The sequence below is a fragment of the Marmota monax genome, unplaced genomic scaffold, assembly GCF_021218885.2.
Source record: "Marmota monax isolate L192 unplaced genomic scaffold, Marmota_monax_Labrador192_F-V1.1 WCK01_AAM20220418_F8-fsc00068, whole genome shotgun sequence".
Taxonomy (NCBI): domain Eukaryota; kingdom Metazoa; phylum Chordata; class Mammalia; order Rodentia; family Sciuridae; genus Marmota; species Marmota monax.
Genome location: NW_026692352.1, coordinates 3,854,120 through 3,979,122, shown reverse-complemented (window position 1 = coordinate 3,979,122; position 125,003 = coordinate 3,854,120). Strand labels below are relative to the sequence as shown.

Below are 125,003 nucleotides of genomic sequence, written 5' to 3'. Positions count from 1 at the left end.
CTCAGGTATGGTGAAGGTCAATTACCCCTGCCACCCCTAAGCTGCACTGCTAACTCCAGATACTCTTCAAAACCAGGTGGACATTTCCAAACCCAGGTGCAGGTCTAGAAGTCAGAAGACAGGCCTTTCTAGTGACATCTGGCTGAGAGTGAGGGCTGAGGGAGGAAGAGGAAGAGGAAGGCCATATAACCTACCTGAAATCCGAAGTTCCAGACATGTGTGTACACACACATTACACTCAGAACAAAAGGGAACACCCTGGAAGGCCATGCCTACAATCCAGGTAAGGCATGAGCAGAAAGGTGGTGTGACCCTGTGAGGCCAAGCACCTCATAAGGTCAGAGGTCCTGAATTCCACTTCAACCACTGTCCTGATTCTGTGTGACTGAGGGCAAGCCATTTTGCTTCTTGGAGCCTCAGTTTCTTTCTCTGAAATAATCACCAGATCTCAGAACCGCTGTGAGGATTTAATGTGACAGTACACTATAAAGTTTAAAACAGAGCCTAGCACCATGCCCCTTCATATTTGCAACATTTCAACAAAATAAACATCTTTAGAGGATGGCAGCAGAAGACAGAACTTCCAGATCCTACCTATAACAGGTGCTACACTCTAATCACCACCACCTTCTGGGCCAGGGAGACAAATTTCCAACTACCCTGCATGAACCCTTCAGACCCTCTTGTGGGAGTAGGGGGCTCAGAGAGGACTTGCCCAGATGGTGAAGGGGCTCTGTTCCAGCTCTCCAGAAAGAACTTAGTCTCCCCCCAGACTAGAGACTAATTTGGGGGAACAAATCTGTGCCCCCTCTTCCTCCAACCAGGGAGTTGAAGAAAGGAGACCTGAGTAAAGAATGTCTATTGGGTCAGGATTTCAGGATCCATGGGTTCATATCGAGACATTGGACCAGGCAGCCTTTCAGTGAGAGTCTGAAGTCTCCTTGACCAGTTTTGGACTGGCTGTGCTTCCAACCCTCTCACCAACACCTGGGTACAGCCCCTGGACCACTGTGTCCCCAGAAGAAGCCTGCCCTCAAGCCCCTGCCTGAAGGGAGGGAAGGGAGAACAGAGGCAGTTGACCCAAAAACAATAGAGGATCCCAAAGTGATGATTCACAGTCCATTTACAGCCTGACACCTCAGTGTGTAGACAGGGGAGACTGAGGCCCAGCAGGGGCAGGTCTGAGAGCAAGACTGAAGCTGAGACCTTACAGAATACAGTTTTCCAAGGGCAGAGCTCTATGAGGCATGGGACTTCAATGTGTGAGTGTGAGAGATACTGTATGTGTATGTGAAGTGGAAACTGAGAGTGAGGGCCCCCTCAAATGCTGCCAAAAGTGCCAACCCCAACCCTGGCCCCCTCTCCTGCTGCCAGGGCATGTCGCTCAGACTCCTGAGAGGTGCCCCCCCCACCTCAAGGAAAGACCCGACTTCTTGGTCCCCCGTTTGCTGAGAGGTGTCTGAGGTCCCTCCTCTTTCTGCCTCTTACTCATTGTCCTAAGGCAGGCACCAGGCGCGGGCATGCGAGCACACACACACACACACACACACACACACTACTTAACCCTGCGTAGCTATGGCCCTAGTAATCCAGGGTTAGTTCTGTCACTTGGGGTTTCTCCCCACTCATCAACCAGTGCTCTTGGCCCTGCTCTGCTCACACTGCAGGCTACACACAGTGACCCCGGTGACCCAGGGTCTTTCCCAACCCTTTCTCTCTCTGTCTCTGCCTGTCTCAGTTACACAGAACCCCTCTGTGTCGCCCGCTGGGCTCGGCGTCACCGCCCAGTATGCCGGCCACACGTTCACCCGGGACAGGCCGCCTCATGCGCCGTGTCACCCACAGTCACGGGCTGACACCGTTCAGACCCCCCCTCCCAACCCGCCCGCCGCAGTGGCACTGAGACGCCGCTGTCCTGCCCCGCACTCTGCCCTGGTCTGGGTCCAAGTTTCCCGGGCCCCGCTGGTCCCTCGCACGGCAAGTTACGCTGCTTCCCTCCGGCGCACCTTCTGACAGACACTGCGCAGGGCCGGGCCCCGAATCGCAGCCAGAGGACACGCAGTCCGGGGCCGGGGGCTCAGAGGCCGGAGCGATCTGTGTGCCGAAGGTGCCGGGACAGGACCCCGGGCGGCGGGCCGCTAGCTTGGATTGCTGCATCCGCCACGCGGGCGAACTTCCTCGGAGACGCAGGGAGGCAGGGGCGCAACCCACTGGCCTGGACGCGGACCCTGGTTGCGGGCCCCGCACTCCCCCTTACCTGGCCGCGGCAGCTCCAGCTCGGATCCGGGTCGGACTTGATGCCCGGGCCCGGCTCGGGGAGCTCACGGGCGGCCGCGCAGCCTGCGCGCCTTTTGAATGAATTGCCGGCCGGGCCGGGAAGGTACTTAGCCCCGCCCCTCGCGTCACGGCCGCCGGTCCCGCCCACGACGTCAGAGTCTAGGCTCGCGGCCCCGAGCCCGGACCCCAGCCTAGAAGCTGCAGGGGCTTCGCCACTCTGCCTGCTCTACGGTCGCACTGCTCTACGTTGCCATCTTTCGAGTCCCCCAAGGAACTGCAGGGGATGCGCGGGACCGGGAGGCGGGGAAAGAAATTTCGCTTGATCTGGAGACTTGGATGCTGCTGGGGTCCTGTCGCCATTACCTGTGTAATCAGGGCTACGGCTGCCCCTTCATGGACCTTTTATTCCTCCTGGAAATTGGAGCCACTATGCCCTGTTCGAAGAGACCCAGGCCCACCCCTAAAGGCCTATAAAAGAGACCCATCAGGTGGGCTTCTGCACTTCCCTCTGGGACCAGCTCAAATCCCCATCCCTCTTTGCCAGGGTAGTTAGTCCTTCAGTCCAGCAAGACAGGTGACACTTCTCTTTCCCCACCACCAGCTATCCCACCCTACTCATTTCCAATGCCAACCATCAGAGCGCCCAGCAGGGCAGTGACCAGGGACATGGTTGCACAAGCCCCAGGGCAGTATTCATATTAGATTCACTCTTCTGTAAATTGTGCCTCCGTGAGAAGTGGTGCGCCAGGATTGGAGGCAGCAGCCCAGCGAACTGAGTGTCCCCTGCTCAGTACCATTCAAGGGATCTCAGGTAGCTATCCCAGGAGAGCAGATCTAGACAAGATAGGCAGCAGGGAGGGCCGAGTGCTGGGGGCAGAGGCCTGGCTGGGGTCAGGATAATCACAGCCCATGAAAGGAGGTGGAGGAAGGTAAATAAGACTGTTGAGGATAAGTAGGCTGGCAATGGGGTTCTAAACAAACTGAGTCATAGAATCTGAGCCACATAAGAGATAGAAAAGGTCAGGTTCCTAGGCTCCAGGAAATTCCAGGAGGAAAACTGGACACCGATGTGGGGAGGGGGGCAAAGGAAAAGTTTCTATTTCCCTGGCCATGCCCAGGCGGGAAGGGCAAAAGGAGCGCCAGATTACTGATGTCAGGATGATGGCCCCAGCCCTCTCCAGTATCAATGAACTCCCGCTAGGGCTGGGGACAGAGTTCATCCCTGGGCTGCATATCCCAGCCCATAGAGGAATCCCTGAAAGGCTCATCCCAGATCAGCCCTTCTACTCTCAGAAATGGTTTCTTGATAAAGAGATTTTCCAACTTGTTGCCTGAAGGATATTCTATTTTCAATGGGAGGAGGCCACCTGCCTACTGTGGCCCCAGCAGGTGCCTAGAGCCACAGCCTGCACATTTCCTACTCCTGCACTCCTCAGGTTATGAAGGAGCCTAATTTTTATTTACTGTTGGTCAGTTGGGCCAGTTCCTCCTCCAGCTGACTCTGACTTCCAAGCTACTTCAAGAACTTCCCTGAGAGTCTGGGAGCATCTGGTGGCTCCATAGTGAGTGATGGAGGCCACAGACAAATGTAAGCTAGCTTGTCTTGGAGCTTGAAGAGCCACAGGCTCTAGGACAAAGGACTTTAAAATCCTGGCATCTCAGGTGAGCCCATGGAATCTTGGCATTAATCTCTGAGCTCAGAGACCATCTTTTTTGGGGGGAAGTAACCAGGGATTGAACTCAGGGGCACTCAACCACTGAGCCACATCCCCAGACCTATTTTTTTTGGGGGGGTATTTTTTATTTAGAGACAGGGTCTCATTGAGTTGCTTAGCTCCTAGCGTTTGCTGAGTCTGGCTTTGAACTTAGGATCCTCCTGCCTCAGCCTCCCGAGCCACTGGTGTGCACCACCACACCTAACTCAGAGACCATCTTGTTGAACTTCATACAGTGCAGCTGGGGAAGTGAGTCCAAAGAAGGCCCACACCTCATCATATGGCATAGCATAAGGTGCCAGTAAGTTAGGATGAGCTGGGACAGTGACCTGGAGGCAGAGGCATGAGCTCCATGTCCCAGCAGGGCCCTGCCTCGGTCAGGGGTCCTAGATTACAGGATCAGAGCCATCAGGGTACTTTGGGGAGTGATGGTGCCTCTTGCTAGCTGTACTTGAATGCCAAACTAAAAGTGCAGTCATCTCTGGGTCCAAGACCCTTGCAGATACTAAAATTTGTGGATACTCAAGTCCCCTATATAAAATGGTATAGTATACACATACTTTAAACCATCCCCCATACTTTAAATCATCTCTAGATTACTTAAAATTCCTGATGCAATGTAAATACAATGTAAATAGTTGTTATATGTATTTTTTAGGGACTAATGACAAGGGGAAATCCTGTACTTGTTCAGAACAGACACAACCATTGTAAGTCTAACTAAACTTTCCATTCACATTTGGTTGAGTGTGTGGGCACAGAACTCATGGATATTAAAGGTCAACTACACAAGACTGAAGGAACAGGAAGCTCAGACCTAGGCTAACCCCCAACAAGCAAAGTGCTACCCCAACAGAAGGTGTCCTTGTGATACTACTGTATTTGGGCTTTAGCTCCATGGGGTAGGGGCTCAGTCTAAGGAGGAACTGGGGCTAGAAGGCCAGGATGACGCTCAGCGTGGGGCCAGGGCAGGAGCTGAGCTGGGGCCATCTGTGTCTGAGAACTAGGTTCAGCCTGCTTATAGGTCCAGACTCTCCCCTAGGACTGGAATCCCCACTGGTGGGTCTGGAGTTCTAGCCCTGGCCTCAGTGGATCCCTCATGGGAGGCCAACACTCTCAGGTATCTTTCCCTGGTTTAGCTCTGCTGGCCCACCTGACTGGTGCTCAGGAAGGCACATGTGGGGCCTTTTGGTCCCATGATGGGTCTAAGAGGAATCCAGGGCCATGGACTGCAGGGCTGGTGGAACCCCTGGGGACTGCCCAGGTCAGACTTACAGTCCACTTGCCCTCTGGTCCTAAAACATGTCAGTCAAGGTCCAGGGATTATGTGGCCATGCCCAGGAAGGCAGGTGGCCTGCTGAAGCATTTGAAGTTAAGGAGCCTGGAGAAGAAAAATCTGGGGGGTGGAAATGAAGGAAAACAATGCTTTGATGTCACTCAGATAAGGGTCAAGTCCCAGGTCTGCCACTGCCAGGCATTAGTGGCCTTAGGCTGTTAACTTCACCCCTCCAAGTGCAAGTTCACCCACTCAGGGTGTTATGAGGATTGGAGAGACCCCATGTTGGGAGCAGCAGCTTCTTCTAGGCCCCCGGATTCTAGAGCCTCTGTGTGCTCCTTCTCCTCCCCACCCCCTTTCAGTGCTTGCCTGAGCACCTTCCCACATCCTGGCTGCAAGGGCTCCGCCCTCATTTATACCTGATGCCTGCTTACCATCTTGCCCCGACCAGCCTGGGATGCCCACTCACTCGACTTTGCTGGTCAGGGCTCCTCATGGGCTATAATTGGTCCCAAAATAGCAATTCCTCTTATTGCTTCCTGCAGTCAGCCCATGGCTTAAGGTTTGTGAGGACAGAGGGAAACTTGGTGTTTGGCAGGCATGCAAAAGATGTGAAGGGCTCTCAGAGGTCAGCTGGGCCCTGAGAGGGGTAGGCACTTGCTTCAAGTCACACAGTGAGGAGAGGCCAGGGCTGGAGCTTGTGTTCAGGTTCCTGGACACCCACTCTTGCATCAAGCTCTCTTGATCTACAGACTAGTGTGTTGAGGCTGTTTTGGGGTGTGTGACAAGGACCAGCTAATCTAGCTTTCTTTTCTTGTGCCAGGGATTGAACCCAAGGGTACTTAACCACTGAGCCACATACCCAGCCTGTTTAAAGACAGGATCTTGCTAAATTGCTAAGACCAGCTTTGAATTTGGGATTCTCCTGCCTCAGCCTCTCAACCTGCTGGGATTACAGACATATCTAGCTTTCTGCCTGCCCTGGTATCTAAAGGTCATTTCCTGACTTTTCTGACCTTCCTGCCTGGACTCTCTTCCCTGTCCTCAAAGCTGTCTTATTGTGACCACTCAGGAAACCCCTGTTCCTTTCTGTGCATCATCTTCCCCCTAAGATAGATGGTCTAGCTAAAACCTATTCTCTGTCCCCTTGGCTCAAGGGAACACCTGGAGAAACTCCTTGAAGTGATGGCCTTTGGCCCTTTCTCCCCTCTTCTTGGGTCAGGGCTCACTTGCTGGGGCTGCTGTAAGGAACATGCGCCAGAGACCTCATGAGTGACCAGATGGCTGCTCAGGCTGTCTCTCTTGCCCTCCAGCCATTACATGTGGCCACCTTTCCCCTCTTCCATGAGGCATAGAGACCTGAGCAGACACAAATCCAGATTCTAGCCCTTTGGAGCTGGGCGACCTTGAGGAAGCATTTAACCTCTCTGAACTTGTTTCCTCCTCTGGAGAAGGGCAATAATGGTACTAATCTCCTAGGACCATTGTGAGGATGAGATGATCCAGACCCCTGGCTTGCAGCAAACAATAAATGGAAGCCGGGGTTATTGTTCTGTTGCATTTTCAAGACTTAAAGTTGGCTGGATTTTCCATATTTAGTTCAACAACGATTTATTGAGCACCTACTGTGTTAAGCATTGCTGGAGATGGAACAGAACAAGAAGTTCCATCTTGTTGAGCTCCCATCCTGGTTTCCCCTACCTTTTCCTTTCTCCTATACCAGGGAGCCCTCCTGCCAGCCTCCTGCACCCATCCCTGCCGAGTTAAAGTGTTTCCTCTTAAAAGTCAAACCAAGCCCCACTTTCTCCCACCAGCTGGCAAAGCAACCTTATGGTGTCTGAAGCCAGGAAGAGTAGAAGCAGAGCTTCTGAGGTCATGGAATGTTCTGCTTCTTGACCAGAGTGTGTGAACTTTTTTTTTTTTAATATTTATTTTTTAGTTGTAGTTGGACACAATACCTTTATTTATTTATTTTTATGTGGTGCTGAGGATCAAACCCAGGGCCTCACACGTGCTAGGTAAGCACTCTACCGCTGAACCACAACCCCAGCCCCTGAGTGGGTGCACTTTAATATTTGCCGAGCTGCCCACTACTTTTGGTACTTTCTTGTATAAATTCTGTACTCCATTGAAAGTCTCTATAAAAATACTGATCACTAACTAGGTGTGGTGGCACACATCCATAATCCCAGCAACTCAAGAGGCTGAGGCAAGAGGATTGCAAGTTTGGGGTTAGCCTGGGTGACACAGCGCAACCCTATCTCAAAATAAAATAAAGGCCTGGGGGTGTGGCTCCATGGTAGAGTGCCCCTGGGTTCAATCCCTGGTACCACAGAAAACACCAACCAATGAACCTTGATACCTGTGTCTCAGGTCCCTGGTTCTGACTTACTCCGTCTGGGATGGGTCTGACTCTGCACCTGGCCCCCAGCTGGATGATTATGTGCAGTCCAGGCTGAGAACCATCTTGAGAGTGAAGTCCTTGCTGGGTCTGGGGTCTGTTCCTCCAATATCTCCTTGCTCATAGCTGACTGGCTCAGGCTAAGCACTGACCAAGGGCCCTGGGCCCTGGACGGGAGCTAAGTACCAACAGGTTAGGCCATTCCCATGCTTACTGGGTGCTTAGGCTGGGAAGATGGCTCCAATCTGGTCTTGGGTACCTAGTGCTATCTGGGGTCTTTGCTGGGGGGCATAAGTCCTGAGACAGCAGAAGCTGTGAAAGCAGCAGTTGACTGGTGGTATTGAAGAAACCAGAGGTCCTGATTTTATTTTATTATTTTTTTGTAAGCATTTTACCACTGAGTTATACCTCTAGTCCTTTTGATTTTTTGAGACAGTATCTTTTAATTGCTTAGGCTGGCCTCAAATTTCTGATCCTCCTGCCTCAGCCTCCTGAATAGCTGGGGTAACATGTATGTGCCACCAAGCCTGGCTTCAGGGGTCCTGAGGTGCAGCTACACTGTCTGCACCATGGTGACTTCCTATAGCTGTTTGCAGCTGGTTAATGTCTTCACCAGTAAGCATCTTTTACTTCAGAGGCAGAAGGAATCTTTTCCTTGTAATCCCAAAACTTATGTCCATGGGGCAGTCAACACCATTTTACAGACGAGGAAATGGAATCTCAGGGGGGCACAAACTGTCTAAAGTCACACTGCTGCTTAGTGGCAAAGTCAAGATTCCAAACAGGGTCAAAACCTATGATCCTTCTAATGTTTTATCATAAATTGTACATAAATGTTACCTTCTACTCCAAAATATATCTGTGCTTATTGCAACCCTCTCAGTCCCAACAAAATGATGATGCTTCCTCAGTCCTGCAGATGTGCCAGGGTGTGAAGGCCTCTTTGTCCCTGCAAGGGGTGGCCCTGTGTTGGTGGACCTTTGCATTCTTGTGTCTGATTTAATGACACAGCCCTTTGGAACAGAGTCAGACAGACTTGGATTCTACCCCTGCTTGGAAGCCTGGATTCACCTTGGCCTTGGTCAGGGTTCTCAGCCAGGAGGCTTTCCTGAAGAACATGGTTTCCTGAAGGAGCCCGGACAGGCTCCCTAGTCCCTGGTTCTTTTGCCTGCAGTGTGTCAGCTCGATTCCCAGACTCCTTCCCAGACAGACTGACTCAGCAGCTCTTGATTGACACATAAGCCACACATGTGATGACTCCTTATATGCCCTGCCAGGGACTCCAACACGTGGCCCAGTTAGGAAGCACTGGACTCCCACAGCTTCTTCATTTTCCTGATGAGGAAACTGCTGCCCAGACAGTGGCAATGACTCGCAGCCTTGCGCCCCCCCGCCCCCGATTCTTATAGGTCTCTAAGGCCTCTTTTCTGCCCAAGGGAGGTCCTGTTATTAAGACCATGACTGGGGAGATAGGAGGCCACTATGGCCACCAATGGGAAGCAGTTGTTTGGTGTTTCTATTTATTGACTCTTTAAAATTTCATCATCCAAGGAAAGTTAATACATGACTGTTTGGTAGCAAGAAAAACATAATCTAAGACCACAATGACCCACCCGCCCTAAATAAAAACAAAACCAAACAGAACAAAAACAAACCCCATCTGAAACCAGACCTTTGGAGTTGTAGCTGAAGCGAAGGACTGAAGGTCAGAGTGGCTCCCTGCAGTTGGGAGGTGGGGGAGAGGCTGCCCTCAAGTGGGAGCCTTCCCAGTTGAAGAGGCCATGCCCAGCCCCTCAGCTTTGGGGGTCCTTCCTGCAGGGGCCATCTCTGGCAGGAAGGGGTGTGGAAAGAGGGATTCAGTGGTCAGAGTGAGGGGATCCTAGGCCCACACCCCAAGGTGACCATATGTGCCAGTGCATGAGACACAGGGAGGCAGGGGCTGGGGACCAGGGCCGACTGCAAGAAGTGAGGGCCCTTTTCTCTTACCTGAGAAAGCCCTGTCCAAGTCCCTACCAGTGCTCCAAAATTAAGACACCATTAAAGATGCCACCAGCACACTGGGAAATGCCAAAGCCTAGGGAGGCCCCTCGATGGTGTCATGCCCCCAGTGAGCCATCATCAAGCCATCACCTTGTTCTGCACGACTGTGGGCACTTGGTCCTGGCCTCTGATCAGGGTGGGTAGTCCCATCAGGATGGGCTTGGGAAGTTTATATTGAAGGCCAATGTTTTAGTGCCCTGAACATGCAGTGTATGTGTGTGTGTGTAATGGGGGGAGATGGTGGTCCCTCCAGAAAGGCTTGGTTTGGGTCCCAGGGTGGCGCCTTGGACAGGAACAGGTTTTCTCCCCCATCATTCATCACATCACACCACACCCTGTCCCCAGTCACTGCATAAATAAGTGCTTTGGAAAGGACTCATCTAAAAAGGAATATAAATACTGTACATGGGAAAGGGTGGTACCCCTTAGCCTTCCCGCTGCCCCCAGAAAACCTTCCAAATATTGCACATGGCCCTCTCCAACCGCATAGGGTCCAGCCTGGCCGTGTCTTTGGTAGAAGCTCCAGGGACAGAGGTCCTAGGCAGCTTGCATGCCCCACCCTGGTCACACCTGGGAGCACCAGAGCAGCCAGTGGGTTGGGAAAGGCCGTGGCTAGCCAGCGGGTGTCCATCAGGAATGCTTCCGCGAAGATGAGACGGCGCAGCGCCACATAGGCACCTAGGTGGCCCTGTTTGGACACTCCTGGTCAAGGTCTGTGCGTGGGCTAGTAAGAGGCAAGCAGACTGAGGGCAGGTGGGCAGGTGAGTCCCGGGCCACAGTGGACAGGGTCACACCCTCCACAGAAGGAGGTGGTTTGTGCTGTCATCTCGGCCCACAGTCTCATTACTGCCACCACCCCCACTGCTGAGTCGGAAGTCCTCATAGCCGTCACCTCCACTAATGACCAGCATTTTAGGCCTGGCAGAGGCAGGGCCTCGGTGCCGAGGGGAGTCCCGGTGCTCCAGGGAGGGCAGCTTCTCAAGGCCTGTGGGGCAGAAGGGAGGATCATCAGCCTGAGGGAGCTGGTGGCTTCACTGTCCCCTCATGGCCTGAGTTTCCACATCCCGGAAGATAGCAAGAAAGACAAGCGCTGAGCTCTTACTTAGAAATACCCACTTCCTGGCAGCCTGTACTTTCTAGTCAGGACTAACTTAACTTACTAGCGCCACACCACTTTTTCTCTCTTGATGACTGCACACATAACGTCCTCTTCATTATAATTAGTTATGTGCTGCATAACAAGGTCAACGATAGACTGCACATATGATGGTGGCACCATAAGATGGCAATGAAACCGAGAATTCCAGTTGCCCAGTGACATCATAGCCAACTGAGTGCTCACGCGTCTGTGGTGCTGCTGCTGTAGACCCTGGTACCGTTAGATGTCCGAATGCACTGTACATACAGTTACGGACGTGCATGGTACTGATAGTGAGAATACATAACTATGTTATTGGTTTATGTATTTTTTTTTCTTCTTCGTGGTGCCAGGGGTTGAACCCAAGGCCTAGACGCATGCTACGCAAGCACTCTTACACTGAGTGGCACCCTATATTTTCTATATTAAACTTTTTTTTTTTTTAATGTACTGGGGATTGAACCCAGGAACACTCTACCATGAGCTACATTCCCACCCCTTTTTATTTTTTGAGACAAGGTCTCACTAAGTTACTGAGGCTAGCCTTCAACTTTTGATCTTCCTGCCTTAGTCTCCCAAGTCTCTGGAATTACAGGCATGTGCCACTGCACCTGGTTCATACTATACTAAATTGTTGTTTAAGAATGTATTTCCTACTACTTTTATTTTTTGAAAGCTTATTGTAAACAGTATGCTGTTATGTTGACAGAGCCTCATAATCTTGTTCACTGCATCTCTCAATTGCATCATTTTTTCTTGTGCTTCATTTAATCTCGTGTCGTGCTATTCCTCGTGGCCCTAGGAACAGCAGGCTCACCTGGGCACCTACCCATACAGCCCAGCTAGCTGCACAGGAGGCTGAGCCATCTAGTTTTATATAAGCATACTCTACCACGTTCCCACATACTCAATCAGTTGCCCACAATGAACTTCTCAGAACACGTCCTGTTGTTAAGTGAGGCACATCTGTATACAATGTTCCTATTTCCAACAGCCCAATCCCAGTTAAACGGCTAAGTCTTCTCTGGCCCCAGACCACTCCTGACTGAGGCTTTATTGGTTCTTGATTCCCATGGTCACTGTCTTTTGGGAATACGGTTTCTTGTGCTGCCAAAGCAAGGCTTGCTTGATTGTGACTCTGTGATGTACTTCATTCCCACTGTTTCACTCTCTAATTCTCACAGCCCACTTCCTGTCATATGCGCTATGCTGTGTTTTCTTTTCTGGCACTATTTCTACTTCCTTTTCTGTACATCACTTCCGAAGTCCACTTCCTGCCTTATAGATCAATTCTAGTCCTGTCTTATTTCCTGTTGTGGATAAGAAATACATACAACAGGATATATTTCCTACAAAGGTATCCCATCTGTGCTATATTCTACTTTTTTTTTTTGGCCTTTAACTTGCAATCCTCCTGCTTCAGCCTCCCGAGGTGCTAGGATAATAGGTTTGTGCCACCATGCCCAGCTGCCATATTCTACTTCTTAGCTTATAATTCACCTCCTGTCTCCCACAACATTTATTTGGATAAAATTTTACGCATGCACCCAACAGACACACAATCTCCTAGTAAATTTCATTTTGGGGATTCCATAGCCTATTTCCTGTAATATATCCCACTTCCAGGTCAATTACACTTTCCCTCCCTCTTAAAGACTCTTTCAGCAGGACAACAGGGCGATCAGGGCAACCAAGAACCCAGGATCCCTGGACGGCAAGCCCACCTGTGTCTGGAGGAGGTGGTGGGGTCGGGCAGAGCAGGTTGAAGCCATCTGGCAGCTGGACTGCAGCCAGGAAGCGGACGTGGCCGGTGTGGCCCTGGCCCAGGCCAGCAGGGCTGAGAGGTGCCCGTGGGCAGCTGACAGTACTGGGGGAGGTGGGCATGGTGAGCACAACGCCGGCACTGGTGCCCACCCACAGCAGCTCTTCGCAAACTAGCAGTGCTGTGATCCGCAGGCAGGCAGCTTTGTGCTGCCGGATGATGGCATCTGAGCCTGGGGTGGGAAAAAAGAGCAGCGCTGGGGCCTGACGCTGGCCCTGGCCCAGCCTCCTCAGGGACAGAGCAGGAAGACTCTGAAGAAGGAGCAGTGGTAGTCTGAGGTCAGTACCTGCCAGCATCCTGTGCACAGGTGGGGTGACGTCCACCTCTGCCAGCTGCTCAAAGGTGTCTGGGTGGTAGAGACACACATGGGCACTACCTTTCAATGTCACCCACACGCCCAGGCTGGAGTCCACCATGCAAGCTACACTTCGACTTGAATCCTGTCCCACGCAGAACGTGTGCTGTGGAAGAGGGGAGGACAGGGAGCAGACAGGTGACTGGCAAGTCCGCCCCCATCCTCCAGCCTCACCAGTGTCCATCCCTCCCTCCCCATCACTCCCACAGACACCCACCCAATGGATCCTGCGTCTGGATGACTAACCTTCCAAAGCTCAGCTGCACTGGTGCCTCCCCACTCAATCCTCAGGAATTAAAATGGGATGCCCTTTCCCTGTGCAACTTAGTGACCTGAGGATCAGAGAACTTCAACGCTTGGAGGTTTTAAGACCAGTCACTGGCCTCTCTCTGGACAAATGGCAAAGTCCAAGCACAGGAGGAAAAAGTGACCTGCCCAGTGTCGCACAGCTTGTCAGTGACAGAGCCAGGGCCCAACCTGGGTCTTAGTTTCCATTCCAGTCAATGACAGAAGCATGAGAGGAAAATCAAGGGAACTGGTGCCCCCGCACACCACCCAGGCTGGAAACCTCTGGCATATACAAAAAGACATCATGACCAAAGGGCATAGTCTATTGCTAAAGGATGATGACATCAGGAAGGACCCTTGTTCTAGCCCCCAATGAACCCAACAGCTGTACTCAGAGGGTGGACAGGAGGATGAATCAGGAATCCTGACAAAAATGGGCATTTACTATCTTCCTCATCATTTAGAGAAGAAACAAGGATCAGAAAAGGAAGGGCCTGGCCCAGTACCACACAGGGCAAGTATCCCAATCCTTCAGCTGGACACTTCTCTGTCCCCATGGTCTCATCTCCCTCTCATGTGGGCCCAGATCACCCCAAGTCACTGATTCTGTCTCCCTACTCCCACTACCTCTAGCTGCAACGTGTCAGGGCTCAGGACAAGGATTCGGTTCTGGCAGCCACACCATAGCCGTCCACCCACAGACACCATCTTGGTGATGGGGCTCCCCTGAGCACCTAGGGTCACCGATTTGAAGTTCTGGGCATCCCAGAAACGGCCTGGAATGGGAATGGGGTAAAGAAAGCAGGAAATTAAGTACAGTACTGAATTTAAGCCTCACCTACACTGGAAGTGACAGGTGAATATCCCCATTTCTAAGCAAGGACACTGAGGCCCAGAGAAGCCTGAAAGTTGCCCAGTCACATTTCCAGATCCTTGACCTGAAAGCCCCCATTCTTCCCAAGAGACAGCTCTACCACCAGTATGCACATGTGAGGGGACGGTGCAGGGCACTCACCTGCTTCCCTTTGGTAGACTACAAGTTCTCCATTGGCCAGAGACACAAACACCTGGTTATTTAGATACCTGGGCAAGGAAAAGAAGGTGTCAGGGATTTCAGAAGGCCAAAGCATATTATCGGGGACCAGGGGAATCACAGGTAGAATGGCTTTGGCTCCAAGGAGACCATCTCTTCTCACCCCCTGTTTTCCACATGGGGGAAGCCTGAAGCTAAGAAGCAGAGACTTGCTCAAGTTCACAGTGTATAAGAAGCACAGCTGGCCTAGGGCCAGGCCTCTGTATTGCAGCCTCCTCGGAAGGGAGAGGCCAGTAGAGCAGGAAGTCAGGTGAACAGAGGAGGCTGCATGTATGGCTAAGAAGGGTCTGAGGAGAAGGACATCATGAGGCCTTACAGGATGCACGTCACAGAGGCCGTGTGCTGGAGCTTCATGCTGTTCCTGCGATCACGGATGCTGTCGGAGGACTGGTACACGTGGACACTGTGGATTGGGGTGACAAATGCTCAGGCATACCGACCCTGGGAGTCATCTCACCACCTCTGTGCCTCCACCCCCATCTCCCCAAGGTGTCTGTGCAAGGTACTAAATCCCACAGCCTCCCTGTGGGTTTCAGGCCCTCTGGCTGGTAGGACCTCTGAGGCCTGTCCCAAAACCCTCCTGTTTTTGCTTTGACACCATTTGATTTCCAGAGCAGGGAGCTCAGGGCTCTGGCACTGTGTCCCTGGCTCCATCCATGTCCCTACCAGCCATCCTCAGTGCCCAGCCACACAGAGCTCTGGTAGGCCTCAGGGTCCACGCTCAGCAGGTCCTCCAGGCTGCCCCGTGTGAAGGAGCCACGGCTGGAGCGGCGAAGGGCTCTCCCATCCATTGGACTGGTGCCACAGGGTCCACCAGGCCCAAAGGAGCCCGACAGCGGCAGGAAGCCAGGCTCCTGCTCTTCCTCTGAGCTGGTCGTCTCTGCTGTGGCCTCCTTGGAGCTTGGGGTCTCTTCATCTGAGGGAGACAAAGGTCTCTGTCTCCATTCCCCTCCACTGGGCCTTAGTCCCCCTCACTCATCCGTCCTGGCCATCCTCCTCCTGAGGGCCTTTGGCAGCTGCTCCTTCCCAGTCCCTTGGCCTCTGCATCTGCTCAGGCCTTATTACCCTACTCACTGAGAGTTCAGGCTATAGCCTCCTAGTCCTAGCCTGGCCATTTCAGATCCAGCCACCACACTTTGCACAGAGGGACTTGTCACTCCACCTGGTGTCTGCCTTCCTTAACAGGACATGCCAGGGTCTTCAGGATTTCATCTGTCTGTCCCACTGACCTCTGTGTCCTCAATGTAACAGCTCCCACTCACCCTGCTGGCCCCCACTGCTCTGTATGCTAATGTCCTGAGATGTGATTCCAGTCTTTGCTTCCACTAGTCCCTCAGCAACCCCCGCTCAGGGCAGTCCACTCTGTCTGCCAGCCCCAAAGTGGGGTACTCACTGCCAAAGCTGGAGGAGATAGTGGACCGGCTGGCCTGGCTCTGCAGAGTCCCAGAAGGGCTGGGAGAAGATTCATCATCGGAATCGCTGTCAAAGGGCACCAGCTCAGGGCGGGGGTCACCCTCGGCTGGGCCTGGTGCCATCTCCAGACCAGAGCCTGAGATAGAGATGTGCAGGCAGGGTTGGGGCCCTGGCTCTGCTAGCATGGTTGTTTCCTCATCCGCGGGGGCCTCTATGTCCAGCTCTGGTCCAGAGGGTTCCGAGGCTGACTCAGTGGGACCCCTCAGTGAGGTGGACTGCTCCCTGCCAACAAAAATCACTAAGGAGGTGCGGCCCCGCCCACCAGTCCCAGTACACCCACCGGGCCCCACCCACATCATCATCAGTGGCGGCCTCAGTGAGTGCAGGGTCCATCTCCCAGGCATGCTCACCCCGCTGACTGGGCCTCACCGGTGGCAGCAACGCTGCAGGCCGGGCACTGAACCAATGCACAGGATGCGGGCCGAGCAGACAGCAATGCAGGCCTCCACGTCTGGCTCAGCACGCAGGCTCAGCAGGCACACCTGACCCACATAGCCATCGCTGTTGCACACCCACACCTCTGGCATGGGCTCTGGGCAGCTGCTGAGGGTGGGGGCCGCGCAGGAAAACTGCAGGAGGTGCCAATGGACAGCGAAAGGTGAATGGAAGAAAAACTGTCAGCATCCTGATCTCCCAGGAGACCCCAGCAGAATTGAGGGAGGCAGGCCTGCATGGGTGTGTGTGGATTCGTCACATCCCTTTACACCCTTCTCTACACACGACACACATGCACACGTGACACTCTTTGCACATCAAATGCATTCATACCTGTGTGATACAGGTATCAACCATACATGCATGTACACATACACCCTGAATGTGATCATGGATGCATGCATGTAAGAGTGTGATAATGGTAACCTTTGTACATATGCATGTAGGGTCATGTGAGGGCATAAATTAGATTCCACTCACATCAACTGAATAGCTTCTTTCACATGAACAGATATAGATATGCATGAAACATGCACATGTGCTACAGATGTGCAGTATCCATATACATGTACAGAGAACTACAAACTCAAAGTCATAGGAAGCAACTGCAGTGTTTAACACACAATGCAATGCTGCACACAAAACAAGAATTCATGAACACATGCTGGCTTTGGACATGTACAGCTACGTGACTCACATGCGTACACACACCTGCATGCCGCTGCGGGTTTTCATGATGGGGATGGCTTTCAGGAACTCAGGATCTAGACAGCTTTTGCTGGACGCTGTAGTAGAGATGGATGGACAGACAGACAAGGGGACAGGGCAGAGGGAGACAGACCCTTCTTAGTACATGCAAAGTACTCCCTTTCTTGCCACTGTCCCATTTCCCTTCCCTCTCTGCCCCTCAGGGTCTAAGGAGGGCCTGATCTCAACCATGCTAGGAGGGTCTGTGGGTTATGCCCTGCTTGTCTCTGGCCTCAGTTTCCCCATATATACAATGAAGGTGCTTGGCTCACAGGCCTCTAGGCTATGCGCCCTGACCATAGCTTTCCTTGATCCATGCTCAGAATTGGGGAGGATATGAGGAGGGTTTTGACCATTCATACCCATGATGGGGCCTGTGTCCTAAGCTGACCTTGTCTATGCCTCTCCCTGCCAGGAATTCAATCTCGTCCTGAAGTTTCAGCGCCACCCCCCCCCATCACCTTTATCCCCGCCAATTGGACACCCAGCACAGGACACAGCAGTTCTGGAATTTCTGGCTGTGAAGTCAGACACTTCCTGGATGATCTGAGAAAAGAGTGCCATGTGGGCCCTAGCTCACCTAGCTTCCTCTTGGCCTCGTCAAAGGCCTGCTCAAAGCCCAGGCGGGCATCAGGGTGAGGAAACTCAAAGATGAAGGAGTCTGTGCCCTCAGGCCGGGTGGCACACAGTTCCAGCTTGGTTGGGGGGAAGGAAAGTGCGTAGCACAATGCCTGCTTCTCTGACAGGTCCCTGTGCATGGCGGCTGAGAGGTCCCGCAGCGCATCGTCCAGGCTCTGTGGGGAAGAAGGCCCAGGTCCCAGATCTCAGGCCTCACCAGAGTCAACACATGCCCTTGGGAGTGTGTATAGGGACCTGCCTCTCCCCATTCCTCCCATCCCCTCCCTTCAGACCAAGAGAAGTCAGGATTCTCCCCACACCGCCCCACCCCAAGCAGGAGATAGACCCTCTCTCCCCGGATGGGATGAAGCCACGTCTCCACCTTCAGACTTGGAACATGTTACTTCCCTCAAATTCAAGTGAGGCTATAATTTTCCCTCTCAGATAAGTGATGGGGTATTTCCTCTCTCAGGCAAATGCCAGGCCTGTGTGTATGTTTCCCCAGGGTCAGAAAACCCCACCCTTGGGCAGAGGGCACAGACCTGGTGGGGGAAGCTCAGGCTGTCAGAAAGCTTGCTCATCTGGCCCAGGGTGGTCAGGTCCTCATCCAGGCGGCTGATGGCCTTCTGGATATTCTCCCGATTGGTGGCTTGGGACGCCCCTGGACATCCAAAGGGAATAGAGGAAGGCCATAGACAGAGAGAGATTGACAAGGTCAGGCCTGGATAGACACTCTTCCTTCCGTACATAACTTGCAGCTGGGTGGACGACTGGCCTGACAAACTCGAGAGCTTACAGACCCCAAAGTCTCAGGAATAAAGTTAACAGGCAACTCCCAGAGAACACCAGACCTGAGAGCTGGGGACTGGGGTTCACAGTCATAGAGCATAGGATGTCAGGCCCTTGCAGAACTTGCCAGAATATAAGTATGAAATGGCAGACAGCTTTACAGGTTACACCGGCTCCAGTGGACACTGGACTGTGGCAGCGGCACAGCCTGCCATGGGGGAACTGCCAAGTAGGCAGAGCCTCAGGCCTTCAAATCTGCTGACCAAGGGACTCGCCACTTCACAAGGGAGAGAGCAATGAGCTGATGCCCTGATTTCTCTGGTCCTATCCCACACCTGACCACTGCCAAGTGGCTGGTCCTACAGACCAGCTCAGCAGCCCCGTCCTCCCTCCCCACTATCTGTCTGTCTGGGGGGCGGTGTGTGTGCACTCTAAATCACACATGGGGCTGACCCTCCTCCACCCTTGGGCCAGGACACCAAGTCTTGAAATCAAGGGACAGGAAGTTTCTTTCTTTTTGCTTTTTCCTAAATGACAGGTCTTTCCTGTCTTTTCCTGTTCTGTTTATAGAATGTGTTGGTGGAGTATATAGTTTAGTAGTTGGGTCACAGGTTGCAGAATGGCAATAAAGAAGACTTGACTGGGGTCCTAATAGCACGAGAGGAAGAACAGATTCCGAGGTGGGCAAATCACTCTGGAATGACTCTGTCCCAGGGACTCTTCAAAGCTGAGGAGGTCAATGGTAGGGTGGAATCGTGTTGGCTAGGGAGGCTGTGGAGCTCTGTCTACAGAAAGCAGGGTGTGTGCTCAGCAGCGAGGTGTGCCAGAAGAGCTCTGCTATGGTCTGAATGTTCATCTCTCTCTGAAATTTGAATGTTGAAATCTAATCCCCAGTGTGTTGATAGAAGGCAGGGCCTCAGGGAGGTGACAAGGTCATAGGAATGATACCCTGATGAATGGGATTAGTGCCCTTATAAAGAGTTCTGGGAAAAATTGGGTATGGTGGCACATGTTTACAATCCCAGCAACTTGGACTCTGAAGTCCAAGTCCAGACTTCAGAGTCTGAGGCAGGAGGACAGAAAGTTCAAGGCCAGCCTCAGAAACTTAGCAAGACTCTATTTCAAAATAAAAAATAAAAAGGTATGGGGAAGTGACTCAGTGGTAGAGCACCCCTGAGTCCAATCCCCAGCACCAAAAAAAAAAAAAAGTTCTGGGAGAGCTTGTTTGCCCTTTTGCCAAGTAAGAACACATATGAGAATATGTTCCTCAGACACCAGATCAGCTGGCATCTTGATCTTGGACTTTCCAGTCACCAGAATTATGATCAATAAATTCATTCATTATAAATTATCCAAGTCTTGGTATTTTTGTTATAGAAGCCCACAAAGACCAAAATAATCTCTTAGTCCTTCTGAGAGAAACAGTCTCACCCCAATCCTCACTGCCTGGGCAGCCATATTTTCTTCTACATGGCCTGGCCCACTCTGGCCATAGATGAATGGACTAGGAGTGGGCAGCTGACCTAAAGGTATCATTACATGAGCTGGCCTATTCTCTAGTGAAGAGATGCGGCAGACCAATAATCATCCTCACCACAGTTTGCATTCCTACATAGGGGCCCTTGGGGGACAGGCCTGGGTCACTTGGTGCCTGGATACAGTCTGGGCTTTATCACTAGAGCTACAAGGAAGCACAGAAGGCTAAGTGCAGTGAGAATGGGGTCAACTCACAGCATGAGGAGGAGAAGAGTCAGGAAGGGTGGCCCCTTGGGGCTGCCTTAGCTCCAGATAGGTTCAGCCCCAAACCAACTGGATCTTTCCAATCAACTCTTTGCTTGGACTCTGTTCCCTGGGTGGAACACTGCTGAGCCTGAATGATGCCTCGCCTAATATTTGGCACCCAAATGAGTTTGTACAGGGGAATCAATGGCTAATTATAGCTATGTCTCCTTCCCCTGCAACAGCCCACCCAGCCCCACCTGCCAGCCCTGGTCCTGTTCATCAGAAGGTGCTCTGAATGGACAGGATGGTCTGACTCTATGAACTTCAACCTAGTTCTTCATGCCAGCTCCCTCACACGGGATGGGAAAATGAGGTTGAAAGCAGATGGACAAGCAGCCCAACTGGCCGTAGCTCAAACCCACCAGGAGGCTTCTCAGAGGAAGACTCCAATACCAGGAGCCCCTGGCAGGCCTGGGCCAGCCCCACCTTTGATGATGTCTGCATCTTCCAGAGGCAGCTTCCACAGCATCTTGTACTTGCTAGCAGTGTCAATAACGCTGGCTGCTGTGTACCTGTGGGGAGCCAGCGGGGTGGTCCGGCCAGGGTAGGGGAGCAAGGCCCAGGGTAGGACAAGGGCTTCCCCTGCTTGCACCAAACAGCCCCATCCCCAGCCACTCACAGGCTCATGGAGCTGCGCCGCAGGGAGCCCGACTTTCGCTTTAGGGTGGTGCAGACTATGAGGTCTGTGAACAGGAAGAGGGACCGGTCCTTCTTGCCACCAATTGCCTTCTGTGGGGCCAGAGGCAGGGTTCAGGCTGTGTGCACACAGTCCAGAAGCCCACCGCCTGCCCATAGTGCTCAAGGGGACAATGAGGCCCAGGGAGGGGTGACAGCTCTCCACCAGAAGTCCAGAGAGTCAGAGCAGAGTAGGGACTTGACCAGGCCTCCTGCTGGGGTGGAAGAGCAGGGAGACCCATGGGCAGCAGGTAAGAAAAAGAGTAAACTCAGTGGGGAGGTAATGACAGGTGGGCAGACAACGGGACACTTCTTACCACTTCAATGACCATCTCCTGCCTCAGGAACCGCCGAAGAGGAGCCTGGAGCTGTGGGGTAGGATGGACGTGGCATCTTAAAGGCTAGTTATTAATCCCTCTCCACTAAACAAATCCCAGTGATCCTGCAGCCCCACTCCATGGGCCAGGCTGCCAGGCCCGGGACACATGGTCAGACACACAGGCAGAGCTATGTGATCACAGATGCCGGGAGACATGGATGCAAGCACACTGAAGATTCCAATGTGGATGTGGACACAGCCATGATTCCAAGTGACAGGAAGAACACAGGCTAAGTGGACAGAGTTGGGTGGGGTGGGGGCGGGCAGCACTCACATCCTCCATGCCCTCGATGTGAGCCTCGATCTCCTGTAGCACCCGGGCATGCCGCTCTGCCTCCTCAGCACTCCGCACGCCCTTGTTAATGCGTTCGGCCACCTGCTTGATGTTCCGCTGTGCATCCAGCAGAAGTGGGTGGTCTGGGTGGTCTTCTGGTGTGTGCTTCAGGAGGTCCTAGGATGAGAATGAGGACCAGACCTGTTTGTTTAACTGCCCTCAGGCCCAGCAGACTGCTGGAGCAGGAGGGTCTATTGGTAGGTACCAGGGAGGACTTCTACCCTATTTGACCCCTGGGGACCTTGATGCCAGATTCAAGCAAGAAGGGTCCTCAAAGTCCACTGTATCTCCTCCATGCCTCCAGGCCTTGCCTCCCTGCCCACTCAGCCTCATGCCCACCTTCACCAGCAGCTCATAGCGTGGGATCCGTTGCACAGGCTTGATCATGAGGTCAGATAGCGCCTGCTTCTCCTTGTTCTCACGCATGCTTTGCTGAAACCCAAAGCAGGGTGAATGGGCACCAATGTGAGGAGCGACACGCCAGGAAAGGTTTACCCAGGGCAGGCTCCCATCAAGCCCCTTCAGCTCAGCCCAAGGACAGAGGCAGACCCACTGGTCAGCCTAACTGCCCAAGCAGAGTGCTCCTGGGGCCCTCGGAGCTAGCCCGAGGTGAGGGTGGCCTCCACTCCCCTGCCCTTGCCTGCAGTAAATACCTCTAGGAACTTGAGAAAGGCGGGCCTTGCTTCCTTCGCCACACGCACGGCATCCTTTGCATTGAGGAAATTATCAATATAGGCAGAATAGATGTTTACCAGGACATCTTTGGAGAACTGTGGGTGAGGAGACAGGTTGGGGACCCTCAGGGTGTCTTGATGGGATAAGGCGTGTGTGTGTGTGTGTGTGTGTGTGTTTAGTTATAGATGGACACAATATCCTTATTTTATTTATTTATTTTTATGTGGTGCTGAGGATGGAACCCAGTGCCTCACATGTGGTAGGCAAGTGCTCTACCACTGAGCCAGGACCCCAGCCTCAGGCATGTGTTTTTGTTGGTGTTCCTAGATATGTATGAGGAGTATGTGCAATTGTGACTAGTTATGCACATGTGCGCACATACATATATGCATGGATGTATCTTACCTGTATAAGCTCATGTGTGAATATATGAATGTGTGCCTGGATTTGTCCTGTGTGCTCAGACCTGGTTATCTCATTTACAATGGAGCATTTCTGTCCCCAGCTCTCTGATCCCCCAAGTCCCACCAGGCAGGTTTCCATCCTTACCGACCTCAGATGAACAGACTCATTCCAGCCCCTGGACTTTGCTCATGCAGTTCCCTTCACCTTCCAGATCTCGCCCACCCTCAGGGCTGAGCTCCTGATTAGGGTTCTATCTTTTCGGTGTGTCTCTGGTTTCTCCTCATACCCCCAGGACAAGTTCTCTCTTTCCAGAGACAGAAGTACTCCTTTCTTAGTCACAGTAATGCCTGACTCAGGGCAGGGCACATGGCAGCTGGTGGCTAATACCTGCTGGCTAGCTGATGGCAGGCTAAGTATGGATGCTCTCATCAGAAGCCTTGGCTAGGAGTGAGGACACTTGGGTTCCTTGTCTCAACTGTACCATGGATAGGCTAAGTGACTTTTAGTGGTGTTTCAGGGCCCCTTTGGGCCTCTGAGTCCATGCCTCCTTGAGGTGTCAACTCTCTGTCTCTGGGCAAGACAGGGCAGAGCCTGAAGCAGAAAGACAGCCCTCACCAACCAGCTCCTGGGTGCACCTAAACCTGGAAGTGCCAAATCCCAGAGAGTGGCCAGACTCTGGTATGGACTCCAGCCCCAACCAGTGGCTGGCACTGATCTAACCCTAGTCCTGACCCTGAGCTGGTGTTGATGCTGACTCAGATCTCACTAGGATGCCGGTACTGACTTCAGTCCCTCACGTGGATGCTGGTACTGACCTCAACCCCTATCTTTACCTGGACCCAAACAACTGCCCTGACCCTCATGTGGGCTTTGATGTTGACACGACCTCATCCTGACCAGCTCTTTTTTCTATCAGGCATTTGTATTTATTTTATTGATTGAAGTCCTGAGGATTGAACCCAGGGCCCTACACATACTAGGCAAGTGCTCTATTTCTGAGCTACACTCCCAGCCCACCATCAGGTATTACAATAATTGTAGCTAGCTCTTTGGCACTTACTGTGTGCTGGGCATTATTCTAAATACATTATATGTATCAACAACACTGTGAGGTAGGTACAGTACATTTTAAAGTTGATGAATATAAGCCAGGCGTGACAGGACATGACTGTAATCCCAGCTTCTTAGGAGACCAAGGCAAAAATTTTGCTTCCAAAAATTTTACAAATAGAAAAAAAATCATATCTATTTTGGAATGTGAATGTCATTTAATATGCTCGTTATGATGTGAAGTAGAGCCTTGAACCTAAAAGGATCTTAAAATGTCCCTAACTAGCCTACAAACTGATCTGGCCAGATAAGGTGACAGACCCTAGCTTGGACTGAGTACTTCAGTGTCACTAGGTGTGGCCACCTGCCTGGACCTTGATGCTGACCTTGAACTATGGCAGGAATCCCTGGGCCCCCAAGGGGGTCAGCCCAGGATACTGTCCTGGGATAGGGATCAGAGTCAGTGTCCATCCAGGGTGGGTAGGATGGGGGGGGGGCCTGGCAGCACACAGGGCACTCACCGATTGGACGAGCAAGGCCCCCACCTTCTGCTGGGCATGCCAGGTCTGCACACAGTGCCGCACCTCCTCCAGGAACTGTTCGTGGTGCTCCAGGAGCTCGGGGATCTGGTCAAAGATCTCGTCCACCAGTGATGGGTCACACAGCAAGGAGTTCTCTGGCTGCTTTAGCGGCTGCATGTAGCCCTGGGGGACCCACAGAGTCAAGGCATGTTCCTGCAGAGATGGCACCCCACACCACCTGCACAAGTACCAGGATGAGTGCACACAGAATCCTCTGGGCCTATGGCTCAGTGCCTTGTCTCCCACACCCCCCTCATAGACTAGGAGCTCCAGGGGGTAGGCAGACCTATCCCCATGCCTGCCCTCCTGCCCAGTCTAGGACCTGACACAAGATGGGATAAGGAGGATCAGGAAAGGTTTTCTGGATGCATGGACCTTAGAATAAGAAAGCCAAGAAGATTAGGGCTCTCTGGGAGAACCCCACACACTAATTCAGCAAATATTGAGCACTGAGTATGTGCTAGGCACTGTTCTAGGAATCGGGAGACAGCAGTGGACAAGAAAGACCCAAATCCCTGACCTGAAAGAGCTTACATGCAATCAGATAAAACACACCAAGAAAAGGAATAGGAAAAAAGTAAGTCATATTTCAATAAATCTACTTATCTTTAGGAAAGAAATTTTCTGCCAGTTAAATTATGATATGCTATCAATGCAGGAGAAACTCCGATTCCAGAGATGTTAAAATATGAATACCCCAGGTCCTAGAATCAATTGCATGTGTAATCACAAGAAGTTAAAAGGTGATATTTCCGTGCAGAAAGCAAAGCAGAAAAAAACAGAACCCCTGCCCCCCGGGGGGGAGTTCCTGGAGGCTTAAGTGACATTATCTGAACACTGCTTTAACAGGTTTCAGATCTGCTGGTCAGTCAGTGAGTAAAATTCCTGTTTTTCACCTCAACTATGCTTCAGTGGTGTTGCCAGAATATGTAGCTCAGCTCTGATGGAGAGGTTGCCCTCTACTGGCCCACACTGTAACTACAGGCAAAAGAAACAGGAGGGTGTTACTTGAAAAAGCATATGCTATGTTGCAATAACATTTATATTAAACATTTTTTAAAAATCTGGCTTGTTTTGTAAAACAAACTTGAGAAAGTCAAGCGCAACAGAATCCTCTTGACTGTCTGGGGATTCTGAAAAAGCTCACAGTGATGGAGAGGAGGCAGACAGGCAGCACCCCCGTCAGAGCTCTTTGGTCGGTGTGGGCCAGCACCTCGTCTGGGTCAGGATCACTGCCCTCCAAGGAACAGAAGCTATATTGTGCAGCTCTGGGTCCCAGAACCCCACAGAGAGGCAGGCACACAATGGGTGAAAAGAATAAACAGACTGAGAAGCCCACCCAGAACCAGTGGGTCAACGTCCACATTCACTCAACAAATGCCCCTGGGACACTACGGTAGGGGGAGCAGAGAAGTGAACTGTTACATAATATGCCAGAAGGGAGTAAATGCTCCAGAAAAAAAGAGTAGAGCAGAAGGGGTCAAGGGTGCCTGGAAAGGGGGAGCTTGGTCAGGGCACTCGGGAAGGGGCATTTCTTAGCTGAGTCTTGGGGTTGAAGATAGGCTCTGAGGGTGACAGTGACACCCAGAAGAAGGTGCAGCCTTAGGACCTGGCTCAAATCCCACCTTCTGGCTGCTCACCTGGGTACTTAACTTCTTTATTTTAAACTCCTGTCCTAGAGAAACAATACTAATCTATTTTTGTTGGCAGTTGTCAGTAGGAGTTTGCACAGGGGCTGCAAATCTCTATTTGAATATCATTATGCTTCAGCTAGTATAGTTTGTGCACTGGAGTGGGGACTGAGAGTCAGACTGACAGGGTTTCTTCTCTGGCTAGGGCACTTCCTAACTGTAACCTTGACACACTGCTTTGCTTCTCTGTGCCTCATCTTCATCTGTAAAATGGGGGTTATGGTGAGGGTGGTATCAATTACCTCACGTAAACTGCTGGGAACAGTGCCTGGCCCTCAATGAGCATCAGAAGTTACACCTGGCACATTTTGGAACGTCTGAGGCTTCATTTCTTCATTTGAAGAAGAGGATCACCATCTCTACCCAAAAGGTAACGTGAAGACTCGGGGCAACCTTGCACGGGCACATATGAACACAGGCAGAGCTACAGGCAGTTTCAAAATCACAAGCACACCTCTCCTCGTTCTGCACTCGTGGCAGCCACCACTCCCATCCCTGCTCTATAACGGGGCAACTGAAGTAAGTGGTTATGTCAGATGTTCCAGGTCACACAGGTACAGGCCAACAGGTGCAGGCAAGTTTGTGCACTGGAGCTGCACTCCAAACTCCTGGTGCCACCTCAGCCCTCCTTCCCACATTCCAGGGCTACCACTGCCAGTCTTTGGGTCCAGGTGACACCTTCCTGCCCAGCTCCACCCCCACCCCCCCACTTTCAGCTTGGCCATCTCCAACACACATCCTGCATGCCCTGAGCTTGCCCTGGAGGTGGGAAGACTCTCCCGGCCCTGCCGGCTCCCAGCTCTTCCCTGCACCTGCCTCTATCCACCAGTGGGCTTGAGTGTAACATTATCTTTTAACCTTTGTGCTGGGAGGTGGGAATGACTGGCTGCATTCTGTAGGTAAAATCAAAGCTCAGAGAGGGGATGTAATTAAGCCAGGTCATCCAGCAGTGGGCAAGTGACTCAAACCCTGGACTGTTTGACTCTATACTCTGCAACTCTTACCTACGGGATGGCAAAGGACCCTTGCAGTCCCTTGCACATCACACTTCTGCCTGGCAATCTGATGGGTCCCTCCTATGGCTTTCTTGTGCTTACAGGAGAGCCCAGTCCTTGCCCAGCAGCCCACAGCCCCCACATGGCCTAGTCCTACCTCCCTGCCAGCAGTCACACTGGTTTCTTCTGATTTCTTCACTGTACCCTTTACTCCTGCTATACCCTCTGCCTGGAACCATCCCCCCAGGGTCCCTCTCTGCTGAAATACTACTCACCTTTGTGTCTCTGCTAAACACCCCAAGCTCAGAAAAGCCTTCCCTGACCCCCCACAGGAAGGCAGACCCCATTCTGTATTCTATCTTTGTGCGCTTTTTAAAAAAATATTTTTAGTTGCAGATGGACACAATACCTTTATTTTATTTATTTATTTTTATGCAGTGCTGAGGGTCAAACCCAGGGCCTCACACATGTTAGGCAAGCACTCTACCACTGAGCCCCAGCCTCAGCCCCTGTGCACATTTTAAAATAAATAAATAAATAAATAAAAGCAATGTATTTCTGTGGCAAAATACACATAATAGAAAATTTACATTTTAACCACTAAGTGCAGTATAGTACATTCATATTAAGTATGTTCATACTGTTGTGTAAACATTACCACCACCCGTCTCCATAACCTCTGATCTTCCCTAACCAAAATTCTGTACCCACCAAACACTAAGTCCAAACTCCCTCCTTCCCTAGGCCCTGGAAACCACAATTCCACTTTCTGTCCCTAAGAAACTGACTACTCCAGGTACAGAAGTGGAATCACACAGTATCTGTCCTTTTGTGACTGGCTCACCTCGCTTAGCATAATGTCTCAAGGCACCTCTGTGTTGTAGCCTATGTCAGAAGTTCCTTCCTTTCCAGGCTAAGAAATATCCATTGTATATGTATATGCTCTCATAAACTTTTGCATCACCACATCTCATCATGTGTGATTTGTCTGGCTGGTGACTGCTGGTCTCTGCCATAGACCATGAACTCCAGAACACAGGTCCATATCATCTATGCTCATTGCTGAATTGCACCCCTCCCACTCCTGGCTGAAGAACACAGTGTTTGGTGCAAGACGGAGCTCGCTGCAGATTTACAGAATGAATGAGTGAACGAACACTGCGGATATTTCCAGGGCTCCACCTTCCCCCCTCTTCCTATCTGCCTGGGTGGCCTGAGCAAATTTATCCTTCATGTGACAGCAGGCTCCACTTCAGCATGTGCAGCCAGGCTCTGGGTCTCCCCAGACTCCACACGTCTAAACCTCCACTCACCATCCTGCCCCAGATGCATCCCTCTCCTGTGCGCTACCTTTCCCAGGCCAGGAACTCTGGCACAATGCTGGGCTCCCCTTCCTCTCCCCCTTGATCCCTGGCCTGATCAGCGGACCTTCTAAGTGTTTGGCCCCAGCTCTCCTCCTTGCAGCCTCTGCCTCTAGTGGCCCTGATCCTCTCCTGCCACTCACCTCCCTGACAGATAGACTTCAGAAAGCATGACTCAGGGCAGGAGCTTGGCCTGCTCAAGCCGTTCACTGATTCTCTAGGGCCTCTGGTGGAGTCCAGACCCTCCTCCTGGTGTTCAAGGCCACCACATTGTGGCTCCTGTGGGCTTTCACAGCCTCATCATAGAACCAACCCCTGATGTTCTGTGCTACCACGAAGGCTTCTGAATGCACAGGACCCTTTCGGACATGACTTTATACATGCTGTCCCTGCTACTGAGAAGTCTGCCCCTCCTCCAGGGATTCTTCCTTGACTCCACAAGGGGCAGGTGTCCTCCCTGCTTTTAGAATGCCCCATAAACTCAGGTATTGTCCCTCAGGGCTTTGAGGCAGGGCTCATCTCACTTGTTCTGGTGCCTCCTGAACCTGGAGCAGTGCCTGAGCCAGCAGGTGCCCAACATTTAGTTCCACTCAACGAATATTTTCCCAATCAATTACAAAAACAGAGGGGGCACACCAGTGGGAGTGCACGGCTCTGAGCTCAGGTCCAGGGCTTTTGGGGAATGTGTGGTGGGACTCTTGCCCTGGGGTGGCCTGGTCTGACCCCTTTCCATTCTCTTCTGCCCTGGAAGGGGCTTCCTCCTCCTCTGGGGTCGCCACATCCAGAGCTCTCCAAGGAAGGGTGGTGTGTCTCAGGGTCACAGCTCTCTGGCCTAGGCCCCTTGTCCTTGGCATGAGTTTGCTCCCACCTGTCCGAGGCCCCCCAGCCTCAGAAGGCTGCCCTTGGGGACTGCACTGTGGATCTCACCTGCATTAGGGTGCGCAGTGACTCCACATATGACTGCTCTGTGTCCAGCAGGGTCATAGTCACGTGCTTCCGCATGTCCTGTGGGGACAGGAGCAAAGTGTAAGCAGTGCCTTGTTCCCCTCAGACCCCATCACCTGCAACCACGCGCAGGTTCACCTGTAGCCCCAGAGAATACTCCACACCCTCTCCCTGGCCTTCAAGGCCTGCCCACCCCGGAGGGGCTCTAGGCTGTTTTCCAAAGCATCTTGGATCCTACTCTGTCAGGCCTTCGCTCAGGTGCTCGTCCTGTGGGAATTTCAAATGCACCCCTTCCCAGAGTTAGGTGACACTCTCCACCCCCACCCCATCCCCCCACTGCAGCTGTGGGCAGATTTGAGACCTTTGGTTTACTTCTTGGTTCCCTGATGGGCTCTTGAAAAGGACAAAAATATAAAAAGAAAAAAAAATCCATAAGTTTTCACATTTGCAAGAAAGATGCCTCTAGGCTCCCACCCACTCCAGCTACCAACTCCAAAAACCCCACTTTCTGGCTTAGTGCTCTGGGGACATGTCCCACCTAGCTGGGCTTCACAACTTCTCCTGGAGTTGACTCAGTCCCCCCCCCCCATACACACCCCCCAACCCCCCTGCTATAGGTAAAGACACTGTGGAACAGAGAGGTAAAGCTGGTGCCAGAGGTCACAGAGCTGGGTGGTGTCAGGGTTCAGTCACTGTCAGACAAAGCTGGATCTCAACTCTCTTAAGAGTTTACTGAGCCCTCTGAGACACTAGGCTGGGCATTTTATGTTGCCTAACACTCCTGATCACCCTGTGAAGTAGATGTCATTATTCTCCCAATTTTAAGAATGGGAAAAGGAGACTCAACCCCCAATGCTTCTATTCTGAAGGTCTGAATTAAAGTCCCCAAGGGGTTGTTCAGTCCCTGCATCCATACCCTGAGGGACAGGGTGCCCACCCCTGTCAGGATGAGCCCTGATCTGTGGGAAGGCTTTGCTAGAAGCCACTTGGGAATGTTGCCCCACCCCCACCCTGTGACTGAGCTTATCTGCTGCCTGCTCCACCGGTCCCTAAGCTCCTGGGCCACTTCTCCAGGAAGCTTTTCCAGATGACACCAGCCTCAACACCTTCCCTTTGCTTGTGAGGACTTCACTCTAGGATTCCTCCCTGACCCCTCTGAGTCCCTAGAATGGTCCTGGGGAAGACTCCCGATCTCTGATTTAGTCCCCCACTCCATTTTTCTCCCAAGTCTCAGCTTGGCCTTGCCTGAGACTCCAGTCCTTGAGACCTGCTGATTCAAGTGGATACTTTGCATGTGGTGATGTCAGGGTGGGTGTCCATGTCTGTGGCATCCTTCTATCCCTACCCTAGGGGCCCCTCAGGGTATGACTCAAGAAGCAGGGCTGCCCTGGTCACTGCTCTGCCCAGGGTTCCTATTGGCCTGGTGAACCTGAGCTCTGGGTCATCTGGCCTGCCTGTCCCATTCTTCACCTCTTGTGGCAAACTCGCCTCAGGTCCTCTCCTTCTGATATAGGGACTCAGAGGCTGTGTTTTACAATGAGACACCCAGAAACGTAAGCTCTCATGCTTGGAACTTGGTGGTGGAGTCTGAGGGACCCCCCTGAGGGAGGGAGGAGGCTGACTTGCCCCAGTCTTGCCAGTCCTGTGCCCTGATGTCCTCACCAGGCCCTGCCTCAGATCTCCCATGTACAACCAGACCAACTATCTTTTGTGCGTCAGAGGCCTTAAAAAAAAAAAAAATCAGAGCAGTCTGCAATCCCAGCTACTAGGGAGGAGGATCGTATGTTCAGGGGCCAGCCCAGGAAACATACAGACCCTGTCTTAAAATAAAAATAAAAAAATAAAAACCCAGGGCAGCTTCCAGTAGGAGGCCCACCTTGGGATGGAGTTCACAGCTTCAGGGGCAGAGGGATCTCCCATGGAAAGCCCCAAAAGTCTGCTCCTGTCTCCTGCCCCCAGTTTCTTGTTCCAACCTCATACAGGTGACATAGGTATTGTCACCTCCATAGTACCAATGAGTATAGTCTGAGACGTGACATAACTTGCCCAAGGTCACACCGCCAGTAATGGCACAGCCAAGACCAGAGTCTGTTCAGTCACCTCAAGCTGACTCCTAGGGCCCCAGAACCCCAAGTTCTCGCCTAGACTAATGGCACAGCTTCAGGCCACAGGGTTCCCAGTGCTGCCCTTCCTGGCTTCGTGACCTTGTGGTCACCTAATTGCCCTGTTTCCACACTCTCTTCTATGAAATGGAACTAATAATAATCCTCCATCCTGGCACTGTGAGAACACAGCAATGAGGACAGGCAGTGTCCACGCACGTGGCCTCACTGTTCACTCTCATTCCACCTCAGTGAAACTGAGCAGGGAGCTTCCTGACAGCAGGATGGCCAGGCAGGGCTCTGGGCCCCTCAGCCACCATCCCCTGCCCACGCCTCCTGGCAGGCCTGGCCCAACAGGCACAGTGAGGGTCACAGTCAGGGAGGCTTCCTGAGAGACAGGGCTGGCTCTGGGCCTGACAATCGGGAGGGCTGGGGTAACACAGGGAGGCTGACGCTGCAATGCCACTGTTCCCAGCTTCCTCCCTGCACAAAACACAGTAGGCTGTCACTCAGCTGTCAGGTAAAGGCACCGAAAACAAGGCCAGCTCCTTGTCACTGCATGGAGCGCACTTTTGCACGTGCTCAGACACGGGTGGAGTGCATGGGGTGGGGGGAGACCAGGGAAGCAGGAGACAGACAAGGCAGCTGTCAACCAGATCAGCAGGCCCACCTGTTCTGGGCGGGACAGCCCTGCAAGCCCAGCTTCCCTCCAGAGCCCCTCACCCCTCAGTGGAACCTTCATTACATGGGGCCCTGAAGTGGGGAAAGGGGAGGTGGGGACAAGGGATACAGCATGAAGACAGAGGGGGCCTCTCCTCCTAGTGGGACTGGGGCCATAAAAACCCAAAGGCACCCTGATGTACACAGCATGAAGACAACTAGATACTTATGCACAGAGGGAAGCCATAAAGGCAAGATACCCTTGCACAGAGACCAAAAATGCAGGAAAGCACCCAGCTGAGGACCAGGCCCTGCAACCCAGAGACCTGAGGCAGTGGAGAGAGAGACACACAATACAGCACAGCATCAGGATGACAGGACCTCTGACCCCACTGGATCCAGAGTGGACAGGGGAGACATGGCAACAGCCCTGGATGCCTCCCCTTCCTCCACACTGAGCCAGGAATCGGGACACCACCTTTCCTACTGCAACATGGCATCTCCGAGGTCCAGCCAGGAGAGGATGACAAGGGGAATGCAAAGCTGCTGCCCACCAGACATGCATATACCTGGGGGTGGGTTGAGGATCAACAGAAGGCTCAGGAGAAGGAGGCTGGAAGACCTTCCGGATCCTGAGCCTGTGGACCCAGGATACCCCGGCAACAAATCTGCTTCCATGCTGACCCACTTCACAAGCTGAGTGCCATCAGGCCTTGGCCCTTAGCGCCCTGCCAACCACACCACCTGGTAGGACTCCTCACCTTCCATCTCCTTGCCCTCACTGTAGATCATAGGCCCCACACCCAGTGGCCAGACGGGTGGATGACTGCGAGCCAATATCTGCCCATAACTCCCCCAATCCCCTCCGCGGAGGCCCAGGTTCCTGGCTGCCCCTCCCCCTTCCCGTACCTGGGCCTCCCCTTGCTCCTCGGCGTCAGCACCGCTGCCGCCCCCGGGCTCCCCGGCGGGCTCCCCGGAGGCGGCGGCCGGGCCCAGGTCGCGCATGTCTTCCAGCGCGATGGTGAACTGGGCCAGGGTCTTCACCATCTGCAGCATGCGGCCGGCCCGCCGCCCGAGCGGGAGCGCCGGCGCGAGCGGGGGATGGCGCGGAGGCTGGGCCCCCTTCCACCCTCGCTCCTCCGCTGTTCAGCCCCGCCGCGGTGGCGGTGGCGGTGGCGGTGGCGGTGCCGGTGTCAGTTCCAGCGTCAATGTGAGCGCGGCGGCGCTGCCGGCGGTGGCGCTGCGGCCTCCTCGCGCAGGGAGTGCGCCGGCGAGCCCCACGCGGCGCCGCTGGGGGAGGGGTCCCCGCCCTCGGCCCCCCTCCCGCCTCGGCCCTCTCCGCGCCGCCCCTTCTCCCACAGCACGCCCAGAGCGTCGGCACCTCGCACCCGCCGCGCCCCCACGCTGCACTGACCGCTCGCAGGCGGTACCCCTCAGAACACAAGTCACTCACGCCTGTGGACAAAGGCGAGCATATGCGGCGACACGCACTCTTCGTCCATACTGGTCCCAGTGCGGGCACTCATGGAAGCCAGATTTACACCCCCCCACCACACACACACACACACACACACACACACACACACACACACACACACGGGCACGCACATACCTTCACAGAACAAGCGGATATGCAAGGAAAGCTGCCCTCTGGGCGTGGTCCTTGTGCACGATGGGTCAGAGAGGAGTGTCCTCACATCAACATATAGTTCAGGTGCCATACCGACCTGAACCCTGATACACAGGGTTTGACCCATTCCTGCACACAGTGGCACTCGCTTCCCTGTTTCCACAACCATGGCAGACAGCACAGAAATAGGCACCCATGGCAGGCAGAGACAGGTAGGCCTGTGTGTAGCACATACACATCCCTGGAAACTCCACACTGGTTAAAGGCCCAAGGGAGGAGCACTTGAGTGTGACAGAGGGGGATTACCACTGAAAGGGTAGTGGTACCTACCCCACCCCATCAATTTGGTCTCTGCCCTGTAGCTAGCACAGTTCTGAAGAATTCCAGTGCCCTCACCCTCCGCCAGTGAAACCCCACTGGGAAGGGACTCTGGCACTTACATCCCTCACCCCTCTACTGGACTGTGCTCCCAGATATCTCCAAGCACAATCATCAGGGCCTGCTTTCTCAAATCCCAACATCAGGCCAGATCCAATCCCAGACCCCCTCAAGCAGGACTGAGGGTGGGGGGTGGTCAACTCTATTTTTGTGCCAGCTCCCTTACCCCACTGGGAGTGGTTTCTGATGCAGCCTGCAGTGGTGTCTCAGCCCTGGCTAACTTCACCTCTCTCCATCTTGGTACACTGGGGGCTCCCACACTCACCAATCTCCCAGGTGTCTCCTCTCCCAAGCCTGCTTCCCCTGGGTTTCCTGTGCAGTGGGGGCATCCTGACCTCACCACCCAAACCAGGCACATCAGTGCTTGTACCTCAGTGGCAGAGCACTGCCCACTCTCTTGATATGCCACAGCCACTTCTGTTTTGCTTGCTTTTTTGTGGTACTAGGGATTGAACCCAGGGGTACTCTATCATCCCCAGATCTTTTTATTTTTATTTTCATTTTTCACTGAGACACTCCCATTCAGCCCTCAACCAGGCGGATCCACACTCCATGCCAATCCAAGGCAATTATTCTTCACCTTCTAAAAGGGCCAGCCACAGGCCCGGGTAGTATAGGCCTTCTCAGAGTCCAAAATATCCAACACTGCAATTTTAACTCTCCAAAAAGGCAATCCCCCAAAAGGCCAAGAATGAAGACAGGCACAGAGAATTCCATGAGAGTAGCAAGATGAAAGCCAGCGTCACCCCTACAAGCAGGCAATCCCAGGATAGTTCACACAGCACAGACAAGAGTGGGAGCTGCAGGGGGCTGTGCTGAGGGTCAGAACCTATTACCAAGAGGTGTCAGGAAACCTGTGCTACATAAATGAAAGAGCAATCTGTGACTTCACCTGTCTTCCTTGGGTCACCCTAGAAGCCTGGCTCAGAATAATTCAACTCAATTTGTAGAGTGAACAAATGATGGAGTGAAAATGTGCTCTGTGGTACCCCCTTCTGGCCTCTCTACAGCACCGGTCTCAAAGTGCAGCTCCTGGACCAAGGGCTTTGGCATCTCCTGGGAAGGTGCTAGAAATGCACATTGCCCCCACCATGAGTCTGAACCACTGGGGGTAAGGTCCAGCAATCTGTGCTTTACCAGCCTTTTACAAGATCCTGAGCCTGCCAATCCTAAGGCAGGAGGCCCTTGCCAAGCACCCTCTGCTCCTGAGTGGCAGAACCAAAGGTCCTCTAGGAGGGCCCCAAGCCCCCTTCTGATAGTTTGGAACCAGAAATCCAGTGAGCCCACCTGCTTTTATGGCTTGCAGTCACTCCTGGCAGCACACCAGCTCCTCATCTTCCTCCTCCCAGGGCTGTGCATTGTGGGGAGGGTCTGGATTAGCCAGATCAGTTGACTGAATGGGTCTGGAGAGGAGGATGACTGCCCCATGTCCAGAACAAACAACCAGATCTCACAGATAACTCCACACGAGCACATACACCTGTGGCATGAGGACCCCACTCTGGCCACTGTGAATACTTAACCCACATTTTGGTCACTTGGGGTACTAGTGCTGGACTAATCAGAATACCTCCTTCCTTCTGACCCCTCTTAAGCTCTCCAACCCTGGGCCTCAGTTTCCTCTCAGTGGTTGGGAGGACTGCGTAGCTCGGGGTTCTTACAATGGCATATCCATTCCCTCACCAACTCCAGCAGGGATGACTCCATGTTTTCTAGGTTCCAGGAGCTTCCAGACGACCTTAGGGCTTCTCTCATAGGGCTTAATAGCGGGCCATCTTTGCCTGGGGGAAAGCATTCATCAGAGGAGGTAGGGTTTGAACAAGGTCCTGAGGCCAAAAGATCCAGAGGCATGAGGAAGCCAGAAGCAGAGTTCACTGGAGAACCTTGCCCAGGAAGGGGGCAGGACTTGGTGCCAGAGGCGCTGCTGCCTCATTAAGGATGGCTAATTAGATCCAAGCCTGTTGCCTTGGCAACTGGGGTGCTGACGGGGGCAGGAAAATGAAAGGAAGCTAAACGAAGGAATAGCAGCACACAGTGGCTGAGTCAGGGTCTGCAGGGATAACCCCACAACAGCACAGGCTGTCAGAGCCCTTCATATGAGGTCAGTTAGGGTGAGGCTGAGGGCGCCCCATGCAGGCATGGTTCTGCTGTCCCTCTGAGTGCTCCTCTGGAGGCTGATTTCAGATTCCCTTTTGGGTGTCTGCAGTTTATAGAATAGATCTGGCTCAGAACAGTTATGCTAAGTGTACAAAGGGTTGGTGAAGGCCTGCAGGCCTCCTCTCCTTACCCACACCACAGCAGACATCCCCTCCTCACCAGCACTTCCCTCCAATGCTCCTTAGGCAGGGAAGGCAAAAGACAGAGAGGAGGAAAGGGCCCTGCTCCCTAAGGCCACTCAACTCCAGGAGAGACAGGCCTGGCACTCCAGCTCTGTGGGACCACCCTTCCACCAGCCTGGGGGAACCATGTACCTCACCCCTAACCTGCTGACAACTTCCCCATCTCCGGGGGATTCTGCTATGCTTACCTGCCTCCAGTCACACTGCCCACTCTGAGCCCTGCCAAGACCCTGCATCTGGTCACTGGTCACTTGAGGTACTAGTGCTGGACCAATCAGGGGACCAATGATGACAAAAGCTGGACACGGGATGGACGGTAATGGCTGAACAGATGAAAGGATGGAATGAGGATAGATGAATAAATACTACATGGATGGATGAGCAGATGGATGAATCAATGACAGAGGAACACATGAAGGGCTGCACAGATACATGGTTCAATGGATGAGCAGCTACTTTAATTTTTATTTTATTCATGTGTTGATTAGTTCAATAACTATTTGTTTAACACCTATTACGTGCCAAGCACTATTCTGGGGATTTAAAGATAAGAGACCTATGTCCCACTGAACACCACAGTCTAGGTAGGAAGACATGAATTAAGAAAGAAATGTCGAGAGGGCTGGGGGCGTAGCTCAGCGGTGGAGTGCTTACCTAGCACGCCCAAGGCCCTAGGTTGGATCTTCCCCACCACATAAAATAGATAATATGAAGGTATTGTGTCCAATTACAACTAAAAAATAAATATTTTTAAAAAATGTATTTCTTTAGTTGTAAATATTTATTTTTTAGTTGTAGTTGGACACAATACCTTCATATTATTTATTTTTATGTGGTGCTGAGGATTGAACCCAGGGCCTCGAATGTGCTGAGCGCTCTATCGCTGAGCAACAACTCCAGCCCCCTAAAGAAATATTTTAAAAAATGACAAAAGAGGGCAGATTGTGAAGGAGACATGCAGTTCTGGAAAGCAAGTCTGTGGGTGGGTGGGGTCTCCAGCCTTTCCCATTTGTCCAGCTTTCTGTAAGTGTTCATCAAGAGCGTTATTAGACCCCAGAACTGCCCTAATTGGAACATGGCAGGAGCTCTCATCTCAGAACACTTGCCATCACCAATGGTGTCTGAACAATCTTCAGGGGGCCATGTACCTGCTATTGCTTTGTATGCCCTGGCTCCTTAAACACCATAGCAGCCCTACAGCAAGGGCTCTATTATCATTAGGCTCCCATTTTACAAATCAGGAAACTGATGTGTAGAGAAGTCACCTAGCTGGTAAGGGTTAGGACCCAGCTGGCTGCCTCCAGGACCAGGTTCTTAAGCCCACCCCCCTGGGGGATAGCCCATCACCACCTCCCTGACATCTGGCATTCAGCTGAGCATCTCAGCCTCCCTAACCTTGAGAAGATGGTAGCCATTCTCCAGTCTCTTTTGTTCCAAGAGAGTAACATATACAGGCTCTTCTGACTCAAGAAGGCTATAGAGGTAAACAAAATACTGTTCACAGGCAATGCCAGCATCAAGGAGGATCATCTTCCCTGGGAACCCAGCCTTGGCTGATGGCCCAGACAGGCTGTCTGACCCCATCTATGTCCATAAGCTTGGAGTTGGTACTGGATGTTCCTAACCTAATGGGCCATCCATTTCACTGATGGCTGCTGCCTCTTTGGGTCCCCAGGCTCATCAATGAAACAAAAATTCCCAAAGAGGGACTTCTTTGTATTGAGATAAAGAAAACAGTCTCTGGAGTTTATACAGCTCAGGCTCTGGGTATGACCTTGGGCAAAACACCTCACTTGTTGGGGCCTCAGTCTCCATCAGTTCCTGGAGAAACTTATCCTCCCATATTCCCTCCTTCCCCTGGTCTCCCCTCATCACGTCCTCTTCCTTCCAGACCCTCCCTTCTGAAAGGACAGACCTCTGAAGACTATGCAGAGTTCCCAGGCCTCACAGGCAGCTGGAATGGAAGTGGTCACACAACAGGGCTCCCTGGGAACTGGCTGCTCTGTGTACCCCACAACTCTGGCTTTGAGAATGGGAAGCAGAGGTTCAGGGCCTAAGGTGCCTTAGGCCTTTCCTGCTATGGGACCACTGCCCTGCATGCATGGGTCTGTGCATGTACTTGGGACTATGAGTGACACCTCCACATGTCTGTGTATGTCTCTGTCAGTGGTTATCTGTGGATAGGGAGCTGCACAGTGGTCTGAGGGTAGCAGTCCATGTGGTTCTATGGCAGAGGTACAAAGTATAAAAGGGCCACTTCAATAATGATCAAAAATAGCTATTGCTTACTTACCAAGCACTTACTATGTGATAGGCATGGATTAAATATTTCATATCATTTTTATTTTTTCCTCACAATTAGCCCAGTTAGGTGTGGCAGGTGATATTTTTCAAAGATGGCTACCACAATATTGTCTGTCCCACCAACTCTTCTTACGATGTGGTGTTGACACTCTTCCCATACAGTGATAAGATTTAGGTTTCCTCCACTGAGACTAGATGGATCTTTATGGCTGCCTAGACCATGGAGCACAGCAGAAGTGACATTATGGGGCATCCCAAGTTAGGTCACAAAAATGCTGTGTGTTCTACCTCCCTGTCCTGGCTTGTGCATTCTTTAAGCCAGGTTGGGAGGAAGCCCAAGCCACATGTAAGAATTCCAGCCAATAACCTAGTAAATGTCCCAGGCAAATGCCAGATTTAAGTGGCAGACTTGTGAGGATGGAGGATGCCTTTGAGAGGATTCCAGCCCAGCACTACCTGACCAAGGTGCATGACAGTCTCCCAGTGAGAACTGAGGCTCAGAAAGGAGGCGCCAGAGTCATGTGCAGACAGTAGGTGGCAGAGCTGGGATATGAACCTAGGATCTTTAAGGTGCCGGTAATAGAAATGGTACAGCAAGTGATTTCTGCATAGACCCAGATTACATCTATTGGCCCAGAGGGGTCTAGCTGGAACCTCAGCATCAGCAGCACTAGAAAGCATCACCACCTCTTTTAGAAACCATCCCTGATGGCTGAAAGGAGGACTGAGGGGGCAGTTTTCACCCTTTCTGCTGGAGCTCAGACCCAGCTCAGGCAGCCAAACCAGGTTGGCCCACCTATCAGCCCAGAAGAAACACCTTCTGGACCTCCAGGTATGAAGTGTCAATTCCCCATCATATCCTTGCTGGGGACTTGACTTACTCCTATAGCTGGTCAATGTTTAGCGAGGTGCTATTTTCCAAGTATTCTTTCACTGAGTCCTCACACCAATCCTCTGAGTGTGTTCTGTCATTACCATTTTACAGATGAGGAAACAAAGGATTTAGAAGTGAAGCAACTTAAACTGAGAGTTGACCCCAAGTAATTGGCATTAGAGAAAGTAAGTGACTCTACCAGCGTCACAGAGCACCTAAATAAGGAGTAAAGCCAAGCCTCGAATTGGGAAATGGAGGTTGTATTCTCTTCCCTGGATGGCTGGAAAACAGAAAACAGGAGGAGGGTCTCAATGTCTACCCCTCCACACACAAACCAAGTATAAGATCAAGAAAAGCAGAGACCAGGTCTCAACATACATAGGTGCACAATACGTAGGAGACCACCTTGCTCTGTGACTAGTTAAGTTGCTGTCCCCTCTAAGGTTGTTTTCCCTTCTGTAAACAAATGGGGGAGGAGGGAAGGTTCAGGGGGGTTCTAAATTTCCCACCAGACTCCAGGGAGGGAGGTAAGGTCATGCCCAGGAATTGGGACTGACAGTTTGACCTTTCCCAGATTTCCGGGCAGGATCAAACTTTCTGGAAGTGAGAAAGCTGGGGCTTCAGGAACTGCACTTCTGCCAGACGCCGACAGGTGGCAGCAGAGGCCCGCGTGGCCAGGGCTGTGGTGCATGTGTTTTGAATTTAACTCCAGTCCTTTTTTCATGTGGGTTTTCCCCCTTCCTTTCTTCTCTGTCACCCCGCCCTCCTTAATTTCAAGAAGTTACAGCTGGACCTTCTAGGCTGAGAAGGAAAAGTTTCCTAACCTCACAGATAATAGCCAGAAGCAGGAGGTGGGGGTTGGGAGATTTGGTTAGACCCCAACAGATGTGAGAAACATCTGAGGAGCTAGTAATCTCTGATTTTAATCATCTTCTCAGCCCAAGAGGCTGGGGCTGCACCCCCACTTTATAAGCAAAAAAAAAAAAAGAAAGAAAAGAAAAGAAATCCAGTGTCCAGTGTGAGGGGCCAGATTGTCCTACCCTTGTCAGTCTGTGTGTGTGTGTAGGGGGAAGACAGGGACAACTTTGGGGAGCCAATGAAGCCTAGGGTGGGAATTGCTAAATCTGGCAACCCTAATTTAGAGGATCCCAGGAAATGCACCCCCCCACCACATTTCTGCCCTCATACTGGTCTGTCCCGTATATTCACCTTGGTTCAGAACCTCTGGGTGACATGGCCTCCAGGAGCCCTCTCCTCCAAGCTCTAAAAATTACTTCATTAAAAGGTCTAAGCCTTGCTCAGCAACAAACACCACACAGGGAATCAGGATCCATATGGTATGGGCCTGGCACCACCACCTCTGGCTGAGAATATCCTTCCCTCAGACTCAGTTTCCTCTCCTGAAAAGTGGGAAAACACCTTCTGCTCAGTAGGTGCTCTGGAAAAGAAGGCCCTCTCCCTTGCCTTCACTCAGGCCTAGCATGCAGGGAGGCTGGCGAGGGGTCGTGGGAACGGAAGTTTCTAAGGTCTGTTTCCAGCCCCTCCTGTTCCCTCCCTCCCTCAGACCCAGGCACACAGGGTGGGGGAGCTTCATTTGTGTGCATTGTTGGGTGAAATGGGGTGTCCTGCCTCTGGGGCGGAAGATGACTCACTGGGCCCTGAGCCAGGCACCCTGGGAAAGGCCAGGCCAGCCTCAGGCCAGAGCCCCAGGGAGCCGAGCAGCAGGGAGTAGGGGCACATGGCCTGCCTGAGTTGTTGATAAATCCTGGGGGCTCTCGGAGACTGCAGCCAAAAGAGGCCTCATTCCCACTTTGCACAGGCCAGAAATTCTTCCCCTCAAGCCACCAAAGGTCCAGGGAAGCTTCAGGTGGAGTGAGCTTCCACCAGCCTGCTTCTCCGCGCTCCCAGCCCCTGCACAGCCAGGCTGGTCTCTTTGCTGCCCAACGCCAGGCTCACCCCCACCTTGGCACCTTTGCAGGCTGTTCCCCTGCCTGGGCTGCCTCCTTGCTCCTGGCCCCATCTGAATCCCATCTGACTTTGATGCTCTGCCTCTTCTAGGAAGCCTCTTGAACCCTCTGCCCTCCCTACCTTAACCTCAGTAACTGTCCCCACCACAGACCAGGGTAGCAGCCAGACACCCTGGGACAGATCCCTAATCAACATTCTTTTTGACATACTTCAGACCCACAGTGTGTCAGCCTTGCACTCAGCAGGCTGCCTGGAGCACAAGGGGACACATGATGAAGTCTGTGAGTTCTAAAAGGGAGGGGGCCTAGAACAGAGCCCAGCCTTAGACGGTGCTCAGCACACAGTGAATTTGTGGATGAATGAAAGCAAGTGCCAGTAGAATCAAAGTGCCCAGCAAGTCTACCATGTCCATGTTCAACCCTCCCCTAATGGAGAGGCAGAGAAGGGGCCATTCCTTCCCACAGGACACATGGGCACAGAGACCCAGAGAGGAAAGTGTCTCATGACCCCAGGGCAGCAGGCAGTCGGCTGAGCCAGAAATGGGCCTCTGGGGCTCCACTACAACTTATCCAAGGGAGTCCAACCAGCTGGGATGCACTGTGGCCTTACCTTCCCTACAACAATCCTGTTCCAGGACCCAGGGGACACACCTGAAAAGGAATAAGTTCTATCCTTCAGTCAGTGACTCTAGCCCTGGACCGATGACCCTAATCCAACCCAGAGCCCAGAAAAGTCCCCTTCTATCATATTAAACCAGCCTGGGGTAGTCTCAATGCTCAGGGCCAGTGACCAGGCCCTGCTCAAAGATGTCTCCACCCAGCCTGCTGTCACTGAGCCTGGGCTACACTGGCAGAAGTGGTCTCTGCCTCTGGTTGATCAGTGGGAGCTGGGGCTTCAAGGCCTCACTGTACTTTACCCATAACTGGTGACCAGCCCTAATTCCTGGACAGTCACTCTTGAGTGTGTGTGCACATCTGAGTGTACACATGCACACACCGTAGACAACATGATTCACAATTCAAGGTCAGCTCAAAACCAAGGTTTCACCCTCCCAAAGGCCGCCCACTACCTCCAGCAAGGCACCTGACAGCTTGACAGCCCCTCCTTTTCTGAGCTTCTGGAGCTGCAGCCCTAAAACCTCAGAGTCCCTGTAGTTTTGCTGTTGTGATTGTTGACAATAAGTGGCCCAGTCACCCAGCATCTTAAAATTCACAACACTTTCAGGACATAATCCCATGAGACCCCCAGTAACTCTGGGGAGAAACCAAGGCTCAGTGACGAGTCATAACTTGCTCAGGTTCTCAGGAGTAAGCAGTGGAATCCCAGCCGTGCCACTGACTGGATTGTGGGGTAAATCACTTAACCTAGCTAAGCCTGAGGACAGAAAGAGAGCAGAAGCCTAAAAATAGTAGCTTCATCTATTGAGGGATTCCTCAGCCTGCTTACTAAGCGCTTTACAGGTGTTTATTTTAACCTCAAAATAAGCTCCTGGCTCCTCCTCAAAATAAGCATTACCCTGCTCTGTGAGGAGGGTAAAGAGGCAGGAAAGGTAAGTACCTTGCTCAAGGTCAAGCAGAAAGAATTCCTGCCCCCAGGAGACCTCAGGTGGAATAGGGGTCAGGATGGCCACATCTATCCACAGTGCCAGGAGGGGGGCTTGCAGTCAGGAGCAACCCTGAGTGTCCAGGCTGCCAGGCTGCCATCATAGGGAGTCTGCCCTTGGCCTCTTCCAACATCCAACCATGGGGAGGGCCAGCAAGTCATGGCATTTACAGGAATCTTCAAAATGCCATGGGGAAGGGTTAGGTGTAACATCCAATGTCAGATCCAAGAAGCATGCTTATTGCACTGAGTGTCATTTGAAAACACCCCCCCCACCCCCAGAAAGCCTGGAAGAAAATACACCAGAACATTTAACAATGAACAGGGAATCTGGAATAAGGAATATAAAGCCAGAGACCACTTTCCATTGATGGCTGGCAGGCCTCCAGGAAGTCCACATCTGTGCCTCAGTCTCCTCACCTATAAAGTAGGGAATGTTTTGGGCTTACTTAGCACAGTGCCTGGAACACAAGAAGTGCGAAATAAATACTGGCTGCTACAAATAGGATTGTGTTATGTTAGTAGTAAGATTCTTTCTTTGTGGTACTAGGGATTGAGCACAGGGAAACTTGACCACTGAGCTAAGTCCCACATTCTTTTTTATTTTGGGTCTCACTAAATAGCTCACCTCAAACTTGTTATTTCCCTGTCTCAGCCTCTGGGATCGCTGGATTACAGATGTATGCCACTGCCCCCAGCTGTTACAAGATTCTAAGATTCTCTTAGAAGCAGACTATCTCAGGGGTTGCCTAGACTAGTCCCCTCCAAGGACTGGCATGGCCGGCAACCCTTGCTTGTATACCCCAGAGTTGAAAAGCTCGCCTCCTTCAATGGTCCCGTGGGAGCTCTTTCCACTCTGGGAAGTCTGCTTGGGAGAAGCCCAAGCTGGGCTGGACACCCACCCCCGCCCCCCCACCCCCGTCTCTGGGAGGCCTTAGCATTGGATGACAATGACCTTGCACAGGATCTTCCTCCACCTCCCATTCTGAAATACTTTGGTCTCAGACTCTCCTATGGGATGATTCACCAGATGAGAGATGGGAGTGGCTTTTTGGGTGGCTCTAGTCTGGAGCCCAGGTGACCCCCTCCCTCCCTCCCACTCTCTTTCCCTCCCACTCTCCTTCCCTCCCACTCTCCTTCCCTCCCACTCTCCAGGATAACAGAGTAACCTTTGCTGACAGTACTTTCCATTTTCTCCTTTGGAAAACAAATGAGAAACCGGCTGGGTCTGCCCTACTCCCCACCCCACCCCCAACTCTCCAGTCCCCCAGGGGTGGGAGGCACTCTCAGCCTCCTCTCCTGGACAACAGGCCTGGTAGAGAACCCCAGAGGAGGGGCCCAGTGAGCTGGCTGTTGCCATGGCAATGGCAGTCCTGGAATTTGACCACTGGGGCCTAGGAGTGGGGGTGGGGAGTTGGTACAGGCCATGCTGGGGGCAGAAAGGAAGGTCCAGAGGCCCAGGAAAGCCAAAGAGCAAGGCAGGGTAGGGGTCCAGGGCCCTCCATGGTCTCAGATTTCCCATCTGTAAATGGGGAAGAGGCATGGACCTCAAGATCTCCCTTTCTAGTAGCTAACTGACTGGGAGGCAGCTAAGGCTGGATAGGGAACCCATGGGACAAGGACTCACCTGAAGTCAGGCAAATCCAGGGCATTGCCATAACTAGATTGTGGGGAGTGGTGTGTCCTCTCTGGCATCCCCAAGGAGAGGACAAGGGTGCAGGCTTATGTGTACCCCAGAATGGCAATGGCTGGCTAGGTCCACAGTCCTGAGATGGCAGATGATGTACCCATTCCCTGTAACCTCTAACACTCTTGGATCCAGGGGGCTGGCAGAGGGCCTGCCCCATGCACCTGCTGAGCCAAGCTGCAGTGGGTATTTTAAAGGCACCTGCCCCTCTTCACCTTCCTGCCTGCCCACTCCACGAACATAGAGAATTCAGCAGTTAACTCTCCATTTACTTTGGTCAAGCCTGATCCAAAACCATCTTCTGTGCCCCCAACTCTGGGACAGCTCCTTCTTCACAGTCAGCCCTGAGATCAGGGTGATGTCCAGAGCCCCTTCCAACTATGATACCAGAGGGCCAGAGAGGAGATGGGACTTGCCCAAAATTACGCAACACAAACGAAGAGTTTGGGGACTCTGTACCACTAGCCTGGGCCCCCATCTCCAAATGCCACCAAGTTCTTCTGACACCACCCCAGCTCCTTCTCCTCATTTCTCTGCCACTAACCCTCAGAAGCCACAGCCTCACTCCCTTCTGCTGACCTTCACACCCATGTCAGAAAGATACTACAGTTGTGACCAAGGTGCTCCTCTGCTTAAAACAGCAGCCATTTGGGAAAACAAACAAACAAACAAAAAAACAAAGTTGGAGCCATAATTCACACTACAACCCAGGATAAATTCCAAATAGATGCAAAATTTAAATGTAAAACAACATAAAATACCAGAGGAAAAACACGGCAGCATTGCTTTATGGCCTTAGGCAGGGGAAAGGCTTTCTGATCATGACTCCAAACCCAGGAGCCATAAAATAACAGCTTGATAAATCAGATCACATAAAAACGAAACCTACATCGCAAAAACATACCATAAACAAAGTCAAAAAGTCAAGTGACAAATCAGGAAAACATGTGCGGTTCATAACCTGGACAAAGAATTAATGTCCCTAAGATTTAAAGGGCTCCTAGAAAAAGATGAAACAAAAAGGCAACAACCAAAAAAAAAAAAAAAAAAATAGAAGATCAGAACCATGCACAGGAAAGGACACTCTAGATTACTCAGCATGAGATAAATGCAAATTAAAATGCACAGAGATATCCTTTCGCACTTCTCAGACTGGGATCTGAATATCCAAAGGTCTGAACTGTGAGGTTGTGGGGAAACCTCTCTTGCACCAAAATGCAAAGTATACACATCCTATGTCTCATCAATTCCACTCCTAAGGAGTGACCCTTGTAGAAAGTGACAGATGCGTGAAACACTTGGTCACTGCAGCACTGTTCGCAACAGCAAGACACTGCAAGTAACCCAGATTTCCTTTCTATGTGGTTCCATACAGCTGGTAATGACACAGTGGTACATCATGTAGTACAATAAAGAACATGGATCCTTCAAAATACTGAGGAGGCGAGATCTGCATGTGATTATTAAGTGTAAAGAGCAAGGGCATAGTGCACAATGTGCTGTCACCTGTGCATAAGGTAGTGGACAGACAATGTACTTGCTAGTATTTTAGACAGGATTCACTAAAACCTAGAAACCTTGCTTCCTGGCAGGGACACAGGCCATAACAAGCAGCTGGGTGAGAAGGATACTTTTTACCCTTTTTTATTCTTCTGAATCACAGGAATATGTTACCTATTCAAAATATTGATACCCAGATTGAATGTTTAAAACAATCTTGTCCCTGCTTCCCACCCAATCTTGTGTCTCAGTCGTGAGCAGCCTTTGCACCCCTCATTGTTGTTCTCCCACCTGCATGGGGACCCCTGAGCTCCCCTCACATTAGGGCATCTCTGCCTTATGCCTGATCACCCCCTGCTGTCCATGGCATTGTCCTGTGTTCCCAGCCTACACATAGGATCAGGTCTGAGGGCAGTTCCTGCTGAATGCAGGTCACATGGAAGAATGGGGTGCTGCTGGGGATGTAGCTCAGTGGTAGAGTGCTTGCCTGGCCTGTGCCAAACACTGGGTTCAACCCCCAGTACTGCAAAAATAAACAAACAAATGGGGTGCTGCCCTAGGACTGAGAACCGTGCCTTTGTCTTTGCCATCTCCCTTCCATTTTCTCACTGGTCTCCTCTTGGACAGTTCTAGTCTCACCCGAGATGTGTCTCCAAGAAGCCTTCCTGGTCCACTTTGCAAGCAGAGAGAGGCCTGGCTCTGGCCCCTTCTGCAGAAAACTGTCCATTTCTTTCTTCAGGCCAAACTCCCGGGCCCAGCTTAAATTAAGCCCCCTTAGGACCGGCTGGCCAGAGCTTAGAGTGAGTTCCCAGGCTAGATGAAGGCCCTGAGGTCAGAATTTACTGAGTGACCTTGCCCTTCTCTGGGTCCTCATCTGTACAACAAGGAGCACAGACAGGCTGATCCAGAGTTCATAAAAACAACTTTACAAGCCGGGCGTGGTGGTGCACCCTGTAATTCCAGCATCTCGAAGGCTGAGACAGGATGATGGTGAGTTCAAAGCCAGCCTCAGCAACAGTGAGGCCCTAAGCAACTCAGTGAGACCCTGTCTCTAAATTAAAAAATACAAAATAGGGCTGGGGGTGTGGCTCAGTGGTTGAGTGGCCCTGAGTCCCAACCCTGGTACCCACACCCCAAAAAAGACAACTTTACAGTGGGGTGAGGATGTGTGCCAGTGGAGATCACTGCACAGTTGCTCAGCTCCTTTCCTATGTGGCCTTGGAGGAAATTTCAGGAACTCCCTTAGGTCATGCCACTACCAAAGACGACTCTCTGGGCCACTGTCAGTGACCCTGTCTAACCCTGTCCCCATCCCCTAGCCCTTCCTCAGCCAGGCTAAATCACCACTCGCCTTCCCCTTCCAACTTGGTTTATGACTTCCTACTGATCCCCAGTGGCTTATGGTCCAGCCCAGCTGCCACAGACATTATCACATTAAATCCTCAGAGCAACCCTATCATAGGTGCTGCTATCATTATCCCCATTTTATAGGTGCATACACTGAGCCATGGGTGGGGGCTAAGTGCTCACAGTCACATAGTGAAGAGGAAGGGCAAGATTTGAACCTAAGCCATCTGGCTCCAGTCAGTTCTGACCCAGCTGAGTACAGGATCAAGTCCAAGCACTTAGACTAACTCCTCTCTCAGTGACCTCACCTTGCCTACCGGAGGGAGTCACATTTCCCCACTTGTAACCTGCTCCGGCTGCATCATGTTCAGGCCTCGGTAGATCAGCCTGCCCACTCCCTTACGCCCCTAGACGCCAGTATTTTTATTCTGGGCAACAGCTTTCATTCTACTTTTAAAGAAGTGGGGCCCAGACTTTATAGCAGGCCAGGAAGAAACATTCCTGAGGCTGACAAAGGGTGGTCCTGCTTGCCTCAGGGCTCAGGCTTCCTCCTGCAAATGCTTGTTCCCATTCTTCCTTTCACTCCCAACTCTGGGGAAATCCTTCCCGATTCTAAACTAAATCACCTCACCATAGAGGAGCCAGGATTCCTGGGCTTCTAGACAATGTGCCACCACCTGTCGCTGGTCATGACTGAGCTGGGTCTAAGACAGGGTATGTGTTCTGGGAACATGGTTGGCTGCCAACTCCTACCTCCTTGGAGGGCCTTCACTTTCCAGGTGGCAGTCATGGTCAGAGGGTCTTCCACTGCCCAACAGTTGTCCTCCTGGTCAGGAGAGCCCAGGTCAGTTCCAGAGGCCCTGGGTGGGGGTATCGCCTGTTCAAAGGAACCTCGAGAACAGGGAGGTGCTCCATTACTCTAGCTCCCCTGGAGACTTGGCCCCTCAGAGTTCTCCTGGCCCAGGGTGCTTGGCTGGCCACACTTCTGAGCCTGCAGAGACCCTGAAGGGTAGACCTGCCTGCTCTGTACACCTCCCATGGGGCTTTGCTCGGCCCTCAACAGGTATTTTCTGAGTCCTGGGGGATTCCATGGGAGTACGTTGGGGAGACATGGTTGGGGACATGGTTGACAGACACACCCCCACTCTCACAGAACAATGAGGCTGGCCAATCTTCCTGTTCTGTCAAGATTCCACTAAAGAAAGGGTTCCATTATTTTTGAAAGCTTTTAAAATTACTGTCCCAGGATCAAGTCCAGATATCCAGGCCTTGCCTTCAAGACTCCCTGGGGCCTACAACTCTCCAGAACCGGGAGCTCTCACAGGACCCAGCATGCACCAGGGCTTCTCCACCACAGGCCTTCACAGCCTTCTCTGGTCAGAAGGTGCCAGCTTCCTCTAGGCTGTCAAGACCCCACTGGTCCTTCAAGGGTCCAGCCACTGCCCCAAGTTGGTCTCCCTTGCCCTCACCCTCCATGGCCTCCTGTGACCCTGGTTCTCAGATGGGTTCCCTGGGGCAGAAGCCCCTTCTTGTTCATCTTTAAACACCTGCTAACCCTACACCTCCAGGAATCAATGGGCTGCAATGGCACCAAATGTCAGAGGTTCCCCTGGGTACCCCAGACCCACCCCTAAAGCTCATCCCAGAGGTAACTGCCCAGGACCAATTAGGAAAGCGTCTGTGCAGCCAGCACTCAATCCGCTAATGACAAACACCCTGTCCTCAAATTGGGGGGTTTCCCATGGGATGAGGTCCTGCTGCCAGGAAGGGATGGGTTGAAACCCTCTCTGTGGTCTGGTCTCTGCTGCCCAGCCCAGCCCCTTGTCAGGAACTCAAGAGGTTTCTAGCACAAGGACAAACTACTCTGTTCACATCTCCAAGATGGATGGTGCCTATTTACACTAGTTCAGTTGACATCTGGTGGTCCCCATCTACTCCAACTTTGCTGCCACCAAAGCCTGCTCCAGGGAAGGTCTGAAGGGCTGAAGGCTGGCTCCTCACTTGTAGCACCTGCACAGATGTTTTTGTAGGTACAGAAATCTGCTGGGAACTAAACAAGGGTGGGGGGAGAGTATGCACATATGCACCCTTATATGTTGGGCACCTCAGCTTTACCCATGTGGAGGGGGTCTGGGGTCCTGCCGACTTGCCCCACGGTGTGCTCTCCAGCCTGCAGACTGCTGGGGCTCTTCTCTGCACCTCCAACCCCAAGCACAGGGCTCAACACTGCCTTTCCCAGCATCCACAGCCCAGGCTGGCCACATAGAAAGTGGCCTGATGACTGAGAGGATGGGGCTACAGTGCTGTCTGGGGCCCAAGAGTTAAACTTGTGGGACAGGGCTCAGGGCTAGGGGCCCAGAGGGAGATAGGGCAGGAGGCTGGGGGTGGGGGAGCCAGCCTGGGATGGCTGTGGGTCTGGGCCTCTCTGGGCTCTTTGTCCAAATATGGAAGGTTTTTTTGTCTCCATTTGAGTCACGCCGGCCATGGCCCAAGAGATCTGCTTTCCAGATACTGCAGGCAGGACTGCGCCAGCACCAGCACTGCCAGGACTGCACCCCCCACCAACACTCTGGCCCATTTCAGCACCTTCCCAACCTCTGGTGGAGAGATGTCTCCACCAGCAGGGAGCCCAGCACCACTAAAGCTGCTCTCCAGCACCAAGAGAACTGTTCCTGGGCCCCCCAAAGCAGGAAACATTCATTCTTTCTCCCAGCTTGTCACCTCTCACTCTCCAAGAGCCCTGCAATGTAGTAAAGCCATTCAACTATTATTTCCTGAGCAACTACTATGTGCTAGTTCCAACCTATGTGTTAGTTCTTAGGGTCTGGACCATAGGCTGTGAATACATTGGAATCATCGTGTCTCCTCCTGTGCCACCACTCTAGGTAGTCCTGAGGGCCAGGAGCCTGAGTGATGCTCATGGACTCTGGAGCCAGACTGTTCAGGGCAGAACTCCGGCTCCACCACTCACTTAGCTAACTGAACCTGCATGCTACTACTTCACAGCACCGAGCTCCTCACCTGTGATGCAGGGATGATAGGACCTCCCTCGGATTGTTGTGAGGGTTGAATGAGTTAATGGCAGTTAAGTGCTCAGACCTGCTCCTGGCCCTCAGGAAGGCTTTATACTGATGTGACAATCTACCCCTTGGCCAGAGCCCACAGTCAGGTACTGTGGGCCTCACCTTTGAAGGTTCTTCACCAGTTTCCTCCCTGATCCCTCTGCATTAGACAAAATCTACTCCTCCTGTCTTGGAGGGAGGCCAGACAGACTTCAAATACACCTCTTTTCTTGGACTCCAAGACCTGGGCCAGGAACCTCACCCTCTCTGGGCCTCAGTGACTGCTCCCATCCTGCCTCTAATCCTTACTAACTCAGGACAGGACCCTTTGTCCATGGGCTAGTTTCCACCCCAGGGCAGAGCCAACAGGGCTGGGTATGGGTGGCAGGGGAGCTCCCAGCAGCTCTAGGGCAGTTGCGGCTCTTCCCCTGCTTCCCCAACATTATTTTTAAATAAAGGTGTATTGAAGCCCCACTGTGTGCCAGGAACAGGAGGGCTTGGCATGGGTGGGGCCTCCTGACCAGAATTAAGCACTGGGTCTCAGAATGACCTGGGGCCCCTACCCACACCTCTGTACCCCCAGAACCTTTAAAGTGTGTTCCCCACTGAGCAAAGCAGAGCTGCACTAGCTTTATGTCCTGGGGCTGAGGTGGTTTTTGACACCTGGGCTGGGAGGCCAAAGGGACACAGTCCTACATAGGGGCCTCTCTGGAAGGGCTATCCCTGGCCAGGGCCCGCAGTCTGGCTCTGTGGAGGAGGCAGGGAGATAGAGGACCAGAAGAGACAGACGAGGACACAAGATCAAGGGGCAAGAGTAGGACAAGGCACAGAGGAGGGGAGGAAAGAAGAAAGCAAGGAGTTCCCACCGAGAGAAAGGCCTGGTGTGAGAAGAAACAAGCAGGAGTCCAAGAGGATAGAGGTGGCCCTTGCCCAGGTAATGAGGCAGGGCAAAAGGGAATTAGCCAGGCCACCTTCCCCCTTCTCCTCCTCTTCCTCCTCCTCCTCCTCCAGCTTTGAGGCCAGGCCTAAACTATTTTTAGCTGGGTCTGAATTTAGCCATTCCCTCGGAAATTCCTCACCCGCCCCAGGCAACGCCCCCGCTGGCCTTGGGGAGAAGCCTGGAAGTGGCTGGTTGGGGCAGGAGAGCAGAGGAGGGAGGGGACAGCGAAGACCTAGCAGGTTCTTAGGCATCTGATGAGGAAACTGAGGCTCGGATCAGACCCCAAATCTGAGTTGCTCCTCTCCCGATGGCCTCCTCCCTGCTTTACTCCAGGAATCCCCGCAGGGCAACAGGGCCACAGCCCAGCACTGACCTTGGGTGTCTACTGAACAAACACAAGGGTCGGACCTCAGGACCCACTGTGCATGCTGTTAGCAAGGCTGCCTGCTGTCCGGCCTACTAGTCCCTCCATCCCCAACTCCTGGGAGCCTGTGTGTTCCAGAACCACATCCGAGAAACTCTCAGCTCACGGATGGGGAAGCCGAGGCAGAGACTTGTGTTGGGTCAGTCAGCATGCCAACGCGGCGGGCTCTTCCCTCCCCACACACTCCCTACGTCAGGTCTCTCCTAGAAGGGCCTACTGGGGGTGCAGCATAGAACTTGGCTGTTCCCTGTGGGCCCCCTCGAGAGGCAGGGTGCTTCTGCCCAAGAGGGGAAACTGGAATTGGACAAAGGGCACACTGCACTCAGAGGCAGGGGCACGACTCAGACCCTCACCCTTTCAGAATGCAGAGGAACATTCTGCCCAGGCGCAGGAGCATGACTTAGACCCTGCATCCTGTTCTACTGCCCCATTCTCTTAAATAAGGGACAGGACACCCCCACCTCAGCTACTGATAGGGCTCCCCAGATTTTTTTTAATGTTTTTTTTTTAGTTGTAGATGGACAAGAGACATTTATTTATTTATTTATTTGTTTATTTATTTGGTGCTGAGGATGAACCCAGTGCGTCACACATGCCAGGCAAGAGCTCTACCACTGAGCCACAAACCCAGCCCCTCCCCAGATTTAAAAAAAAAAAAAATTTTTTTTAAGTTGTAGCTGGACACAATACTTTTATTTATTTATTTATTTTTATGTGGTACTGAGGATCGAACCCAGGGCCTCACATGTGCCAGGCAAGCGCTCTACCGCTGAACTACAACTCCAGCCCAGGGCTCCCCAGATTTTTTTTTTAAACAGATTATTTCATTAACTCTTTTTTTTTTAAGAGAGAGAGAGAGAATTTTAATATTTATTTTTTAGTTTTCGGCGGACACAACATCTTTGTTTGTATGTGGTGCTGAGGATCGAACCCGGGCCACACGCATGCCAGGCAAGCGCGCTACCGCTCCCCAGCCCCTCCCCAGATTTTTACCTTCAAATTGCCTCCTTTTCTGGCCACCTCTACATCACCTGTTCCCCTAAGTCAGGCTTCTGACCACCTTGCTCTTTCCAGTCACCACATACCAAAGGATGGTTTTTAATGTGCAAAGCTGCTGCGTTCCTCCTCAGCTCTTGGGCCTCTGCGGCTCCCACTGCCCAGGCTGGTTGTTTAACTGAGATCTTTGACCTGGCTCCTGCATACACAGCCTCTCTCTCTGTGTGCTCTGGTCTCACTGAGACCTCCCTGCCCTCTTGGCCTCTAACATACAGTGGCTTCCCTTTCCTGCCCTAGCTCAGACCAATTCCCTCAAATGCCAGATGAACCACAAGAACTCTGTGGCCCCCTCTACACAGGGTCCAAGTGTGGGGCTGGAGCAAAGTGCATGGGGATGGTTTCTGGATCCGGTCCACTACTGCAGGCCCTTGAAAGACTGTTTGTTCCCTTGGTTGGGCCTTAGTTTCCCTATCTTAATACCTCAGGGGTGAGGGATGGTTCGAATACATGGTTAGTGTCTGGGGTCTTTCCAGGTGGAGCATCCTGGCATTTAAGACCTCGACCCTCCTCTTCTTCTTTCTTCTAGGCCTGGGTTGCCTAGAGGCTGATGTCTCACTCCAAAACCCACCCCAGGGGGATAGGGACAGATGGAGGGGGACAATGAGAAATTAGGAGGGATACCTTAGTGACACGGGTAGCCAAGAAAGATGGAGTCGGCAGGACTCCCATTGGTGGGAGGGCCCCATCCCATTCCTCCACCCCTTCCCTTCCACATCTGTTCCTTAACCTCCAATGCCCTGTCCTGGGAAAGGACTGAGTGTTTGTCCAGGGGTGGGGGAGTGGGGTCTCAGCAGTCCCAGGAGGCCCGGCTGTGGGGCTGGCTGGCAGCCAGAGCATGGCCTCTTTCCCTCCTGCTCCACAGCACTGGAGAAGCAGGGCCTGTTCACCCCCTGGGAACCAATAAACAGGAAACAGACACCAACCTTGCACTTGCTCCCTCCAGTGACCCCTCCCAAACTCAAAGGCCCCCTCTCCTTCCATTGTCTAGGACCTGCCTCTCCTAATCCCAGAATCTTAGGACAAAGGGTGTCAGAACCAAGAAGTAACAATCTCAAAAGCACGAATAAAAAATGAAGCTAAGAAATCTTGCCTCTTGGAAAAGAACTCAGAATCCTTCATCTTAAACCATCGGATGCTAGACTTTTTTTTTTTTTTTTGGTACTGAGGATTGAACTCAGGGGTACTCAACCACTGAGCTATATATCCCCAGCCCTTTTTTATTTTATTTAGAGACAAGGTCTCACTAAGTTGCTTAGTGCCTCACTGTTGCTGAGGCTGGCTTTGAATTCACGATCCTCCTGCCTCAGCCTCTTGAGCCTCTGGGATTACAGGCGTGTTCCACCACATCCAGCGGATGCTAGACTCTTAAGGGTGTTAATCAAAAACACATACTAGCTGGGCATGATGGCACAAACCTGCAATTCCAGCTACCTTGATTGAGAGGCTGAGGCCAACCTGGGCAACTTAATGAGACCCTGTCTCAAAAAATAAATAAATAGGGCTGAGGATGTGGCTCAAGTGGTAGCGCACCTCGCCTGGCATGCATGCGGCCCAGGTTCGATCCTCAGCACCACATACAAACAACCATGCTGTGTCCGCCAAAAACTGAAAAAATGAATATTAAAATCCTCTCTCTCTCTCTCTCTCTCAAAATAAATAAATAAATAAAATAAAATAAAGTCTATACAACAATGGTAATGGTTTGAATAAATAAATACATAAATAAATAAATAAATAAAAATAAAAATGAAGAAAAGCACACACTATGTGGCCACATTTCTGAGAGCTGTCCTAGACTCAGGGTCCTGGGCTGAGGACTCCACAAGCATTCTTTTTGTCTTCATAATAACTCCTTAGTATCCCCACTTTACAGAGCAGGAAACTGAGGATCAGAACTGAGGTCCAATGACTTGTAAAATATTACCCAGCAAGAGTCAAAGATTTTGGTCTACCAGACACACAGGCTCTGACTGCCTGCTAAAGAGGGGCTTGGGGCCCAGAAAAGGAAGAAGAAAGACTGAGCCCCAGCTCCTAGGGCCTGGGGCTTTGACTCAGAGAGGACTTTGGCTCTCTTCTGCCTCTAATTGGGATGAGACATCCCAAACAAGCCCTAGGTTGGGGCTGGAGGTAACAAAAGCAGAGGGAGCCAGAGAGAGGAGGACAGTGGGTGTGTGGTCCTGTTTCCTGGTCCCCCTCCTTCTTTACCACCTCTGAAGGCCCAGGCTACTGAACCACCAACCCTACCTAGGAGTAGCCTCCAATTTAGGGCTTTGTCCTCTGCTTCATGGCTGGAAGAAGCTGAGACTCTTCGAATCACATCATAGCATGTCAGTCATGAGGGGAGGAACTGATATTTCTTGGGCATTTACTATGTGCCAAGCCCTCTTGACACGATTTCACTTAATTCTAAGGAGAATTTTTTGTGGAGTGAGGAGATACTGACCCCATTTTACAGACTCAGGGGAATCTATAAGTGCTTATCCTAGGTCTTCCACATGTTGCCTCTTTGGAAGCCTCTTGACCTTTCAGACATGAAGGGACCTGACAGGTCCTCTGCACAGATAGCACGAGGGTCACCGATCCCCAACATGGAGCTCTAGCCCTTAGGGATAGGGAACTCCTCTCCATCTGCCCAGAGGGGCCAGCTCTGCCTTTAGGTAAGATAGCCTGGCAAAGATGTGACTTCTGCCCCCTCCCTAGGCCCCTGCTTCCCTCAATACTCCAATCAACTGCCCTTCTCAGGAACTGTGTCACCCCAATGTCTAGTCAGCATACCTCAGGGCACCCACCTTTGGAAGCCAGGCCCCTCCCCAAGGGACCCACTGGCATTTCTGCCCCTGTCCCACTGGCCTGGGCTTCCTTCAGGCCTCACCCACTTCATGGTTAGAGGACCCTTGAGGACAGTTCCTGGCAAGCAAGAATGGTGTCCAAGTTTTCCCTGTGTGGCCCCACTGGCTATCAAGGAGCTCAATGACTGACTACTAAATTAATAAATGATGAAGGAACACATAATGAAATGACACAGGATGAGTGCAGTGGACCTGCCCTGGGAGCAGCTCTGGATCTAGAAGTCAACAGTCCTGTACCTTGTCTACCTGTGTTGTAGGCAAAACAAAGAGTTCCCCAAAGATTTCCACGTCCTCATCCCTTGAACCTGTGAATATGTTACTTTGCACGGCAAAAGGGACTTTGCAGATGTCATTAAGGATCATGGATTATCCAGGTAGGCTCAATGTAATCACAAGGGTCCTTAAGAAGAGAGAGACATGCTGGGTTTGGTGGCACATGCCTGTAATCCCAGTGACTTGGGAGGCTGTGGCAAGAGAACCGCAAATTTGACTTAGCTACACCCTGTCTCAAAACTTTAAAAGAGCCAGGGATGTAGGTCAGTGGTAGAGTTCGCCTGGGTTCAAGCTCCAGTACCAAAATAATAAGAACAACAGCAGCAACAACCAACCAACCAAACAAACAAACAACAAAAAAGAAAGGCAAGAAGATTATAGATTAGAAGATGCCATGTCTCTGAAGTGCAGTGAGTCGCTAAAGGAGCAACAGGACGCTATATACCTCCATGGGCAGCCTGGACCTCTGGAGTCAGCTCATGACCTCCTCATCTCAGGAGCCCTCTGTACCCCGGCACGTGGGAAGGTTTTAGAGCCCACTGACTTCCCAAATCCCTCCAAAAATAAACCAGGAGAAGTTTGAACATCTCTTGTGCAGCAGCAATACCACTTCTGGGGACAGGCCTCAGTGAGCACTGGGGCCTGACACCAGCGTGAGGAAGGACTGTCCTGGGCAGGGGAGGGGAAGAGCACTCGGAGCAGCTCCTCAGGGGCCTCGGGCCCAGCCTGCCAGCATGAAGGTCAGCAAGTGGAGGGCCCACTCAGGACAGCTGCTGCCTCCCCAGCGGCTCTGAGGACAAGGAGGGGTATGAGCTCTGAGAGGGGTCAGGACATAGTCTGGGCCTCACAGCTGGGGAATGGTGAGGCTAGGCTGGATCTCATGTCTCCTGACTCCTATGAGTGAACCCATAGCTACCGGGGGCTGGCTGGGGCTCTAGGCCCCTGTACATCATAGTTTGAAGCTCACTTACTGAGCAGAGCCCAGCCATCTGGCACTTTCCCTCTGCCTCTGTCTCCCTGTGGCTATAAAGTGGAGGGAGGATGTGGGGGATCAACTCCCATGGGGGGGATATCAGCTCCAATAGGCTCCTGCTTCCCAGGGGACCCAGGGTCCCAACTTCAGGGCCTGCCAGCAAGGCGCCAGGCTGCCTGGGCACATTTCCCAATAAGTGTGCCAAGGCTGCGAGTTTTTCTGGGAAACATGGGCTGCCCTGTCCCCTGCCCTGCCATCACCGTCTCTGCCAACTTCGGTTAGTGGGGCCAATGCAAGGCCTGGGAGTCAGGACACCTGGGGCCAGAGCTCACTCATGAGCCACAGGGAGGGCTTTGGGCAAACCTCTGCCAGCTCTGAGCCTGCTTTGCTTTTTTTTAATGGACTGAATCCAGGACCACTTTACCACTGAGCTACATTCCCAGTCCTTTTTTTTTTTCCTTTTTTTATTTATTTTTCTTTTAGTTGTACATGCATAGTATGCCTTTATTGTATTTGTTTATTTTTATGTGGTGCTAAGGATCAAACCCAGTGCCTCACGTGTGCGAGGCAAGTGCTCTGCCACTGAGCCCCAGCCCCAGCCCCAGTGCCCCTAGCCCTTTTTATTTTGAGACAGAGTCTCACTAAGTTGCTAAGGCTGGCCTCAAACTAGCCATCCTCCTGCCTTTAACCTTCCAAGTCTCTGGGACTATAGGCATGTTCCTAGAGCCAGGCAGTGCTGGAAGGGACAGGGCTGCCTTGGGTTGCATGAGCTCCCTGTCCCAGGGGACACAAAAGCTGGAGGTAGATGGGGCATGGTGGCTACAGAGGAGACAGAGAGGGATATGGCACTGTCACCAGCTTTACTGGGGCTCTGTGGTGGTTCCACTCTCTTAGCATTTCAGCCAAGTCAATACAGCCCTGTGGGGTATGGCTAGCGCATCCTGCGGTCCCAGTCCACTCTAGGGGCTTTGTCATCCCTCTCCTCATCCTAAAGGACCTCACACACACTGCTTAGCTACAGAAGCAGTAGTAGTTTTATGTTCACCTTGATAGCTGGGGACCTTGGCCCTTCAAAGCCCTCTGGGCCGCTGGGTATGGTGGCATACACCACTCAGGAGGCTGAGGCAAGAGGATTGTAAATTCAAGGCTAGCCTCAGCAACTCAGTAGACCCCCAGCAATTTAGCAAGACCCTGTCTCAAAGAAAAACTAAAAGCCGATACAGTGGTGCATGCCTGTAATCCCAGAGGCTCAGGAGTCTGAAGCAGGAGGATCATGAATTCAAAGCCAGCCTCAGCAATTTGGCAAGGCCCTAAGCAACTTAGCGAGACCCTGTCTCAAAATTAAAAAAAAAAAAAAAAAATAATAATAATAATAAAGGGCTGGGGATGTAGCTCAGTGGTAAAGCACTTTTGGGTTCAATTCCTGGTACACTACTACTACTACTAATAATAATAATAATAATATAAAAAAAACCAAAAAGCTGAAGTTGGAGCTTAGTGAAAAAGCAACCCTGGGTTCAATCCCTGTAACAAAAACAATCAAACGAAAAACAAAGCCCTCTGGAATACAGCAGAAATTCACTACCCAACACCTATGCCTGGCCAAGCCACCACCATCTTTTACCCATATTACTCCAGTGACCTCAACTGGCCTTACTGCTTCGGCCCTGAGCCCTGCAGTCTACCCACACACAGCAGCAGAGCACACCTGTTCATGCCTTGGCCAACTACTCAGGTCCCGTTCCACCTAGGACCCTCCAACAATGCCTGCCCCTCTCACTTTCAGTAGAAGCCAGCAGATGTGAAGTCCTCCTACTACCCGATGGCTCTTCCCCGCCTGGCCCACCCTACCCTCCTTTACTACTCTGACCTTGGATCTCCTACTGCTCTGCTCCATCCACACCATACTCCAGTCTGTTCCTCAAACATTTCAGGGCCTTTGCACTTGCTGTCCCTCTTTGTCACAATGCTCTTCCTCCAGATGCTCACCTGACTTGCTCCCTCACTTCCTCTAGGCCTCTGCTCAGATGTCACCTCCTCAGAATTGGCCTTTCTAGACCCCTCAATCTAAAACAGCACCCCACCGGGTCATTCTCAACTCCTTAATCCTGCTGTATTTTTCTCCCTAGCTCCTTCTGCTCCCTGACACATAGTGTCACTTTCATAGATAGGTGTCCTCACTAGTCTGGAAGCTTTGGGAACTGCTGCTGTATATATCCACAGACCTGGAAGAGTGCCTGCTGGTCTAGGTGCTCAGTATTTGTTGGGCAGATGACGGCATTACTCTATCAAGGACTGTCCAAGTCTCTGGAACAAACTTTTACTGCACATAACCTGCCTGGTTCTTTCCCACTCCTCTGCTGAAGCTGTGCCCTCCTCCAAAAGTCCCTCCCTCTCTCCCAGATTTCAAGGCCAATCTCAGGCAAAGCCTCCTCTAAGAAGCCTCCTCTGCCAGGCTAACATCCTAAGCCCTGTCCAGACTGCTTCTAGATTCTAAACTCACTGTCTCAGCTCTCAGGCGTCTCCACCCCACTGCTGCAGCATGTGCAGCCAGAGAGATCACAGATGGGAGGGAGGAAAGCAGGAGGGGCAAGTCCCTATGCTGGGGAGAGGGGGCTGAGGACAGGATTAGCAGCAGCCTCCCAAACCCAGCTGGTCCCAGAAACAGAGGGGCTGGAAAATGTCATGCTCAACTCTCTGGTCCATCCCCCAACCCTTCCCTGCTGGGTGGACTCATTCCTGGACAGCACTCCCCACAACAGCCCAGGACATTGGGAAAGAATGGGGGTGATAGAGAATAAACAGGAAAAGGACAGCCCTTCTGCCTGTCCTCCCCCATCCCAACCTCCTCCTGCTGGGTGACAAGATATTTAATTATAGATATTTGGTACTGCTCAGAATTCCAAATGTCCTAATGGCTTCATCCCCTCCCGCCCAGAACCAGTTTCCATGGAAAAATCACAGCAAAGAGTCAAAGAGGGGAAGGAGAGAACCCCCACCACCAACAACAACTGTGGGTTCCCTGCCAAGGGGGAGCCAGAGAGACAAAGGCAATTGGAAGAGCTGCAGCCCAGGCCTCCGAGGGCAGGGAGCTGGCTGGGTGAGCTGGGGGTGGGGGGAGATGTTTGCTGGGGGAGGCAGGAACAAGGCCAGGATTCTGGTGCTTGAGTCCAGCTCTGCCTGGCCTTGCTATGTGACCTTGGGCCCAGCATCTTCCCTTTCTGGGTCTCAAAGTTCTTACCTGCACCCCAGGCTCTGAATTAAGTAACCAATATGAAAGTGTTTAGGCTGTTGGGGATGTATAGGTGATGTCCCCAACTATCCCTGAGCCCCTTCTCAGATGGCAGGCCAATTTCACCAAGAAACAGTCTCTTTACCTTAAGATACTGGTATGCTAAGATTCAGGGTGACTCCAACAGCCTCTGAGTCTAAGGCAACACTATAAGATGACCAAGCTTTCACACTAGAATGAAATAGCAGTGTCTGTCATATAGTAGGCATTTAATAAAAATGCTGGCCATTGTCACTGCCATTCCAATATGTTGAAGTTCCATGGGTTCATCCATCTGTGATTCTGAAACAAGCCGCTTCCTGTTTCTGGGCTAGAGACGTCTCATGTGTCAATGAGACACCAAGTACCTGAGTGCAGAAATGGACTACATGACTCCAAGTCTGGGGTAAGGGAAGCCTTGGTGCCGAGGGTGGCTGATCAGCTAGCTATTTTAGACCCAAGTGGAAGAAACCAAGAGAGTGGGAGAGGTTGAGCAGGGAGGCCCAAACAGCAACTTGCAAGAGGTGTTCAGACTAGATGCCATGAGCTGCCCCCTATTCTGTGGTCCTAGATCCCTTACAGCAACTGCAGAGAACTGTCTCTCTATTCCCTCCAGCCATGCCTCTTCCACCCTTGAGGCTCAGTCCTTCTTCCAGGGCCTCCAAGACCAAACAGTCTAACCTCCCACTGTACAGGTGGGAAAACTGAGACACAAAGAAGACTGTACAGGTCCAAAGTGAGTCAGAGGCTGGGCCACGTCTGGGTCTGAGCCTCCTGCCTCCCAGCAAGGGGGCAGCACCGCACCAAGGGTGACTATGGGTCTGGGCCCGGAGGCACCTGAGTGTGAGAACTTTCTGATAGTTTGAGGTCATGCCCGGGGTCCTCTTGGTCCCCACATTCTCTCCTATCAGTCCTGGTTGGGTTCACATTGGTTTCTGCCCCATAAGCAAGTAGTGACAGCTCCTCTCATCTCTTCTTATTCTGGAGCCCATACCATGCCATCTGTACCCACAGAGCAGGGAGTGGGACTAGAGCCCCACACCCTAGACAAGGGAACACTATCTCCTGAAGGAAGACCAACAGGAGGTGGTGGACAGCTGCTGCCCATTTTCATGGAGCCAGAAGGAAGGGGACAGCAGGATGGATTCAGACTAGCAGATGGGAGAACTTACAGGCTTTATGAGGAGATGGGGAACTCAGGCATGGTGAATGTCTTCTGAGCCTAGGTCACACTGAGACCTGTGCTCAGTAACCAGTGGAGAAACAGGGAGGAGGGACAAGCTTCACTGAGAAGCAGACGGGGCAGGGGAGCCTGTTTTTCCCTCTCTCCTGCTCCTAGGCATGAAATGATGAAACCACTCACTCACCTGCCAGGCAGTGACCATTAATCCCATTATACAGAAGGGGAAAACAAGGCACGGAGACAGCATGTGACAGATTCTAAGCCACACAGAGATCTGCAGCTGAGGCAGCTCCAACTCTGCTCTTCTAATTATACACTCACCAGTTCTTTCCCCTAAAGGGTAAGAGGGGACATGAAATGGGGCCTGGAAGAGTGGGAGGACTGGAGAGGCCAAGGGCTTGGAGGCCACAGACAGTCTGCTGTCAGGGCAGGGAGAAGTCTGCATGGCAGCTCCCCCACCTCAGAGTGCCCCAGTGCGTGGGGGAGGCCAAGGGAGGTGGGCAGGAGCAGTTCTGCGAAAACTCCCACCCCCTCCCTGATCTCAATGCCTCCCCTCAGGATCACTCCCACAGCATACAGGCTCCCTGAGTCCCTTGGTTTACTCCTGCGCTCTCCCGGCATAGCTCAGGATCCCAGAGGAGAGCATTACATGGGAAAGGAAGCTGGGGAGGGGGGACAGTACCCACAGCAGGAGCTGCCCCTGCTCTGACTTCCCTTCCCCCATCTTCCAAAAACAAAACTGGTAGTAGAGTGTAGGGCACCTGAGCTTCCCTAACAGGGCCTCAGAAGGAAGGACAGGTCCAAATCTCCCTCCCTCCTCCCATGGTGCTTGCTGACTCCACGGTGGCCTCCGTGAGGAACAGCAGAGCCAGGACCAGGGGGAAATGGAGCTGAGGAGAGAGAAACAAAGGGAACTGGAGTTCAGAGGGGCCGTGAGAGCGCTGGGAATGGGAGTGACCAAATTAGTCTAGGGTTTAGGGTTTCCAGGCTTCTCACAGTCAGGAACACAGTGAGAGCAAGGGCAGCGATTGACATAACCCCTGACCACCCCTGAGCTTAGTCCAGAAACCAAGTGCCTTGACTCTAGCCTCCAGTCTAGATGCCAGGACATGTGCAACTGTGAACCAATCTGAACCCACAGCCCCACCCCCAGAGATGGCTAAAGCCAGAAGGTAGAAGTGGGGGCCTCAAGGAGAGTGAGACCCCTAGGCCTGGGTCCTGGGGTGGGGTCATATCTCAAAATCACCAGAAAAGGGATATGGTGGAGAACAGAAGCAAGCAGTCAGGATGGGAGACCAGGGCCCCAAACTGACCCATGGAGGCAGCCCTGCCTCTGGGGGCCAGGACTAATCCAGACCTCTCTAAAGGCCCTTGCTGCCTAGCCTCCCTGCCTCCACCCTTCCCCAGCAGCCTCCATCTGGAAGCTCCTCTAATTGAAGAGGGAGGCTCTGGCAGAACTCAGGCCCCGAGAATGCTCCAACTCAAACCCACAGACTTCCTCCAATCTGCACAGTACTAACTAGATGAAAACACAGGCACCATCTTGTCCACATCCCTCCTGACCCAATTTTACAGATGGGGAGGTTAAGACCTAAGAAAGGCCAATGTCACACAACTAGGAATGAGCTGGGGCTAGAACCCTGAGTCCCTTCCACTACTCCACAGAGTAAGGCCTTAACTTCCCAATTCTCCCAGGCTCAGGAACAGACATTCTGACCCATCACAGGAAAGCCACAAAAGGAAAGGAAAACACATGCTAACTGTGGACCCCTGAGCCCAAACATCCAAGGGGAAGCCTTGCTGCCAACAGCTGAGCAACAAACCTCAGAGACAGAACTGATGTGTGCAGGATGTTGCCACCCTCACACACTTGGTGCATTCACAACAAAGACCCACATGGGAGTCTTGAAAGCCAGTCCCAGAGACACATGCAAAGGACTTGATAAGAACCTTTTGTCATCACTAGCACACCTTGGAGCAGCAGAGAACCTTCAGCATTAGCGCCAGCAGAAGCTGAGGCCTCCTTAGGGTCTGAGCAGACAGGAGCCTCTGTTACTAACACTCTTAATACTGCCAGGGCACTTCCAGGTCCAGTTAAGCGCCCTTGGACTTGGGCATCTGTCCAGTAAGTATATGCAAAAGGCTCCTGACAGGTTAGTGCCCACGGGGCCCCACTCAAAGGCCCCCATAAAGGACTTACCACCTGTGGCTTGCCGCAGAACTTGCTGGCTGGGGCAGGCTCATCTGGAGCTCGAACCACCTCAGAGGGCTTGGCCTCCACAGAGGGCGGTGCAATGGGAGTCAAGGGCAGGTCCACAGGAGCTGGAGCCGGGCCCTCACCAGAGTGGAGGGTCAGCATATACTGCTTGGTGACATCTTCAAGGGATGGAGCCTGCAATGTGGGGTGGGCTCCGGCAGGGAAGGCCACAGGCTCCAGAACAGCTACAGGGGGGCCAACAGAAGTCAGAGGCTTAGGCACCACAATAGGTGTGAAGGTGGCGGGCACGCTGGCATGGCGAACATGTTTGGAGGAAGGCCGAGCCTGAGTTAGGCTATCAATCTGGTCCTGATTTCCTTCCTCTCTCCGAAGCTCCTGGTGACTGCTCCGGGCTGGGCGCTTCTTGGAGCCTCGGCGGCTAAGCCGAGGGGATAGAACATCAGTCAGCTTGGGGTCAAGGTAGAAGCTGTGGTGGGCAGTGGAGGAGGCAGGCGGGGCCTCTGGTAGTGCCCGCTCAGACTGTGCCCGGCCCCTGGCAGGACCAGGGTCTTCTGGCTCTGCCCGCTGCTCTGCAAGAATAGGCTCACTGCTGGATGGAGGCAATGTAGGCTCAACTTCTCGGATGGGTTCCCCTCCAGGGCCCTCAAATCCAGGCCCAGCCAGCTCCCCACGACGGCTAGGGTCACTCAGAGATTTCTTCTTGGGGGCTTTGCCAGCAACCCTCTCTTCCCCCACACGTCCCAAAGCACCAGGCCCCTGAACAATGCTCTGAATGACCTCCTGATAACCCTTGCTCTCTTCACTGACCACTGACCAGTCACTGTGGCCACTGGTCAAGCCCTCATCCACAGCTGGGGTCACTGGAAGCCCTGTCTTAGAGCTTAGTGAGCCCAGGAGATTGCTGTCCACAGAGAACCCAGAGGGGTCTTCAGAGGTGGCAGTCCGATGGCGCTGTGGAATTGGGTCACTCAGGGACCTGTAGGCCTCACTTGCCTCCCCATTGCTCAGTTCAGTCCCACCAGGGCCTGAAGGTGGGACTTTGCGTCTCCTGCGGAGGGCACCTGGTGTGGGAGGGGTGTCAGTGGACACCAGGGCCCACCCACCCAGATTGTCTTCAGTCCCAGGGTCATAGTGGTTTGTTTGGGTTGAGGATGAAGAAAGAGGTCTCCACACTCCAGTAGTACCCAGGCTGCAAAACGCTGCCCCAGGAGGCTCGGGATCTGTCCCAATGCCCTCATCTGTCAGGTTGGACTCTGGGCCAGACAGCTCCTCCTGGGACCGCTGCCCTTGGGTCAGATTCCCTGCCCAGTCAGGGCTTCTGTGGGGAACATCACTTCCATCATCCTGCTGGGCACCCATACGCTGGATCTTCTCAAAAACTTGACGGGCCTCCTGCACATACTGATCCTGGACCACAAGTGGCAATGGGTCCTCCTCAGCACCAGAGCCTGCCAACAGGAGCTCAGAGGAGCTGGGTTTCAGGGCACTGGTACGGGTCAGGCGGCGGGCCATAGGCTTCTCAGAGCAGGTGAAGGACTTAGCCCTCCGAAGGGTGGCAGTCAAGTCCTTGAGTGTGGGGCGGGTGCCAGGTGATGCTGGAGTATGGGAGGGCGTGGGCTCAAGTTGCTCCACTGGGCCACCTGCTGATGGTGAGTCTCTACCATCTAGGAGGTTGTTCCCAGGGCCAACACTGGGCTTTCGGACCCTTAGCTCTGAAAGGTCTGAGCGCAGGAAGCTGAGCAGTGTCAGAGTCTCTGAGGCAATATCTGGATTGGACAGGGACTTCCTCTGCCGGCTCTTATCCAACTCCAATCCTCCATCCCTCAACATTCTGGTGGTGCCCACAGGCCCCTTGCTACGAGTTCGAACTTGGGGCCGCAGGAGCCCTTCCCCGGCTCCAAAGCTAGGGGAGCGGTACACGCCCCAGTTTCCAGAACTCCGGCCAGACCACAAGTCATCGTCCTTGAGAGTCTCTGTGCTAGAATAGCGGCTACTACCGCGGGAGCCCGCGGGGCTGGCCAGGTACGCTGGAAAGCTCACCTTGGCCACACGAAAAGCTCCTCCCACAGTGTCCGACATAGGCCGCAAGCCTTCCTGGGCACCTGAGACGCAAGACTGTGAGCTAATATCCCACTCCCGGGATGCCTCTTCACTAGGGACTCTTGGCGATGTAGGAGGTTCAGGACTCCTGACTCCCCCTGAGTCCATGTTGCCCAGATTTAACCCATCACTGTCGGGCCGGACGTCTTGATCCAACAGGGAGTTTGAAGGCCTGAGCCCCGGTCTCCCTCTACGGCGGTGGCCGCCCTCACCGTCTTGGTCCTCGTCACTGCCGGAGAAGTGTCCGCCATGGTAGGCCGGACTCTGAGCCCCAGGCTGCGGCGGCTGGCCCTCCTCTTCCTCCTCGCTGGAGCTGGCAGCCCGGCTGCGGCTGACAGGATAGGAGGAGGCGATGGAGGAGGAGGAGGAGCAGGAGGCCCGGGCCCCGGCCTGCGGTTGAGAGAAGCTATGCCAAGAATGTAAACCATCCGCCGGACGCTGAGCCCGCTCCTGTAGCTGTTGCTGCTGTCGCCGCCGCCTCCCCTCAATCCCCGGCCCCGGCAGTGGCCGCGCCGATCGCAGGCCCGCCAGGGGGAAGCACGTTCGAGGAGGTGGCGTCGGTGGCTGCCGGGGCTCCCGAGCTGGGGGCTCCCACGCAGCACCGTCGGGGTTGGGCGTAACCGAGGCCTCAGAGTCCGCACCCGGCCGCCTGGAGCCAGGGCCGCCGAAGAGCTTGCGCATCTCGGTGACGCTGGGCCAGGCCCCCCGGGCAGCGCCTTCGGCCGCTTCTTCCGCAGCCCCGGGAGAGACGCCCCCGTCTCGAACCCCAGCAGAATCGTCGTCCAGATGCGGCGCGTCGAAGCGCCGGGAGAGCTGGCGCACGGATGGCGAGAGGCTGCGGAGCGGGCGCGGCTGCGCGGGGGCGGCCGGGGGCCCCGACGCCAGCTTGGACACGCGCCGGGAGGGCTGGCCCGGGATGGCCGTGGCCGGCCGGCACGAGGCGCGGCGCCGCAAACCAGGGGTGTCCGTGTCCTCCTCCCTTGGTCCGGGTCCGCCGCTCCAGCGCTCCAGCAGTTTGAACGAGACACTGCGGTAAAGCGGGGGCCGGGGCGACCCGTCCGCCATGGCGGCAGCACTCACTCCGGGGGGGCTGGCCTCGGAAAGCCGCGGCCAACCCCCCCTCTGCCCCCGCTCCAAAGAAGCGCAGTGGCGGGAGTCGAAGGCCTGGGTCCTGCACCCGCCACGCGAGGGATTTGGGAGGGCGCAGAAATCTGAGCAGTGGTTTATCTGTCGCGGATCAAGTTTCTGCAGTCGCAGGAGGCAGCGGCTCCATCCCAGGCGGCCGCTCCCGCTTCAGCGACGAATTCCCGGCTGGTCCCTCGCCTCGGCCGGAGCGTCCGGGGACATCGTGGCTCCGCCGGGAAGGGATCCCAACACTCGGTTCCTCAGCTCTGCGGACGGCTTGCCTCCCCTCGCGCTCCCTCTCCAGCTCCCGCTCCCTCCCTCTAGACTGCTCTCTCCTGGCTCCCTTTTGTTGCAAATAAACTTTGTGGCAGAGGAAAGGGGGCGGGGGGCGGGGCCTCGCGCCCAAAAGAGGGGGTGGGCTCCGGGCGCGCGCGAGGCTGGGAGCCCGGAGGGGGTAGGGAATCGGGGAGGAGCTGAAGGAGAAACGAGATGCTTGAACACCGGAAGGCCGGCGAGACCCTCCAGAGAAGTCCCTCGGGAGCGCAGCGGGCCGAACTACTCCCCAGGCACACGCTCAGACAAACGCGAGCTCTGAACGTGGTCAGCTTCGCAGACACACAGCCGCAGTAGAGCACCCACCGCAGTTCAGCAGATTTTGCGCGGGAAGAACACCTTCTGTTTCTGCCCGAGGGGCTCCAACATGGCAACCTCGTACCCACAAACTCTAGTACACACCGATACGCAGGTACACGGAGAAACTCTCCAGTACGAGAAAGGGGTGGGATCTGGCGCGCGCGGTGGGGGGGGACGGGGGCGGGGCAAGCCGGCCCGCGTTCTTTGCTCCCGCTCCGCCCTTCACTCCGCCCAGGTCACGCCCCTTGTCCCACCCTCTGCGGCGAATCCTGCAACACCACGCCTACGTCCCACCCCTCACACTTTCAAACGCTCCACCAGTACTACCTCCCTGTGGCCTGTCCAATTCTGATGGTCCCTCAGAACTTGCTACCTATCCCAGAAGCCCCACCCCTGGGGGGTCATACCTCACCCAACTTTTCCAGCTGCCTTGCCTCCCACCTCCCGGGGTCCTCCCGGAGGCTTCTCTTCTCGATGCTCCGCCCTGCGCTTCTCCCCCTCTTCTCTTGAACTCCAGGGTACGTGGCTCTTGCGCCCTCTACCGGCCTGATCCTCCCAGGCCTCTGAGCCCTGGACAGATAAGCCACTTCTACCCCCAGCCATCGGAGAACTGGGAAGACTTCACTTCCTTTTATTTTTTTTTTTAAATATTTTAATATTTATTTTTTTTGACAGACACAACATCCTTGTTTGTATGTGGTGCTGAGGATCGAACCCGGGCCGCACACATGCCAGGCGAGCGCGCTACCGCTTGAGCCACATCCCCAGCCCCTTCACTTCCTTTTAGTGTTTCCAAGTCCGCTTAGTTTTTACAAACCTTCGCAAGGCTCCCTGTCCCTTCTTCGGCCTCACCCTCAAAAAGGGCTCCGACAGGAATGCTCTTGATTGCCCACTGCCAAATTTAAATTTCTTCCAGCGACTGCTCCATCCTGGCAAGAAACGTATAGGTTGTTTCTCCTGTTTCACACTAATCTACTTTGCTCCTTTGCCCGTCTGGCGAGTCTTTTTCGCGTATTCTGGAGCCACCTGCTTCCCCACTCTCTCCTGGCTGTTAGGTCCCTTTCATCCTCGCTGGCCCAATTTAAGCACAGGACTCCATCTGAATAAACGAAAATTTGCAGAACACCTATGATGTAGGGTAATATTGTTTCATTCATTTGATTTAATCCTCAAGCTACCCTTGGAGATAGATATTTTTGGAGAAGTGACTTTGACCAGTGTCAGGAAAAAATTCAGGAAAAAATGGCAGCTCCTGCTGACTCAAATTCAGATTTTAGGCAGGCATGGTGGTGGTGCATGCCTGTAATACCAACAACTGGGGATGCTGAAGCAAGAAGATCACAAATTTGAGGCCAGACAGGCAACTTAGCCAGACCCTGTCTCAAAAATAAAAAGGACTGGGAATGTAGCTCAGTGGTAGAGCACCTTTTGGTTCAATTCCCAGAACTGAAATATTATTATTATTATTATTATTATTATTATTATTAATATTCAGATTTTAGGGTATTCAAACACTGACAGTCTAACCTCACCCCAGATCCTGATAAAGTAGTTCTCTTTCATTTGAGCCCCCCAGCAGCCTTCTTCTCTTCCTTATTGGGCTGGAGCTCACCTTCCCTGGTAACAAAGGACAGCCTGAACTGCTCCATACTCCTTCAACCCTTCCCCAGCCCTCTATAGGCTGGTCAAACCTACCCTGGCCTTCCTACATCCATGCAGTAGCTGGGTGTCAGTGAAAGATGTGGTAAGTCAGCAATCTGTCTTACTCAGTCACCAGAGTGCCTATCAAAGAGACCTTAATGGGGCAGGACTAGGCTGGGAGGCTCCACTCAAGAGGAGAGGGACAGGATGTGGGTATAGGGCAGGACGGTGGACACTCAGTGATTATGGAAGGTCTTGCTTGCTGCTCACATAGTCCTCAAAATGGGAACTCATTCCCTACCCTCTGGGAAGCCCCTTGATTTGTGGGAAATCCCTGTAGGGAGAAAGTCTTTCCTTCCTGAGTTGAAACAAACCTCCAGTGAGTCCCTCATTCAACTTTGTCTCAGCTCAGCTTCAAAGGGACTGAGCAGTAAACACACTTTCTTCACCTGAAAATTGGTGAGCAAGGAAAAGAGCCTGCCCTGCCTAATGCCTCTCTGCCCTGCCTGGCTATGTGATTTTGGGTAAATCTCTGGGCTTCACTGGGTTTTAGTTGCCAGGTTTCCCCAAATGTGCCCTCTCTGACTCTGACATTTGAAGTCAGAGTCATTTTCCTTTAAAGTCTTTTCTTTCTGCTCTTTTGGGGCAAGTTTTGGGGTGTGTTTAGACTCTTATCCCAAGAGTTATTGTGTTCTCTCGTGATGATGGCTCCTACCATCTGAAATTTGTACTTTTCTAAGCTCCTTGATAGCCTGTTAAATTCTGCCTTCTTGTCAGTTCTGGACAGAGAGTCTAGTGGTCCTTATCCCATATCACAATTGGATAAATTGATGGAGACTCACCAGATTCTAGAGTCTTGTGGTAGCCTTTTGATTTGGCTCTAAGGTGAGCTTGCTGGGCTGGGCTTTGTTGGTGGTAGGGAGTGTAGTTTAAGGGTTGCTCGTGGGCCGTTGCCCAAAGGGAAGTTACCCACTCAGAGAGTGGCTTGCCTGCTTGCATTGCCTCAGGAGTTCTCCCACCCCAGTCTCTCGGGATCTAGGATGAGACTGTCATCTTCCAGAAACAGAAGGCATGAATGCTTTTAGCCCTGAAAAGGCTCATCTGGGAGGAAATGGGTGCACTGGGCCCCAGGGTGGAGCCAGGAACACTGCTAGAATATGAAGCCAGGCCTACCCTAGAAGTGCCCCCTTCCTTCTGTCCTCAGGCTCATCTATGAAGGGGGGAATGCAAATAAACCATCTACCCAGTTAGTCATGGTGACCCAGTGAGGTCAGAGTTCTAGAAGCCTTTGGAGAAATGAAGATGGGAAGGTTTAGATAGTCACCAATCACAGTCCATGACGGGCTTTGGGTACTTAAGAGGGTAAAGGGGGCTGATGTTTGGCTCAGTGATAGAGTGCTAGCCTAGCATGCATGAGGCACTGGGTTCAATCCTAAGCACCACATAAAAATAAAATAAAGATATTGTGTCCACCTAAAAGTAAGAAAAAGAGGGTAAAGGGTGAGTATGGGTCTTAAGACGAGTAAGGAGTCCCCCGTGAGAAATAAACTCCAGGAAGAAGCTGCTTAATGGGGAGTCTGGCTCCTGACTGCATTCCAAATCCAAATAGAAACCATCTGAAATTCCCCTGCTGGGCCTGATGGTGCACACTTGTAATCCTAGTGGCTAGGGAGGCTGAGGTAGGAGGATCACAAGTTCAAAGCCAGCCTCAGCAACTTAGCGAGGCCCTAAGCAACTCAGTGAGACCCTGTCTCTAAAGAAAATTCAAAAAAGGGCTGGGGATATGGCTCAGTGGTTAAGTACCCCTGGGTTAAATCCCAGTACCAAAATAATAATAATAATAATAATAATAATAATAATAATAATAATAATAATATCTTCCTGAATAATTAATTAGACCTCAAGTGCACAGGATTGGATTATTTATAATCTTTTTGTTCATGATGTATTCTTTTAAATTTTTTTTTATATTTTTGAGTACCTGGATTGAACTCAGGGGCACTCAACCACTGAGCCACATCCCAGCCCTATTTTTTATTTTTTATTTAGAGACAGGGTCTCACTGAGTTGCTTCACTCCTTGCTTTTGCTGAGGCTGGCTTTAAATTTGAGATCCTCCTGCTTTAGCCTCCCAAGTTTCTGGGATTACAGGCATGCACCACTGTGCCCAGCTCAATTATTTAATTGGCACTCACCAAACAAAAACAACTAGCATCTTTCCAATAACCTACATGTCATTCTATAAGCCCCCAGCTGCCCCACTGCCTAGGGTAACCCTCATCTCAAATCTTCTCCCAGCATTCTTTTGCTTTCCTTTTTGTGTGATTTTATTGTATTTGCATATTCTCTCAAATGATATATTTTCACTTTAGTTGTTTTAACTTTTTTATTATAAAAGGGGCATGTTGCTGTATATAATATGGGAGACTTTTCCCCCTTAATATTATACTGCTAAGATGCATCCATATCATTGCACATTTGTGTGGTTCATTCTGGCTGTACACAGTATTCCAATGTGTGAGCATAGCTGTGTCAGGGTTCCCTGTCTTGCTGATGGACACCTGGGTATTTGCTGGGTGTGGTGCAGACTCCAGGGCACATGAAAGGAAATGGTGGGCCCACTTTATAAGCATATCAAGCTGGGATTGAAAATCTCTTCTCTGTTTTTGGATCATCTGTGTTTTTTGTTGTTTATTTATTTAATTTGAAGTGCCTTTTTGTGTTTCTTGCCCATTCTTCTAGTAATTTTTGGTAATTTATGAAATTTCTGCTCCAGCTTTTCCATCCTCAGTACCCTGGCAGCTAGGGGAAGGCTGGTAGTATTGTCACTGAATTACAGATAAGGAAAAGTTTAGAGAAATTAAGGAACTTGTTTGGACTCCCAGAGTCCAAACACCCCTCTGCACTAAGCCCAGTCCTTCTGAGACCATATTGCCTCAGTTAAGGAACCTTTTGTACCCTTCAAATAAGGTCACCCCACCCCCAGCTCCCAGTATCTTTGGGCCACCCACCATTCCATGACCTTGTCACCTCCCTAGTGAGACCTTCCTTGTTGACTGACCCTCTTTATATTCTAAGCTGTCCTCCCCAGCTGTAATGATCTAGATATATGTGTTTATTCATTATTGCCTATCTCCACCATCAGACCCACTGCCCACTATGATGCTTGGCATACAGTAGTTGTTCAATAAACGTTTATTGGATGAACTGTTTCTTTGTTTGCACCGCTAAGCCCCCAGATTCTTTCCTAAGGAAGGGTCTGGATCTGAGTTCATCTCAGAGATACATAGTGTCTTCTAGACAAACAAATGAGGAAGGAAGGTGGCAACAGCATCCATTGCTAGGACAGATCCAGTGTCCTGGGGTTTTTCCTGTTTGGAATGGGAATCTCCCTGAGATGGGCCTTAATTTCTGATTCTCTAGCTCCCCAGTCCTTGACTCCCACTCCCCTGGCTCCCTGTCATCAAGTGCTGAGAGCCGACACTCTAAGGTCTTTGCCCTGGAAGCTAGTTCTCAGGTCCTTCCTGTCTTCTTTCTTGTGGGGAGCTGCCCTGGATGAACACGCCTTTAAATCCTGATGCCCCAGGGTCCTGAACAATTATTGCATTCAGCAGTAACAAGGGCGTTACCCCAGCTGGAATAACAAGGTGTGGCTCCAGGTGTAGGTGTCACCGCTGGGGTTGAGTTACACTCACCTGTTCCTTTGTAATCCTACCCATTCTGACTTTTTTTTTTTTATAGAATGTTCTAAGAAATAGTGTCCCCCCAAATAAAAGCCCACTTCTGAAGAACGTGTTTGTCCTCTCTCTCTCTCTCTCTCTCTCTCTCTCTCTCTCTCATTAGCCTCTTGTGACCTTCTCTTGCCCCTCTTCTTGGGGAGCCTGAGGCCGGGTTACAGGGACACTGTAAATTCACACAAGTGACTTTAGTTCAGTCCGCCCCCAACCCCACTGGTCAGGGGCGGCACCTTCACTCCCCACCTCCACTTCCCCCTTCCAGCCCATCTGTGTTAGGCAGCTTTGCATCACTGTGATCAGAAAAACTTAGAGGAGGACAAGTTTATTTGGGGATTATGATTCCAGAGAAATGATGGCCAGTGGTCCATAGATGGCCAATTCCATTGCTCCAGGCCCAAGATGAGGCAGAAAAACATGGTGGAAGGGCTTGGCAGAAGAGTGCTGCTTACCTCCTAGTGCAGGAAGCAAAGAGAGGAGGGAGAAGGGGCCACCGGGAAGATGGGCCTTTCCGGGGAATGTACCCAATGACCCACCTCCTCTAGCCAAGCCCCATCTGCCTATAGTCAGTCCATTCCAACTGGAACAGACTGATTGTATTACAGCTCTCATATTCCTATCATTTTACATCTGAATATGGCTACATTAACGCAGGACCTCTTGGGAGGGGACACCTCATTTCCAAGCTGTGATACACTCCCTCACAAACTCCACTGCTCCATCATGCCACCACAGTTTAGAGACCTCCAGGCCCCTGCCTTCCACCTCCTTGGCTTCCTCTTCCACAGCCTGCTACTGTTGGAGTTTCCAGGACTCTAAACAGGGGCCCTCTGTTCTCACTCTCCCCCAGGAAGCCTATGCACACCCTTGGCCTCAAGTCACACTGGGGCTGTCCCCTTCCCAGGATTTGCACATTTTCAGGAATTGTTTTCCTGGGTGTCTTCAGAGAGTTGGCTCCTAGCTCCCACTAGGGTGAGGCCTTGCCCTCTGCCCAGACCCTGACCCTGATCCTAGACCCTGACCCACACCCCAGTCCCAGCCAGGCTTCCACCTAGGTCCACCAGCTCAGGATGGAATCTAAGGGAATTAGTTTTGACTGTGGGCGACAAATGCCTAAAAAACTATTTTTTTTTTAAGTATTTATTTCTCATGTAAAAGTTCAGATTAGAATGGTTGGAGACCCAAGCTGCTCCCAGCTTCTTACTCTACCAGCCACAGAAGGGGCCCTTGCCCTCACTGTCCAAGATGGTACCCCAATTGTCCTCTCTACCTTGTAAACAATAAGAAGGGGCAGGGGTGAGGGCAAAGACTCCACCGGTCTCTAAAAATACTCCTCCTTCCTCATATGAAACTTTCTTTGGGCGCTTTGTTGAAATCCGGTTGCTAGGAGTAAGCCACTGGTATGCCTAGCTGCAAGAGTCTGGGGAGTAAAGTTTTCATCCTAGGAGGCCATGTGCCTAGCTAAAGGGGAGAAGTGATATTGTGGTTGGCCTCCAGCTGCCTCTGTTACACCTTCTTGGGGACCCCAGTTACTGGGACTGTGCAGGGGAGGTGTACCTGAATAGCAGGTGAAGAAAGGGAGGGGAAAGAGGATGAAGAGGGGGAACCCAGTATTTTATAAAAAGGCTGTGTGACCTTGACCCTTGACAAGTTAGTTCCAACACTGTGACCTCAGTTTCCCCATCTGTCACAGGAGGTATTATAATGGGTAAATGAGAAAATGTGTGTAAAGCACATTGCTTGGTGCCCGGGACCCACAGGGCCCAGTAAATAGGCCTTGATATCAATGAAGGACTTTTCTGGACTGGCACCAAAGCCCTCACTCTCAGCTTCAACGTGGGTCACTATACCACCTATCCCTCCTCCAACAGCTTGCAGGCCTTTGCCTATACTCTCTCTTGCACCAGGGATACCCTTAACCCCTCTCCTCCCACCAGGTTTCATTACAAAGCCTAATGGCCCTGCCCCATCCCCCAGGAGATCTCCAACTCAAAGGAGAGTCACCTTGGACCTTTCTAAACCCACATTTTAGGCCTTTCTGAACCACATCCAGGTGCCTCACCACACTACCTCCTTACTCCCTCTGTGTCCCCTCTGTCTCCCATCCCAGGGAGCGGAGCATCCCCAGGGTCAGCCCCAGCTCCCACCCCAACATTGATGTGCTCTGCGTTAAAGTAAGGAGGAAAGAAAGGGTGGGAAAGAGAAAGGAGACAAAGGGAGAGAGAGGGAAAGGGGCACTCAAGCCCCCACACAGCATCTGGAGTCCTTGGTACTGGCATGCAACAAATGGTTTTTCTTTCTTATCAGAACAGATGGGGTTTGCGAATTATAGTCCTTATTCTGGAAAAAGTGTGAAGAGCTTTTTTTCCTTAAAAGACTCTGCCTCCTAGAGAAAGTATTGCAAATCCTTACTTAAAGCCAACTGTTTAGAAACCTCCTGTGGCTGTTCCTAGAGAGAGAGAGAGAGAGAGACTCTGCAGGAACTTGTGTTCCAAAAGGCAAAATAATTATAATAGTAACATTCATTGCATGCTTATTATGTTGCAGGGACTGTTTCACACATATTAATTAATTTAATATTCACAACAATTTGCAAGTCAGGTATTATTATCCCAATTGTTCAGTTGGGGAACTGAGGCACAAAGGGGTTTATTGAGTAACTTACCTAGAGTAACATAGCTAGTAAATGGTAGAATCTGGATGCATACTCAGGTGGCCTGGTTGGGGCTCTGTACCCTCTATGATACTTTGCCTCACTAAGGGAAGCTGGGAAAGCAATTTACCTGTGGCCTACAACTTCCAATCCTGGAAAAGTAACCAACACATCACAGCTCCTGTAGCTGGCTGGGACAGTAACCTGGCCCTCTCAACAGGGCTCAGTCAGGCTTCTGCTTGTGGTTGCCCACATTCCCTATTGAACAGGCTGGATGCAAGGTGGGTAACATCTGACCTGCTTGGTACCCATTGCATCCTATGGGGAATTGAAAACACCCTGTCTTCTAATGTCCCCACACATCTCTCTCACTGTGGCCAAAAGAATACAAAGTTCTTCCTGTCCAAATTACCAGCTTCTCCAGTAAGGACAGTAAGTAGATTCCCAAGGTGGGTTGGGCCTGTTTTTTTCTCTTCCTCAACCATCTACAAATACACCTCTGACAGTGTTAGGAGTTAAATTTCCTGAAACCCTTCTCTGGATGTCCCTGTTACTCGGCAACCTTGGAGATTACAGAGGGCTTAAAGATTTTTCCAGAACTCACTCACAGTTCTTCTCCAGCCCTGTTCTTCTGCCCTCTCCTCTCCCAGCTCTACCTTCTGAAATGGAGGACTCCTTGCTTATATAGCTGTCTGTTGCACCAGCAGCCAAGGGCAGGCTAGATGGTTCCACATGAGAGAAACTTGTCTGGGAGGACTGCAGGGGAAGGAGGGTTGGTTTAGGGTGGGGAAGAGAAACCAGAACAGAGGATGAGGAGCCCCAGAGCAATGGTCAGGGAAAGTGCTGGGGGAGAGGTGGGGATGAGGACTTGGGCCCTTGATTTCACTTTCCTGCCTCCTTGAGTTGCCTGCAGTAAAGATGCCTTTCGGCTTTGTACTGAGATCTTAGAGACTTAGATCTGTGTTTGAGGCGCCTCCACAGGGGATAGCAAGGCAGCCTTCTAGGCTCCGACAGGTCAAAATGAGGGACCCGAGAGGACAGGTGTGGAACACAGCAAGGACAGTCTGCCATGAGACCAGGGCTTCCCAGGCACAGGACCTCCGGGTCGCAGCCTCCTGGCGGCCCTAAGTCTTCTCAAGTTTTTGGCTTCTGCTTTTAGAATGATGCAGTGTTGAAGTGCTGTTTCCCCTCTCTTGGGGGGTCATGGTGGTGCCCAGGCCCCGAGGATATCCTTGTCTTGAGATCCACTTTGGAAGAGGCAATGAAGGGGAGGTGGCTCTGGGCTTTTCTTAGCAGGTAATGCTCTGGCCCCACAGCTCCTTTTCTGGGCGCTGGTCCTGTATACAAGCTTTCAGGTTTAATTGCTTTACAGCCATACTCAGCTGATTGCTACTTCGAGGCTTTGTGCCCACAGTGCCTTCCACCAGTGCCTTCTCTTCTAAGAAGTGTCCCCCATTCCTCTCCCTGCTGAGCTTGCAGCACCTTGCCACCTCCTGTCCTTGTCTGGAGAGTGGCTGTGGGACACATGGAGTCCACATGCCCTGCTCCTTAGTGCTCAGCCCAGTTGCCCCAGGGCAGAGCCCAGCAGGAGACTGGCCCAGGTTGTACTAAAGTGTCCCCACCTCATCTGCTGAACTCCTACTCAACCTTTGCCATCTGGCTCAGATGGCCCTTTCCTAGAGGGATCTTTCCTAACACCTTAGCCTGGGTCATGAGATCTTCTGGGCACCCCTCCTCCAGTTATGCCTCTGTCTATCCCAGCCTTGATATCACTGTGTCTGTGTTTGCACCTCCAGGACCTGGGAGCCTGTATGGGGCAGGGCTGGGTCTGGTTCTTCTGGAGCCTCAGAACCACCCAGGTCTCAGTAAATGTTTGCTAAATAAATGGGATTTGGTTCCTCTTCACCAGAGAGCTTTCATTCATCTTTTAAAACCCAGCTCAAATTCCACTTCCTGGAAGCTCTCACTTCCTTGTGCATCTTCCCTCATCCCCTTCATCCGGGACTCCACAGATGTACTCCAGCGCAGCATACAGTACAAAGCCTCTGTTACAGTACATGTCACACTATATTTCTATGAGCAGCTTAACATGGTTTTCCTTTTTCTTTTTTGGCACCAGGGATTGAACCCAAGGGCACTCAATCACTGGGCCACATCCCCAGCTCTTTTTTTTAAAATTATTATTATTTTTTTTTTATTTTGAGACAGTCTTGCTAAGTTGCTTAGGGACTCTCTAAGTTGCTGAGACTGGCTTTGAACTTGTGACTGTCCTGCCTTGACCTCCTGAGCTGTTGGGATTACAGGTGTATGCCATTGTCCCCGGCAACAATCTTTTTGTTTGGTTTTGGCAATGCTGAGAATTGAACTCAGGGCTTCATGCATGCCAGGCAAGTGCTCTACAACTAAGCTACATCCCCAACCTTTAGCATGGTTTTTTTTTTTAACTGTCTATGACTGACTGGAAGCTTCTGGAGGCCCAGGCCTCTTGGTCTCTGTGACCACAGAGAGATCTGGGGTCTTCAAGGGGCTATCTGTGACTAGTTGAGTTACATTTTAACTCTCTGTGTGGTTTGGGGTTGGTGGAACTTCTGGTGTCCTGGCCACAGGCACGGCCCTGGGTTCCGCCTAGGAAGACTCAGCCACCCTGCCTCTGCCACTTGGCTGTGAGTTTCTGCATGAGCTCATGAGGCCGCCGGCGGAACTTGTGCAGGGTGAAGTAGAAGAGGATGGGATCCAGAACGCTGTTGGCACTGGCGAAGGGCCTTGTACCTTTGTAGGCAGCGGCGAAGGTCTCCAGGACAGGGCAGGAGACGCCGGAGGTAGAGCGCACCGCCAGGTAAGCCGTCTTGGTGATGTGGAAAGGCAGGAAGCTGATGGCAAAGGCAGCCGCGACCACCACAGCCATGCGGGCAGCCTTGCCACGCCGCTCCTGGGCCACGGGCCCTGCAGGGCCATCCTGGCGGCACAGACGGCGGGCCAGGCAGCAGTAGCAGGCCAGCAGGGCTGCAAAGGGCAGCAGGAAACCGATGACCGTGAGGGCCATACCGTAAGGCATGTAGCGGGCTGCCAGGGCGGGTGGGCTCAGGTCATAGCAGACGGTGCGGTTCCGCTGGATGCCTGTGGCAGCAAAGATGGCAGTGGGTAGGCACTGGGCTGTCACCACCAGCCACACAGCTCCACACACCAGCCAGGCAGCCCGGCGGCCCCCCCGCTTGTGCCAAGGTGCTAGGGGGTGGCAGATGCCCAGGTATCGCTGGAAGCTGATGCAGGTGAGGAAGAGGATGCTGCCGTGCAGGTTGGCATAGAAGAGGAAGCGTACCAGGCGGCAAGCCAGGTCTCCAAAGGGCCAGTGGTCACCCTGGGCATAGTTATAGATGAGCAAGGGCAGGGAGCAGGCATACAGGAGGTCAGCCAGGGCCAGGTTCAAGGTGTACACAGCTGTGCGAGTCAGAGCCCGGCGGGACGTGCAGATCTGGGCAATGACACAGAGGTTGAGTGGCAGGCCTGCTACTAGTACCACTGAGTACACAGGTGGCAGCAGCAGCCGCTTGAAGTCCTCGCGGTAGACGCAGGTGGTGGGTGGCAAGCCCTGGGCCTGGATTGTGCCATTGTCCCACTCCATTTCTGCCCAGCTGGGCTTCCTACATTTGGAGAGGCTGGGGAAACAAAACACAGTTTGTCAGTGACATGCTCACCAACCACCAGTAGGCCTTGGCCCTCTCTGGGCCTCCATCTCTCTATCTGGACAATTAGAGCACTAACTTTGTCATCTCTTATACTTACCACCTCATTGAGGCCCCACATAGCTCTCACTTCAGGGAAACTTACTGTACAATGAAGCTCAAACCTGGGAGAAATCCAATTTACTTTTATTCTATAGTATTTATTTCCCATCAGCCTTCCTAGGGAACTTCTATTCATCCTTCAAAACCCTGGTCATGTGTCTCCTTCTTTGTTAGTAGAAGTTGATGAACATGGGTTTGAAACCCAGCTCTGCTGCTTACCTTGGGATAGTTATCTAACTTCTCTGAGTCTCAGTTTCCTCATCTGTGAAATGGGGGAAATGCTGCACTCACCTTTAAGTCCCTAAGTCATGCTATCTAGGGCTTCCCCTGAGCTCCCTAGGGTATGGAGATTGTGGTTATGGTGGATCTACCTGTCTCTCACAGACTGAGGAATTTCTGAGAAGTGCCAGGTTTGGTGCCTCTCTGTATCTTAGAGCCAGACCTGGGGTCCAGGGCAGAGAGGTTCCTGGTATCTTTTAGTTAACCCATTTGAATGATCCACACATCATGAGCTTACTGAGGACAGCTCCAACTTCCTCAGTCTGAATTCCACCTTCCAAAAGCCATGTTCTTGATTTGGTAGCAGCCTCCTCACCTGTAAAGTAGGGCAAGGAGGTGACCCAGGGCATCCCTAAGGTTTCTTTCCAATTGACTTGAGGATACCAAGGTAGGACTAGCAAAGGTGGACGCCACAGCGCCCCCTGGTGTCCGTAGTGAAAACCATTTTCCTGAAGACAACTGGTGAGGGATCAGTTTTATATAGATGGAAATCCAGAGGCAATGATGAGCAGGGACAACTCAAACTTAATTACTGAGTTAGAAGCAGAGCTATAGCCAGAACCAGACCACCTGATTCAGAGGAAGCAGCTTGGCATGGCCCACAGACATGGGATGTGGAAGTGATAAGGGCAGCTTCAGAAGCAGGCAGGCCTGGGTTCCGATGTTGGCTCCCAGATTGTCACACTGGACAGCTCAGGTCATGCCGCCTGCCTTTGCTGGCCTGAACAGTAAAATGTGTCATGGGCCTGACATTCAGTAGGTGCTCAATAAATACCATGTCATTGCATCTTACATCTTGTCCCACCTCTTACTGGTTCAGGCTGGGTTTTGGGGAACTTAGCAGCCCAGCCCAAATTCCTTAAGGGGTTTCCTGTTGGAGTATGACTTCTGGAGCCTCCTGGATAATGACATTTCCATATCATTGATGTCTAGGGAGAGTTTACAACTTAAATCCAATGGATCTGGAAAGCAAAGCCTTTGAGATAATCCAGTCCTCACTCTGTTTAACAGATGAGAAAAACCGAGGCCCAGAAAAAATATGAAGTCCTGCAAAGGTACTCAAAGGGGATCCAGGGAACTGTCCTGCTCTTTGGGCAAATCTTTCTGGCCCAGGAAAGGAATCAAGTCTGAGTATATGGATTCAGATTCCTACGTTCAAATCCCAGCCCTGCCACATATAAGCTGTGTGGCCTTGGGCACATTACTTAACCTCTGTGCCTCAGTTTCCCCATCTGTAAAATGGGACATAGGGTACCTGCCTTATAAGGTTGTTGTGAGGATCGGTGCCTGGCACTGTGTTAGCCGTTTTTAATGTGACTATACCTGATAAATGAGCTTATGAGATTTTTAAAAAGTTATATTAGAGCAAATTTTTAAAATTTGATTTTAGTGAAATTATTTTACCCAAATTCTTGTGTGTGTGAGTGTGTGTGTGGGGGGGTACTGGAGATTCAATCCAATAGTACTCTACCTCTGAGCTACCTCCCAAGCCCTTTTTATTTATTATGATTATTTTTTTTAATATTTATTTTTTAGTTGTAGCTTACTTATTTATTTTTATGTGGTGTTGGGGATCGAACTCAGGGCTTTGCCCATGCTAGACGGGCACTCTACTGCTGAGCCACAACCCCAGCCACCCCCAGCCCTTTTTATTTTTATTTATTTATTAAAAAAACAGGTTTTCTTTTTTTTTAGTTATACACAATACCTTTATTTTATTTATTTATTTTTATGTGGTGCTGAGGATTGAACCTAGGGTCTCAAACGTGCTAGGTGAGTGCTCTACCTCTGAGCCACAATCCCAGCCCGCTCTTTTTATTTTATTTTAAGACAGGGTCTTGCTAACTTGCCCAGGCTGACCTCAAACTTGTGACTGTCTGGCTTCAGCCTCCCAAGTCCCTGGGATTACAGGCATATGTCACTGTGCTCAGCTATTTTACCCAAATCCTGAACAAAATGATGTTTAGATTCTCTGGTCTGCACTCCATCCCCCATATCACCTTTGGCTACCAAAGACTTTTGGTGGGTCTTCAGCCCGTATGCTTGGACTGCTCTGTGTCCAGCTGAGAGAATGTGGGTGTGTGGGGCAGGGACAGAGGAAGCAGCACAGAGTCCACCCGCCCGCAGAGTGGCCAGGAACCCAAGACGATTATGGGCAAGAGGAGGTTCGTTTTTCATCTCTATGTTCATTCATCCAGGCCGTTCTTTGGTGCATGCATTCATTCTCCCATTTCCACCTGCTGGGCCTTTACTCACTGCCTGCTGAATGCGTGGGGGTGGCATAGTATATAGACATAGACAGGCGCAGAGCTCCAGTCTATATAGCTACAGATGTGCCAGTCTGAGGAAGACCAGTGGAAGCCACAGGGTGGAAAGGACTTCTCAGAGCTGAAGTTTGGAGCAAGACCCTGGTGGCTGAGGAGGATTTCTGTGGGTGGAGAAGGGTATAAGGATACCCCAGGTGGGGAGTGAGGTGGGGAAGGCAGGGTCTGAGAGAACCGGTGTAGGTGGAAGGGAGATGTGTCCCTAACCTTCCTTTGGGAGGCCTGTCGCCATCAGACCCTGCCCTACAGAGAGCCCTCTGCCTCAGGTGGCTTGAGACTCCTGTTGGTTTATGCCTCTCCTGCTCCCTGGTCCTCTGGGGACCTTCCTCTCCCTCTTGGAAGGAGTCAGGGGCTGTAGAGAGGGCCCAGGGAACTGTCCTGCTCTTTGGGCAAATCTTTCTGGCCCAGGAAAGAGGCCTGGCTCTGGCTCCCTATCAGAGCTTCACTCTATCTTCTGAGGGGTTGGGAGGGCTGAGCTGTCCTCCCTGTTCCTGGCAGGGGCTGCCTGAGGGAAGGCTTGCTTGGCCCCCACCTCTAGGTAGCAGCTGGACTTGGTCTTCATGTCTGTGGTCCACTCTTAGGCCCCAAGTCCCGGACCAGCTCTGACCCCTGCCCCACTAGCTGCCCATGGTGTGGGCTTTCAAAGAGTTGGCTCTGACCATATCCTTCCCAGCATCCTCTGCCCTCAGGGAAATACCCTTCCTCCCCAATCACACTGTTCCCAAGACATAGAGACAGCCACACAGCCACTGCCAGTCACAGAGCCAGACGCCCTCTCCGGCCTGCCCATCTTTGCCGTTCCCTTCGCACAGGTGCCATTCAGTCCATCTCCATTTGTCAGGATCCTCAGTGTTCACCAAGCTCCAGGCCCAATCCTGCTTCTTCCTTTTTTGATCCCCCAGCTGGGTGGAATCCTGTGGGCCTCTTTTAGGTCAGTGCTGGACCCAGCTTGCTGGCCTGAAGTTATAGCTCCTTGTCTCCAGCTACCCTCCATCCCACCCCCCACCAGCCCACGGCCCCAAAACGCAGTGACACTCACATGCAGCCTCCTGTCCCTGTGGTAGGTTGGTGGTCCCAAGCGTACTGGGGCCCAGGGAAGCCAGACGTGGGGCTCTCCACACGCAGACCTCAGTCGGGCTGTATCACCTCCAGTGGGTGGACAGCTTCCTCTGTTTCCTGGCAGGGCTGTCTCTGACTGAAATAGCCCTTGCAGGGGCCACCGCCTCCCTGCCGCCCCTCAGCCTGGCGGAAACTGGGCCTCGAGGGGCAAGGAGGCGGAGAAAGGTGTCCTTCCTGGAACCCCTCTTTCCTGGAAAGAGGGGGCTGAGGGGACTGGGCAGGCTAAGGGGAGACCAGAGGCCACCAGCCCCCACAGGCCCATCAGTTTCCTTTCTCCTTTCTCCCAGCCCTTGCTGTAGTCTCACTTGTCAAATGGGTACGTGGATGGTTAAAGTTCTTGGTCCCTCCTTAGCTGTAACACCAGAGCCACTGGGAATCCATGTTCATTTTCCCAGTCATTAGCTCCTGCATCCCCCCTTCCTTTCTTCATCATTCAATAGCTCATCCACCAGCAGCCCGTCTCCCCTTCCTTTTGTGAGCCAATCCACTCAACTACTCGCTTATGCTCATCCCTCTCTCCTCCTGTTCCTTTTCTCCACAGGCATTTATTGAGCATCTATTGTATATCATCAGCTCCTCCCATGTCCCCTTCACGACCCCTTCACTGTCCCTTCCACAAAGCAGGCCCAGAGCTCAGGAGGCGTGTGTGTGGTGAGGAGAGAGGGGATGCCCCCAGGAACTCACCTAAGCAGGATTCTTCCAGCCTGGGCCAAGCCCTCCCAGCCCCTCCTTACCACCAAACCAGGCCTTGGAGCTGTTAGGACAACCAGAGAAAGAGAGGTGGCTCCTCACTGTCCCCAGAAAGCCAGATCCAGGCGCTGAGGCAGCATTTAAGGAGGGTGACCTGGAGGAAGTTGGCTTTGGTTTGTAGCATATATGGCAACTAGGTAGGGGGCAGGGAGGGAGTGCTATGCTGGGATCGGAGGCCTGGGCTCTTTCCCCACTTTGTCCCTATTCACAATCTTCCTTGGGACAAGCCCACCCCTTCCCTGAGCTGTCTCAGTAGACTGTGGTCACAGTGGCCACCAGAATATTGGGAGGATGATCGTTCAAAGGGAGTGAGGACTCACTTCAGTCTGTAAGACACTGAGGACACCTCTAAAACCAAAGAGCAATTGGGGCCCTGAGCTCACCCCAAACCTATTTTACAGGCAAGCAAGTTGAGGAACTGAGTTGGAGCTTAAAGTTTGGACCAAACTGAGAAAGTTCAGGTTTGAACTGCTGGCAAACACCTGGTCATGCACAAATTGAGCACTTACTGCTTATTCAGGAGGTCGCTGTCCAACCATGGACTTCCCTGTATGATTTGGACGGTGCTGGGGACCAGGAGAACAGGTAGCTTGGGCTACTTACCACCCAGTAGCAGATCCCCCAGGATGACCTCCCATGGATACCCCCACCAGGGCAGGTCACTATCTGTACAGCTCTGAGGGATTCCTAGGGGGTGTCAGTCCCAGGGCAGGACTTGGGTGGAACATCTGAATATTTTGGTTCCTACCACTGGGGCAGGTGTCTTCTTGCAGTGAGGGCCTGCGGCCATGAGATGGCGCCAGTGGACAGTCCGGGATGGTCAGCACACAGCAGGAACTGCCCCTCTGGGACTGGCACTGAGCCACCTTAGGACTGGGTGCCTAGCCTCAGTTCCTCTGACCCACTTCTCTGTCCTTTCTACTACTTATCCTTCCATACAAGTTCAAGTTCTCAGACCTTCACTCTGATTAATATGGCTCATAGGAGCCTTGGGGACATTGGTAGTGGTGACAGGGCTGGTGCCAAATCCTGCCTTTTTGAGGTACAGGCCCCAAGAGTGCTGCTGTCTCCACTCTAGGCACATCCTCGCAGAAACACTGAAGCCCTTCACCCCACAGGAGGACAACCTCTGCTGATTTCCTTTTCTTGGCTCAGGTGACAACCACGAGGTCAATTCTGCAGCAGAAGCAGCTGAGTTTGGACCCAAGGAAGAACCTGCAAGGCCAAAGCTCTTTCAGCTACTTAGATTCAATGGTCTCAGGATGCCCTTCTGATGACCCCACACCTGTCCCGCCTCTAAGGCCTTTGTGTCTGAATGGATGAGGGGCCAGTCAACCAGAAGCCCAAAGCCTGAGTCACCGCCCGCTAGCCAGTTGAGGCAGAAAGCGGCCAGACACAGATGGGCCTGGGAAGCTTCCTGACCTTGGCCGGCCTGCCTGCTGGGAAACCAAGCCCCGGGAACTCCCTTGCTGAGCCCCTGGTGCATGAGATTAGTAGCAAGGGCACAGGATGACAGGGGTCAAGACCCAGCTTCCTTCCCCTGAGGAGTCAGATGGGCTGGGATCCACCAACAACTTGCTGCATGACCTGGGGTCAGCCACTACCCTCTCTGACTCTGGGCTAATAAACAGGGCTAGTTATGGCACCTACCTTGCTGGGTCATGATGCCCTCTGTGCTCCAGGTATCAACCCAGTCTTGACCCTGGACAACATCTGACCTGGGGCAGAGGTGCTGCAAAGCCCACCTCAGGCCAACCCGAGGCCATGCCTCCTTGGGAGCCAGATGACAGTGGATGGCATCCCCAGCTGGAGAGCTCTGGTCCTACATGTGGTATCAGACTGACTGCAGAGACAGGCAAACTTGGCAGCGGGGCACAGGGAGGGGAGGGCACTTGCTTTCTCTTCTCCTTTTCCACTTCCCTTTCTTCTCTCCTGCTCCACAGGAATTAAAATTGGAACTGAAACCTCCATTTTTAGAGCAAGGAAAGGGAAGCAGCAGTTTTGGGGACTTGGGGGTTGGGAATACTTCCGTTGGTTTCTTTCTGAACAAAGAAGGAACTTGCATCTTCTGAGCCCCTAGTTGCCAGGTGCTGGCGCTCCCAGGGTCCCCACCTGCCCTGAGACACAGGGCTTTATGGAGCATGGGCAACGTGCCAAGCTCTGTGCAAAACCCTCACTGGTGACTGGCCCACCAATCTTCATGATTACTGTCCCCGCTTGGCACATGAGGAAACTGAGGCGTGGCAAAGTTAGCAAGAGTTTCTCTCTGGCTAAAGGAGGTTGGGGATGCTGGCAGCCCTAGTGGACACAGAGCTGAGAGGTTGCAGGGAGGGTGAGGCTGAGGAGCTTGGGAGAGAGCAGAAGGCCAGAAAGCAACCAGGCAGGGCAGGTGGGGAGCGCAGGAGGAGCTCTGGGTCCTGATTTCCTGCCCCCTGGGGGCCACAGCACCCCTCAGGGCCTTCCTATAAACCCTGGTCCTGGATCCAGTGTGGCGGGCAGGCTGTGGGCCTTGCTTGTACCCTGGGCTCTGCCCACTCCCTGTGGAGGGGGCCGCTTGGAGTCAGGGGAGGCTGCTTGGCTGTGAGAAGTTGGCTGCTGCAGCCTCCCCAGTGCCTTCAGAACCTGCCCATCCTCCCAGATAACCAGGTTCCATCCGGGAAGAGATGGCTGCAGTCCAGCACGTGGCCTGCCCTGCAGTCACTCACTGCTGGGTTCCTGTGCAGATTCTCCCCACCAGACCCTCTTTCATGATGAAGCCCCGCCCCTGCTTTGCCTTTGGGGGATCCTCTCCTTCTCAGAGTCTGGAGGATCTTGGAGAGGTGGGTCTGCAAGTGGGCTCCTCAGGCCCTGTGGCCACCTTGGGGATGGGAAGGCCTGTGGGAGACCAACCTTGCACGTGACTGAGTCACACTCCCCAGCTGGGTGCTGAGGCGCTCAGTCACAGAAATGTGGCAGAGCTTTCCCCACCCTTCATGGGTTCGAGGGTTGGTGTCTCGTGCATGGGTGTGTCTTGCTACAGCCCCATGGGTGAAGCTATGCTCACCTGATCCTTTGTAATATAACCCCTTGCCCTGTTTAGGATAGAATCTTCCATGGAAATGCCTTGTGTGTCCCCTTCTCTTGCTGTGTCCTTGGGTGTGGCCTACCCAGGTGTCAGTCAACCTGCTGACAGTGGACATCATGAAGATTGACTCAGCCCCTTGAAACCTGACCCCTTGCCTCATTTGAATAGCTTCTCCTCAATAAAAGGGGTCAGCGAGTGCTCTCGCTCTCTCTCTTTCTGCGAACCCTTAAGGTCAGAGGAGCCGCCACAGTGACCCCAAAGAAAAAGCTACTTGTGTCTTTTGTGTGGTTATTTTGTGCAGCCCATTTAGCCAGTTTACCTGGAGTGACCCCTGAGCCTTTTAGTTGCGAGAACAGAAACCCAGCAAAGGCCACCTTCCCTGGGTGCTTGGGAATCAGTTCTGGGGCGTTTGCTGGAAGACTGGGAAGGAGACAAGTTTGCCACTGGGTTTGCAAAGCTGGCAGGAAGTGAATCTAGATCTGCTATCGCCAGTTGACTCTGTGCCAGGCACTGTCCTAGGCACCGGAGACTCACCACCAGGGAGACCATCCAAAAATAAAGCCACAGGGAGGCAGAGTGAAGAGATGGGAACACACGGGCTCCTGAGAACATCATGGAGCACCTGGTTCCCACTACACCTGAAACTTTAACTGCCACAGAATTTTTTGGTGGTATGTCTGATAAATTCACTTTTTGTCTCAGTTCATTGGACCTAGAATTCTGTCACTTGAAATCAGGTGTCCTGCCTGTGGAACTGTGCCCCATGCCTCCCCCTCCTCTTTCCACAGACCCCTGCCCACAGTTTTGGTCCCCAAACACCAGTGTTCCTGCATGGGAGGTGAGAACCTACCACGTATCTGAAGGCCACCAGAAGAGGGCAGGAGTGGACAGAGGGTCTGCCAGATTGAGACTGATTATCACAGGGGCAGCCAGGGAAGCTCCCCCACCCCCAGCTCATTTCCCATGAGTAAGAGCTGTGTCATTCTCAGTGGCTCCTGGGAGGGAAAATGGGAAGCCAGGAGCCTGGGCACCATCCTAGATTTATCACCCACTTGCTGTACAACCTGGGAAGGTCACTTCACCTTCCTGAGTCTCATTTTTCTAAGCTACTTGCTGCTAGCTTCTTGGCTACTCAGTAGGTGCCAGGTACTGCGCTGGGTGCATTTGCTCCAGGGTCTCACTTGCTCTTTTATAAGTGCCTGGGTGGTGGTTGGTTTTGCTCCCATTTCTCAGATGAGGAGACAGGCTCAGAGAAGGCTGGTGACTCGCCCAAGGTGGCATGGCGAGTCGCTGGCGAGCATGGAAGACAATACAGATCTGAACAATGATAAAATCTGTTTTCAGGAAAGAGGTGACTTTTCCCTACAGGAAAACTGAAACCAGAGAGATTAGGAACATGCCAAATCACACAGTAGACGCACCATGACACCTGCCCCTCAGGAACAGAGGAGCTTGGGACAGGAAAAGAAACAGGAGTCAGGGCAGAGAAGCCAGACCAAGGGTCAATATCAGACAGACTCCCTCCTTCTATAACTTGGTCAGGAACTGGGGACAAGATCTGCTTTGCCTTTAGGGCCCCAAAGACCATCAAGGAGTCCAGCTACCAAGAAGCACAGGGAAACATGGCATGAGTGAATCCGGTCAGTAAAGATGAGAACAGGGCTCTGTCCTTGGTGCTGCCTTGTTCAATAAATTAAAAAATATATATTTGTTTTGACTGATGACGGAGAAAATTTGTCGGGAGGAGTAAAGGAAAGGCCTGCAGGAATAGCATCTCTGAGCCTGCCTGGGCCCCCCAGGCCTGACCTCAAGAAGGGCAGACCGCCAACACTGCCTAGTAGTTATGGGTTATGATTCCGCCCATTTCACAGACACTGAGGCCCCAAAGCAGACATTCTGTGCACAACTCCAGTCAGCATGCAAGGAGCCTCAGGGAGCCCAGCCTCCTCCCCAAAGGCAGCTCCCTATCTTGGCTGCTGCTCTGATGGCTCCCAAGCACCTCCAAGGCCTGAGCCCACCTGGTGGAGATAAGACATACCACTGGCCCCTGAGTCCAGGGGTCAATGACAAGGGGGGGTTCTGAGTTCTGGACTCTCAGAACTGGAGAAGCCTTAAGATCATCTGACTCAGAGTTCTTTTACCTCCTACCCAAGAGGAGGAACCCCTGGGAAACCTCCCTGACAGGGCTTGTCTGCCTCCTTCTTGTATATTTCCCATGACAGGGAGCTCACTCCTCTCCCAGGCTGCTGCATTCCATCAGGAGAGAGCTCCCTCGGAGAAATGCCTCATCACACCAAGCCCTGAGACAGGCAGCTCCTACCCTGGAAGTGTGGTGGCATGTGGAATGTGAAGAGCAGAGACCTCCTTTACAGTTCCTCATTCCAATGACACCTTTCTCCGCAAGGCTTTCCCCAGCACCTAGCTGACATTGCAACTTCCTGCCCCACACATGTACCTGTGGATTCCTGCTCCCCTTCCCTGCTCTGTTCTTCTCTCTATCTAGTGTTCACCCTCTTGTAACACTATTCTACTTGCTCGCTTACTGGCTCTCTCCCTCTACCAGAATGGAAGCTCCACCAGGTTTTTCACATTTGTTCACGGCTGCATCTCCAGTGCCTGGCACATAGTAGGTGCTCAGTAAATATTTTGGGGGCATGGATTTCCAGGGGTGGCTCAAGAAGGTCTACACAGAGAGGACTTAGGGGAAGAAACCTCACTTGGGCATGTAGGGGACTCGGCTGGAGGCTACTTATACAGTAAGCTGTGGTTTGTACTTACAGCACATATTTATTAGGGACTGGGAGAAGATAGAGAAGAAATGTAGGGAGAGAAGGCCCTTAAGCCACCCCTGGGGCTGCTTCTACCTGGTGGTGTATGAGATTGAGGCTGTGAGCAATCCTAACCGAGGGGGTAAACAGGGCGAGTAGGTGGGGCTGCGTTGCAGACCTTCCTTCCTGCCCTGTCTGAAGTCTTCTCTAGATGTTGCACCACCTCTCAGAGCCCACACTAGCCCCACTGGCTTTCCTAAGAGTCTCCCAGCCTTCCAACCTGCCCACACACTCTCTCTATACTGGGTCTCTGATCTAGTATCCCCCACCCCACCTGGTCCAGCATCCTGGCCTCCCTCCCATTCCTTGCGAGTCTAGACCTCTACCCCAAAACCCAGGATTCTGATGAATACAGCCGGTCAATTTGTACTCCTCATGCCTGGCCCATCAGACTGCCCCTCACTCCCTCCTCTCTCTTCTAAGTCTGGGTCCTATCTTGTCAGCCTTACACCCTCAACTTTTTCACTGTAAAGAAGGCCCTTTCAAGCTGGGTGCAGTAGCGCAAGCCTATAATCCCAGCAGCTTGGGAGGCTGAGGCAGGAGGATCAGGAGTTCAAAGCCATCCTCAGCAATTTAGCAAGGCCCTAGGCAACTCAGTGAGATCCTGCCTCTAAATAAAATACAAAATAGGGATAGGGATGTAGGTCAGTTTTCAAGTGCCCCTGAGTTCAATCCCTGGTACACCCCCCCAAAAAAAGAGGGCCCTTTCAAAGGAATTGTCTACAACTTCCTGCCACCTAATAAAGCCTCTCTGCTCCCTTCTCTCCTCAGGCCCCCAGAGCCAGACAGCTCCTCTAGCCCCTCTTCATCAGTACACCACATCTGTGGCTCCTTCCCTTCAGCCCACTCTCTCCTCTCAGAAAACCCCTTCTCACATGCCTCTCCAGCTGCATCTCTTCCTCCCCTCACATCACACTTCCTCTCTGACCCCACTTCCCACACCCCTGGGTTCAAGCTCAGGGCAGGGTGGAAGTCTTCAGGTCCAGCTCCAGGAAGAGCAGTGGGCACCCTGTTTCCTAGGTGAAGCTGGTGAAATGGGATGGAGGAGCCAGCCACCAACTGAGCTCCATTCTGAGGACATCTCCTAAGGGATCTGACATAACAGGCCTGGGGGGAATGAGTCTTTGCAGGTGACTGTGGGCTTGACATCTAGGCACCACTGGAGGCTGGTGCAGGGCTGGGGGAGGGGAGCTGCCTCTGTGGCTTCTAGGAAAGGGTCTGGACCCTGCCCAGAAGGTGGGTGGGGCACAGGGTGGCAAGTGGCGCCTCCAGAACATCTGTTTGGGGGGTTATAGAGAGCGCAGGTGGTGGACTGGCTGGAGATGATTCCGTCGCATAGCTCATGACATTGGTTCATTGGTTTGAGAAGACATCAGTGGTCTTTATCACAGGACAGGAGGAACTGATGATGGAGCAGGGGAAGGTGGCAGAGGGTGGCAGGTGAGAGCTGCCCCTGCACCTCTGGGGGATACAAAATGTGGCTATCCCCTCCTGGTACAGGTTTCTCTTCAGAGCTCCCTGGAAAACCCAGAAGTCTTCAGCCAGAACTGGATCAAACACCCGTTCCTGGTATTTCTACCCCTCTGCCACCCATCACTGCTTTCTCTGCAAAGCTTGGTACCCAACAGACCTGGTCCTGTCCTGCTTGTTCAGCTTATGGGCAGTGACTTTCTCTCTCTCTGAGCCTCAGAGTCTTTAATTATAAAAAATTAAGAATAATTGCAGCATTGTTGGAGGCTCAAATGAAATAATGGAACTGAAGAGCCCGGCATCTGGTATACAGTAAGTTGTCACTGAGCGGAGCTCCTAGTCTTGCTCATCATTATATGACCAAGCAGCCAACCTCACAAGAAACGACCTACCTTGCAACTTCACTCATTCATTCATTCGATGAACATTTACTGGATGTCTTAAAGTGTGCTAGGACTTCTAAACCTGGGGATCTCTAGGAAGGCAGAGGAGGCTTCAACCGCTTCCTGGAATAGAAAGGAAGGCCTTCTGGAAGAGGAGATTCTTCAGTGGAGTGTAGACAAGGAAAGGGAAGTTGTTCCAGGTGGAGACCCACTAGAGATGTGGGTACAGGGTATCTGGGAGTGTTTGTTTGCAGGTGCGAAGGGGCCCAGCAGAAGGAGAAGCTGGAGGTCATAAGAGCCAGGTCCCAACAGGCCTCGAAGTGCCAGGCTACACATTTGGTCTCTTTTTTTTTTTAAAGAGAGAGAGAGAAAATTTTAAAAATATTTATTTATTTTTTTTTTTAGTTTTCGGCGGACACAACATCTTTGTTTGTATGTGGTGCTGAGGATCGAACCCGGGCCACACACATGCCAGGCGAGCGCGCTACCGCTTGAGCCACATCCCCAGCCCCACATTTGGTCTCTTTACTGTAGGTGCCAGCTACAGAGAGCCCTCATTGGCTTCTTCTTCTTTTTTTTTTTTTTTTTTTTTGTACCATGGATTGAACTCAGGGGCACTGAACTACTGAGCCACATCCCCAGCCCTATTTTGTATTTTATTTAGAGACAGAGTCTCACTGAGTTGCTTTGTGCCTCACTTTTGTTGAGGCTGGCTTTGAACTCACCATCCTCCTGCCTCAGCCTCCTGAGCGGCTGGGATTACAGGTGTGCACCACTGACCCTGGCTCCTCAATGGCTTCTCAAGCAGGCCAGAGTCATTAACTTTGAGATTTAGGAGGTCCCTTAAATTGGATAGAGGATGGATTGGTTGTGTTTAAAGTCTAGACCAGAGAAAATAGGGTCCAAAGTGGGACCCTGGGTATGGACAGGGAGGCATCAGGGACTGGCCAGAGATAGGAGTAAATCAGGGACCTTGAAAATGAGGCTCACAGCAGGCTTCCACCCCTCCACGAGCCTTGACAACCAGAGTGCTAGAAAGACAGAATAGTAAGGAGCGTCAGAGATGCCCTACTCCAGTCCTGTGGTCACATATGGGAAGCTGAGGCAGGAAGCAGGCAAGAGGACACTGTAACCCTGCAGTGAACCTGTGGGGATCCTCCCAGCTCTGTGTTCCAGCCCCAAGCCTGCTGCTCCTGGCTAGCACTTCATTCCAGGGAAATCAAGGCACAGTTTAGGTAAGTGGAGACTTGCCTCACCTTCCAGGACCACGGAGGCCCTCCTCTCTTGGACTGGGCAGGGGAGCCCTTAGAGATTGAGGAGTCCTCTCATCTCCTTCATACCCATTCTGTAGTAGAGGAAACAAGAGGCATTTGGCCCTGGGACAGCACAGTCCTCTGGACACTGGAGTGTGTGTTAGGCATGGGACAGTACCCGGCTCCTAGCCCCAGCCTTGCCCCTGGATCCTGAGGGCACTCAGCTGGTGGAGAGAGGAGTACCCACAGCACCAGTGTCTTCCTCTGCCTGGCTCTTGTGTCCTACACCATTCCCAAGGGTCACTTCCCTTCTATCCCAGCCTGTGTCTCTGCAAGGCATGGCTGACAGGGACAAAACAGGAAGGAACCATGTGCCATCTGTTCCAGAGCACTGTGGATCTGGGCTAGATCTCTTCTTGGGTGGAGGAACCCAAGCCCCTCCCTGCCCCAAGAAGCCAGACGCACCATCAGCAGAGCTCAGCCAGGCTGCACCCTGGTCTTAGCCCCACCAGGTCTCCCATGGGATGGAGTCCCAGCTCTGGTCCTTGAACTTGCAGCCTCCATCAGGCCCCTGAGAGTCTGGCTTTGTGCTTGATCTGGACCCTAGCAGGGGTAGTGATAGGTTGAAAGGGGGTGTGGGATGACAGGGTAGATACAGCTACTGGTGAAAATGGCCAGGTCAGGTGCCTGCTGTGTCCAATCCCACCTGCAGAGGCCAGTGGGCCAGGCCTGTTCCTTGCCCTTTCCCTTGCTGCACACCTGAGGCCCCCCATCACATCAGTCACCAGGACCTGTTTGTGCTCCATTCTGTCATTTGTCATCCATCCCCTTTCTAAAGCCAGAGGGACATTTGCTCAACAAAAATTTGATCTTTTCACTCCTCTTCCCAAGCCCTTTATAGCTTCCCAGTTCCTGAGAAGAGAGGCAAACTGTGGCTTCTCGGTTCTCAGCACTTGCTCTGCCCCTTGCACGTGATGGGTCAAGCCCTGATCTACTTTCTGTTCCTGGGACCAGCTGTGCTCTCCTTTGCTCCCTGGTCAGTGCTCTGTCAGTCTCTGGTCTTCCCTCTTCCGCCATCTGCAGCTGGAAAATTCCCACTGAAACCTCAGAGACTGAGGTTGACAACAAGGTCCACCCCCAGGAGCTCAATGTGGACAGGGGACATATATCTGTGCCCTGTAATGTGAGGCAGACATCAGTGCCTGAGTCATGCAGGAGCCCAGGCAGGGAAGGCTCACTGAGGGGGCAGGAATAAATGGCCAAGTGAACGTGCGGCAAAGGGCACTTCAGGTAGAGGGAACAGGGAGGGCAGAGGTTGAATGAGGCCCTTGAGGGTGGCAAGCAGGGCTGGAGCTGTCAGTATACCAGTTCAGCCTGTCCTGGTCTCACTCTCCTACCAGCCACAGGGCTGCCTCCTTCAGGAAGTCTGCAGGGAACAACTAGGAGTCCTTCTCCTTCTCCCAGGCCTCGCTGACAAGCCTAAGGTGAGGGACGCCCTTTCAAGCAGACCTCCCAACCCTGGCTGCCCATCAGATTCCCAGATTCTTTGGGGGGAGGAATGGTTGACTGTTCAGCACCTCTTTCTATGGGGAGCCTCCTGCCCTATTCAGTGCTGATCTTTTTCATTCAAGGTGGACACCTGACCCAGAGCCAACAGGGACAACCAATTAGAGTTGCCTCAGCAATCTAGGTGGAGCCAGCATGAAAGCTTCCCTCTCTCTTTTCTCCTGGATTATCAATGGTGAGGACCATGGTACTGCTGGAAAGAACTGAAGTGAGAATGTAGGAACCCAGCAAAAAGTCAGGAGAAAGGATACTGCTAGGGTTTAGATATGAGCTGTCCCCCAGAAGCTTATGTGAGACGATGGAACAAGGTTCAGAAATAAATGATTATAAGAGCTGTAACCCAATCAGTGGATTAATCTATTTGATTAATAATCTGAAAGAATTATTGAACTGGGTGGTAACTCTTGGCATCTGGGGAATAAATGAAGTAGGTCACAGGAGGGGCATGCTTTGGGGGCTTATATTTTATCCCTGGAGCCTTACTCTCTTTCCCTCTGCTTCCTGGCTGCACTCAACTGAGTAGCCTTGCCCTGCCAGGACCTCCGCCATGATTCTTGGCCTCACCTTGGGTCCAGAGCAATGAACAGGGGCTGAACCTCTGAAACTTTGAGCCTCAAATAATTTTTTCTCCTCTAAGTAGTTCTGGTTATGTACTTTGATTATAGTGATGAAAATATGACTAACAAAAAATACAAAAAATAGAATGCTGATAGAATCACTGTAACTGCTGGATCTAGCCACGTCAGATCTAGGTCTACCTTGGACTCTTTATTTACATGAATTTTTTTCTTGCCCAAGTTAATTACATTTGACACTTGCAATCAAAACAGCCCCGAACACTTTGATACCAAAAGCACAGGTAACAAAAACAACAAAATAGATACATGGCATCTCATCAAAATTCATAACTTTTGTGCATCAAAGTGCATCATCAACAGAGTGAAGAGGCAGTCCACAGAATGGGAGAAAATATTTGAAAATCATATGTCTGATAAAGGGCTAATATCCAGAATATATAAAGAATTCCTGCAACTCGACGCAAGCAACAAAAATCAACCCAATTCAAACATCAACAAAGGACTTGAACAGATGTTTCTCCAAGAGGATATGCAAATGGCCAATAAAGATGCAAAGATGCTCAACATCACCATTAAGGAAATGAAAATTAAAACCTGGAGCCACCACATCACACCCATTAGGATGGCTATTATGAAAACAAAACCCCTAAAACAGGAAGTAAAAAATGTGGGTGAGCAGATGGAGAAATTGGAACCCTTTGCATTACTGACCTGACGGTCAAATGATATAGCAGCTGTGAAAAACAGTATGACCGTTTCTCAATAAATAAATAAATAGACAAACAAACATAGAATTAACATACCATCCCGCAATTCCACTCTTAGAATTCCAACCAAAAGAACTGAAAGCAGGGACTCAAACAACCATTTCTACAGCAAGGATCACAGCAGCACTATTCACAATAGCCAAAAATCAACCCAATGCCCATTGACACTGATAAACAAAATGTGCTATATACACACAACATATTATTACGCAGCCTTAAAAAGCAATGAAATTCTGATAATGTGCCATAACATGGATGAACCTTGAAAATAATATGCCAAGTAAAATAATCCATATGGAAAGGGGCAAATATTGTATGATTCCACTTATATAAGATGCCTAGAGTGGACCAGGTTATAGAGACAAAAAGTAGAATAGTGGATTCCAGGAGCTGGGAGGAGACGGGGAAAGAGGAGCTGCTGTTTACTGGGTACAGAGTCTTGGTACTAGAGCTAAGTACCTAAAGAGCTGGTTTCTCTTTTTCTTTTTTGGTACCAGGGATTGAACCCAAGACTTCTTAACCACTGAGCCACATCCCCACCCCTTTTTACTATTATTTTTATTTAGAAACAGGGTTTTGCTAAGTTGTTGAGGCTGGCTTTGAACTCGTGATCCTCCTGCCTCAGCCTTCCGAGCCACTGGGATTACAGGCGTGTGCCACAACACCTGGCTTTAATTCACATTTAACAAGTTGGGAAACTGAGACTCAGTGTCCAATAATACACAAGGTCATATAGCTGATAGAAACAGGTAGGATCCAAACCCAGGACTCTCCCATTCCAAGAGGAGCTTGCTCCCTAAAAGATGTCCTAAAAGGCCTCTGAAATACATACAATAAAATGGCAAAAATATCTATAACACACAAAAAGGAATGGTTAGGGAAATGCAAGTCGACAGACGCTATACTATTAATTTAGACCCACTAGGATGGCTGTCATGAAAAAGATATACAAAGAAGAGAGTAGGGAAGGACATGGAGAAATCAGAAATTTCACGCACTGCTGTTGAGTCTAAGATGGCTCAGACACTCTGGAAACCAGTCTGGAGGCTCCTCAACAAGTTAAACATGGAACGCCTGTAGGACCCTGTAGTTCCACGCCTAGTATATACCCAAGGAAATTGAAAACATATATCTACCCAAAAACTTGAACATAGATACTGGCATTATTAATAACAGCCAAAAATTGATGGACAATCTAAATGTCCATCAATTGATGAACAGGTAAACAAAACATGGCATGCCCATACAATGGAATATCACTCAGCTACGAAAATGAAATTCTGATCCATGCCATGTGAATGAACCCTGAAGTCACTATGTTGAGTGAAATAGGCCAGACACCCCAAAGTATATATTGTTTGATTTCATTTACATGAAATTTCCAGAATAGGCACATTCATAAGAAAAGAAGATTAGTAGTTTCTGTGGCAGATGGGTGGGAAGAGAAAAGGGATGGGGAGTAACTGCTAAGAGGCACAGGGTTTCTTTTCGTGGTATGAAAATATTATGAAATTAGATAGTGATGATGATTGCACGATCTTGTGAATTTCCACAGGACAATGTGAATATATTAAAATCTACTGAATTGCATACTTTGAAATGTTAAGTTTTATGGAATGTGAATTACATCTTGATGTTTTTAGAACCAGGATCAGGGATTTAGAAATTACACAGAAGCTTCAGTCTAATGTTGATCCTAAGGTAAGCGATCAGGGAATTTTGACTGAGTTTCCTGGCAGCTGGAATGAAAAGGGAGAAGCAGCCTCCAAGAGGAGGAGTGTTGTTCTTTAGAAAACCAGCTCTTGTGGGGTGTGGTGGTGCGCACCTGTAATCCCAGGGGCTTGGGAGGCTGAGGCAGGAGGATCATGATTTCAAAGCCAGCCTCAGCAAAAGCGAGGCACTAAGCAACTCAGGGAGACCTTGTCTCTAAATAAAATACAAAATAGGGCTGGGGATGTGGCTCAGTGGTCCAGTGCCCCTGAGTTCAAACCCTGGTGCAAAAAAAAAAAAAAAAGTGAATTACAGTATTAACTCAGTTAAATATTTAATAAAACCTGATGTGGATATGGCCTACAGCAAATCCTCAATGAATCTCACCAATGAATCCAAGAGTTGGGAGGGGAGATCTTCTGCTTGGTCTGGAAGCCTAGGGCTGTTGTTTCATTTTCAATCTATTATCTGATTTACTCCTGCACATTAAAAAAAAAACAAAAACAAAACAGAGGCACTAACCTCTCTTGCGCTCCTCCCCATGTTAGGGAGGCATGTCTACCTCAGGAGCTTGGCCAGAACCAAGACAAGGACATGAGATGAGACACCGTGCACCATAATATCAAGTACTGGCGATTCTTCAGGGTTGATTCTAACATCTTACAAATCTTGTCTCTTGCTTCAACCATCAGACAAACTGTTGCCTAAGGGAATTTCTCCAGGGCACCGAGGGAGGTGAATAAAGGCTTCCTAAGATATACAGATAATGTTATATGCTTCTTATTTTATCTATTCCACAAACTGCTCAGGTGGGTTCTATTACCCCATTTTACATATGGGTAAATTGAGATTCCAAGAGGTCCAGTAACTTGTCTGAGATCCCACAGTCAGCAAATGCTGGTGCTTGGATTCAAACCCAGCTTGGATTTTGAAGTCTGATTTCTTTCCCCTGGCCAGAGTCTGTCCCTGTCATGTCCTGATCCCCCAACAGAAGGCACAAGGCACTCCAGAACTGTGGGCCCATCTGAGTGCCTGCTTCCCTTTCCTCTGGCATGACACAGATTCCTTTCCTTATTCTGAGCTGAGATCTGCCTCCTGGTGCCACTGAACAGTCTCACTCCATTGAGGCCATGAAAACAAGTTCTGCCCTGGGAGTCAGGGGGCCTGACTCTGCCTCAGCTACTGAGGACTTCATGAATTCCTAGATCTCCTAGCTCCTGGGCCCCTGGTGTCCAGTACATGGGTGGACACAGAGGTCACTGACCCAGCTTGGGCCATCTCCTCAGACCAACAATGCATGCTGCATAGGCCTTGACCTTCCACAGAGCTGAGGAGACAGGGCCAGCCCTGGGGGAGGTTGCGGGGGAGGGTGTCGGGAAGAGAACAAATGCCATGTTCCCTGAGCAGGACAATGGCTCTAACTAGACATGTCACCAGACAGCGCAGAAGAGTCAGAGGCTGGGCTGCCAGATCCCCACGCCAGACTAAAATAGAAACCCACTTCAGAGGCAAATGGGGAAATGGCCCCAGGGAGAGGGGTGGGCTGGGGTGCTGTGAAGCAGCACCTGCCCTGTGAACCCAGCCTCCTGAGACTCTTGACCTGCCCCAGGTTCTCTTCTGGAATGGCCATCTGTCACCAGGCTCTGGCGACTCAGCCCTCCACTAAGGAACCAGAAATCCTAGCTCAGAGCTCTGGGTCTGGAGTCTGACACAGTAATCCCAGCTCCCACAGCGGACAGGACACTTTAACCTCTCTGATCCTCAGCTTCCTTCACTGCAAAATGGAGAGGACAATCGCCTGGGCTGTGTCCATTTTATGTGAAACACTGGGCATATTGTAGGTATTGGATTAATGACAGCCATTGCTGGGGCGGCTTAACCTTCTCCTTCAGCTCAACACGGAACGTGAGATTTACTCGTTTGCTCTTTCCTGGGTTCATCGGTCAACCAGGCAGCACGTGCCCACCAGGTCAGCCTCAACAGTGAAGAAAGAAATTTCCGGAGTGAGTTGGGTTGAAACTTCGGAGCACTGCCACTAGTCCCGTAGGTATTCTGGGTAAGTCATTTCCCTTACTGAGCCTTCATTTCCTTGCCAGTAAAATGGGAACAATGACAGCATCCCTGGAGGATACTGGGATGTTATAAAGAGTTGATGGGACAATGATGCAAAAGCAGCCAGCCAGGACAGAGCCTTAGAGGGAGAAGCGGTGGCAGGTGGAGTGCACAGAGGTGTCCAGCAAGCTCCTGGCCCTGCGAACAGGGCCATGCGGGAGCTCCCAGCAGCCAGGTCTCCAGGGAAGCCACAGGATAGGGCCAGGGGGGCAGGCTCAGACACAATTGCTAGGTTTCCAGTTGGTGGCCCCCTCCCTTTCTGGTAAACTAACAAATGGCGAGGAAATACAAAAAAAAAATGATTATAAGAACTTTGAGGAGAAGAGCCCCAGCCAAAGAGTAAGTTCGGCAGTGTAAGTTAGTCCCACCTGGCCAGATCTGGAGAGTGTGGAGTGTGCACAGGCTACACACACATGCACACGTTCACAAGCTGCACATTCTCATGCCTACACACCCAAGGACTTGCACACACGTGTAGAGGCACAGCACTTGACAGTCTGCCAACAGCCTTCTCATTTTTCATTTCATTTCATACCAAGGGGTGGAGAGATTGTCCTTGAGTTGGCTTTCAGCCCATTCTAGAGGTGGCAAGACACGCAAATACCACGACCTTCAGGAGCCAGGGCTGAGCATGTCTCAGAGTGCTGCCTGCTGTCCCTGTGGTGGGATCAGCAGAGTTGGGTGCAATAGAAAATACTGCTCCCTTGGACACACTCATTCACACTGCTTTCTCTAACTTCACAAGTCACACCTGGACTAAGGGACACAATTTCCCCATTGTTCACATGGAGTCAGCTTGGTCTGTCCAAGATTTAAGGGGGAAGACAGAAATAAGTGGCACATGCCTATAATCCCAGCGGCTTGGGAGGCTGAGACAGGAGGATTGAGAGTTCAAAGCCAGCCTCAGCAATTGAGTGAGGCACTTAGCAACTCAGTAAGACCCTGTCTCTAAATAAAATATTAAAAAGGGCTAGGGGTGTGGCTCAAGGGTCGAGCCCTCTTGGGTTCAATCCTCAATACAAAAAAAAAAAAAAAAAAGAGGCTTCCTAAAGCCTCTTCTGCAGACCAAATGGGAATTTGATCATGCCATCCTGCCTGTTCACTCCCACCAAGGCTCTTGGGGAACCTTTGGGGCAGGGCCCAGCTTCTGTCCCAAGGGGACCCTCAACACCACACTACAATGAACAGTTTTTAAAAACTCAGGGGAGGGGCTGGGGATGTAGCTGGGTGGTGGAGTGCTTACCTGGCATGTGTGAGGCCCTGGGTTTGATTCCCAATATCACCAGACAAAACAAAACAAACACACCCACAAATCTTAGGGAAAGATCATTACTACCCCCACTTTCCATAGTAAGAAATCGGGGCCCAGAAATGAAAAGTGTCCTGTGTCATTCAGGATCCACACTCAGACCAATGTGGCTCCAAATCCTGTCCCACTCTTCCACTCCTCCACCAAGGCACAGCCCAGTCCCCAGGTCACTGCCTCCTCCCCTCCTGCCTTGCGTGCCTTCTAGCTGTGCAGCAGGCTCCAGGTACAAGTGGGCAGATCCCCCCACACCTGTCCTGCACCTGCTTCACCCGGCAGTGAGCCGCCAGTGGCAGCAAGTAGATAACACAGCATGCTCTCAGAAGCTTCCAGAGGAGTTGGGAGTACCCAAGGCCCACCTGGGAAACTCACCGGCGTTAGTGAGCACTCTGCTTGCAGTCCATGAACACGGGAGTGGATCCTGCCCTGTGGAGCAGCCCCTACTGCTAGTCAGTCCCCGCACCACAGACTGCCTCTTGCAGCAGTCCGGGGAGCAGCAGATGAGGAAACGGAGAAAGAGGAGGAGGGGAAGTGACTTGCTGCCACGAAGAGCTGGCGAGTGGCAGGGCCGCACTCAGCTCCTGAGGACCTCCTTGCTCAAGTGTCTAATGCCAAGGCTGACTCAACCAGCACCCAGCTGGGAGCAAGTCACCTCACCCCAAGAATGGGCACAAGCAGTCTAGACCGAAGGCTGCTAGGAGGATGGAGAGAGGGAGGATTTAAGGGCCAGGGCCTGGCCAGGGAAGGCACTCATCCCAAGACCATTCCCCACCCCCACCCAGCCCTCTCCTGGCTTCTCTCAAGTCTGGAGAGAGTCCTGTTCCTGTTCATCACTGCCACAGGGAACAATTACCCTGGTTTTCTCAGCAGTGCCTGGAAGGTCCATTAAGAGAGACTGAGACCCTGAGAACAACAGTTCTGTTGTCTGTGGCTCCAACCCCACGGATCCAGACATGTGCTCCCCAGGGACTGAGGAGGGAGCCTCAGGTAGAGGTGATTGGGAGAAAGGGCAGAGCCCCCTCCCCAGCTCCAATCCCTCCTAGACTGAGGGTGGCTCTGCCTCTGGTCTGTGATAGGCCTGGGATGGCCCTTCCCCATTTCTAAGATTACTCCTCCTCCTCCTCCTCCTCAGCACTCCTCCTCTTCCTCATCTTTTTTACAAGTACTTAATGACCACCTGCTCGATCCAGGGAGTGAGGCACCTGAGGGCACAAAAGGAAATCCCTACCCTAGAGGCACCAGCATTCTAGCAGGGGAAATGGATTTATTTTAGTTAATGAGTAAATAGGTAGTGATAAGAGCCTCAGGAAACATGAGGGAGGGTAAGGGGCAGAGACTCAGGAGCTGCCGTCTCAGATCTGTAGGACTGGCCCTACCTGGATTTGCTGGACCCCCTTCTCCACCTACCACCTCTTATTTCTCTTTGGAGGAGGCCCATCCAGCCAAAAGGAGACCCTGGCCCTGTGCTGTACCAGGCCCAGCCTGGGTGGATCCCAGCAGTGAACCAAGACCAAGTCTGGGCTTCCAGGTCACAGGATCTCCAGGTTTTGGTTTGGAACATCCTGAGCTTGCCTTCCACTTCTCTCTCTAGGAAAGCCCTCTGCAGGCTCAGAGGGCAGAATATCCCCCAGACAACCCCAGCATTCTGCTGCAAAGAGGAGGGTGCCAGGCCCAGAGAGGGGCAGAGTCTTGCTTAGGTCACGCAGCAAAGTACAGGTGTCTTTATTCTCCCTCCTTCCCTCTCCTGTGGCATGTGCACACAGGTAAATTACAGTCTGAGCTTCAGAGAAGAACATTGTCCTGAGAGGGAGCTGGCTGTGATCTCAGGCATCACAGGTAAAGGAGTATGAAGTTCTCATGTCGAGCCCACTTGGTAGTCCCAGCCTGCCACTTGCTCTGGGCTCTGAAGCAGGCCCAATTCTCATATTCTAAGCACCAGGGGGCTTAAAGCACTTTCCTCCAGGCCAAGCTTGGGAGAGTTTTGTTTAAGTCTGCCTCAACTCTCTAAGTGATCTGGAAGAAATGAAGGCACCTGCATCTTAGAGGCATCATGAAGCACTCCCCAAATGACAGATGAAAAAAAAAAAACATTTCAGATGAAATGGTTTTCATCTGAAAACAGCCTCCTCACAATTTGGGGTCCTTAGGGAGCTCCAAGAGCAAGCCCTTATCCTTGATGAGAAATAAGTGGAAATTCCACAGAACCTGTTCTTAAAAAGACAAAGCCATCTCTGCTCCCGACCGGTGGCAGGCATCGACAGGAAGGGCCGTCCTCTGTTCCTCTGGTGAGAAGGTGAAAAGAGGAGAAAGGGACAGATGGGGGACCCCTGGGAGGAGCAGACATAGCCTCCAGGTAACTGAGGGCAACCCATCACCACCTGAGGCCCCCAGGAGGGGAGAGGCCATGCATGGCAGCTGTATGTGAATGTTTGGTACATGCATGTCTTCTGAGGCTCATCAGCCGTGTGTGGATCTGACCTGGAAGATGCACATGTATTCCCAGGGGATGTGTATTTGGAATCGCTGTGTCGAGTGTACGGGCACAAGCGTGTCTGTGCTCTAGAGTGTGTGTTTGTTCTCATGTGTGTTTGCCTGTGCCTGCCCACTCGGTGGGGAGCCCTGCAAACCCTCAGTCCACAAGCCTTGTTTTCCCAGGTGGGCACTCCTTGCCACAGTCCCAGAATGGCCCACATGCCAAGAGAGATTTGTGGGGTTCCCAGGCACCGCAGGCTCTTGAATTTCCCCAGAACAAAAGTAGTTACTTAAGAAGATGGGGACAGCTTAGAGGATTAACTAGGCCCTCCCAGCTCAGCTCTTGGGGGGGGGTGCCAAGGTCACAGCCCCCTTGTCCTCAGACCCTCAGCTGCTTATGGATACTGGCCCATTTAGTCACTGTCCTCCCCTCACTCACCAGCAGGGACCCCATGGCCTCTGTTAGAATGAGTCAAGTGCTCTGCAGTTTATACCCATGTTCTTATTGGTTGATGCTGACCAAAAACACCCTGACTGATCTTGGGGCCCTGCCTCAGGAGGCCCTGCCCCCAGGCAGCCACTGCTGGCTCAGTCTCAGGATCCTCCTTCCTGGCCCTGGGTGGGTCTCATCTTTTTGAACCAGTGGTTTCCCCCATTATGGAATGGAACTATCCCCGCCCCCTGGCAAGGGCTGAAAAGGGTCTCTATGGCCTGGGATGAGCTCTGGCAGGAACCATTTAGTTGACCACACTCCAGGCTTAGAGGCAGCAAGGTTGGTGGTGTCCTCAGACAGGGGATACTGGGCCCTCTCGCTGAGCCTCAGCTTTCCTGCTCTGCACCCTGAACCCCTCATCCTGTCTAGGGCCTGGGGTCTGCTGTTGGACATTTTAGGAAGGCAGTGGCCGTGGAGAGCTGGCAGGGGTGCAAGGAGCACACTTCTGTGGGTGTGATCCTGTTCTGAGGCACGTACAGCACATCCAGACCCTGGCACACAAGTCCACCTGTGTGAGTGCACACATGCTCAGGCACCTGCCACACTCGAAGACATGCTCCCCCATAGCACACCCACATGTACCCACATATGTGTGCACCCACATCCTGCCTGGCACAGGCAGGGCTCTAGTTTAGCTCAGCAACAAGTTGCAGATAAGGAACTTTCTGAACCAGGAAAGATGGAAAGGGAGGAGCTGATTTTTGGATGGATGCCAGACCTTCTGCTCCCTCCCAGAGGTTACAAGGTTTTCCCAAGGATAGGTGGTTTGGTGGTCTGGTGGGCTCCCCTCTTCAGCCATCCTACAAACCCTGGCCAGAACCACTCAAAGAAGGCAGGCAAAGGTCCCTTTGGGAGTGTGGTCCCTGACTTACTCAGTCAGCTACCAGCTCAAAATAAGGCTTCAGGCTAATCATTCTGAATTCTGGAATTCAAAGGGCAGAATTTGGGATAATGGATGTTCCAAAGAGGACAGAGCCATACCTAGACCAAGGGAGCCCTGACCACTATCCTCAAACTTCAATCCGTACTTCACTGGGCTTTTGGTCCGTTCCTTCAATCTACATTTATTGAGCCCTTCTGAATGCTGGTGACTTTGTGGTGTGCAAGAGAATCATGATTCTTGTCCTCAGCATAGCGTCTTGCCTGCCTGGAGCTTCAGAATGGGGCTCAGGGGCACGAGTCTCAGGGTCCTTCATTCCCCTCTGGATCATCTCAGTGGATCCCAGCCACAACTCAATTACAGGATGAGGCCCCATGCTGACCTACTGGTCAGAACTCCCAGTGACGCTGGGGCATGCTAACATTTGAGAAGCACTGATATAGAATGCTCTACAGAGCCAGCCCTCCCTATGGTCCCCACTGAAGGGAATGGCACAAACACTGTCAAACACTTGCATGGTGCTCACCACTGGCCAGGAATTGTTAGCTATTAACACACAGAAGAGCTTAACTAACCCTCACACCATCTAAGGCAGGTAACATAATTACCCTCATATTGCAGATGGGGAACGAGGCACCCAGTGGGTAAGCAACTAGCCCAGCATTCATGGAGCTAGTAGTGGCTGAGTCAGGCTTTGAACATAATGCTTTGAACCAATCCACTGCCCCATATAGCCGCAGTGTCTCCCTCCAAGACTGGGCAGGCATCAGTGTGGCAGAGAGAGAAAAGTAACAAATACAAGAAGCCAGTGGACCTTGTCATAATAATCTAGGAGATAATGGGGTTTTATTATTGATTGCTTTAGAGTTCACACCTCTGTTCAGAAAGGTCTAGGTAGCTCAGAAAATAGCCACACATGGCCAGGTGCACGTCTGTAATCCCAGCAACTCAGGAGGCTGCGTCAGGAGGATAGCAAGTTCAAAGCCAGCCTCAGCAACTTAGTGAGGCCCTAAGCAGCTTAGTGAGACCTTGTTTCTAAATAAAATATAAAAAGGGCCAGGGATGTGGCTCAGTGGTTAAACCCCTGGGTTCAATCCCTGCTACCAAAAAGAAAGAAAGAAAGAAAGAAAGAAAGAAAAAGCCACATAAGCCGCAAGATCCTACTAAAGGGCCAAAAAAGAAATAGATTAAAAAAATAAATATATTGTGCCATATGTATATATACACACACATATTGCTCATCTACAACACATATATATATATATATATATATATATATATATACACACACACACACACACATATTATAGAGAGAGATAAAACCTAGGCTAAGATGGGCTTCTCAGAGGACAAAGTAAAAAAGAAAAATATAGCAAGGATTTATGGTTCTCTAATGATAAAAGGGAGACAAATATTTGTCTGGGGGAATGGATCTAATCACTGGGATAATCCTGTTTAATGTTCTATGAGTGCCACAAAGGGAAGGACAATCTAATTCAGTAAGCATTATTTTTTAAAAAAATATTTATTTATTTATTAAAAATGTTTATTTATTTATTTTTTAGTTGTAGTTGGACGCAATATCTTTATTTTATTTATTTTTATGTGGTGGTGAGGATTGAACCCAGGGCCTCGCACATGCTAGGTGAGCGCTCTACTGCTGAGCCACAACCCCAGCCCCCATCAGTAAGCAATATTGAGCACCAACTCTGTGCAGACTTAGGGCTGCACTGGGATATATAAATGGAAGCACATATAACAAGTACAAAGTCATGGTCTTGGAATTCCAGGGGCTTCACTGAAGAGGGGGAGAAAGATACAAGCAAAAAGACCAGCACAGAGTGCAGGAAAGGAAAAGGCTGTGACCTTTCAGAGCTGCCCACATCCATTCCCACAAAAAAAATGATACTGTATTTGGTAAAATTTCCAAGTGCAAGGGCTGCTGAGATGGGGTGGAAGTCTTAGACTTTTGACCTTGATTCCTAGGAATGCTTTGAAGAACACTAAGAAAAAAATTTGCAAAGCTTCTTCAGGTCTTTTTGCTGTGTGAGGTAGAAGCCCAAATGCACCTTGGGGCCAGGGCAGTTGTGATTGGAGAGAAGCACTCCAGTGACCTTTTAACTTTGTCACAGTGATGCAAGGACACGAGAGTCAAGGTGCTTTTTCAGAGCCACAAGGTTGTCTTCTCTGGGGCTCAAGAACTGGTTGTTGAGATGGGACAATGGCATTGCAGGACTTTTCTCCTTCTAGCTTTGGCCCTGAGGTGGGGAGAGGCCCTGAACACTGGGGCCTGGGTGATGGGTGATGTGCCTGTGACATAGCTTCTAATGGGGGTTAAGGGAAGAACTAGAGGATGCTTAGGAGAGGGTCCCAGGAGGGAAGTGAGTGGATTCCAAGAGCAGAGAGGCCTGAAGACCTGGTTAGACTTGTCTTTTCATATGTGATTCTCTAACATTACCCCTGCTCTCCAGAACTCTGGTAAGGCCAAGGTCAGTCAGGCTTAGAAAAACAGAGTGTGGACCTTGCCCAGGGAAGGCAGGCAGGAGGCAGCTGGGGGCTTCTGCAGAGTGCTGAGGGAGTGCACATGGCATCCAGAACAAGAATCCAGGCACACTTTCTTGTGCCTGTGCACAAGAAAGTCATTCCTGTGGACTCTCTGATATACCCAGGGAGGGGACGAGCTGGTCCTGAAGCATGACCAGAGCTCACAAGGCCTGAGGCACCATTCCTGTTTCAGGACAGAGCAGGATGTAGGAAAGAGCAGGGGTTGGGTGTGGCTGAGAAGGAACTATGGCTAGAGGGGTCTGCAAGGGTCAATGGGGGTGGCCTGAATCAACAAGAAGCCCATGGAGTTTGGCATCATCTGAGCAATAGAGCCATGGGACTGTTTCAGGAAAGGGAGAGAGTGGTCAGGCTTGTGCTGGAGAAGTCACTCTGATGGGTGAGGGTAGAGGGAGAGATGGGCTGGGAGGATTTTAGAGCTTGGCCAAGGTCACAGGGATGGAAACAAGGGAACCACTGGAGAGATACTTGGGGACATATTCATGGGGGCTTGATATTGAATGGGAGAATGAGCAAGAAGGAAAAATTAAGGAAGAAGTCCAGGCTGTGCCCAAGCCTCTCCCTCCTGCCAGGGCTGCTGTGGGAACTGACCCAGCACCTCACACTGCCTGGGCCTGGAGAACGAGGGCTGCCTCCCCCTCTATCTGTGCCAACAGCTACTTGGTCCTGGGCCACACACTCCACCTCCTGGGAACCCAGGACCCCTCAGGACTACTGGCAGTGGAAATGCTACAGGGCAACAGGTGACACCTGGAGAGTTCCCAGCCCCCATCTAAACTCTCAGCCAATCCTGGGTTCTCCAAAGAACAGCCCCCCACCCAGCAGGCTGTCAGTCTTTTAGTTTGAGATCAGTTTCTCACACGGCAGTACAGGCTGGGTGGAAGGACGGAAAGGAGATCATGGTCATTACGCAGTTTGCAGGGTTTTCACATCTGTTCACTTGATTATTCGTTCATTCATTCACTACTCACTCTTTGGGCTCATGTCTAGGGATGGTCAGTCCTCCAAGGACCGCTCTGACTTTCCCAGTGGTAGAAGACAGTCAGGGCAAGCAGTCGTAGTCCTACTTGCCGGTTTTACGGATGAGGAAAGTGAGATCTGGAGAGGGAAAAGGGCTGGTCCAAAGTCACAGAGCTGCAGCTGGCATTGCAGTCCCTCCACTCCCAGCACGCGCTGAGGTCAAGGTTGGCTGAGCAGCTGTGGCTCCCGCTCACTCCATTGGAGTCTTGTCCACCACTAAGACTGGAGGGTGGGTCTCAGAGAACAGGACTTGCCTTTGGGTCTCTTTAGTTCCATTTCTTTTGCTTTTTTTGTGGTGTGTGTGGGGGGGTGGTACCAGGGATTGAACTCAGGGGCACTCAACCACTGAGCCACATCCCCAGCCCTATTTTGTATTTTATTTAGAGACAGGGTCTCACTGAGTTGCTTAGTGCCTTGCTTTTGCTGAGGCTGGCTTTGAACTCATGGTCCTCCTACCTCAGCCTCCTGAGCCACTGGGATTACAGGGGTGCACCACTGCGCCCTGCTAGCCCCATTTCTTGTTCTCTCTTTTCTTCCTCTAAAAGGCCCTTGAAGGTGCCCATGCCCCCCGAGCTCCCCCCATCCTGAGGAATGCATACACCGGGATCTGAACCTTTCCCTCTCCGAAGACACCCTCCTCTGAGCACCAGCCACAGGCTCCTCTGACCACTTCTGCCTGATGATAAGGAGCCTCTAGGTTCACTGTCACCATCCCAAGAGCAGCTGGCCTTTTAAAATCAGGAACAGACCTTTAGCCCAGGCTGGATGGGATGGAGGGGGCGTTTTCTGGGGCTTCTTGATTCTGCCCAAGTGGGCCCCAGTCCATCTTCTCTGGTAGTTTAGAAGCTTGAGAATGTTCGATTGCCAAAACTGGGGGCAGAATCCTCCAGCATGAGAGCTGGAATCAGGGATCCTTAGAGCTGAATTGTAGAAAGTTGGACTTTGGATTATAGACTTTTAGAATGTTTGAAAAATTATAGACTTGTAGGGCTAGGACTGGAATCATAAACAATTATAACCAGAACTGTAGATGAAAGGAAACTGGGACCAGAAGTGACGCCAACTTCACGTGGTTCCAGCTCCTTAATAGCTGAGAAGAGAAAACTGGCCTCATTGGTCACCAGGCAAGTCAGGGCTGGGCCAGGCCTCCTTCTGCCCAGGAGGGCTCCTTCCTCCAGAGCTTCTGTAGTGGTCCTTGGGGCTTCTGGAGCAGAAGCACTCCCTGCTGGAGGTCTCTGGGGAGCAAGGACAATGGCCCTTACCCTTGCCCAAGCCTCCCACCAGCCCATCATGGTACCCTGCCACGGGAGATATATTTAGGTGCCCTCCCCCCAAATGTTTCCACAACTCCCAACACTGCCTTTTATGTCCCCTTGTTCTCCAAGGCCTCTGGGCACCTTATTAAAACAGGCCCGATGAAGTCACCAGGAATAGGGGCTCTTGCTCTGCCAACACAAATGTTTTAGCCCCAGAAACAAAGCCCTGCCTGAGGGGTCTACTGTTCCGCTTGGGCCTGCAGCTCAATTCTGTCCTTACAGGCTCCCTTCCAGCTCTCGGAGCCTGCATTGGTCCAAGGACCAAACGTCCCTCATCCTGCTCATCTTGCCTTTCTTCATTTCTGGCAGGGGGACTCCAGCCCTGTCTCTTCCAGTTCTCACCCCTCCCCCCATCCCACCCCGGAAGTGCACAAGTGTCTGATCCTGCAGTGGTTATCAGGGTGGGCGGGTCTCTATCCAAGCCCCAGGCTGTCCTGCATTTCCCCATTAGCCTCTTTCCCATGCTCTGCAGACTTGCACGTTCTCTGACTCCATATGCCCAGGCATCAGGGAGTCACTGAGAATGCAACAATGGTACCACCTGGGGACAGGAACGGGTCCTGCAAATGGGGGGGGTCTCAGATTCCCACCTGCCCAGCTCACTGGAATTATTGGCTCTATGAGAACTGAGGGTTCTGGGTGGGCAGGGACCCACTCATGTGGGAGTCTCGATCACTGTCATTACAGTTTTGTCACTGACTGTTAGGGTTTTTCTGGGCCAGAGACTGTGCTAAGCAACTTATATCCAGGAACTCTTGTCAGTCCTCTTGTCATAGCCTTAGAAAGCAAATGCTTTAACATCTCCATTTTGCAAAAAAATTGAGGCACAGAGGGCTTCACCCATGGACATCAGGTAATGTGCCAGGGCTGGGGTCTGAACCATTTCTGCACAGCCCGTTCACCTTGGCAATCCCAGATGGCAGCCTGCTAAAGAAACCCACTCTCCATGGTCCCCTGGGGTCCTGTAGATATAGTAGAGGTGAGAGCCATTGAAGGTCAGGGCTCTCCCCCAGAAGCCCAGCTCCCCTGCCCCTTTACTAGAAGTCACGAAGACACCCCCCCCAACACACACACACCGCACACCACCCACGTAAACGTGCTCTGTGGAGTCTAAGTCCTTGTTTCTCAGTTCAGGGGACAGGCAGGGGCTGTACAAGGTGCTGGAGGGCTCTGAGCACAGGATAGGAGCATGCAAACCTTGAGTCAACAGGTGAGCCTTTATCAGAGCAGTATTTTTATATTAAAACAAATGCAGAAATATTATAAACAGGGATGTGAAACCCATAGGAATTTTGGAGATTTAAAAAAAATGGAAGAGCTCATGCTTATAGATGTGTGTGTGAGTCGGGTGGAGGAGGGTCAAGTATGGGATCTGGTGTGTTCCCTCCACTAAGGTTGGGGTCAGCTCTCCCAAGCTCAGAAGTGCTGGGTGCAAAAGTGAGAGCCACCCTGGGGTCATGGGAAACCTGTCTGTGCGACCACCGCACAACGCTCAATTCCTGGCTCTGCACACCACAGGGGCCACAGCTATGCTCACAAAACATCTCACAACTTGTACAACACACAGGCAGTGCACTTTGGGGACAAGGGCTCCTGTCACATGGCGCACACGTGGTGGAAGCCCTGGGCTACCCTGGCAAAGTCACTCCCAGCTACGGATGGGTATCATACACACTTCTTGAAGTCAGACACTCCACAATCCATTGGTCACTTGTGGCACACTGTGCAGGACACACACTAACTGTGCACAACCCTCTGCTCACAGTAGTCACGGCCCAGGATGCCCCCCTCACCCCGACTCACCCCTGGGAATCTCATTAGGACCGTCACCAAGTGAGCAGTCCTTCCCTGCATGCTCGCCCCCACCCGCTGTCCCTTTGGTCCGCCATGCGCATCCCTCACCTGCTCAGCGCAGCACCAGTTCCCACAAGTCTAGTCGTCGCTCAGGTGCTGGGCGGCGAACCCACAAACGGAGCGGCAGGTGCCCTCAGAGGCTGTGATTGCAGGGGCCCCAAATGTCTCTGGCGCCCGCGCTGTGAGAGCAAAAGGCGGCGGGGAGGAGCTGTGACTCTGACTGCTTGGCACCCGCGCTGGAGTCCCGCCCAGCCAGGATTGAGCTGGGCTGTTCGCCCAGGAGGGGGACAAGGAGGCGGTGATCCTGTCTGGAAGAGGCCGCGGGTTGCAGGGGGCGGCTCCTGGGCTCAGACCCGACTGCAGGTCTCAAGTGAGGATTCCCTTCGGAGGGACTCCTACTCTGGCGTGTATGGGGGTGTGCGGTTGGGGTATGGTGATTTCTCCCATCTTCCCAACTCTGATATCCTACAGTTCCGGAATGGTGGAGTTGGGGGCGGCAGGGGACATGGGGAGGAGTGAGGAAGAATATGAAGTATAATTTCTTGGGCACCTACTATGTGCCGAGTTGTTTTAATGCATTACCTCATTTAAACCTATACCAATGCCAGAGATGTCATTACTCCCATTTTACAAGTGAGGACACTGAGGCACAGACAGATGAAGTGACCTGCTCAAGGTCACATAGCTAGTTAGTGGTAGACCTGAGATTTGAAGCCAGATAGTCTGACTTAAGGGCCCAACTATCCCTGAAGTGTGGGTGTGTGGCACTTTCCACACCATACACTGCTGTCTGGTGCTCATAACAAAACCCAGGAGCTCATTGTTATCAGCCCATTTTACAGATTAGGAAACTGAGACTCAGGGAGACTAGCTTGCTCTAAGTCACTTAGCTAGTGGGACGGCAGACTGAAGATGGGGGCCGGGAGGGAGCAGGGATGGGAGTGATGCCAGGGACAGTGAGTGTCAGGAGAGTAATGGGGTGCCTGGCATGTTGGTGCTCACCAAGGTCAACATTCCTCCTGATTGTCACTCTGCTTCCCTTTTATCTCCTAAGATCCCACTAATGGCCAGGGACCTCCAGTTCTTCTGTCTCTGAAACCTCCCCTGACCTGCAGTTCCCAGACATAAGCCAGCCCCTCCTCTCAGCTACCATTGCAGGTTTTATTCAACAGTTAGAGTTCCAACTTTGTGCCAGGTTGTGCACTAGGCACTGAGGGTGAAGAACAAGAAATGACATTAAAGTTGAGACAGGAAGGAAGAGGTGCTCAGCCAAATGAAGGTGAGGGGAAGAGAATCCCAGGTAAGTGGGGTTTGGTGGTGCATACCTATAATCCCAGAGACTCAGGAGGCTGAGGCAGGAGGATCAAGAGTTCAAAGACAGCCTCAGCAGTTTAGCAAGGCCATAAGCAACTCAGTGAGACCCTGTCTCTAGATAAAATACAAAAATGGGCTGGGGACGTGGCTCAGTGGTTAAGTGCCCCTCAGTTCAATCCCTGGTACCAGAGAGAGAGAGAGAGAGAGAGAGAGAGAGAGAGAGAGAGAATATCCCAGGTAGAGGGAATTGCACCGAGGTCACAAGAGAGGAAAGTCTTCCTCTTGCTGTCAGCACTGCGGGGAGGGGTTGTCTCCTCTGCCTGTCTCATGTAGTCTCTGTCCCTAAACCACCTACAGGATGACTTTGCCAAGGATCAGTGACTTTCATGCCTCAGAAACAATGTGTACAGCTGTCAGTCACTCTATGGACATTATCGATGACTCTCCATGTGGCCTGTCCAGCACTCTTCCTGGTTCTTTTACTTCCCAGACTCCTCCCCAGACTGCCTCGCCCTCCCAGGGCTCAGTGCTACCCTCTGCTCTGCTCTATGCTTCTCCCTGGGGAAGGGCACCCTTTCTCCTTACCCATGTCTGCTGGACACTCACGCTCTCCATTCCCAGCCCCGTCTTTCTCCTGAGCCCAAGATCTACTCCTCCCTGGACAGATCCCCTTTGAGGACCACTGTACCCACTTTCCTACTGTAGTCCCTTCCACGTCCTCATCTCAGTGACAGCACCATCAGCTCCTGTGAGCCCTACAGCACTCATGTCAGCCCCTCCTCTGGGCTCCCTTCAGAGCTGCTATTCAACATATTCTGAATTCCTAGTGTGTGCCAGGATTAAGGAAAGATTTATTAAACAAAACACCACCAACAATGAAAGCACCATAAAGGAAAAAGCATTGATAAGCTCAATATAGTGAAAAGAGAATTCTGATCAACATCTAAAAACACTAAAAACTACAACAATAACAACAACAAAAGTGAAAAGACAGACTACAGGCTGAGAGATCATTGCAACAAAATAACAAAGATTATTATTCAGCATATAAATGAACTCCCACACATTGGTGAGAAAAACAACCTAATTAAAAATGAGCAAAAGAAAGGAGCAGGCATTTCACAGAGAGCAGCAAATATGGTTGATACATGTACAAAAAGGTGTTCAACCTTGCGCCTGACCTGGGAATTTTAAATTCTAACCACAGTGAAACACCATGATTAGCAAAAATTTGAAAATTTGATAAATTTTGTTAAGAGTATAGAGAAAGCCTTAATTTTCATACCCTGCTGATGGGACAAGCAATTGAGCAGAGCCAAGTTGAAGAACACTTTGTCAATACTTAGTGGTGTTGAAGATGCACCTAAGTCTAAGATGGAACATTCTACGTCACTGCAGAGAACTAGGAGAAACTCATGCATGTGTTGACATACATCACAGCGTTGATCTAACAGCAAGACTCTGGGAGCAATCTTAATACCCATCAACAGAAGAAAGGAGAAATAGATCCTTATGCGGCCATCTCTGGCTGTCTGAACTCTCCCTGTTTTGAAATTTGTTATGGTAGAGACTTGCAAAATTTTTACTAATAGAAAATCCAACAGTGAATCTGCACATGCTCACCAACCTGAACCTGGGGGAGAGGACACAGAGAGCACTGTCCTAACTCAGCCTCCTCTCCAGAGGATGTGGTCGCGTCTCATGCTCATGGTCTTTAAGCTTATTTGGGACATAATTGCTCTCTTCCCTCCTTGTTTAAAGAAATTGTTTTTAATAAAGTGGAAAAGCCTGAGGAGAAACTAGGTAATCCTGAGAGACTTCAGAAAGGCCGTATGTTCGAAGAAAATGGGCAAGTGACCAAGTTCATCCTGAGGGCTAGATAGACATAAGCTTGGCTTACATGAAAGACATAAGTCACATCCTCATCCACTCGAGGCAAGAGGACTTCTGTGTGGGAGAAAGCAGAGCTCATTCAGTGCCCCAGAATGAAGTAATCAGTGGTTTCAATGCTTTAGAACTTTTGTGATGGTGGAGATATCCTATATGTGCTATCTAATATGGTAGCCTTTGGCCTCTGTTGTTCTTGAGCACTGAAAATGTATCAAAAGCAGTGAACAATGAAGAGAAGATTAGCATGACCCCTATGCAAGGTGACACAAAAATTCATGAAGCATTCCATATTAAAAAAAATATTTAACGTATGTAGGGTAACCAGGAACTGAATTTTTTTAAAAATACAAAGTTACTTTTTTTTTCTTAGTTGTAGGAAGATACAATACCTTTATTCTATTTATTTATATGTGGTACTGAGGATCAAACCTAGTGCCTCACGTGTGCTAGGTTAGCGCTCTACCACTGAGCCCCAACCCCAGTCCAGGAACTGAATTTTTAACATCAATTTTTTTTTTGGTATTGGGGATTATACCCAAGGGTGCTTCTTTTATTTATTTATTTAATTTTAAGACAGGGCCTAGCTAAGTTCCTGAGGTTCTCATTAAGTTACTGAGGCTGGTCTCAGACATGTAATCCTCCTGCTTCAACCTCCCGAATCATTGGGATGACAGGTGTGTACCGCCACCCATGCTATGTTTAAATTTAAATGACCTGTGGGCTGGGGATATAGCTGAGTGGCAGAGCACTTGCCCAGCATGTGGGAGTCCCTGATCTCAACCCTCAGCACTGCAAATAAATAAATAAATAGAAATAGACTTTTGTGACTATGTTGGACTATACAACTTTATATCATGCACAGATCCTCGGGATTTATTATTAGTTTTAAAGAATTGTAATGATATTTGTGGGAAGTTAGTTGGGATTTTTGAATGAACTGGGAACGTTTTTTTTTTACAGTTTTTTGTTTGTTTGTTTGTTTATGGTGCTGGGGATTGAACCCCAGGCCTTGTGCATGTGAGGCAAGCACTCTACCAACTGAGCTATATCCCCAGCCCAAACTGGAAGCCTTTTTTGTTTATTAAAATTCTGCAATAGGAGGCTGGGTTCAGTGCTGTACACCTGTAATCCCAGTGGCTCAGGAGGCTGAGGCAGGAGGATCAAGAGTTCAAAGCCAGCCTCAGAAAAGCGAGGTACTAAACAACTCAGTGAAACCCTGTCTCTAAATAAAACACAAAAAGATAGGGCTGGATGTGGCTCAGTGATTAAGTGCCCCTGAGTTCAATCCTTGGTACTAAAAAAAAAAATCTGTAGTATGAGTTTTCACTACATACAAATGTGCTATCAGGAACAGATTATATTCTAATAGTAAAGGGTGACTCTATATTCATATAATGGAACACTATACAGCAGAGAAAAAATTAATTAGAATGCCACCTCAAGAAGACTAAAATCACACAAGCATCATGTGTCTGAAACAGAAAGTATTCAAAGACATGAATTTTGTGACTAAGAGGTAGTGGTCACCTTCAAGGGAAAGGAGACGCAAGATTATTGGGGATACATGATGTCTTCTCTTTTTCTCCTGATTCTCCAACTCTTCCACATGCTCTGTGAAGATGAAATGAATGGGCCAGTGCAGAGAGGTGACACCTCTCCCCAGAAGCCTTCTCTGGCCCCCTCCCCATCTGGCAGGGCTGAGGGCCTCTTCAGTGTTGGCCTCTGTGATGCCCTGATCACTCTGACCCGATGCTGCCTTTCTCCCCTCCCCAGCAGAGTTCTTCCAGGATCTGTGTCTGTGATTCACCAACCTATTTCCCCCACCCTTGACCTGGTGGTCTGTAAATATCTAAATGAAGGAATGGACACAGGGTTTTCTTCGTATCCAAAGCCATCATCACTGTTCACGTGTTCTCTGATGCCTGTTCTATGCCCAGGGCTTTGCAGAGCACCAGGGACATAAAAGTGAATGCTCTTGGTGCCAGCATCAGGGCAGAACAGACCAGGAGGTGGCAGATACTGGGACAGAAAGACTTACACCGAGGCATAAGAACCCAGAGGAGTTTGGAGACTGGGGGCGGTCAAGGCCCACGTGTGGCCTGGGCTGGGTGTTCAAGGACGACTAGGATTCTCTGGGTAAAGAAGGGGGAAGGCGTTTCTGGGAAAGGAGGCATCAAGTAAAGACCGGAGGTGGGGCTGAGCCCGGCAAACTCTGGGAACTTCATGAAGTTCAGTCATACTGGACAGTCCAGTGGAAGGGAGGCAGGGGACAGAACAAGGCTCCCCAGAGGGCGGAGACCAGGTCCTGCAGGATCTCAAATGTCAGGCTGGGAAGCTCAGTTTATCCTGAGGGCCATGGGAGCCTTTGAAGGGTTTAGGCAGGGAGGGGACAAGCTCCGTGCTGTGTTTTAGAAAGATGACTTGTGCTGGCTGCACAGAATAAGTTGTGGGGGGGGGAGGGTCGTGCGAGGAGGTGGGGCCAGTAGTTCAGGCAAGTGACCAAGGCAGTTGGGGTGGAGGAGGGCCGATAAGTGGGGAGATGATTAGAAGATGGAGCTGGGCTCTGGAGGAGGTAGAATCGCAGGACTTCAGCAGAGGGGATGTGAAGGTGGAAGAGCAGGAGCCGGTGTCTGGCCTGGGTTCCAGAGCAGGCCTGAGGCGAAGGCCCAAGGACAAGTAGGTGATCCAGTGAAGAAAGGAAGCCGTTCAGGGTGATGGCTGAGCAGAGCAGATCGGCACTGGGGGGTCAGTCCCTTGGGAACCTCCGGGAGGCTGTGCAGAACATGCCCGGAGCTGTCTCTCCCAGGGGCAGGGAAGCTGGAGCATTTGTCTGCCAACTCCAGCGTCGTCAGTTGGCTGATCCTTGAACTTTCCTCACTTGAGGCCAAGGGTGCTGCTAAGGCCAGGCAGAGCCTGGGGTTCTCTGTGAGAAGATGGCTGGGATGGTGAGTGCTCTAGGTGCCACAAAGGCTGCTGTGAGGCGAAGGAGCCCCATCTGATCCCCACAGGCTGAGCTCCCAGGCAGCAGGAGATGGGGTCTTGAGGAGTTAGAGTGGGAGGCGTCTCTGGATGCAGTATTCTGCCCTCAGTCTTAGCCTTTCTTGCCTGGTCATCCGCTGTCCTCAGGTCCTCCTGCCTGTGCAGAACACTGTTTTGATTTCCACGGAAACTGCTCCAGTCCTGGGACATACTCACTCCAATTAGCTTACCTGAGTGGTCTGATCTCCAAACTCACACCGGAAGCTTGGTGATGCTGTGTGCGGAAGCACCTGCCTGTAATTCCAGTGACTCGGGAGGCTGAGGCAGGAGAATTGCAAGTTTGAGGCCAGTTTGGGAAACTTAGCAAGACAGCAAGACCCTGTCTCAAAATTAAAAAAAAAATAAAATAAAATAAAAGGCACTGGGGATGTAGCTCATTGGTAAAGTTCCCCTGGGGGTTAAATCCCCAGGAACAACAACAACAACAACAACAACAAAAAAATAAAAAAAATTAAAAAAAAGGAAGGAAGAAAGAAACTTGATGTCTCTTTCATAAAATCAAATCCAGTCTCTCAGTATTGGTAGCAAGCTAGAGATTTGGGATCTATCAGTTTAGAGCTTGGTTTTCCAGGCCATAAGGTGGGTGAAGGCATTTCTACTCTTTGGGATGGAGCCATCAGTTAAAGGAGGCAAGAGGAGGTGCCTGGGGATAGCACTGAGGTCCTCCTCAGCCAGAGCAGTAATATAGGCAGCTGAGCAGTGTGCTGTCACTGAGGCCAAGGGAGCTGGGCCTCAGAGAAATGCTGCAGGCACAGAACCAGGCCCAAGAACCAGGTCCCATTCACTTGGGCCCAGGATAGTCAAGAAGCCCTTGGTTCAACTGTGTCTGGAGCAAACTTGCTTCCTCCTCTTCCTCTTCTTTCCCCCCTCCCCCTCCCAGCCTCAGCCCATGACCTCAGAAGCCTGAGCAGCTGGCAGCATCCAGCAAGACCCGCTGCTTGATGAGCTGTGTCTGGTATTTCTAGCCCTTGCCCTGTTGTCCCCACAGCCTTTGGCGCCTGATGCCTCCTCTCTAGGCCAGTGCTATTCCTTCAGCTCTAGCCCCAAGATTCTCACTCCTTTCCTGAGGTCCAGAAGCTCCCAAATGGCTCCCATTTGCCTGTCAGTCCGGCAGCCACGGCCAGCCAGGATCCCGTATGGGAGCACCAATTCCTGGAAGTTGTCTCCCATTCTCACCACATTCCACAGTCCAACTAAGTGTTACTTTGCAGTTCACAGCTCAGGAATCCCTGCCCTGATATCTCTTCCTTAGGGCTCTGGATTCCTTTCCTGGCTCTATTCAAACAGACGGGAGGCCCCATATAGCTCACTTTTACCAGACCCATACCCAGAGCTCCTCCTGGCACAAAAGTCAGCATGCTCTCTGGCATTAAAAGGAGCATAGTGCCTATGATAAAGGAGGTGACAGTCCTCAAAGGTCTGCTTCTCCAACTCTGTGGAGTCCCTTGACCTCTACAACACTCGCCCTGGGATGTAAGCCCACAAAGAGGGCCAGAAAATCAACAGGTGGAGCAAGAAGCCAAGTTGATAAGAAGGAAAAGGAGCACATTTTTCACTTGGTACCAATAGATCACTGCCCGTTTTTAAAAAATCAATTAACATTGTATGTTTTTATTGTACACACATGATGTTATGCAGTATATGTACACTGTGGGATGGTCAAAACTAAATCCCTGTCCCTTTTATAACAGATTTATTGAATGTGAGATTTGACAAGACATTATAATTTGGTAAAATGGTTTATGCTTCATAATAAAGAAAAAATTGACGTTTCCATTCACTTCACCTCTTTAGAAAATCAACAAATCAATACTGGAAAATTGGAAAAAACATAAATAAGTAGATAAATAATGGTTAAACACATTATGGCTGTTTGAACAGAATAAGGAAGACTTTTATGTATTGGAGTAGAAACACCTTCAAGAAATTTTCAGAATAGGCAGGTGTGATGGTGCACAGCTGTGGTCCCAGCTACTCTGGAGGCTGAGGCAGGAGGATCATAAGTTCAAGGTTTTCCTGGTCAACTTAAACCCTGTCTAAAAATAAAAAATAAAAATGGCTAGGGATATAGCCAAGAGAGAGAGAGAGAGAGAGAGAGAGAGAGAGAGAGAGAGGAGAAGGAGGAAGGAAGAAAGAAAATCTTTGTAAGAAGCTAGGCCTAGAAATATGCATGTAGTACACAGCCTTTCGTGTACCTATAAAGGAAGAAAGAAAAACACACAACTTGCAGGCATGATGCACATACCTTTAAGCCTAGGTACTTGGGAGACTGAGGCAGAAGGATGGCAAGTTCAAGTCTAGCCTGGGCAACTTAGCAAGGCCCTGTCTCAAAAAAATAAAAAGAGTTGGGGGTGCAACTCAGTGGTAGGGCACTAGCCTAGAATGGTGTGAGGCCCTGGGTGCAGTTCCCAGGACCACAAAAAAAAAAAAAAAAAGAGCACACAGCTTTTAGGGCATAGATAGATAGATGAGATGGTAGATATACGCACAATAATCTGGAAAGATGAAATAACTACTAACTGGGGCACTTGTTTGAGAATAAAAGGATGGATACACATCTCAAGGGGAAAAAAATCCTGACTTCTGCTGTCTCGTGGAGAGGGCCACAAGAGGAGCTTATTTTGTGTGGAACCATCTCCATCTGCCACCATTTGAGGCTGTGGCTGGCAGAGGCTCTTAGGTAGTGTCAGAGGGGATAAGAAAGGGGATAAGTGTACTGAGGACAACAACACAAAATCATGAGCTCAAGGTCTGTGGCTCCATGCTGAGCCTGCACACTGTTGGAAGGCATTTCTTTGGAATCCTGCTACATCTTCCAGGTATAGGACTGACAAGAAAGAGCACCCTTCCAAAGTACCTGGCCCACCTGGGTTTAGGTAGCAAACCATGACATTTAACTTTTCTCCAGGTGGTGTGAACTCAGTGTGCATTCAGGTTTTGGAAAAAATCAGGACTCAGAGTTGTGCCAAACTGAATTGGGAAAGTGTCTAGGTCCCCTATATAAACAATAGCACAGTGAGACCTGCTTAGGAGATGCTCAGGAGATGACAAAGCAAAGAGCAAACCAAGAATGCCTGTTGGGGAAGCAGTAGCAGAGTCTAGTGAAGGAGGACTGGCCATTCCTCCATCGGTAGAATGAAGACAGTCAGGAACAAAACCCTGCTGTGACAAAACACCAAGGAAATTAAAATTTGGATCTTGTATTAGGCTTTTTAGAGAAACAGAACAAATAGTACGTGTAATTTATTTATTTAGTATGGGGACTGGCTCACATGATCATGGAAGCTGAGGAGTCCTATGATCTGCTGTCTGCAAGCTGAAGAACCCAGAAAGCTGGTGGAGTAATTCAACCCAAGTCAGAAGGCCTGAGAACCGGGAGCATAGTGTCAAATGAAGGGCAGGTCAGATGTTCCAGCCCCATCAGAGGGAGGGAATTTGTCTTTCCTCTGCCTATATTGAGGTCTTCCACAGGTTGCATGATGCCAGCCAGCTTTGGCAAAAGTCATTTGTTTTACTTGGTTTACCAATTCAAATGCTCACCTCTTCCAGAAACACCCTTACAGACTCAGAATATTGTTCTTATCAGTTTCACATTTCCTCCCCATTTCCCTTCAAGATGGCTTCTGGGTATTTAGAAAGTTGGGGCTGAGAGGAGAGCTGGGACCTGGCTTTGACTTCCATTCTGATGTCTGTTTCTCCTCCATTTTTTGCCCATTTGCTTATTAAATAAACGAGGTTGTTTATCTGATAAAACTTCTCAAATTCTGGATCTGGCTAGTTGCCTCCCTGTGCCGTCCATCTGTTCCTCCATTCCTTATATTTCCTGAAAATTGGTAGTTAGATCTAGAGGTGTGATCAACTTCCGGTTTACTTTTTGGTATGGATTTTTCATAAATGGTGGAATGTACTTCCTTTTGAATCATATCAGCAAGACAACGTTTGTTTCTCTCTATTTTCTGATGTTAATACTGGCCATTGGGTTCAGGTATTATCAAATGGTTATACCCACAGCGTCTCTTCATGATCACTGTCCAGGCCTGTGCAATAGAAATATAACACAAGGCTCATGTATGATTTTAAATTAATTTTAATAATGTATGATATGTTATCCATTATAACCAAAATATTAACATTTCAATATGTAATTAATATAAAGTTTTGAGATATTTAAAAATTTTTCGTACTAAGTCTTCAACACCCAATGTGCATTTTATATTTATATCACAACTCAGTATAAGCAAGTTACATTTCAAGAGTTCAGTAGCAATTTATGGGTTGTCACCACCCTAATGGACAGCGCAGGCCTAGAATAGTACTTTATCAGGAATACAAAATTGCAATGTTTAATTCTATCATTCCTTCTTCATTTATTGGCTCAAGTTCTTCTGTAAGGAATTTTTCATCAATCATTTGGTCGCTCTGAAATATGGTTTGATCAGGAAAGACAGGGTAAATGTTAGATTATTTTCCTTCTAAATTACTTTTCAGAGTAAAGCATGGATAAACTAGCAACACACAAACCTGACCTATGAGTTTGCTTGCTTATCTACTTTTAGTATCATTATAAACTTCTGGATCAAAACATGAATTTCACAATAGATAACCATAATGTTCTGTGCATTTCAAAAAGCTAGAAGAAGCCAGGGAAGGTGATACAAGCCTGTAACCTCAGCTACTCAGGAGGCTGAGTCAGGAGGATTGCAAGTTTGAGATCAGCCTGGGCAACTTAACAAAGCCCTGTCTCAAAATAAAAAATTCAAAGAGTTGGGGATGTACTCAGTGGTAGAGCCCTTTTGGGTTCAATCTCTAGTAGTGAAAAAAATTTTTTTTAAGTTTTTACTCTAAGAAATTGATAAACATGTAAGTAAAAAGATGTGTTTAACCTGACTTTATATGTATAATGTATACATATATCAAAATATCACATTAATATTTACAATTTTGTGTTTTATTTATAAGTTTAAAAATAAATTTATTAAAAAGTAAAGGAATGCTAAATTCAGGGGGGAAAAGAAACATGTTTCAGATAGGTATCTATCTCAATCTATTATAGATCTTAATTCTTTTTTATTTATTTATTTATTTATTTTTTGGCCCTGGACATTGAATCCTGGGGTGCTCTGTCACTGAGCTATATCCCAGTCCTTTTTATTTTTTATTTTGACATAGGCTCTTGCTAAGTTGCTCAGGCTGGGCTGGAACTTGGGATCCTCCTTTCTCAGCCTCCTGAGTTGCTGGGATTACAGGTGTGTAGCACCATCCCTGGTTTTTATTCTTTTTTTGATATTTAAAATATCCCATCTGTGATTAGTGGAACACATTCAGGTTAGTTCCTATGTCCTTTAAACACAACATTAGCAATGGTGACAACATGCTTTTTTTGTATGACAAAATGTTCCGTGCCCATCTTATATTATTTCTAGTCTCAAAACTGAAAGGTTAGCTAGGAAATACCTAACCTTTTCCCCCTTGGTGGTTTTAGAGGTTGAACCCAGGGCCTTGTACATGATAGGAAAGCACTGTACAGCCAAGTTGCTCAGGCAGGTCTGGAACTTGCTCTCCTCCTGCCTCAGATTCCCAAGTAGCTGAGATTCCTGGCATGTACCCCGGCAGCCAGCTTGGAAATATTTGCTTTTTTTTTTTTTAAGAGAAAAATGCATCATGAGTTCATACTGATGTTTTTCAATTCCTAAATTGAAGACTTTAGTAGTTTTTCTGTAACTCCTTTGATTTCGTACTCCTATCTCTTTCATGTTGAAAATGTTTTTTCCAATGACATCAACATAATCACATGTACGTTTTATTCTACTATATGTGGTAGTTTCAAAGTAAAAACACCAATATTATTAGTAGTAATGTGATTAAGATTCCTTTATTGTTCTCTTTGTCCTTAGAATATATCCCTCTTAGGCAATAATTAATTCCAGGAAAAACAAAAAGTTATGCAAGAAGGAAAATGTAATCATAGAAGATGTTGCTTTGAACAAAAATTGCTCTGGGAAGATGGGGAGGGAAGGGAGTGGGGAGGACACTGCAGATGAAGGCGGGAGGTGGGGGGCAGGGTGCCTAGAATGGACTCCGCAATGCATGGAGGACCACTTGCGTTACTCCTCAGAGACACTGTTAAGCTGCTCTGATTTTTCTGGCAACTCAAGCAGAGGGTCATTTCCTAATCTATTTAATAATCCGGCGTCTGCTCTGCTCAGCCCATGGTCTTGGAACAAATGGACCCAATTAAAAGGCCATCATAGGGGAGTTCAGGGGAAGAGGAAAAAGCTGTTGCTCAAATCAACACCCAGCTTCCCTGGAGCTGGTTGGTGACTGGCACCCCTACTCTGCCCAGCCCTCTCCCAGACACCATCCTAGACCTGGGGGCCCTTGCACCACCCTGATCCCATGCTCCATTCCTCCGCCCACACCTGCTAACCGGCTCTGTGGCCTGTCACTAGTCCTCTGGAGCTCAGGGTCACTGTGTGCAAAAACCTTGCAGCACCCTCCATTCCTCCCTTTCTCTGGCCCCCACCCTTGCCTGATCCATCAGGAATCCTGTTGGCTCTTCCTCTAATACAACTGGTATTGGTTCCCAGTCCCTGACCTGGTCCCAGCCCCTGTTCCACTTTCATCTGAATTTCAGCAATGGCTCCTCCCGGCTCTCGCTGCTTCTGACCTTGCCCAGCTGTGGCCTATTTTTTAAAAAAATTGAACCCAGGCCTTGCACATTCTAGGCCAGTGCTCTTTCACTAAGCCATGTCCCCAGCCCTGGTCTATTCACAATACAGTAGCAAGGACAGTCCTGAAATGGAAGTCAGATCAGATCTCCTGCTTATAACCTCTCCCAGGCTTTCCATCTTGCTCAGTGTCCAACCAGATCTCCCGAACCTCTGACCTCTTTTCCGGGCTCACTCCACCATAGTCCTCCTTACACAGGAAGCCAGGTCTTAGAG

General features: G+C 51.2%; 3 protein-coding genes, 1 long non-coding RNA gene and 1 other non-coding gene across 12 annotated transcripts in view; 2 read left to right on the top strand and 3 right to left on the bottom strand.

The window, feature by feature from the left end:
- The window catches only part of Relt (RELT TNF receptor), an 18,905-nt gene extending 16,523 nt beyond the window's left edge, over positions 1-2,382 (bottom strand). The window contains exon 1 of one of the 3 annotated variants that reach the window (XM_046441916.2): positions 2,258-2,382. Coding sequence is in view for 1 of the 3 variants with exons in the window: in XM_046441912.2 (XP_046297868.1) it covers positions 2,007-2,157 (151 nt within the window). In the remaining 2 variants the exon portion in view is untranslated. Of the gene's footprint in view, positions 1-2,006; positions 2,211-2,257 lie in introns of those variants that run through there. The other 2 variants (XM_046441913.2, XM_046441912.2) reach the window with 2 other exon arrangements.
- Positions 2,383-9,172: 6,790 nt separating this feature from the next.
- Arhgef17 (Rho guanine nucleotide exchange factor 17) lies at positions 9,173-67,620 on the bottom strand. Its single transcript, XM_046441911.2, has 21 exons — positions 64,023-67,620; positions 29,323-29,400; positions 24,289-24,471; positions 22,291-22,407; positions 21,977-22,069; positions 21,578-21,754; positions 21,242-21,292; positions 20,869-20,978; positions 20,676-20,761; positions 18,221-18,339; positions 17,641-17,854; positions 17,025-17,098; positions 16,248-16,447; positions 15,799-16,100; positions 15,072-15,321; positions 14,722-14,808; positions 14,328-14,395; positions 13,940-14,088; positions 12,956-13,130; positions 12,572-12,841; positions 9,173-10,694 (listed from the first exon to the last, which is right to left on the bottom strand). Exons 1-21 carry the CDS (start codon positions 67,203-67,205, stop codon positions 10,498-10,500), a joined length of 6,183 nt encoding a protein of 2,060 aa, XP_046297867.1. The 5' UTR covers positions 67,206-67,620; the 3' UTR covers positions 9,173-10,497.
- A 65-nt stretch (positions 67,621-67,685) lies between these two features.
- LOC124091015 (uncharacterized) lies at positions 67,686-69,027 on the top strand. The gene is made up of 2 exons (XR_006851285.1): positions 67,686-68,010; positions 68,574-69,027. It is a non-coding gene; the product is annotated as an uncharacterized LOC124091015 (long non-coding RNA).
- A 4,554-nt stretch (positions 69,028-73,581) lies between these two features.
- P2ry6 (pyrimidinergic receptor P2Y6) lies at positions 73,582-111,985 on the bottom strand. 6 transcript variants are annotated; one of them, XM_046441907.2, is made up of 3 exons: positions 85,833-86,045; positions 83,353-85,397; positions 73,582-79,581 (listed from the first exon to the last, which is right to left on the bottom strand). In XM_046441907.2, exon 3 carries the CDS (start codon positions 79,545-79,547, stop codon positions 78,561-78,563), a length of 987 nt encoding a protein of 328 aa, XP_046297863.1. In that variant the 5' UTR covers positions 79,548-79,581; positions 83,353-85,397; positions 85,833-86,045; the 3' UTR covers positions 73,582-78,560. The 6 variants fall into 6 exon arrangements, 5 of the variants coding, with proteins under 5 accessions (XP_046297863.1, XP_046297864.1, XP_046297861.1 ...); XM_046441908.2 differs by lacking the exons at positions 83,353-85,397; positions 85,833-86,045 and adding an exon at positions 111,865-111,985; XM_046441905.2 differs by lacking the exons at positions 83,353-85,397; positions 85,833-86,045 and adding an exon at positions 101,592-101,937.
- Positions 111,986-115,209: 3,224 nt separating this feature from the next.
- Positions 115,210-115,315, top strand: LOC124091267 (U6 spliceosomal RNA). Its single transcript, XR_006851313.1, has one exon. It is a non-coding gene; the product is annotated as a U6 spliceosomal RNA (small nuclear RNA).
- The last annotated feature ends 9,688 nt before the right edge of the window (positions 115,316-125,003 follow it).

Coding starts and splice junctions, on each gene's coding strand:
- P2ry6 (XM_046441908.2), bottom strand. CDS start 79,547: ATGGAGTGGGACAATGGCACAATCCAGGCCCAGGGCTTGCCACCCACC.
- Arhgef17 (XM_046441911.2), bottom strand. CDS start 67,205: ATGGCGGACGGGTCGCCCCGGCCCCCGCTTTACCGCAGTGTCTCGTTC. Junction 16,101..16,247: donor CTGCAGCGTTGCTGCCACCG/GTGAGGCCCAGT, acceptor TTTTGTTGGCAG/GGAGCAGTCCACCTCACTGA. Junction 10,695..12,571: donor ACCACCTCCTCCAGACACAG/GTGGGCTTGCCG, acceptor TCTGCCCCACAG/GCCTTGAGAAGCTGCCCTCC.